The sequence below is a fragment of the Pocillopora verrucosa genome, chromosome 13 (assembly GCF_036669915.1).
Source record: "Pocillopora verrucosa isolate sample1 chromosome 13, ASM3666991v2, whole genome shotgun sequence".
NCBI classification, from domain to species: domain Eukaryota; kingdom Metazoa; phylum Cnidaria; class Anthozoa; order Scleractinia; family Pocilloporidae; genus Pocillopora; species Pocillopora verrucosa.
Window position 1 is genome coordinate 16,492,845 of NC_089324.1, and position 122,585 is coordinate 16,615,429.

At 37.9% G+C, this 122,585-nt stretch overlaps 8 protein-coding genes, 1 long non-coding RNA gene and 2 pseudogenes across 25 annotated transcripts; 5 read left to right on the forward strand and 6 right to left on the reverse strand.

Moving 5' to 3' along the window:
- Positions 1–16: 16 nt before the first annotated feature.
- LOC131794656 (inhibitor of growth protein 1-like) lies at positions 17–8,759 on the reverse strand. The gene is made up of 11 exons (XM_059112194.2): positions 8,649–8,759; positions 8,526–8,580; positions 7,065–7,136; positions 6,796–6,953; positions 5,514–5,613; positions 4,606–4,647; positions 4,382–4,505; positions 3,786–3,867; positions 2,630–2,668; positions 2,410–2,471; positions 17–1,436 (listed from the first exon to the last, which is right to left on the reverse strand). The coding sequence occupies exons 1-11, from the start codon at positions 8,652–8,654 to the stop codon at positions 1,382–1,384; spliced, it is 795 nt and encodes a 264-aa protein (XP_058968177.1). The 5' UTR covers positions 8,655–8,759; the 3' UTR covers positions 17–1,381.
- Positions 8,760–8,956: 197 nt separating this feature from the next.
- Positions 8,957–37,109, forward strand: LOC131794629 (uncharacterized). Of its 3 annotated transcripts, XM_066160230.1 has the most exons (15): positions 8,957–9,127; positions 9,276–9,427; positions 15,283–15,306; positions 24,971–25,158; positions 25,317–25,394; positions 26,008–26,079; positions 26,800–26,873; positions 27,118–27,207; positions 27,864–28,032; positions 28,717–28,832; positions 29,936–30,117; positions 30,473–30,579; positions 31,114–31,261; positions 32,094–32,263; positions 32,899–37,109. In XM_066160230.1, the coding sequence occupies exons 1-15, from the start codon at positions 9,122–9,124 to the stop codon at positions 34,692–34,694; spliced, it is 3,372 nt and encodes a 1,123-aa protein (XP_066016327.1). In that variant the 5' UTR covers positions 8,957–9,121; the 3' UTR covers positions 34,695–37,109. The 3 variants fall into 3 exon arrangements, with proteins under 3 accessions (XP_066016327.1, XP_066016328.1, XP_066016329.1); XM_066160231.1 differs by lacking the exon at positions 25,317–25,394; XM_066160232.1 differs by lacking the exons at positions 8,957–9,127; positions 9,276–9,427 and adding an exon at positions 14,929–15,120.
- On the reverse strand, positions 10,284–49,521 carry LOC131794667 (uncharacterized). 9 transcript variants are annotated; one of them, XR_009340998.2, is made up of 11 exons: positions 49,382–49,521; positions 48,160–48,359; positions 41,805–41,961; positions 37,492–37,606; positions 35,650–35,747; positions 28,887–28,959; positions 27,088–27,228; positions 26,706–26,771; positions 25,985–26,073; positions 19,757–19,971; positions 17,895–19,438 (listed from the first exon to the last, which is right to left on the reverse strand). It is a non-coding gene; the product is annotated as an uncharacterized lncRNA (long non-coding RNA). The 9 variants fall into 9 exon arrangements; XR_010715975.1 differs by having other exon boundaries at positions 27,088–28,072; XR_010715979.1 differs by having other exon boundaries at positions 27,088–28,072; positions 41,805–41,964.
- LOC131794647 (BTB and MATH domain-containing protein 36-like) lies at positions 39,085–40,754 on the reverse strand. The gene has a single exon (XM_059112182.2). The coding sequence runs from the start codon at positions 40,601–40,603 to the stop codon at positions 39,698–39,700; it is 906 nt and encodes a 301-aa protein (XP_058968165.2). The 5' UTR covers positions 40,604–40,754; the 3' UTR covers positions 39,085–39,697.
- Positions 44,381–46,718, reverse strand: LOC131794638 (BTB and MATH domain-containing protein 36-like; annotated as a pseudogene).
- A 3,652-nt stretch (positions 49,522–53,173) lies between the features above and the next one.
- Positions 53,174–54,790, reverse strand: LOC131795271 (BTB and MATH domain-containing protein 36). The gene has a single exon (XM_059112840.2). It carries the CDS (start codon positions 54,723–54,725, stop codon positions 54,084–54,086), a length of 642 nt encoding a protein of 213 aa, XP_058968823.2. The 5' UTR covers positions 54,726–54,790; the 3' UTR covers positions 53,174–54,083.
- Positions 54,791–60,425: 5,635 nt separating this feature from the next.
- On the forward strand, positions 60,426–81,132 carry LOC131795065 (prolyl hydroxylase EGLN3). 7 transcript variants are annotated; one of them, XM_059112662.2, is made up of 7 exons: positions 60,426–60,475; positions 73,270–73,847; positions 77,096–77,218; positions 77,593–77,726; positions 78,556–78,608; positions 78,824–78,870; positions 79,059–81,132. In XM_059112662.2, the coding sequence occupies exons 2-7, from the start codon at positions 73,284–73,286 to the stop codon at positions 79,116–79,118; spliced, it is 981 nt and encodes a 326-aa protein (XP_058968645.1). In that variant the 5' UTR covers positions 60,426–60,475; positions 73,270–73,283; the 3' UTR covers positions 79,119–81,132. The 7 variants fall into 7 exon arrangements, with proteins under 7 accessions (XP_058968645.1, XP_058968621.2, XP_058968614.1 ...); XM_059112638.2 differs by lacking the exon at positions 60,426–60,475 and adding an exon at positions 62,224–62,462; XM_059112631.2 differs by lacking the exon at positions 60,426–60,475 and adding an exon at positions 65,423–65,622.
- A 3,177-nt stretch (positions 81,133–84,309) lies between these two features.
- Positions 84,310–95,101, forward strand: LOC131795004 (NFX1-type zinc finger-containing protein 1). Its single transcript, XM_059112567.2, has 6 exons — positions 84,310–84,450; positions 86,870–88,655; positions 89,002–91,606; positions 92,006–92,472; positions 92,893–93,166; positions 94,042–95,101. Exons 2-6 carry the CDS (start codon positions 86,870–86,872, stop codon positions 94,340–94,342), a joined length of 5,433 nt encoding a protein of 1,810 aa, XP_058968550.2. The 5' UTR covers positions 84,310–84,450; the 3' UTR covers positions 94,343–95,101.
- LOC136277660 (uncharacterized) lies at positions 84,775–86,766 on the reverse strand (annotated as a pseudogene).
- A 3,349-nt stretch (positions 95,102–98,450) lies between the features above and the next one.
- Positions 98,451–110,418, forward strand: LOC131795125 (NFX1-type zinc finger-containing protein 1-like). Its single transcript, XM_066160267.1, has 6 exons — positions 98,451–98,538; positions 101,114–102,899; positions 103,246–105,850; positions 106,251–106,717; positions 107,132–107,405; positions 108,281–110,418. The coding sequence occupies exons 2-6, from the start codon at positions 101,114–101,116 to the stop codon at positions 108,579–108,581; spliced, it is 5,433 nt and encodes a 1,810-aa protein (XP_066016364.1). The 5' UTR covers positions 98,451–98,538; the 3' UTR covers positions 108,582–110,418.
- A 1,394-nt stretch (positions 110,419–111,812) lies between these two features.
- LOC131795169 (NFX1-type zinc finger-containing protein 1-like) lies at positions 111,813–121,584 on the forward strand. The gene is made up of 6 exons (XM_059112738.2): positions 111,813–111,935; positions 113,017–114,865; positions 115,199–117,815; positions 118,391–118,791; positions 118,936–119,209; positions 119,628–121,584. The coding sequence occupies exons 2-6, from the start codon at positions 113,017–113,019 to the stop codon at positions 119,926–119,928; spliced, it is 5,442 nt and encodes a 1,813-aa protein (XP_058968721.2). The 5' UTR covers positions 111,813–111,935; the 3' UTR covers positions 119,929–121,584.
- The last annotated feature ends 1,001 nt before the right edge of the window (positions 121,585–122,585 follow it).

Consider the following 122,585-nt stretch of genomic DNA (forward strand, 5'->3'; position numbering starts at 1 on the left):
TTAAAGACACAAAGAATATTTTTTCACTTTCATTGCGTGCAGTAAACATCCATATATAAGTGTAAAACCAGCGACACCCCTTAACTGGTCTAATTAAATTTAACATGGTATGACAATTAGCTACTCTCGAACTGGTTAACACAGTGAAAGTAATTAAGCAAGAACACAAAAAGAAAAACAAAACCTCACCAGTTTACATGGGCTAGCAACTGCATCTTGTCTGAAGGTTAAGAATTAATACTAACAAAGCCAGGAAAAAATTAAACATTTCATTGAGGTATGTGTTATATTTCACGTTACCAAACAACTTCTAATTTTTACAATTTACAATATTACATATAATTGCTTTCCGATACAAAACAGTATGGGCACCAAGCAAACAGTTCTGGTAGGAACAAGCGAGAGCTTACGGCAGCCATCCCGAAAAAAAGGGGCTTGAAAATTGAGTCCACGGTTTTAGCTACCAGCGCTCCGAAGCATCACGTGGTATCACTTCAAAGTCATCCCTTAAGTCTCATGAGAAGAACAGAGAACGAAAGGACTATTGGTGGTTGGCATGACAGTGATGTAGTCACATGAGATCAAAACCAAGGGGTCACCCCTTGTCAAGAGTCTTGACACGACAATGGACCTGGTCTTTACAACTTTGAAACTCATGATAGCTTTAACAAAGGAATATTCGCCAAAAACTACGCTTCTTTACCAACAAAAGGTCGACCCTCAAACAAGCCGCACATCACAAACTTTATAATTTAAGATATCACTTTTAGGAGAAACAACACTAACCGAGTAGCCATTTTGTTTTTTCTGTGATTAGCTCTGCAATAGCCTTTAATAAGCTCAGCAAATGATGGCCTGGTGAAGTCTGTTGCTCTTGTTTTTCAAAGCTTGCCATTAGCGGCCTATTTTTCCCGCGCTTTCCTCCTTTGCCCGCGCTCACCGCAAGGTCGCGCAAACGCTTGATTTCAACTATTCCCGCCAGAAGTTCCAAAGATGCCATTAACGTAAAGACATAAACTTATTTCGATGGGCACTATATCTTAAAATACTTAATAACACTACAAATTTATCTACGTGTATTTTCATAGTGATAAAACAAGTGCAAGTAAATGTTAAATAAATACTATAGAAATCTAGATACAAATAACGCTAACTAAAACCAAAGAACTGCATATAATTCTATCACAAGATGATTTAGTTATCCGAAATAAAGTAACATCCTTGAATTGACTATCGAAAACATCTAAATTTTTTCTCTAAGATAAAGAAGTTTTCCTTAATTGCAGCTGATGGCTTAGAGAAGAATATTCTTCAAAGGGTTCCTCTAGGAGTCAAATAAAAAGTTCAAATTCTGCAGTATTCACAAAGACAATCCAGACGATTATCTCAGACAGCTTCTCTCTCTCTTCCGTTCGTTTGTGCATTTGGGGCAGTACCTTGAAAGAAAGCATGGGCAGTTAGTGATATCCGTAATTCCAATATTCAACGGATTCAGTCAATTCCTACGAGCTGCGACTTTCTTTTCTTTCAATTTAAGCCATCTTTACAAACATGTAACTCTCTCCACAGTTAAGATAATTTGGTTTAATCAACTGAGTTGATGATACAAATTGGCCACCATAAAGAGTTTCTTAAGCTGACGTTTCTAGCGTTAGCCTCTTCATCAGAGCAAATACAGCAATTGTTTGTTGTGTGGGGTTCATATACAGAAAGATGGAGCAACGCTATTGGCTGGAACATGGCAACCACAAGCTTACATGGGTAGTAATAGGGCCCCTTCCCAACCACCTTTATTCATTAATTTTATCCTTTTATTTTATTGTGCCAATATATATAATATAAAGATGAAACAATTTTTAATAGAAAAAATCCGAGCCCCAGATGGGACTTACTACAATTTGCAAAAATTGATGAAGAACAAAATTAGCGCGGAAACCTGATGACAATTATTAAGGCTTGGAAGCTTAGGTTCCCACACAAGTAGTAGATAACAGATAGAACAAAATAATGTGTTAACAAGCCATATAATAGTCTGTAGTCCATAGTTGAATTAGAAGTTACTGAAAATAACAATTTTAACTTTTTTTCTTAAAGGATTCCAGAGATGAAGAGCTGGTGATCTCTGGAGTAAAAGAGTTTAAAAACTTTGAATCTTGATAGAAAATGGAAAACTACCGAATATTTGTTCTTCATAAAGGTACACAAAAGGGGTTGGCACGCCTTATGTATTGTAGCCGTGGATTTAATTGTTTCTCATGAATACATTTTTTAAAATTTTTTGAGGGAGGATAGATTTTTTGAATGAGAGCATTTATTGACCAAACTGTACCAAATGAACGTCATGAAATTTAAGTGAGTGATAGGAAACTTAGGCTACTACGGCAGACATTCTATCAAAGACAAACTTACCATTTTCCTTTTGGTTTGGTAGTGAGTCCCACGCACTGAAAATGAAACCATTCTATGGGACACTGTTGAAAAAAGTGGTAAAAGAATAGTAAACATCAGGTTTCTTTGATAAAATAATATTAAAAAGCTGGTGATTCTAGTCTCTCCCACCATTTCTTGAATTTTTTAAAATCAAATTTAACAAAAATGTCACATAAATATAATAGAAGTAAAGGTTTACCTCTTCATTATCACACCCAATCATTTCTCCAAATGAAACCTGTACAGAAAGAAACATCATAAAGTTAGTTACACAGATTGGCAAGGCAACGCTCTCCATATTACAGTGTTACAGTAAAATAACAGCTTATCAAAATGAAGTCTTAACCCTTTACTTCCAAGATCTCATAAGTAATTCTCCCTACTGTCTGCCATGCAATTCATATCATGTTAGTTAGAAGCATTTGGAATTAGATCAACCAATGTTCTGCACTCTTCTGATACGAAGTTAGCTCGATTTAGCGTGGGAATCCTCATCGCCCTTTATTCAGTAAGTCAATCATAGCTAGCAACCGCTGAGAGACTGGGCATGAGCAGAAGGAAAAACAATCTTTCTCTGCTGCCCTTGTTTTATGTCAGAAACGTTTTAAACGTTTTTAGTTTTTAAAATACAAGGGAAAACCTTGTGAGCCAGGAATAACGCCTTACTGAATTGCAATTAGCTTCCTTTTTCTTTGTCTAAGACCCAAAGGTCCTAAGGTGTCATTTTAATGTTGGCAATTATGTAATTTTGCTGATTCATTTTTGACAGGTGACTACTAAAATTGTCATTTTACGCCAACATTTAATTGGAATAAAGTAGTGGAAACTGTTGGTAGATTCCAAGTCCAATCTTCTCTGGTGACTTTTGCAACCCTCATTTGCACATTACGACGTGCAAATTAACTAATAATCCCCTAATTGACACTTTCTTTTTTCTCATCACTTGCTTGCTTGACATTGTATTGATAGTGTGAGGAGAATATCTGTCTTAGTCACTTGTGGGAGTTAAAATCCCATCATTTACATACACTTGACGTCTATCCAGCAGTGGTGAACACAAATGGTCCTGATACTCATTTTCATGGCTTCATAGTAAACAAAAAATACCTGGCAGTGCAGGCTAATCAACTTAACCTTTTGACCATAAGAGTGACAAGCATCTAATTTTTCCTCACAACAACATCCTTGAATCACATATTGAGGTCATGAGAATGAAGGAAATGATCACCAACTAAAGAAGTACTTGATCATAAAACAAATTATCCTTGTCAGCACCTTAGGAAATGTATAGAGAACAGTAAGGAGAATATGCATACTGATGTTAGGGTGTAAAGGGTTAAAGAACAATTTCATACCTGATTACACAAACAGTATGTGGGTTCATTTGGATCGATTGGATACTCAGGTGTAGGTGAGTCTTGATTCTTTGATTTTCCCCTAAAGTTAAGAAAATCATGGTAACTTTAGTCAAATAATAGAAATTTAGAAGTGGGGATGGCTCTTTGGCAAGAGTGCTTGCCTCCCACTGCTGTGGCCTGGATTTGATTCCCAGACCTGTTGTTACATGTGGGTTGAGTTTGTTGCTGTTTGTTCTCTGGTTTTCCTCCTTCCATAAAAACTAAGATTCCATATTCCAATTTGACCTGGAAACAGTGGACAAGAAGAGCCACCTAGTGGAATGTCTACTGCTAAATTTCCATTATTTATAATAAATATTTATAGCAACTTAAATACTGAGCCATCAAATTTACTCTTTTTTAAATTAGGACACATGATTGATATCACAACATTTCCTAGATATTTTTGCAACTGAATGTGCATCAAGAATTTTAATAAATTGGTCATCAGAGTTGTGAGGGAATTAACCCATATTTAATGCCATGACTGTAGATCTATTGTTCAATAATTCTTAACTTAACCTCACAAAAATATGATGCACACTACAACTTACTTTCTATTGGTCTTTGCCTTCTTCTTGACAGGCTTGACCACCTCTGAGCCTCCTGCCCCACTTGACCCACCTCTGCCCTCTGAGTCACGCTCGTGTTTGTCATGGTTACGCTGCCGTCGATTTCCTACCAAAAGAAATATCATCAAATTTAGTCAGAATGATGGCAGTTGGTTAGCAAAGCTGTCTCTTCAGTAGTGTCCAAAAGAATGTTTACAGTGACTTACTTTTCGTCTTCTCGGGTTTTGAGTGGTGCTCTTCTAGAATGGCTGACAGAAAGACAAAACAATTCAAATAAGAAATGGCAAGAACCTTAACTGCAAAGAATTCAGTACCCTTGGTAACAGTGAAAGTTTAAGTTTTGTCCCTTAACCCCTTAACTCCCAGAAGTGATCAACATTAAACTTCTCCCTATAATATCCTTACATTATCCAGCAAACAGGTAATGAGAATATTAAAACTTATCAGGTAGAAGTTGTTATCTTGATCTAACACCAAATTCTGGTTACTAATTTACAAGGAAATGTGTAGGAACAAGAGGGGAGAATTAACAATCAGATCTTAGGAGTTTAAGGGTTAAGAACTTCACCCTTCTTAAGTTCCTATTTTCTACCAAGAAATAGATAAATGAGTTGATGGGCTGAATCAAATTAACCCATTTGCTCCCAAGATCTCATTAGTAATTCTCCCTAAACAATCCCTATGATGATAATTAGAGAATTTGGAATTGAATCAACTCATAATCCCCTCATTGATATACTTTTTAACTCTCATCACTTTTCTGCTTGATGTTTTATCAAAACTGTAATGAGAACTTATCTTTGGTCACTCATATAGTTAACCCTTGAACTCCCAAGATATGATTGTTAATTCTTGCCTCTACCTGTACACATTTCCTTGTAAAACTGTTAGGAGAATTTAGTGTTAGATCAAGATAAAAACTTCTACCTGATAAGTTTTAATATTCTCATTACCTGTTTGCTGGATAATGTAAGGATATTATACAGAGAATATCCATGTTAATCACTTCTGGGAGTTAAAGGGTTAAATTAAAGATAAATGACTTGATAGGGTTAAATCACATTAAAAAGTTATGAATTCATAAAAGCTGAGATGACAGTTAATATAATAGTACCTGGCTGAACGTCAGGTTTTAAGAGAGGTGGCATGTCGTCATTCCTGTACGTGTCCAGGTTTTCCACATCTACTTCGATTTGTCGAGTACGAGTATCCACCTGCACACGTGATTAACAAAATTCAAATAAATGACCATAAATATATAAGAAAATCAGTTCACGTACCAGTATATTATTTTCATATATTCATAGTCATTTATTCATCACTTCAAGGGTTCGTTTAAATCCAACATAATGACCAGCTCCCAGTTGACTTGTCAGCTCAGTTGGTAGTGCACTGCACCACTATCACAGAGGTCAAGGGTTCAAATCCCATACAGGCCTGAATTTTTTCAGGCCTTATTTTCACTACTACTTCACTAGTGTTCATTACTGAAAAGTTTGCTTTCATGTTCAAAATTTAAATTATAAGTTGTTTAATGAGTAACTTCTTCTTTAAAAAAAGACATTAATCCATGAATGTAATAAGAACACAGACAGAAACTATCTGGTGGAAGGTGATATTGTGATATAACAGGAAATTCTTTTAAGACTGTCTTTTACCCTTAATATAGCATTTTTCCCTTTTGAATGTAACTTTTAAGACATTCTCACACAGTGTTCTCCCTCATTTTACGCATGACAGGTAAAATAAATTTTCGAACTGGTAAAGCAATCCTTTTACCTGTTGAATTTTCAAGAATTCCAAGCAATTTTAAATGGTAATAAGAGGTACTACAGGCAGTAAATGTTACCGGTTCTGTCTGAAAAGGAGAACACTGCTCACAGATCAAAACTTTCTAACTCCAAACTGACCAAGTAAGATTGCAAATGTTAACAATTAACCCTTTAGCTCCCATGAGTGACCAAGACAGAATTTCTCCTTAAAATATCAATACAACGTCAACCAGATAAGTGATAGGAATAAAGAAAAATATCAATTTGGGGATAATTAGTTGATCCAATACTAAAATCTCTGAACTAACATTATAAGAATTGTATGGTTGACAGTAAGGAGAATTACAAATTAGAATTGGGAGTTAAAGGGTTAATGATTTATTAGCCCCTAATGGTGAGAAAGTCTGTTTTAAGTGGAAAAACATGGCAGGATTGGTCACAAAAGGATGTAATTAGCTCTTCAAAAATAAATTTCCCAGATTTTAACTTCAAAAACATGGAAACAATGATGGTGAGACATGTATAAGGGACTGTGGATAATTTCCAGGGACTGTTGATTCCTCAGCTTTCTTAGCAAGACTGTATTAAATTGCAAACACTTCTTATAAGTCAGTAACAGCTCACCAAGTCCATCATGTTTCCAACCAGCTGCAGTTTATCATCCCCATATTCCTGACTTCTGATAAGTCGTCTTTGAATTTGAATCAAGCATTTCCTCCTGGCTGCTGGCTCTTTTTCTTTAAAGTAACTGTTGATAAGCCTTTCAATTTCTTTAAGCCTCTCTGAAACATTGAAAACATAACACTTTTATACCTAAAAAATTTAAAAAATGAGGAAAACTTAACACACAAGTATTTAGATCATCTGGTCCAAATCTTATGCTGCTAACAAACCCTGATAATGAAGATCCAGCTCTCTCATCTGAGAAATATTCCTTTGCATATCATCAGGTAGAGATTCTACACCTACAGTTAACAAAACAAAAAAAGAAAAAGAAAAAGAAAAATGTTTTATCAAGGCTTTTTTTAAGTTATCCAAAGGATGTAGCAAAGTACCCCATATCATGTCTAGTAGACATGAATTTTTGAAAATATCCTGCCTTCCAATCGATGGTGAGGGTAGTATGGAGAAGTTGTAACCCAATCTTTGGGTTCAAAGGGTTAATTTGTTTCTGGGAATCAGCTGTTTTTCTGTTGGGCTGTTCTTACAACATCTACCCTGATCTGGAAGTTCATGGCCTCCACTTCAATGAAAAAGAAAAAAAAAATGTTTTGCCCTCTCAAATGTTACCCTTCCACAAGTGATTAACTTGCAACTTCTCCCTATAATATCCCTACTTTATTCAGGAAATAGATTATGGGAATATTTAAACATATCAGTTAGAAGTTGCTATTTTGATCTATGACCAAATTCTCATAACTTTTCCAAGGGAAATGTGTTGCAGCTGAAGAGTAGAATCAATAATCAGATCTTCCAAGCTTAAGGGTTAAAAACAACTGAGCCAAATTTATGAGAATTGATGCCAACATGGAAATTGCTCTTTTCATCCCCTTGATCAAGGGAGAAAAATGAGAAAATCAAAGATCTATGTTTAAAGTTATTGTCTCTCTTCCTGTCTGCTTTTAGTTTGGATTTGTGTTTTCAATCAGAATAATTTTGAACCAGGTTTCTCGTCTACTAAGAATTTGGAATAGGAGTTGATATACAAAATACAGCAAAACTCAGCAAGATCTTGTTTATACACACACTGAAGGTCCCTGCTCATTTACATGTGGACGTAAGCTGACGTATCGCAAGATATCATGCACATGTAATTTCTTGGAAAAACGTAAATATTAAGAAATCCGAAACGAGGAACACTAGAGATAATAAAGGTTTGTTGAAATCTCATGAGGTAATGAGCCACTTCAGATTATATTTGCGGTAATGCCAATGCTCACGCCTTTAAGAGATCACGTACAAAATTGCATGACAATCACAGCACAAATCTTCGCTTTGACGTCACGGTTGTAACAAAATCGCATGTTCGAAATATGTGCACATATTTTACCTAAGGTCACGACGAGATATGAAACTTGGTCAAATTAAAAATAAACGAGCAACGGAAGCTATCAAATACTGAAAGCGGGTTCAAACAGGTTATAATTGTTGAGAAGTTCCGTTTTAGATCCGTTCAAGGTTGACTGGTCCTAATATAGTGTGTGAGGAATAATAGGCACGCTGGAGCGAGTAAATCTCAGTGTCTGCCTCGAGAAACATGTATATTTTTAACACTATTTCCAGTCAAGATAATATGGCTTTTTACACTTGATGGATTGGTTAACAATGTTTCAAAAAGGAACAATTTAACTCACAATCTAGGTAGTTCTCAACGTAGGTTGCTGTGGCAGAAATCGCGGACTCACTTGACTGCAAAACAAAAACACATAACTCGTTTTCGTCGATTTAATACGCACTAATAATCTTGTGGTACTTACCGTCATTTCTGCAGCATAGTAATCTTGTAAAAGATTAAAAAAATCAGGGAATTTTCCCTCCAAAAACGATATAGATTTAGCGACGCGTACAAACAACTTACAGCTTAGCAGCCAAGCTTCTGACATTTTATTTCCGGTAGTCGAGTGCAAGTTTTGATTCGCTGATCAATAAGGGAACAGGAAGTACATTGGTTACAAAATTGTTATTTGCGGTTCCGCCCTAATTCAGAGGACAAAGAACTTTCATGTGATTTTGACAACAGTTTGACATTTGATTAAAATATGTTGGTTTCTGTCACGTACGCATACTAGATTTGGGTAGAACTTTCCCAAAAAGCGATTTACTTTGTTGAACAATCCTTGTGAAGATCGGAAGTAGGTTCGCGGTGATATCATTGCCATTCTTCCCTGACGGAGTTAATTTTGTTAAGATTCCCTAGAGAAAAGCAACAAATCTGCCGGGAATTTCTCAAATGTTTGTAAGTGACCAACTTTTGATAACATGTGCACATAATCTCAAGTTCCTACTTGTTATGATCGTTCGATCATTAATGGCGATTGTTAAAATTCTCCTCCTTATGGCTGATTTTTCCCTGAATTGTTGGCCTTTATTGTTATGTTTTGTAGAACTCGAAAAACTCTCCCACAGCAAAAGACGTGGATATTGGGCTGATGCAGCTAAGAATCCTTGAACCTAACGAAAAGGAAACGCAGAAGCCCTCGAAGAAGAAAATGGCTCCTGGAACCTCAAGGCGCCGGAAGAAATCTAGATATAAGAGGTGTGTAATTTCTTAATTTTCTTTTAATGCTTTAACAACTCAAATAATGGTGGATGAAAATAATGGGTTTTGAAATTAGGCTCTCCCCCTTATTATTTCATTTTATTGTTTTTGGTGGTTGCTCAAACAGCCAGAAATCTTCAAACATTTCCTCTGCACACAGTGTACATCGATGTGGCTTGCATTTTGTAGGACTGAACTTGTCGAACCACGCTTGAAAAGCTTTACTTCAGCTGACTCATGTATATTCTTTTACGAGGACATTTATTCCCTTTTGGGATTAAAAGACTGAAGAAAAAAAAGAAGTAAAACTTCTGCTCTGCAGTAAAGAGTTTGTGAGGTTTACAGGAAGTGAAGTTGCATAATTACCGACTGTTACTGTAAGAGGTGTCAAAACAAGCTTACGTATTTTGAATTCGTTCGCGTTGTAATCATATTATGACGCAGTCGTTACAAGAGTCAATTTTAAAAACGTTTTGAAGTTATTGGGGTGGTTGGTTAAAAAAAATTCCAAACTTTTAACTCTGCCTGATAATATTTTTTGCTGAAAATACGTTGTCGGCATGACATGTATCAAATTATAGATGACCATGCATTTATCTTTATAAATAGAAAATTCTTGATCTTTGCTACAGAAGTGCGTAGGAGTGACTGACGATAGAAAAAAAATCCCAAGTTTTGTATTAATGATGTCAAATCAGCAAATCATCTGCATTTCTTTCATTCTTTGTAGCTTCCAACCGACAAAGTATTTTCCATACTTATAAATTAGTCATGATAATCCAAGAAAAGTAGAAAGTAATAAAAAGCGCAAAGGTGGGCATACACTAGGGTTCATTTCCATTTTTAGATTAAAAATTCATGAGTCGTTGAGGAGAATACGAAAATAAATAAAATTAAACTATAATAAATACACAAACAGAAAGAGTTGATCTAACTAGAACATACTATTTAACTGATTGAAGGCAAACCATTTGGCCACATATTAGGAGCTTCTAGTCCTAAGGGGTTGAATTAAGGACTGATAAATTTAAGTGGAAGTGAGCAAAGTTAAATGATGAAATGGAAGTGACACCACAAGCTCTTAAAATAAACAAGAGATAAGACAACACTCCTTTATTTATGAACCCACACAAGTACGGAAAGGACAATGATTGTTTGTACCAACTGGTTTGAAGGTATAGATTTCACCATATGTTCGTAAAAAAATTAAGCGCAGTCCTGTGTGCTCTGTAATTAGATATGATGATGGAAAAAGCTGTTTTGTTGTCATTCAGATCTGAAACAGGTGTAAAAAAATCACTAATAGTGCTATAGGCATATAGAGTATCTCCTTCAGATAAAAATAAATGAAATGAATTGCAATGTAGACACTGCAGCAATAATATTAAAAGGTTAACATTTCAGTCTTCTTCAGGACAAATGTTCTTCACAAAGATGTAATTTTTACTATTATACCTTTCAGACCTCCTGTTTATTCTTCCAGTAAATTTTTTTGTGTTTATTATCATCAATATTTAACACAGCATTTCTTTCATACACACTAGTTGACTATTAATCATTGTTCATGTTGTATTGGCTTGTATTGACCCTTTTCTTTCCTAGAGCTGATCAAAATGGAATTGCTCCGCCCATTCACCTTAATCCTTTGACACCCAAGATCTTGTTAGTAATTCTCCTTACTGTCTGCCATACAGTTCTTGTGATGTTAGTTTGGAGAATTTGGTATTGGATAAGCTAATAATCCCATAATTAATATTTTTCTTTATTCCCATTACTTGTCTGCTTGATATTGTATTGATATTTTGGGGAGAAATTCTGTCTTGGTCAATCATGGGAGTTAAAGGGTTAAATTCTCTAAGAAGAAAGGAGATGAAAAAAAAGAAAAACGTCAACTAGGGTACGTTATTGAATGTCGTACCAAATTCTCCAGGCTAAAATTAGATGAAGTGTATGACGGACAGTAAGGAGAACTGATAAGAAGATCTTAGTAATAAAAGTGTCAAAGAATTTGAATGTACTACAACTATATGACGTAACCTCCGCAGCCTGTAATTTGCTTTACAAAATACGTCAGAAGTCTGAACACTTTTTAACTTCCTTTGTGGTATGATAATTGGATTGAAAAGCTTTCAGTTTTGTTAGTTACAATGTACAAACTACCAAGGTCACTGCTTCAAGCTCAAGGTTTACAGAAGTCGTAACACTTTTTAACTTCCTTTGTGGTATGATAATTGGATAGAAAAGCTTTCAGTTTTCCTAGTTACACTGTACAAAATGCCAAGGTCACTGCTTCAGCTCAAAGTTTCCTTTTGGCAATGAAAAATGTAAAAAAAAAGGGGATTGGAATTTAACTTAACACTTACACATCTGAGGAGAAAAAAGCAACAAAACTCAACTTAACAAATAACTTTTCATAGAAAATATTCCACTGAGTTTGACTCTAGATCACAAAAATTAAAAAAATGAAACTAACAGTGAGAACTTACTACGTGATTGCGGAAAATAATTTGTCAATTTGCCACTTTTTGCTAAGAATTAGAGGATACAATTTTTTTATTCACTATGGTGACCATAATAATCACAGCTTGAATTGCATGCTTCTAGCATCACAGTGGTCTTCTCGATTGATCAATGTTGCATGGTTACACCTGTGCGAAGAGTAGGAGTATGATGGGATTAGAGAGAGAAGACAAACAAGATCTCCACTATTAAGATTCCAAGCTATAATTATTTTAAAAATCTTTGGACTCCTGAGTGTGACTAGCATCTAATTTCTCCTTAGAATATCAACCGCGATTCAAACCCTAAGGTCGAGAAAATCTAACTTAAGAAGCTCTTGATTGAGTGACACATTCTCCTTGTTAGTACGAAAGGAAAATGATAGAAACCAGTGTGGAGAATATTTACACAAATGTCAGTGTTAGGGTTAAAACTAAATGCCATGCTTGGATTAAAGGTTTAAGAGTCTGGTTGATTTTGTTTAGTGGGAGAGAGGGATTTTAATTAACATTCACATTCACGGAATTCCCCAACAGCATGATCAAGATAAAAGCTCCAAAAAGAAGGAAATAACTAGCTAGAAATTGTTTTGGTTTGAATGCGCAAGTCTAAGTTATTCCTAATTCCAGCACATTACGGGAGAAAATGAAAATTATTGCTCAAATGAACATTCACAGCAAGTCATATGCCAATCAACTTTACTTTATGTTTTTTTTTTGTAATAGATTATAAAAAGCACAATCTGAATTATTTTTAGCAAGTGAACAGCTTCTTTCATTTTTTAAATATTTTCAAAGTAAACAGTTCACCATGAATTATCATTGCATAATTTGAGAAAGGTCAAAAATGAAATATCTCAAATGATGTAGCTTTTATCATGCAGAAAACTCCTCTAACACATGTCATCAAATCTGTTGAGAGGGAAAGTTTTGTTTTGGTATGTTACTTTCGTGAGTCTCCAGAACTCACAGACTATAGTGTAATCAGATTAGTTGAAGACTCAAACACACTTTGTTTAATCAAAGGCCTCTTTTTAATGTTGAAGTGATATTAATCTACCACTTCTTGTAAGGTTCCAGGAGGGAAGATGAATTCCCCATTTAAGCAAAAGTCAACATTTGACAAGGGAAGCAAGACTATTTTAAAATCTTCCGACATGCTTTCTAGCCTAACACATCATGATCCCAATTTGTACTGTTATGTAACCCTTTCAATTCTAGGAGAGATCAAGAAGGAATTTCCCTTTACAGTATCAATACATTTTCAAGCAGAAAATTGGAGTGAAGGAAAACAAAGTATAAACTAGGGATATTGTTTGATTAAACACTAAATTCTCAGAGCTAAAATGAGAAGAAATGTATGTTACATTGTTGGGAGAACTGATTTAGGGATCTTGAAAGTATTTAAGGATTGAAAAGATTAAGGGGATAAAGCAGTTTTTGAATTAATTCTTAGTTTTAATTACCCACCTCCTCAGGGGAAAAAAAGTGTCTGTGTTTTTAATCTAAATGACCACATTAACATATTTCAGCCATTAAATATATATATATATACCAAAAATAACTTGCATCCTACATAAAAACATATGAAAAAGGGTATCTGTTCATACGTTAAAGAAAATGCAGCAAGTTTTGATAGCAAAATAAAGCCAAATCTTTTCCACTTCTTTTTTACCATGCTACAAGCAGGTTGTTCTTCTCTCTTCATTACAGTTTCTAATGTATCATATGATTGTAACAAAGTTTCAGTATGACCTTTTGATGCAAGTCGGTTGAATATCTAATTTGCATTGTAAACACAGAGCTCTTCCGTGTTAACTATTTGTGTTCCTGCTCTCTCTATTAGTTTGCTTTAAACTTCCATAATGGACTTCTAATTGTGATGCAAGAAACTTCCTCTTCAGTTTTGAAAATGAATTTGAAGTTGATGTATAAAACTTATGCTTATACACCTTGTTCCTATTTGGTTTTCATTTCTTAATCTGCAAGTTATCTTAGTTTAAAAGGTTAAAGCTGCTATACAGTGTGCTAAACCAAGGACATATTTCATCAGTTTGAACAGTTTGGTGAAAGTTCATATTTGTTGTACCTCATCGCTATTTTCAGTGACTCTAACCACCTAATTAAACTCTGTTTTGCATGAAAAAAACAAACATTTTCTTTGTAAACACGATAAGAGGTGGCTTTGCGATAGCTTAACTTTCATTTCTCACAAGTTTGAAATTTCTTTTTAAGAGCGTCGTTAAAACTCAAGCTCAAATTTTTTCACTTGATCGAGAGATTGTCATCAGGTATAGCACTCACCCGTTTCGAGAGAGAAAACAACTGGGGTTGTTGACATACGCCAAATAAGCAAGTTTTAACTCTAACCCGATCCACTTAAGATATTGTACCATTGTATTCAACAAGTTAAATTTAGAACACCAAGAGTTTGTAGAACCCATTAGGAAATTCATCGACTCGTATCAAATATTCGGACTTGCGGGGGAGGAGGGGGTCGTGTAGTTGATTCGGAATGTTCCGGTTTTACATCGATCAAAAGTAAATATTTGCATTTGCTATTCTTTACCTTAAATCGTTGTGTCTTAAACGGAAGTTCTTGCATTCAGCTTCAGTTAGGCGGTTTCTTTCCGTATCGATAACCTACATGAGTTGTAACAAATTAGTCGCTACCGGCTTGAACCTGTTTTGACGCCGCTCTTCCTAACAATTTCACACGCTATTCAAGTCCATTGCATTGTTTTCTTGATCACCGGAAACGTGTATTGATGTTGTCTTTTGTTTCTTTAAGAAAAAAAAAACACCCATACATCTTCTTTTGTAGAAAACGCAGCAAATTACCGCAGATACTATGGAAATCAAAATATAATAATCACTTTCGAGTATTATGGGGGTCGTACCCCCGGTGTAATTATCACGTGATGTTGGCGGAGTCTCGCGACCAATCAGGTGATGTTTCTGAGAAAAAAATGCGCATAATAATTTCTCGTCAGACGATAAACAAGCGCCATCTTGATTTTGTTGCTCGTAAAAGGACCTTGGAATTGTCGTTTTCATTGGAGATGATCTCGTGTTTTCGACTGTTAAACGCCCGCTAAGGTCTCAGAAGTTTCTGATTAAGAGTATTTGGCTGTGTTTTGGGACAAATTGGTCAGCGATGCCGCCAGTGAAGCGCTTGGCGCAAAAGCCGAGGTATGTTGCAGCGAACCTAATGTCGACAGGGTATTGGTGAAAATTATATGGCATTCATCTCGATTAACTGTGGGAATGCCATACTCTGGTGTAATCGGTCTGGAAAAGAGCAGCTTTAAAGGGAAAAAAACACTGATGTTGCTTTTGCTCTTTCTTTTTCAGATCGAAAAGCACGGACAACTCGAGGTAAGGTTTAAACATGTATAAACTTTTTGTAGTATCTCTTGTTCTTTCCGTCGATTCTTGTTCTTACGGCGACGGACACAGCCGTGTCGCGCCGCCGATACAAGTCAAGTAATCAAAAATGAGCCTAGTTCTCTCAATAATGTCAGCTGTGTTGAAGCGATTGTCAAGCATTAGGTAAAAAGACGGGAATCACCATAAACGGAAATTGGAGGCCGTCTGTTTGCAAGTGTTTGCGTGTGTTTCAAGATTATCGAGAGCCGTATACAATAACTACATCGGTCCCGCTAGATTCTTTGGAGCTCGTGAGGCAGTAAAAAGAAGTTACGCGGAAGGCGTTGTGTGAACGAAGTGATTTTTGCTTTTAAATCAGCAGCGTTTGACTGTGCAATGTTCATGAGAAGTTGGAATTTGTTTTCTTCGTGCAAACCTTGTACAACGCACCAAAGACTGCAAAGAAGTGCCGTGAATTAATTACCTGCGGACATCAATATATTAATTTTCAAGGTTTTTGTGAAACGTGTCTTGTCTCCTTTGAAATTTGTCGCATCGTGTAACGACTCAATTGACCAAGATTAAATTCGATGCGATCTCGAAATTATCCCGGAATTTAGAATATCTTTGTTCGATTTAGAGGGCTTTCGAGCGACCGCCGCTCGTGCACTGTGTTCGATTCACAACAACTCGAATCTCTATTCCATTCTTCAGAATCCTTGATCACGCAAACCTATACCGTTTCATGAAAATTGATATATTCGCCCTCAAAAAATAATGCTAGCCTTCTTTGTATTTGTATGAGTGGTTTTGAAGTTTGAGATGAATTTTCGGAGTGCTCTTGGGCTGGCTGAAGAAATCATGTTTACATTTAGTTTGCTCCGTTGGTTAAGATGTCTGTAGCTCCTTTTCAAAAATTGACAGCTGTATCGTGTCGGTTTATTGTACAGAAAATTTTTGAATCTCTTGTGTAAGCCGGGTTCTTCGTGTGTGCGTGACTAAATGAAGAACCTTTTGTAAATCAAAGAGAAATCGGAGAATTTAACTACAAGTGATATCAATAGTTCGTAGAGCAATCTTAACCATAAAAGATGTTGAACTCTTTCGCTTCGCGTGGTGTGAAAAATTTTTGACGCTTGTAATTAATTACAGGGCACTATAAGGTTAACGGTATTCTTCATTCTTTTATTTTTCTAACAATGAGAAACAAATGTCTCGCGTTTTATGCCTTGATTAACTGTCGTGTTAATGTTTCTGTCCGTAATTCGGTTGATCATGTTTTCCTAGTGCCAACCAGGGCAATTAAATTTGATCTTCGTTTGGCGCACTTTTCCCGTTCCTTTTGTATATTTTACAATGTGTAATTTTAGTTGTGGAGTTCTGTTCCTGTTTACGAACCTGATTTGAGAGTTTATTCTTCTATTTTTGTAAACTTTTGCACGTGCTTTGTAAAAACTTTACTTCTGTACGTATGTTAGATAATGTTATCGCACTAGATATGTCATGTATAGCAAGGTTAACTCCCACTCAAGGATGCTCTATGTTCTGATGAAAAATAGAAAATTTTCATATTGTAGTACAAGTAGGGGGCTTGAAGGCACGATTGGAAAAAAAAAAAAAAAAAAAAAAAGATTGAGCTGTCATTTTTTTAATCCAGCCCATTATTAAAATTAGCATTGACTTGGTTTAGATCACCACATGGAGCCAATATCATCCCATTTGTTTTGAACACAATGCCATTATCAGGTGTATGCAAAAATATTTCTTGATTGCCGTTAACATCCCATGCTTACCGCCACCTATGGAAGTTTTGCAGTTCCTAAAATCTTAGCCAATAGAAATTGAAATAATGTCTACTATGTAACTATCGCATTTCATAGCTTCTTGGTATCAAGAGGTAGTCATTATTTGATGATCAGTTGTAGATGGATTGAATCAATTCCACGTGGTCAGCTCCTCTGAGAAGCATCTGTTTCTACACGCTGTCATCTCCTTGCTTTAATTTGTTTGATATCCCCAGGCCATCAAGTTATTTTGATTTATTCTCCACAAGCAGTGATTGTTGCACAGGTTGTTCTATTAAGTAGAGGAAACACGTTTATATAACCTACCATGCTGGTACCTGTTTCAAGCAGATAAACGCTGGGCAGAGGGGGAAAAAGTTGTAAGACATTTCCAATCATAGATTAATATGTAGTTTGTTTCTCTCTTGCTAATTACCGGACATGGACATGGTGCATTTATGTCTCTTAAGAGGATTGTCCCACAGTAATATCATGGTGGTGATTGGGACCAAGTAAACTAGCTCAACTGTTTGTGTCACACCTCTAACTTTCCGAAACAGTTAGGCCAGTCTTAAGACCAGTGCAAAATAGAAAAGCCTTCATTATTTACAAAAACAAATTTACCTGTCATAATTTTTAAATCTAGGAAAGACTAAGAGTCACAGTGTCGGCATCTGTTAGAAAGGTGGTCATCAATCTCATTGCAGCCAATTTTAGTGCAATCAATCTAAGTGGGGGTTAAACATGGAATATTTGCCTTGTGTGAATATCACAAGTAACTCCACTTTTTTTTCTTTTTTTTATTTTCTTCAATCAAATAATATCTTCCACAGAACCCTGGCTAGCTTTGAAGTATCCATTCTTGGTTAAGTACTAATGCAAAAATATTGTGTTCCAAAAAATTGCCATTTTTTATGGTAGGAGTCCCTTGAATAGACCCATTAGTTATATTAAAGTGTTTTGTTTTAATTACCGCAGGAGTCTGTGTGCTTGAAATTATTTATGTGGGTTTGTTGAAGTAGTCTACATGCATCTAGATTCTCATTTTTACAGTGTTACATCCTGTTGTGACAGAATCATGGGGTGTTTTTTGCATCATAGAGGAAAAAATTATTCCCTTCCATCATGAAAAGCTTCTTGGTTTTGCCTAACAGTATCATCAAGTTTTATGGCAGCACTTTCAGACAGTTAAGTAATATGCATATCTTTCAGACAAAGTCGCTTGTCTGTGTAAGCCTCCTTTAATAGGCGGGAAATTAGAAGATTTGTAATCTCCACCAGGTTTTCACACAAGCAGCACGCAAAGAGTTTTGTCTGCATGACAAATAAAATTAAAGATGTCACAATGTATCTTGCTTGATATCAACCATACTTATATCATAATAACATAAAAAATTTTTACAATTGAAAGAAATTGATATTTCCTCTTGTTTATCTGGTAAATTCGCCAGCTAACATGTATTGCTTCCTCAAGGTTTACTACATTTTATATTGTGTATCTACATAGCAGAATCATGCATAAAAAATGGTGTTTATGGTATCAACAATGATTTCAATAAAAGCTGGTTATCTGTGGTATGCCGCCACCCACAAGATCTCTCCGCCGTCTCTTTACTTGCAAGTTGGCTTTTGTAATTGGGTTTTGCCTTATGGCACAGCAGTATATTATACCATAGGCAGTTGCATATGAAAAAAGTTATCGAAACCCTGGTTTCATGTTAACTGAACAGAAAGTGATACAAATATAATAATTTCGAACACATCAGAAAACTAAGCTGTATTGTTTCTGTTTTCTTAAATTTACTGGGAAGTATGAGCAAAGCAGTGTTTTTATGACTTGAAGTCTCAAGACTCTTGTCTAAGGAACATGGGACATTCATTTCCACAAATATTCCTTGAAGGAAACCATAGCAAAAGCCTCAAAGGATTATCCATTTGTGCTTCAGCTGCTAATTTCCCTGTGAGGCAAACAACTGTTGTTGTTAATAAGTAACATATAACATCTAACTTTACTGAACAAAGACAGGGAACATTGTTTCTAGGTGACACTGAAGATCGAGTTTGTGCACAGTAATCCAAGGCAAGGCGAGGCAAACCAAAACAGATTTCTCTACCAATGATAGTTATCCTTTTTTTCCTTAACCTCAGAATTGAGTTTTCTTAGCTTCTTGGTATCAAGAGGTAGTCATTGTTTAATGATCAGTTTTAGATGGATCGAGTCAATTCCACGCGGTCAGCTCCTCTGAGAAGCATCTGTTTCTACACACTGTCATCTCCTTGCTTTAATTTGTTTGATATCCCAAGGCCAAGTTATTTTGATTTATTCTCCACAAGCAGTGATTGTTGCACAGGTTGTTCTATTAAGTAGAGGAAAGTTACTGTTAGATTCTATGTGAAAGAGAGATTGACACAATGTCAAATATTCCAAATCTGGTCATTATTGATCAAATTAGACTAGAAACCCATTAATCACATTCTAACTGTAACTTGAGAGATACATGTCTCTGGTAGAATGCTGAAAAAGCCATTCTTTCAATACATTTTTTTTCTGATGTACTTGCATTTTGTATTTATTTCTTGGTTGCTATAACAACCCCACATCAGGTATTTGTAATCAAATCACACACAATCCTTCAGCTTAATTTTGATGGTAACTGTTGTTTATTTAGACTTACATTTAGAGAAAGGTCTGTTAAAATTCTATAACAGTACTGTGTTTCTTGATAAAAGCCTGCAGATACGACCAGTATTCAGTTCTCCACATTTTCCCACTCTATCAGCTGTAATTTGTGTATTAAGGATCAGGGTAAAGAATATGCCCTTTCATATCCATATTCAAGTATATTTGGTTGTTTTTTCCCTTGATGTACTCAATTGGACAACTTTGTTCCTGAAAATGACAAATTTAAAGAGTTGAGAAGTATGACTGTACACAATAATAATCCTTTTACACTGTAGCAAGTTACTTTATTTTCAAATCAGTTTCTTCAGTCATATATTGCACTGTTGTTATTTGGTTTTCAGTTTTGTAAGGAATCTCTGATATTTGGTCAAATTGGTGAGTTTTTTTAAACCAGTATTAGTTTCAAAGCTTTTCAACTTTGACCGTAAATGTTTTGTTATGCATAAATTTGTGAATCATGATCTTGAATCCACTGAAGCTGATAAAATGATTGTTGCATGTACTTTACATGTACATGGCTCTGGGGAAGAAGGCTGGAGAAGGAAAATATTGCAGTTACAACTGCAGCCTTTAGCAGTCACTAAAGGTAGTCGAATGGTTGTGAAAAATTTCAAACAGTTTTGGCAGTTAGGTTTTTTTTTTTTATCATGTACGTGTTCATGTTCCACTTCTTTGCTGACCATTACACTCGTACAGTTTCTATAGAAACGGATCACGTAAGTTTTGTCTAAATTTTACTCCTCAGCGAGGTTGCAGTAATTTATCAGAACATTTTATCTGAATGAAATTCTAAATAATCTCAGGGATTGTACGTTTTAACTTTTTTTGGCTCCATCTAATTTTAGAGAAGCTTTTTTTGAATTGTGCTGAATTTGCATTCATTCTTATTGCTTAAAGAGCATGACTGACAGGGGAGAAAGCACATTGTTAAATGAAAGTGTGCTTTCTGCTTCATGGTCTCTTTTGTTCAGAACTGTCATCACCAAATGAACATGAAAAATTGATCAATTCTTGTCAAGCATTTTTGGGGTGGAAAGTTTAGGAAAAGAAAACTTACATGCGATAGTTTTCAAACAAAGTTGTTCATCTCATGAGAGCCATTTACCTTCTACCTCTGTCGTGACGTTGCTTTGTAAATCCACTTGAAACTTTTCAGTTGTTGACAGCAGAAAATTTGAGAAATGTATTCTTACTGCAATTAATTCTGAACACCGAGTGCTTAGTATCTCTCTTGGTTTTGTAGACAATGGTGTCAAATAATCAAGGTTTCATCTAAAGTTTGTGGTATTATATGGTGACCTTCCACAAATATACCTTGTATATTTTTGTATCAATAGAGTGGTTATTTTAGTTGTTTGAAACCAGGATGGAAGGTGAGCTTGCTATTTCTTCAGCACAATGTCTCATTACCACAAATATTCATAGCCAGGAGGCATCCATGAATATTAATTTTAACAGATAGCATGTGATGTTTTATTTCATCAAAGACATGTTAATGAAAGCAATCTGCAAAACATGATTTGGTTTGTGGTGAAAATACTGCGGTTCACTTGTACATTGTATTGGATGAGATTGTACTAATTTTAAATCATCTTTAAAACGAACAGTCCACAATTATTTTTGAGAGTTGTGTTGTAACTGTTGTGGAGACATCACGAAATATTTTTAAAGCTCAGTTGTTTTCTTGTACGGATGTTTGTTCACATTGTGTAGAATGATATCTGGTTGTTAGATTTAGGCCAACTTGTTCAAGTTGAAATTTTTTTAAAATCATTGTTTGCATGTACATCTAGATTCCTCTTTTACCCTGCTGTGACCGCATCACTCAAACATCCACATTTGAAGGTCTGAAACAATAGCTCTATGGCTATTAACTTTGTAAATCAATTATCCAGTGAGTTAAAAGGCTTTATGAACTGAATATATTCATATTCCTTTAAATTTCCATTAGTAAATACACGGTGTAAGTTTGGAAAATTACAAGCCCCTTTTTCTTACTGCAGGAAAATTGTGAAAGCAGCAGAATGTTTCAAACTTGAAATTTGAACATCCATGTTTGAAGGATTGAAACAATAGTGCCTTGGCCATTAACTTTGTCAATCAGTTATCCAGTGAGTTAAAAGGCTTTGTAAACTGAATGGAGTAGAGCTTCATAATCCTTTAAATTTCCACTAGTAAATACATGGTGTGAGTTTGTAAAACTACAAGTCCCCCATATCTTACCACAGGAAAATTGTGAAAGCAGCAGAATGTTGAAAATTTTTTACAGGTTTCACCATTAGCCATAACAGGCTATTTGCTTCTACTTTTTGGTTTAGGTAAACTCAACCCAGCTTTGCTACATTTTTTGGGAGATATACATGTAAATGTTAAAAAAAAATTAAGTGATTCAGACACTCATTGAGAATCTTTAAAATATAGAATGTGCTCTTTAGTAGATCTCAGGTACTCTGAGCCACAGGCTCTATTTAATTGCACTCTCTTCATTGTGATAATGAAACAAAGCACTCTCATCTTATTTCGTGTTAGGCTGAAGACCAAAATTAAAAGTGACAAAGGGCTTATGCTTGAATCATCAGCTTTTGAAACTCTTTAGTGTGGCCATTTACATTTTTAACTCAGTAATCAAACCAAGTTATTTTGCTATACCCCTCACCAATGTAACTGCAAAATTTGTTTCTTTTTTTTTTTATAAATTTACCCCCCTAGAGGCTTAAAACTGCCTCTTGGCCTTCTTATGATATGTTAATGTAAAACACAGTTTCTAATATTTTGTATTGGTTAATTTTGTTTATCTGGTGTGTGTGGCCCAACAATAATTAAGAGGAAAGAATCTGGCGGCATTCTTCATGTTTGTTTAGTAACCATTACTTCAAAGCATGTTTCTTTTGCTAGCCTGTTTCGACCACAACTGTTGTTTATTTTCTCTGTGAGGATTATGGCAGCCAATGAGGGAATTAGCAGTTCATAGTGAGATGTTTCCCTTTGACGAATTTTAAAGTCTTTTTTCAATCTCTTGTCTCTTTGATTGGTGAGTTTCATTGAAACTCTTGTTTGTAATTCCAAGTGGATTATAAGGCAGTTGTTAGGATGGATTAAGTTTCAGCTTCAACACATGTTGATTGCAAATTCATGCAAAATTATGCATGTCCTTGTGGTCAGATTCATGTTCTACACCTTGTAGGCTAAAGTCATGCTTTTTTTACTTTTCCTATTTACACAAGAAGTGATCGCATTTGCTTTCAGCCGCTTCCTGTTGTGGTTATCTCCCACCATTCGGTTTCTTTGTATTTTGTGTTATCTTCAATTTCAACTACAAAGTTTTTCATGACCTTGACAAGGACATTGAGTGCCACGCTGAAAACTGTATGAAGAACCCTTCGAGTTTTTTAATGTTTCCTAATTTGTTAATCAGAGGTGCTATAAGATAATTTTTGTAATAGGAAAATATTTTCTTTGTCAATATAGTAATTACAGAAAGTTTTTATTCCTTTTTCCCTTTTTGTGTCAAGTACAGGCAGTATTCTGTTCCCCAAGGCAATATGTTTCACTCATTAACTTACATGTACAGGTATGACCTTGGATGGCTTTTCAGATTCAATGAGGGGAGCTAAAACAAAAACCATTAACAAAGATAACCATTGAAAAAAAATTCAAAAGACAAGTACTTAGCATATCTTATGAGTTTGAAATTTGCATCATCATGCAACTGATCATCATGAGTTTTAATGATTGTTATTTTTTGTAAATATCAGAAGCAGTTCTAACTAGTATTCAATACATTTAGAAAGCAATTTAAAGGCACCTCTAGCCTTTCTTTCCCATAAGAATGTTAGTTAGGTTAACGAAGCTTCATTGCTTTATTGTTTTGGTGGGTTTTGGATGAGACGTGACCTAAACACAAATAAAATATGCTAGATATGTAAACACATATCTTATTACATGCACTTGGAGTCTACCAGATTTATTAATTAATAACCATTTACGGCGTTGAAAATAACCATTCTTTATGTCTCTTTTGAGAGAAACTTGAAACTGCTGGAATTAAGTTGAAAACAGATTAATCTAGGTCCTTTAATCTTTCCTTATTAGGAAACTTTCTGATCATGAAATTATGATCTGTTTTATTGAAAGTAACCACTACACTTCACCAACATGTGAGAGTTGCTCAATGTAATTAGTCTTGATTGGAACTTTTTGTAACATCAAACAAGTTGATTTTCCTTTTTCTTCCTCAAAATGAAAAACCTTTGTGTGTAACTTGACAATTTTCTACAAAAGCGTTTATTGATTGTACGTGCTATTGAATAAAACACCCACCAAACATGTGCTCTTTAGTTGGGAGTAAACAGACAGGTATTTAATTAACCCTTTAGCTCTCATATCAAATATGTAATTCTCCTAACTGTCAACCATACAATTGTTATAAGGTTAGTCTGGAGAATATTAGTATTGAATCAACTGATTATCCCTATATTGATATTTTTCTTTATTCTCATCACTTGTCTGGTTGATATTGTATTGATATTGTAAGGAGAAATTCTGTCTTGGTCACTCATGAAAGTTAAAGGGTATATATATATATATATAACTAACTGCAGACAGTACTGTTTCGGCCTTCTGGGCCTCATCAGTGCAGTGCTGATGTTAGGATGGAGGTAAGGCCATATAGCCACCCCAAGTGATCTCACACATGTGGGATCATCTAAGCCATGCGAGAGTGCTCAAACTAGAAAAACTAGTGAGCATGCATAATGCTAGCAGCAACGACTCATCCTAGTAGAGTGCTCAATTTGGACATGAAAGCAAAGCTTTGTATGCCAAAGAGCTATATATATATATATATATATATATATATATATATATATATATATATATATATATATATTGTAAAATGTGTGTTTTGTTTGTTTTTTTTGTGAATTTAATTTTCAAATCTAATTCTGCTCTTTTATGTACAACTTTTGGCTTTTGAAGAACCCAATTAAAAAAAAAAAATTATAATAATTGCATCACAACTAATTAATTGTATCAGTGGAGTTCTTGCAAAATAATTTCTATTTGCATAGAGGTTCTTCAAGATCAGAAGAAGAAAATTAGAAATTAAAAAAGTGGCTGTTGTACCATTTTGAGCCTGTGCTTATTATAGCTAAGTTGTCTTTTACCAGGGTTCTGCTAACACAAGAATTTTTCTGTTGTGTTTCAGAGTTGTTGAGCTTCGTAAAGAGAGATCTCGAGATGCCGCAAGGAGCAGACGCGGAAAGGAAAATGCTCAGTTTGATGAGCTGGCCAAGCTCCTGCCACTACCCCCTGCCATCACGTCACAACTGGATAAAGCTTCCATTGTTCGTCTTACAATCAGTTACTTGAACATGAAGCAGTTTGGCAAGAGAGGTAGATAAATCACTTTTGCCTCTGTAGCAAAATAACTTTGTGCATTGCTTTACACAGTTTGGCCAGTATGTATTAATTGTATGGTAGCCCTTGATAGCTGCTGAGACTGTTTGCAAGAGAGCACCCTCAGCTCACTTATTATCTTGTTATTTTGAAAGGGAAACGTTTTCGCCTGGGTTCAGAATGCTCACAGATGTCTGTGTCATCTGCATCACCCATGTCAGATTTGGATGGAGGTAATGAGATCTTCCCTCCCTATGCCAGATTCATTGTAGCTCTTGAGATCCCAAGATCTGACATTAAGTAGTTTGTGTTTATAGACAAAACACTTCATTCTCTTGGTGCTCCTCTCCACCAAGGAGTATAAATGGATACCAGTGAGTTGTCAGGGAAGCCTGATGAAATAATGGGGGGTAACCTTGTAATGACTTGCATCTCTTCAAGTGGAGAGTAGTAATACACTTAGTTGCTTCATGTTATGGAAACTGGGGTTCTGCTCTGGCTGTTCAGGGTGGGGGAGGGGAGGGGAGGGGGGGGTGATTTGGCTTGAGTACATTCTTTACCTATACCTTAATTATAACTCTTGTTATCACACAACAATACAGTGACTTTTAAGCAGGACTTTAAAAGTGCATTGCAGGGTTTTCATTAAATAATGTTGTATGAGGAGGGATTTTATTTACATGGGAATTTAACCCCAAAAAAATTTTACATGTAGGTCATCAAAATTAGGCTGAAGAATTCTTTGTTGATGTCTGAAAATTCTTTCATTTCGGATGAAAAAAGAACACCTTGCCTTGTTGAATGAATAATGTAAAAAGCTTACTGTGTTATATTATTTTCTTTTAGAACTTCATACAGAGAGTCCCTCTCCACCTTCTTCCATTTCTTCTCCACCAGCTGTTGCTAGTACCTCTACAGGTGAGACAAAAAGATAGATTAAAATAAAAAAAAAAATTGAACAGTTGCACCATGGGCATCTGGTGTCTTATTTTTCCTTACAGTTTCAGCCTTGATTCAGATGTTCAGGTCATGATAGTAATGGAAAGGGTCACCAATTTAACCCTTAACTCTTAACCCCTTGTTAATAATTTTCCTTACTGTCTGTCATTCAGTTCTTGTGAGGTTAGGTTGGAGAAATTGGTATTCGTCACTTGTCTGCTTGATATTTTATTGATGTTGTGAGGAAAAATTCTCTCTTGGTCAGTTAAAGGGTTAAAGAGCTCATGATTGTCACATACATGTAAAGGGAACATTGTGGATGTTGGGGTGTAACTGGTTTACAAATGTTGCTGTAAGAGAATAGATTTGATGAAGAGGTGAATAAAATGAAAAGTAGCTTCAGGGTTGAATTAAAAATAGCTTACTGAACCGAAGTCTACTTATGGTTAATGTATATGCAAGTGGTGCTGTAGTTGGAAGATTCTGCATGTTAGTTAGAGTGTTCTCTGATTTTGAATGCTTAATGAGCATCTTATAGGTTACTTTCTCTCTCACTTTGTCACAACTCAAGTTTTACCAAATTTTGATACAATCAGGATGGGTACCTTGTATCTTCAAAGAATATTCTTCTTTTTTCCGTCATCAATTTCTTCATTGGTAGATTTCCTTGTCTGAAATTTTAAACTCTCTTGTTGTTAGGTTCAGTTGTGCCATACGGCTCAGGAATCAATTACGGTGATCTTGCTGCAAACAGTGGTATATTTTTGTTGCAGGTAGGTATACATAGGGATGTTAAACCTGTTACTCCCACAAATGAATATCAGGGATTGTGTTTGCTTAAATTTGTGTAGTATTGAAAGCTCACTGAACATGAATTTTTCTTGAAGAAAGCACAGAGGAAAGTTGATTTGTAAATCATAGACTGAAGGATTTTGTCCAAGAAATTCTTAATTTCTACCACACATGAGATAGAATGGGTTTTCTTACCTGTGCTTATCATGTTTTATTCTTCATTAGGCATTGGATGGATTCCTGTTTGTTCTTTCCAGCGATGCAAAAGTCCTCTATGTTTCAGAGACTGTGTCTGTTCATCTTGGACTGTCACAGGTTGGTGTCTGACAGACACACCTATAGTCAAACAGAGAGGTAGGCAGGCAGACAGTCAGACAGACAAATTCTGACAGGTATAGCTTTAGTCAGACAAATAGATAGACAGACAGACAGACAGACTGACAGACTTGCTGAGAGGAAGACATACAGGCTGTGAGGTAGACTGATGGTGGGCTGAGAGGCAAGCAGATAGTAGGCTGAGAGACAGATGGGTAGAAGATAGACAGACATATAGCGAGTCAAGAGACATTCATTAAGGGGGCCAGTGTAAGTGACTCCTGCTAGATTGCTACATTCTGCTTGCTGTCTTTTATTCTTATGAAAAACAGGGAGAAGTTAATTTTGCTTTACTCTTATTCCATAAACCCTTTTAGATGATATACCTATTAGCACACTAGTCTTCAAGGTTTGACATTGACAGGGAATCTAAAATGGATTATTTACTACCCTTGGGCGAATATCAATACACTGTCTAATTAAAGTGTAAATATTCAAATAGATCAGTTGAAGGATGTTAAGTTACTTAGTTAAAATCTTGTATTCTCTCAACTTATTCACAAGGAATTGAATAGAAGTTAGAAGGGTAGAAGACATAAAAATGTCAAAATGTTTCTTAACTTAAAAGTGTGCATCTTTCCCCTTTCCTTCTTCAGGTTGAACTGACAGGAAGCAGCATGTTTGGCTACATTCACCCAGAGGATCAACAGGATCTTGTCAATGTGTTGCAAAATGCAAAGGAAGAATTGGAAAGCAATGGAAACTGTACGCCATCATCATCAGGGAGATACACAGATGATATTCCTTTCTTTGGAAACCAGCCAGGTAAGAAGAGCAAACATCATGGTGTGTTAATCAAAGGAGTCTTGAAAATCGAAAACCAATATTGATATGACAGCCAGTTAAAATGAAGAGTTAATATCATTCACATGTAGCCAATGAGAAATACATTGAATTTAATGAATGGCTATCGATATTGGAGAAATTCAATTCACTATGTTTTGTTAAAGTGTTGTTCAAGTTTGGCAACTGATCGGTTGAGAAGATGGTTTTTGAGGCCATTTTTTAGAGCTTCATGAAGCAAATCCATCATTATCCTAGATTAGTTTTGAAAGTGAATTAAGAATCACTCTTTAACCCTTTAATAGTGATGAAAATCTGATTTCTCTGTACATAATCACTACTAAATCATATATGAATATTTTGAGAATACATGAAATGATCATCCACTCAAGAAGCCCTTGATTGTTAAACAAATTCTCCTTGTCAGTACCACAGGAAATGTATAGAGAACAGTATGGAGAATATGCATACTGATGTTAGGGTGTAAAGGGTTAGGGGGACTATTTATGATTCTGGTGTTTTTTTTTTTTGTTTGTTTTTTTTTGCATATGTGTGAACATTTCTTGGGTTGAGTCCGCCATAAGTGTAGCTTATGTCTCCTCTGTAGGTATGGGTGACTATGTATCCCTGAACAACTAAGTAAGTCTCTATTTGCATTTTTTTCAGGTTTTCTTGATGATAGTGGACGGCCCAATGCAGAGAAACCAAAATCATTCTTCTTGCGAATGAAGTGCACTCTGGTCCGCAGAGGAGGTTCTTACACCAAATCATCTGGTTTCAAGGTTAGTTGGGCTGTGTCTCAATCAGTTATTAATGGATGACATAAACATGCATACCTTTTCATATTGTTGTTAGGAGTCTTTCAAAATCTGGTGCAATTTCCAAAGTAAACCACTTGTCTGAGTATCTCTGAAACAGAGGGCCAGAAATACAGTCAGTCTGTTACAAAGTATGCAACCAACTAGAAACATATTCACTCTGAGAGTGATTAGGATCTAATTTCTCCCCCAACATCACTGTTGAATAAGCCATAAAGGTCATGAGAATGTTGGAAATGATTGCAAAATAAAGAAGCCCCAGACTGTCAAACAAATTCCCCCAGTCAGTGCCACAGGAAATGTCTTAAAGATACAAATGTAACAGGGCTATGAATATGAATATTATGTTGGTGTGTAAAAAGGTTAAGGGGACTTTTTAAGACAACAACTAAAATTGAAATATCTGTTATATATTGTTGTTTTTATCAGTATTCATAAAATGATTTTCATGTCATTATTATAGAATACAGTGAACACTGTGACTTGATTCTGGGAATCACAATATTGTTCAAAACTTAATAGGCTAACTATCAATGACTGTAGATATATGAAAATCATATTTGTGAACTGTGGTTTAAGAAATGAATTTTAAAGCTATCAAAGAGATCACCAGTTCAAATCCTATACAGGCCTGAATTTTTCAGGCCCTATTTTCACCACTGCCTTGGTAGTACTCTCTGGTTCCACAGGTAGCGTGAAATGAATGTGAAAGTGATCCTCGCAGTAATGAACTTGACTTGTTATAGGCAGTAGTGAAAATAAGACTTGCCCTGGGAAGATAGCTTTCAAATTTATTTCACGCTAACTACAGAACCAGAAAGTAATAATTATCGCAATTTTAAGTGTCTGAGTTTATTTTTTTCTTGTGCTTCATTTGCTTTAGAACACAATAGAATTTGATGAGTACTTCTGGTGTTTGTGATTTTCTGAATTTCCCAGTCACATGAATAAAATTAATTTCTTTTCTTTTTTTTTTTTCTTTTTTTTTTGCTGTGTGATGACTTTTGCAGGCGCATGTGTCACATGACAAGTCTTAATATTGACTGTGAGATATTTATCTTCTGTAGGTTATTCACTGCATGGGAAGAATGAAAGCATATTCTGCTGGTGGCCTTCCTGGGCCCAAGTATGCATTTGTGGCAATTGGACAACCACTGCCTACAATGAACATCAATGAGTTACCACTGGAGTGTAACATGTTTGTGAGCAGAGTAAACATGGATCTCAGAATTGTTTATTGTGAGGGAAGGTATGTATGGGAGGTTATGTTATGTTGAATGCCATTGCTGCATGTACTTCCATTGTGATGTGTCATTGCGAAAACCTAGGGAATGATGAATCTTTTCATGTTGTTTCAGACAGCCTTTACACAAATTTTATAAAAGAAATAATAAAGATTCTTTGTTTACGCTCTCTGATAACTGAGTCCAAAGTTATCTACCTTTTTTTTTTTAGCAATTTTGATATACAACTACAGTTAACTTAAAGTAGGAAAAAAGGTCTAGATGGAGTTGGGAGTATAATTAAAAACTCTGTCTTAAATTGGCAAATTGTACTAGATGATAAGTTGTTTTTTTTTTGTCTTCTTCTTCTTCATCTTGTAGAATTCACAAGTTTATGGACTATTTTGCCCGAGATATTGTGGGGATATCAGCATATGATTTCTACCATGGCAATGATATTGCTATTATCCAGTCACACCACGCAAAATGTAAGGAGTAACTTTTAAACCTCTCTTTGCATTAAAATTGCTAAGTTAGCTGACAGGTATTTTAGAATCGAAAAACTTATCAGCTGTTGATTGGCGTCCTGGTTAAAAGAAATAAATAAGAAGAATAGAAAAAAAGGAAAAAAAAACCTTTATCAAAGAAACCTGTTAGGTTTTTCAGCCTGTCCCCTCTGCTAACTATGTTTACAAGATTTTATTCTAATTAACAGCAACATAGATGACCCTAAAGCCACCAAAGAATAACGAATTGTTAACCGTTTCACTCCTCAAGATCCCATTAGTAATTCTCCTTACTGTCTGTCATACAATTCTTATGAGGATACTTATGAGAATTTCGTATTGGATCAACAGAAAATTCCTTAATTCATATTTTCTTTACTCGCACCACTTGTCTCCTTGATATTGTATTTTTTTTTGTATGAAGGAATTCTGTCTTCGTTATTCATGGGAGTTAAAGCGTCACCTTTCTTAGGCATTGATTGTAGTTACTGAAACAGTTAATTGCTTTCTCAACAGTCCTAACAAAGGGTCAAGTTCTTACCAAGTACTATCGCTGGATGAACAAAAATGGCGGCTGGGTTTGGATGCAAACCAAAGCTTCTCTTATTCCCCATCCAACAAATCCAGAACTCAAACAAATGCTCTGTCTGAACTACATTGTGAGGTAAATACTTCATACATGAACATGAACATGAACTCTCAAAACTTAAATGAGTTTGTGAACGTGTGCAAAAAATGAAGCCTTACTTAGGTAGCAATCTAGTGATATGGTATGGCAGTTTTTAATATTTTTGAGGGAACTGGGCACTAGGAATGTGGCTGACATACTTGGGTCTGGGTTCTAACGTTGGCCTGGTGCATCTACTCAGACTATTGTATGGTGCTCTTAGGAAAAACTCTCTACATTTATGGCGCCTCTCTCTAATTAATAGTTCAAATGGTTATGATTGGTGTAGAGTATGGGTGTCGCTCTATCAAGGAACTGTGACTTGATCAGGAAGTCCGTTTGTTTTTACTTTGAGTATTGGAGCACTCTTTGATCGAGTGTCACAATACTAGGGCGCGGGTAAACGCGGACGATCAATCCGTGATTGATTTTAGTTTTGCATCTGATTGGTTGGGAAAGTGGCGCGAGTTTTCTGGACCAATCACGGAACAAAAAAAGAAAAACCAATGGAATCCCAGATTACTTGTGGGCCATCGTAATTACTTTGGTTTTTGGTTTTACGACACACAACTAAGAAAGGGCTCCAACTAATAACTAGTTTAACTTTTCAACTCCTAAGATTTAATTGATAACTCTCCCTATTGGCTATTACAAATTTTCTTGTAAATCAGTTGTGAGAATTTGGTATTAGATCAAGATAACAACAACTACCTGATAAGATTCTCCTGTTTGCTAGGAAATGTACGGTAAATTTATGAAGAGTTACATCTTAATTACTTGTGGGAATTAAAGGGTTAAAGCGTTGCTGATTTATGTTTGTCTTTGATAGTGATGTGGAACACCGCGGTGTTGTGCTTGGAATGGCGCAGTTGGAGGACAAACCACCTCTCACTCATGCTTATATCACTGAAGTGGAAAATGAGTCAGATACGACTGGCGAGCTGAAAGATGCACAATACGACGATCAAGTCATGATTTATCCAAAGTGGCATGAAACATGTAAGTATTAGTATCAGTAACAGCAGCTGCTTATGACTCAGTCACACAGTCATAACGCTTTTTTCAGTCAGATGCACATGTCCGTATCCGAAACTGTTGACTAGACTTTCCCGAGCATGTGAACTCTAAGAGATAAATGGTGTCAAATCAAAGAATACCTTCCTATTGATATTTTCCTTTCTTCTTATCACCTTTCTGCTCGAAAATGTGGTGCTGTTGTGATGAGAGATTCCTTTGGATCTTTCCTGGTAGTAAAAGGGTTAATTAGAATTATCCAATGCCTAGAGTTCTTCTTTAGGGCACAAAGAGAAAGAAATTTTTTGCCTTTAAACCCAAAATCTTGGGGTTCGATTGTCAAAAACGCAAGGATATGTAAAGGATTCAGTTTTAAGTTTAGAACGCTTTTCCGTTTCACCAGTACTGCATCTATGTTCAGATTGCTGTCAGAGGGTGAAGCTACGTTGCTTTCCTCGTCACTTGCTACACACGCTCACGAAAACGCACGCGGTCACACGCACACACTTACACAAAACTTCACCTACATGTATTCGGCTACTTTTGGTTGCTTGTGTGGGAAAGATTTTCCAGTTGTAACCTGATATAGCTTATTTAACTCTCAATTATCTTCTTTTTAGCTGACAATCTTGTTCCAAAACCCACATTGATTGACACCATCGCCCTCGACCGGACGGGTTATCCCAAAACCACGTCAGCTGATCTCACTGGGTTTGATAATGAAGTATTCACCACCTCAGCTGAAGCATGGGGTCAAGGTACCTCCAACACCTGGAGTAACCACCACACAATGTCGAGGGGCAACAGTATTCCTGGAGATGGGGGGTCGACTAGTACCTTGGAAGAAGACGTCGAAGACTGGGCCAAAATGATCCGAGCTGAGCTGTCAGAGTTAGATCAAAACATCGTTAATTACGTGGCAACTGGAACTGATATCCCTCAGCCGGACGCAAGCCTTGAATCTTTACTACTGAATCGTGGCCTGGACGGATTGCCGTCTAATGGTACGATCCAACATTTGGTCACACCAAAGATTGAAGAAATTACAATGGATAGTGATGATTTTTCGCTGTCCTCAGTACCTGGTGTAAACACTCAAACTATGCCTCCTGTCAGTATGCCATCACGAGCGTTTGAAAACTTGCCTATAGATGATTTCGCCCGTGACACCAAACCTAACCTAATTCCCATGGAACTTGAAGGTGCCATGAGTGCAGTGAGTGGGTCAAAGCCTCGCGGCAGCAACAACCCTTGCAGATTTGGCAATGCAAATTCTTCTGGGGAGAGGAGATTCCAACCTAAGGCGCCGCCCGCATTTAGTCATCCGAACAATGCTACTCCTTCGAGTACTCCTATGATGAATGTAACATCACAAACGCAAAGTATCCCCACTGCAAGAGCTCCAAACACCATCACGACAACGCAGGGTAGAAATACTACAGGAAGGGTTCCACAACCCCCAAGAGACGACCTGGCACTAACAGGCAGTGCAACGTTTAGAGTTCCAACTGACGCTTCACGATTTTCAAATCCAAATGATGGAAAGATGCAGTTCTTTCAACAGCTAAAAGAAGTGGCTCCTCAAGAATTGAACATCACGGACCAAATGATGGTTGATCTCATCGATGAACTGATGGCCGATAGAGACCAAAGTAGAGACAACAGGTTAGCAGCACTTGTACAGCAAGGAGGCTATGCCCAGGTGGATCAGATGCCTGTGATCAAACAAGAAGTGGTAACTCCCACGTTACCAGAACCATCAAGTTCATTTCCAAGTTTTTCGGACAGCATCGCAACACAGAGTAGTCAACCTCGTGTTGTTAACAGTTCTCTACCTTACACATCTTCAGACACTCTCAGCCGGCTTCCAGGAGGTCAGAATACAGTAGTTACTCAGCCAAGAGCTCCACAAAATGGAACTGTTCACAACCAAGCCCTCCCGATGAGATATCAAAACGGAAATTCTCATACTCAGCTTGTAAACCAGGGGGATAACAACATGAACTTTTTGAACTGTTTACCAAATGAAAGTGTGACCAGCACGCAAACTGGAACATCGACAACGAGTAACAACATGTGGAACACCAACTCTGGTTTTAAGCCGAATCCTATGCAACAAGGAATACGAAACTTGTTACAAAGCAACAACAGTGCACCGCCCATGCAAACCACAAACGTGAATTCGCAGCTAAATGTTGGCGTATTTCCTCAGCAGCCCGACATGACTTTCTTGTCGCAGCAGAATGTGAACAGCATGATGCCTGAGAACGGCACTAGAAATGTACTAAGTAACAGTGTGATAACTCCGTTGGACCTGCAAGAGTTGAGCTCTCTGATCCAGTCCGCCACCCATCCAGCTCAGAATTATCCGAATAGCAATGGTGGCTCCATACCACAGCATTATCATAAATTATGACAATCGTAGGAGCAACTCCCTCAAGGCCAGTTGTAAACAAGGTGCTTACCTACGGTAGTGTTGGCCCATGTCTTCCAGGTGTAAGCTAGTACAATAATGTGCTTCAGTACAAATGATCAGTGAAGAGTATCCTATTCACTATTGTGCTTCTGATTTTATCAATGTACAAATCTTCATGCATAGAAAAGTATTCGCAGATTGGTGGCAGAATTCCTCGGGTCATTCCATTTTTTTTTTCGAATATGTACATAAGTATAAATTTATAAAGTAGTGTTTTCATTAGCATCCAAAAGGTGTCAAAGCAGAATTTGAGTTTTTCTCTTGGACAGATAACGCGTAGAAAAGAAACGAGCTCTTTTATCTCTGTATATATATACGTTTCTGTTAATAATTATTAGCAGTAAGGTGCACAACAAAATAGAAATTTAATAGCCCCTTATCAAATAGTAAAACGTATCAATACCAGTGTAAGGTTATATGTTTACGTACATGTATTTAGTCTCTTCAAGGTACCTTAAAGTCTTTTTATGTATGGTTAGGGGTCTGAAACAATTGGCTTTTTTATTTGAATTTGTTTGAGCATTTGTTAGGGTGTTTGTGTTACATTTTTGGTCAGAAACTTCGTGAGCTTGAAGCAAAATTTAAAAGATAATGCATGATGCTGTTTTGCTTGCTCTACATTAGAGTTAAATAATTACTACACCTTCTGAAAACATATATTCTCTAAAATTTACTTTCCAAATCCTGGCGGTGATCTGGTTCTCAATGCAAGTTACAGCAGCAGTGGTATTGTTTTGATTTTAATCAAATCAATACTTGGTAGAATTACACATTTCAGCTTTGTTCAAGCCAGTTAGCGAGGTGACTCTTTTTATTAATCATAGAGCATTATTGATATTTTTTAAGTGTAGGAAGTTGATCAATTAATTTGCTAAAATGCTGAGTAATGCTTTACCTTTTCTTGTTTGCAAAGAGTGGCGAGGATTAACATCACAATTATTGCTTTTCTCCAATTGTTCAAACCCAGCTATGACAAAGATTAGTTTGAATAATCTGATAAAAATACAAGATAAGTGAATCTTAGTTCGTTTGCGTGATCATTGACAAAGCTCAAAATTTCGTAAGTGCTTAAAGAAAATGTCAAGAGGTTAAATAATTGTGAAGTCATTTCTTGAAAGCTCATTGCAGTACAAATGGCCTCATAAAGGTAATCGAAATATTGGAATGAAATTACTTTTAGATAAGCCTCTTGAACCGAAGATAGCTGCTTTTTTTACAAAGAGAAACTTACCCCTTGGAAAATTACTTATGCTACAAATGTTCATTGTTCCTTAAAGCAGTTATGCTAGGGCATGCTTTATATCCTTAACGGTGGCTTGACAGGATTTGCTACAAGTAGGCGTTATTTTCATAAAATAATTTTCATGAGTTTACGAAGCTAGAAACAAAAATTTTTAACGGAGTACCATGCAGTAGTAGATTCCACGAAGTGAGACGTGTAATGTTGTGTGATAATATTGTTATGCACACTCCGCAGACTTGCATATTTACTTATTTACTTAATACATTTAGGCTAACAACCGCAGAGAATATTTAGCGCCAATGTTGTGTAACATTCGCCTGGCAGGCCAGCTCACTGGTATGGCTCCACCCTAGCGTGTAAGGTCTAGGTACAAGAGTAGTGTAAAACTTTCCGTAGTCAATTTTCTATCACTTCTGTATTCTTTGTTTTTGTTTTGGCGAGCGTCAAAGCTCCCCTCAAGTGTTTTTCATCATATATTAATACTTTGCGAGTCAATTCCATTAGTGTTGGATTTTGCCTCCCTAGTTAGATATGAAAGCGGTAATCGTGTTCCCTAGAGGTACATAGAAATGACAGTTCTTCGCACAAGTCGTGTATAATTCACCCAGGAACTCCAATGGGAATGTAGTCACAGTATGCAGGATAAATTATTTCACCTAATCTCTTTTAGGCGAGTCCCTTTCCATTGAAACTTAGTCTAACCATTACCTCCAATTTTTATCTCAGTTAATCTCCCAAGTATTAAAATTCATTCGACCTGTTTTGATTCGGCTCTTTTAGAACCGATTGCTAGGTGCGTGGGAAGAGTACTTTCCCAGTTGCACTTAACACTGACAACTCCTTCTACCTTCCTTGTAAAAGTTGTGGGAGGCTATGGGTTACCCCTGAGAAGAAATTGCCTTTACTTACCCAACCCTTCCGTCTATTACTGTCTTTTTCTAGGATGTGTGTATGTGTGTTTGTGTCAGGCAGAGAAGAACACTAATGGTATTAACTTTGTTGGAATATAACAAGTATAATAATCCAATTCGTACATTATTATTCGTGGGAAAGCATATTTTCCATTAAGACCACTGCTTTATGAGCAATAAACTGTAAAGATAACTAACAGATGTGGCTGGTTGTCGTTTTTCGCAATCGTAATTCTTGCAAATATTTTCCAGAGACGTTTCCTTGAAAATTGATCGTTCAGAAACCACTTCAGGTAAAATTTGCAGCCTCCGAGGAGACAAGCGTTTGCCTTTGGTGTAATCAACCCTCTCTTTTGGGATAACGGAGCTCCCGATAACTTCCGAAATGCACCGAAGGCGTCGCCCCGACTTCCCAAGTGCCGAAGATATACCGAAGCCTCTCGAAGATTGCATATATACTCTTCAGTGTGAAGATATAATTACAAGAGACACCATAACATTGTTGGATTTTCGCATAGTTTTGTATAAAATTACGAAAAAAGCTGATGAAGGTTTGATTACTTGTTAACTTGTTTTTACCCACCATGATACCGTGATCTCGCGGTTAGTAAGGGTCTGGGTTGAGGTGACAAATTCCCGCCCTTTTCGCGCTGGACGTCGAGTGCCATACTTTGCAACATGGCGACGATCTGCGCGACCTGAGAAGAAGTGAAACAGCAATTAGAAATGATTAGTGGTTCACAGACACGGAAAGCGAAGATTATGCCAGGAAGGAAGTTAAGGATAGGGTTTAGAGGGCTCCAGCTTCCCCGCTTTTATTAAAGAGATCAGAGGGAGTAGGGAGCTAACAAAAACTGCAACGACTAAACTTTTATAATTTGATAGGTTTTTAAAAATTGACAATTGTCTTGCTCATTGGATTCAGAGTACTTGAGAGTGCGGCGGTGAAGTTTGATTCAGTGGTTTTGCCTCGTTTACACCTCTTAGTATTCATCAAAATGATTGTTACCTTTTGCAAAGCATAGCATTCATTATGCAATGAAAATGAATTTGTTGTTTATTTGGGTATCGATCTTTTCTCTCGTGCATTTGACATCCACTGGTCAAGAAATATTTCTTTCGAAGATGATCGAGTACATTATGCCTAACAGAGCGCTTTAGGTATTTACTGACTTCAATGCCAAGAAATATATAAAATTTGAAATTTCTTCTCCTTTGTTCTGCTACAAACACGAGTATTTTTCTCAAGATACTCAAGATACATTTTGATTTGTTTAATTGTGATAGCGTGACGGCTCAAGTTATGACTACCGCTTCAAATAGCATTGTTTGCTCCTTGAAGGCTCGTGACTTCATGTCTGACCAAGTTTCTTCGGGTTATTCCTGAATGATTCATCTTCTTTGGTGATATATTGTACTGACTAAACCTTAACATCAATATGCACATTCTCCACATTAAGAGATCCTTGCAGCTAAGAACACTACTGAAACGAGTAGTTGTAAATAGGACCTGAAAAAAAATGTTGTTTTTTTTTTCAGGTCCTGTTTACAACTACTCGTTTCAGTAGTGTTCTTAGCTGCGAGGATCTCTTAATGTCATCTCTCCGCTGCAGTGCAAATATATGAATTTTCATATATCTAAAATCATCATTCTCTGCACTGTTATTTAGCCATTTCCTAAGGTGCTGATAAAGAGAATTTGTTTAACAATCAAGTGCTTCTTTAGTAGGTCATTACGTACTTTATTTTTCCTATCATTTTCCTAACCTTAATGGTTAATTCAGGGGTTATATTGTAAGGAGAAATTAGATGTTAGTCACTCAAAGGGGTTAAAAGGTGAAAAGGTTATGTATGTCAGCTCCAATCACAACTTGACTGTTGCATAACATGTCATTGAAAGGTTTAAAGCAGCCATTGCTGATGAGAGGTATCCAGGAGGTAGATTCAGGGAATTCTTGATAGGTTAAGGGTCCAAAATTTGATTAAAAAACACACATTTTTTTACATTAGAGCCTGAATAAGCTCAGAAGTAAGTTAAGATAAGTACATTTTATATACTTTAATTTGAGTATGATATGTGATTCTGTTGTAGTTGGAAGAATTTTTGTTTCAGGAGGGTGGTGAGGGGTATTATTTCCTTGTGAGCAAAGAGTACCGATAGAAAAAGCACTTCTTCCTAAGTGATCTCAACTTTATTGTTGTCAAAAAAATTTGCATAAGCAGCTCAATCTCTAGGTTTTTATGAGACCATGCTAAATTTCTGACAAATATGGCTTATATTTTGCTAGTGGTAGATAACAAGTGTTATTATATATTGGACTTGCTATGAGAAATCTAATTGGTGGAGAGCACTCAATCAATATACAATAATGTGTGAAGTGGACATGATCAATAATCCAGTATCTGCAGTGAATATTATAGTCAAAGTCTTGCTAGTTTCCAAGCCCCTCATCTGTGTAGTATTACCAACAACTGGAACATGAAACACGATTTTGCAATCTGGAACTTGGGTCAAAATCTCAATGCTGATTTCACTCTTGCTCAAAATCACCAACTGAAAACACAATTTAGGTTACTATGCGGTGACAGACACACAAAAACAAGACATTTGCTACCTGCAACATGATAATGCAATCAGCAACTTCAGTGGAATCTCTAATAATTTTAAATTTGCTTAGAAATTACTTCTGGAAATACAATTTACGATTCGTAGTAGTAGCAGAAATGCACAAACAAGATATAACAAATTTATCGACGAAATATTCAAACATAGATATTTTTCTCAGCATCTAGTTGAACTCTTTGGTAATTGCCAAAAGCTTATTTTGGAGATTTACCAGAGGAGAATGTGCCAAACCAAACGACTGACAAACTTTATCACGTTCGTTCACCTTAGCGCGACTCGGGGAGTCTTTTTGAATTGTTAGCATATATTGCTCCGTGGTCATCGCAAAGTCCTGAAACCTCGAATTCATTTGCATGGCGTGACGAATGTGATTTCCAAGGCAAGAGGCAACTGTTCCGAAGTGCTTCAAACCTTCAAAAGCCAATTTTTTCATCTCTTTAATCTTTCCTTGTAACTTTAAAATCTCTGCGTTGGATTTCTCTAGATGGGCTTTAGCTTCACTGAGCTTTTTCTCCATGTTACCCATTTGCAATTCAACCATCCTCCTCTGCGAAAGAGGCTCGAGCTGATCGTACAACTCGTGGCTCTTAAGATCTTCCGTGGAAAGATCTCGGGTTTTCTTGATGCAATCAGTTTTCACTCTTTCCAAGGAAAAATTTTGGGCGACGATTAGGGTTTCCATGATGGAGCTGATTTCGTTCTTCTTTTCCATTCCCCACAGGAGATAATCCTCACATTTTTGTGTGAGTACTGTCATTTGGTATTCTCGAGCAAGAGACAACAAGAAATCTAAGTTGTTGTCTGTCACTCGTTTGCAGAAACTCGGATAAATAACCAGCAACATCTCTCTTATTTCAGCAGCTTTCTTGCCGGGTAGCAGAATCTCATCGGCATCTTTCTCTTTAAATTCAGCGGAGAACATTCGAGAGAAAACTGGGGAACACATCGACAACATGAGACGATGGACATAGATTTTCTGTCCTTCCACCAGTAGAACAACATCGCTCTGTTCCCACGGCTCTGAAAAGTCTTGTTCATGTTCTTGAACTGCTTTGCCTTCTTGCTGCATTTTTATGTTGCATACAACGATTTCTAACAAATGTATTTGTTATTCAGGGTCAGAGAGTTTTGATCAACAACTTCTCTAAACTTCGAATGCCTCCTCAGGAAGCGACTGAACAAAAATTAACTTCCGTCTTTCAAGGAAATGGTGCAGCTTCATAACGAGGCTAAACAAACTCTCGGTCCCAGTTTTTCGGTCATTGAACATGTTTCATGTCCGACGGGGAAACTGAGGACCCCAGCACCAGTTTCCCTATACTAAATACTCTTTTCTTTACGTTGTTCCTGAGGGTGATTGTGGGATCGCTGGATAGCGTTTAGGTCAATATCTCAGACTTAAGTCAGAACTCAAACTTCCAATCGTCTCCAATGTAAGCTGAACCCGTTTGAAGATTCAGTTCAAACGGCAAAGCAAAGGGAATAAAACCTATCATATTAATAAATCGTGCTCCATATATGTCTACGACTACCACATTCTAACATTATTATCACGCGCCTCTTCTCCTTTGCACCCATTCTTTGGAATGTCACATAACAATCACTCTATCATCTCTTAAGAGGGAGCATTGCGTGACATTGCGTGACATTGCGTGTGTCTACTGAAAAGATTGACTAAGATTAAAACTCTCAGAATTGATTAACATGTTCCTTCTTCTCACAATATCCATATATTTCCAGCAAACAGATAATGAGAACACTAAAAAATTTTAGTATTAGGATGGCTAATTTACATATTATTTTAAAACACCGCCGCTATTGACGATGAGAACGATCAGTAATCAGACCCAATCTGCACAAGTCCAGTGATTAAGTGCATATATTTGTATTGGTCCAGCTTGTATGCGAAACTGTAAAATCCTCATTTGAAATTATTTATTCTTTTGCATTCACGTGGCTTTCAATGATCAGTCGACACTCATTTTCTTGGCGTAGCTAGTGTCCGTTCGGTCCGGCAATTTGCGGATTGCTTATATATCGAAAGAACCACAGAAGTCGAGTTGCTGAGTTCCAACACGATTTGGTCTTAAAATTATGGCTTCTTTCAATGTATAAGATTTTATTTTGCAAAGACGTTTTATAGGGCATTTCTTGCAAGCTACCACCAGCCTAGCAGTTCGTTGGCTTCTCTTTCTATCAAGAAAAAGCCAAAAAAAAGTAAAACCACAGACCTTTGTGGTTTAGTGTAAATAGTGTAAGCAAGTACTAACCTTTGTGCACCTGACGAAAAGCTCAGGAAGAATAAGGATATTTTCGCGAAGGCAAGGAATAAATCACTCCCGTTCAATCTGTGCATCCGTCGGCTTATCCATAGATGTAACGACTTCTTTCTCACAGGTTTTGTGACCAAACTTGGACACCATCTACCTGCTAAAACAGGAAAAACATAAGAAAAGCAACCGTCGTTAGTCTATGAACGGACAAAACAAAGACAAAACTTCACCTTAGGCAAATGAAAACTAAACACCGGCCTACAGGAAGTACAACGGAAAATAAGCTGATAAATAGAAAAAACCGCAAATCGAAATATTTTTCGAAGTCAAAGCTTTTCTTTATCCTAACTGTGACAGCCTTTACAAGTTGTCAAGTGAAGTTTGGACGACGTTTAGACGTATGGCACGTCTTTAGAGTCATTTATAAACTGTATAAATGTTCTTTTAAAAAATATAACAGTCGCATTGGTGTGTGAGGTTGCAAAGAATATCTAAATACTTCATGAGAGGAATGAGTAGATAGATTCCTAACGATGATTATGTGCATAATTAAGTCGATTGGAAACCGCGGGCGTCAGGGAAGACACATGGAAGGGTTGTGGTAAAAACAGTGTAAGTTGAAAATGACTGAGAATGTGTTGACAGAAGATAAGTATGGGAAGTCTGCGTTGTTACCTATGGCTATCAAAATTCCTTTTTTTTTTTTTTCGAGAATTTTTCTCCTAAGTTCTCTGTATGTCCGCTTCGAAAGAATCGCCTCAAGGCATGCATGTGATGAACTAGTTAATTCACCAAGTAATATAGTGGTATTTTTAGGTACACGTGACTCCATATAACTCTATTTTTAAGAATATAGTCCTATGGTAAAGTACCGCATTTTCCTCCCACTCTAGGAAATGAATTAAATATTAATCTCTTGGCTCAGTTCAAGGCATTGGTAAAAAGATGCTGATTTTTTCAGCAAGGAGATCGAATCTCCTGACAGTTCTCTATCAGTTTTTTTTTTCCACGGCAATGAAAAGTAGGAAAAGGAAATTAAGCGTGCAAATATGGAAGTACACAGAGATGTAGGTGATCATGTACAAAAGATTCGTGAAACTTTCGCTTCCTTGTTTAGTCTACAACGAGGAAAAACTGTAGCTCGGTAAGGAGCAGAAGTGGACGATTTTGCGACGATCAAAATACAAAATTCGAAATTACAGTAAAAACCGAAGATGTTCACCTCTAAATAAGTGGGAAATCTTCCCTTTCGCTTTCATGAGCTCTCTCGATCACCGATTTCGGATGTTTCCTTCTTCATACGCGTACAGAGCGACGGTTGTAAATAGTGAAGCGCCGTGACAGGTCAGCAATGACAAGTTATTCAAACTAATTTATTTGACATTGGTGGCCGTACGTGCCTTGCATACGATATCAACTCATGTGCTAAGACGCACGTGACCGCATGTAACACATTTTGTCGCACGGAAGCGAGTGTTAAGTATTTCAGAATTACTTTGTTTTCTATAAATCACTTTAAAGTGAATTCTTTTATGATGTTTTTATGTTTTGAGTTGTGATAAAAATTATGGTCGAGTCTCCGTTCTTAGTAACAAAAACAAAAACAAAAAACCTTCATTAGACTTCTTTTTAATGATTCATCACTGAGTTAGTGGTCTCATAGCTTAGCATAATGAAACAGTTTGATAGATGATAAAACATCACGTTTGTTTTGTTTTGCTTTTTTTTCCGCACAGAAGCCTTGAAAAATCTCGTTTTTTAACAACTTGTTTTGAAATTAAGTTTTTTTCAAGGAATTTTTTTTTTAAGCTAAGATTTACAAATTTAGATTCTGAGAAAAGTCAATAAGATTTAAACAGTTACAGACAAGTTTAAAGTTCATAATTAGAGCTCTCCAATGAAATGCAGCAATTGACAAAAGGAGTTGACTAAAGAAAGTGTTGTCAATCTAGCGGAACTAGATTGACGACACATGCTGATCGTATCAGCTTTGACAATTTCTCTTCAAATTAAATGCATATCGGCCACAACACAGCAATTGGTGGAGACTCGAATAATTTAAGAATTTTAGGTTTTTGGATTGAACGTGAGGTCCAGAATCCCCTACTATTTACCTGACTCAATCAAGAACTTGATAAAGAGCAGATTGAGTCACAAAGACTCATTGATTTTCCGGTAGTTTTTTTTGCAATATTTTCCGCGGATATGGGTTGACAGGAATACTGGAGTATTCCTTGCAAGGGAGAGTCACGGGGGGGGGGCTTAACCCCTAGGATAATATTTGATGGGCTTTGCATGGCAAGAGCCTGAATTTTCCCCGGAAAATGTTTTTAGATCTATAAAACAAGAACTATTGTCTGCCTTAACTTGAATTTTGTACTGGGTAACTGAGCGGTTGAAAGTCGATCGCGTAATTTCGGTTAGGATCGGTAAGGAAAGACTTCTTACAGGGTACAGTGTGAAAATCCATGGATTAGACGGCTCATCTAATCAATAGGAAAAGACTTAAAAGGATTTCACTAAATCAGAACCCAGGAAGAATAAAGTAAATAGACTTTGACATTTTAAAAATGAACCCTTTGAATTTTTATTTACTCGTTTTGAACAAGACACCATGTCGCTCTTAATGAACTAAAAAGAACTACGTGCTCATATTGTGTAAAGGGATCATGGTGAGCTTCTTCCTAATGTTAGTGCCAAACACATGTTGTCAGACACCATACGTCACGGAGCGCTTCTTTCTTATTTCAGTGCCAAACACATTTGCCAGACAAAGGTTGATATTTCAGACCGTTTTCAAACAATTTGGACTTGGATACGTGAGGTATGCAGCTCGTTAGATGTTGGCAAAGGTCACGTTTGCAAGTCTGAGACTGTCTGAACAGCTCCAAGCCATCGTTCCGAATTTTTCTAGGGGTAGATAATAAGTGTTATTATACATTAGACTAACTATAAAAAAAATCCGATCGGTCGAGAACATTCAATCAATATACAATAATGTGTGAAGTGGACATGATCGATAATCCAGTATCTGCTGCGAATGTTATGTTTATCATGTAGAGTTCAATGTCTCCTTAGTTTTCATGCCCCTTGTCCGTGTAGAGTTCTCAAACGTTTACGAATTAAACTCATAGAGAACTCAATATGGCTGAACGTTTTTAAAAAACCTATTATAGAACAATTATCGAATTTGGTTTTTGCTTGATATCATGAATTATCAAACCTCATGACTGTGTTATCTGCCTTGGCCTTTCGCTTCAGCAGATGACCTCAGTATTGCAATAGCAGTGTTTTTTGGTTTTGTTAAGTGTGATAATTCTATTATCATTATTTACTAATCATTGGAAGTCACATACAGCTGCCAGTTATAGCAGAGGTTTGTTCAATGATGCACACGCTTTTTTATGACAGAGGTAATGAAGAACGATTGTTTTCCGTGTATTGTTAAATTGTGAAGTAATTTACCACATCATGTCAAGAAGACTCCTGAAAGCTTACAGTCAACCCTGTTGTTACCAACAATAGGAACATAAAACTAGATATTGAAATCTGCATCTAGAACTGGAGCCAAGAAATCAATGATTCCACTCTTGCTCAAAAACACAATTTAGGTTACTAAGCAGCGACAGAGATCGACACGATAACAAGACTTGCTATACTTAATAACGGGATGGAGTAAACTTTTTGCTATCTAAAAAGACCTGTATCATGAATCTGCAAGCAGCTACTTCAGTGGAATCTCAAATAATTCCAATCTTGCTTTGAACTGATGTCTGGAAATACAATTTACGTTACGTAGTAGTAACAGAAACGCCCTAACAAGATATGCCAAATTTATCGACGAAATATTTAAACATAGATATTTTTCTTAGCATCTATTTGAACTCTTTTGTAATTGCCAAAAGCTTATAGTGGAGATTTACTAGAGGAGAATATGTCCCATTTAACGATAGACAAACTTTATCCCGACCGTTGAATGTAGCACGACTGCTGGTGTCGTTCTGAATGGTTTTCAAATGTTGCTCCTTGGTCATCGCAAAGTCTTGAAACCTCGAATTCATTTGCATGGCGTGACGAATGTGATTTCCAAGGTTGGTAGCAATTGATCCGACGAACTCCAAACCTTCGGAAGCCATTTTTTTCATCTCTTTAATCTTTCCTTGTAACTTTGAAATCTCTGCGTTGGATTTCTCTAGCTCGGCTTTAGCTTCACTGAGCTTTTTCTCCATGTTATCCATTTGCAATTCAACCATCCTCCTCTGAGAGAGAGGCTCGATTTGATCGTACAACTCGTGGCTCTTATATCTTCCGTGGAAAGATTTTGCGTCTTCTTGATGCAATCAGTTTTCAGTCTTTCTAAGGAAAAATTTTGGGCGACGATTAGGGTTTCCATAATGGAGCTGATTTCGTTCTTCTTTTCCTTTCCCCACAGAAGATAATCTTCACATTTTTGTGTGAGTGCTGTCATTTGATATTCTCGAGCAAGAGGCAACAAGAAATCTAAGTTGTTGTCTGTCACTCGTTTGCAGAAACTCGGATAACTAACCAGCAACATCTCTCTTATTTCAGCAGCTTTCTTACCGGGTAGCGGGATCTCCTCGGCATCTTTCTCTTTAAATTCAGCGGAGAACATTCGAGAGAAAACAGGAGAACACATTGACAACATGAGACGATGGACATGGATTTTCTGTCCTTCCACCAGTAGAACAACATCGCTCTGTTCCCACGGCTCTGAAAAGTCTTGTTCATGTTCTTGAACTGATTTGCCTTCTTGCTGCATTTTTATGGTGCATACAACGATTTCTAACAAAGGTATTTGTTATTCAGGGCCAGAGAGGTTTGATCAACAACTTCTCTAAACTGACAATGCCTTCTCAGAAAGCGCCAGAATAAAATTAACTTCCGCCTTTCTAAGAAAATGATGCATCTTCATAACGAGGCTAAATAAACCCAGTTTTCTTCACTGAACGTATTTCATGACTGAAGGGGAAACTGAGGACCCTAGCGTCAGTATCCATATTCTCAATACTCTTTTCTATACTTTTCTCTTGGTATTTACTAGAAGAATTCAAAGCTCCTTAGGTTGGCGATCATTCCTCTCCTTTCATGAACTTAATAAATGAATCGCAATATTACTGTAAGGAGAAATTAGACGCTGGTCACTCTTAGGGTTTAAGGGTCAATGCAGGAAAACCTCCTTTGACAGGCTTGTTATATAACCGTCTTTTACGTTGCAAGTAAAGTTTAACAGAGATATCTTGAGCTGGAAAAGGAACGAATACACCTGATGTATTTACAAAATGAAAACTTACATTCAAAAATGTTGATCACCTCTCACTGTCAGTTGCTACATTTCAATGTGGTTATTTTGATTTGTTCTCATTTGAATTATGCCTTTGCTCGTCGTCATTCTTGGAAATGATTTTGGAACTGCTGGATAGATTGGCTAATTAGGTTGTCAAATATCTCAGTAATCTCCTTATATTAGTAGCTGTTAGAGTATTGTTCTAAATCTGGAAACAACGTCATTTACGAAAAGCCAGCAAATTCTAAAGCCGGAACTTAGAGAAGAATCAAAAGTCCAATCGTCTCCGATGTAAGCTGAACTCGTTTGAGGATTCATTCCAAACGGCAGAGCAAAGGGAATAAAACCTATCATATTCATGAATTTTCCTCCATATATGCCAACGACAACCACGTTCTATCATCATTATCACGCGCCTCTTCTTATCAAATATACTGGCAACCAGATCAACAATAACGATGCAAAAATAAGTGATTTCGTTTGGTTGGTGTAGTCTAAATGATAAGGTAAATTCTCAGAAAATGGTCAACCCAAAAATGCAAATGGTGATCCCTACTTTGAATATAAAAAAGGTTTAGGCTTAGGATTGGCTAATTTACATATCATCGGATAAAACCGCTGCCATTGACGATGATAACGATCAGTAATCAGACCCAATCTGCACAAATCCAGTGATTAAGCGCATATATTTGTATTGGTCCAGCCTGTATGCGGAACTGTAATATCTTCACTTCCAATTATTTCTTATTTTGCATTCACATAGCGTGGCGTAGCTAGAGTCCATTCGGTTCGGCAATTTGCGGACTGTTTATCGAAAGAACCATAGAAGGCGTGCTGTTGAGTTGCTACACGAGTTGATCTTAAAATTATGGTTGTTTTCAGTACATAAGATTTTATTTTGCAAATACTTTTTATGGGGCTTGTCTTGCTTAGGCTGCCAGCCTGGCAGTTCTTTGGCTTCTCTTTCTATCAAGAACAAGCAAAAAAAAAAAAAATAAAACCACAGACCTTTGTGGTATAGAGTAAATAGCGTAAGTAAGTACTAACCTTTGTGGACCTGACGAAAAGCACAGGAAGAATAAGGATATTTTCGCGCAGGTGAGGAATAAATCACTTTCATTCAATCGGTGTCTCCATCGGCTTATCCATGAATGTAACGACTTCTTTCTCACACGTTTTGTGACCAAACTTGGACAGTATCCACCAGTTATTACAGGAAAAACATAAGAAAAGCAACCGTCGTTAGTCTATGAACGGACAAAACAAAGACAAAACTTTACCTCAAACGAATGAAAACTAAACACCGAGTTAGAGGAGGTACAACGGAAAATAAGCAGATATTTAGAAAAAACCGCGAATTGAAATAATTTTCAAAGTCAAAGCTTTTTTATCGCAAGTGTGACAGCCTTTAAAGGTTGTTAAGTGAAGTTTGGACAAAGTTTAGACGTATGGCACGTCTTTAAAGTCATTTATAAATTTCATAAGCGTTCTTTTAAAAAATGTAACAATCACTTTTGTGTGTGAGAGTGTTAAGAATACCTAAATACTTCATGAGCGGATGAATAGATAGATTTCTAAAGATGATTATGTACATAATTAAGACGATTGGAAACCGTGGGCGTCAGGGAAGACACATGGAAGGGTTGTGGTAAAAACAGTGTAGGTTGAAAATGACTGAGAATGTGTTGGCAGAAGATAAGTATAGGAAGTCTGCGTTATCAAAATTCCTTTTCCCTTTTTTTTTTTTGAGAAGGCTTCTCTTAAGTTTTCCGTATGTCCGCTTCGAATGAATCGCCTCAAGGCATGCATGTGATGAACTAGTTAATTCACCAAGTAATATAGTGATATTTTTAAGTAGATGTGACTCCATATGACTCTATTTTTAAGAATAGAATCATACCGCAAAGGATCGCGTCTCCCTTCCACTCTTGGAAATGAATTAAATATTATTCTCTTGGCTCAATTCGAGGTATTGGTAAAAAGATGCTGATTTTTTCAGCTAAAAGATTCGAATCTCTTGACAGTTTGTTCAGTTTTTTTTTCATGGCAATGAGAATTAGGAGAGAAATGAGGCGTGCAAACATGGAAGTAAACAGAGATGTAGGTGATCGTGTACAAAAGATTCGTGAAAGTTTCGCTTCTTTGTTTAGTCCACAACGGGGAGAAACTAAAGCTCGACATGGAGCAGAAGAGGACGATTTTGTGATGTTGCATTTTTAAAGATCAAAATACAAAATTCGAAATTACAATAAAAACTGAAAATCTTCACCTCTAAATAAGTGGGAAATCTTTTTCCTTTTCGCTTTTATAAGCTTGCTCGATCGCTTATTTCGGATGTTTTCTTCTATATGCGCGTACAGAGCGACGGTTGTAAATAGTGAAGCGCTGACAGGTCAGCAATGGCTAGTTATTCAAACTAATTTATCTGACATTAGTGGCCGTACGTGTCCTGCATACAATATCAACTCATGTGCTAAGACGCACGTGACTGCATGTAACACATTTTGTCGCACGGAAGCTAGTGCTAAGTATTTCAGAATTACTTTGTTTTCTGCAAATTACTTTAAAGTGAATTCTTTTATGATGTTTTTATGTTTGGAGTTGTGATAAAACTTATGGTTGAGTCTCCTCTCTGGGTATTAAAAACAAACAAAAAACCTCCATTAGATTCTTTTTTTTTTTTTAATAATTTATCTCTGAGTCAGTGATGTCACAGCTTAGCATAATGAAACAGTTTGAAAGATGATCAAACATCACGTTTGCTTTTTATTGCGTTTTTTTTTTTCGCATAGAAGTCTTGAAAATCTCGTTTTTTAGCGATAACTTTTTTTTTAATTAAGTTTTTTTCAAGGGTTTTTTTTTAAAAGGTAAGTTTACGATTTAGATTCTGAGAAAAGTCAGTAAGATTTAAACAGTAACAGACAAGTTTACAGTTTGCAATTAGAGCGCTCCATTAGATGCAGCAGTTAACAAAACGAGGTTGAATTAAAGAAGAGATGGTAGCGAAACTAGATCAACTACACGTGCTGATCGCAACAACTTTGATAATTTCTAATTTTTCTTCCAACTAAATGCATATCAGCCACAACACAGCACCTGGTGGAGACTCGGAAAATTCAAGAATTTTAGGTTTTTGGATTGAACGTGAGGTCCAGGATCCCCCACAGTTTACCTGATTCAATCAAGAACTTGATAAAGAGCAGATTGACAGGGTAGAGACACAATAACGACCAAGATATTTAGATGACATCGAGTTAGTATTGTGATGTTGAAGAAATTCTCTCCATTACATGTGCTAAGTAAGGAAATGGTTGTCAGCATTTGGGAGAATTTTTAAGTCGTGGACCAGACATGTTCGACATTTAAAAAAAGAAAGTGAGTGTTCGCTGAAACGGATGTATTATGGACTTCAGTAAATATTTCTTTTAAATATTTTAAAACTCGTTGCTTGAGATCCATGCAGATGTAAACAAAGCAACCGTGGGTATGATTTATTTCTTATTCAAGCTTAGGGGTTGAATATTCCACCTGAAGATCTGAAAAAATTGGTTTTTTCTCCTGATGTCTCTCTGGGGTGAAGTATTTGAAAAATCTGTTATCTCCAACAGATTGTGAATTATCAAGAGAGAATACCCTGTGTTGAAATGCCCAATTTGGTCTTCCGGAAGCACGAGATCACCGGCACTAAGTATCTAAGTAATGTAAGAACATAGTGTTTAAGCTCTGAAAATCATGCAGTTTCTTTAAATTGATTTGAAGGCCAACTTTTACATTATTTCTACCGTAAAATGATACAACAATCTTTGTGAGAGTGAGATCAGTGAGAGACAACCATGAATGACGTTATTGGGTCGTATGAGACTAAACAAGATACATGTAATTACATTTTCCTTATCTTTCCGTGAGGATTACCCGGTTTTAAAATGTTCAAGAACCTATAGTGGATGTGAAATGAGTCACAAAGACTGTCATTGATTTTCTGACAGTCATTTTGCAATATGTTCTTCGGATATGAGTTAGCAGGAATACTGGGGTATTCCTTGCAAGGGACACGGGGAGGGGGGGACCTAACTCCTAGTATAAAATTTATGGGCTTTGCATGGCAAGAGCCTGAATTTTCCCTGGAAAACTATTTTTAGATCTATAAAACAAGAACTATTGTCTACCTCAACTTGAATTTTGCACCGGGTAACTGAGCGGTTGAAAGTCGAACGCCGGTAATTTCGGTAAGGATCGGTGAGGAAAGACTTCTTACAGGATACAGTGTGAAAATCCATGGATTAGACGGCTCATCTAATCAATAGGAAAAGAGTTAAAAGGATTTCACTTAATCAGAACTAAGCAAGAATAAAGTAAATATACTTAGGTGCTTTAAACATTAACCCTTTAAATTTTCTATTTACTCGTATTGAACAAGACACCATGTCGCTCTTAATGAACTAAAAAAAAAATACGTGCTCATATTATGTAAAGGGATCACTGAGCGCTTCTTCCTAATGTTAGTGCCAAACACATGTTGTCAGACACCATACGTCACGGAGCGCTTCTTTCTTATTTCAGTGCCAAACACATATATTGCCAGACAAAGGTTGATATTTCAGACCGTTTCAAACAATTTGGACTTGGATACGTGAGGTATGTAACTCGTTAGATGTTGGCAAAGGTCACGTTTACAAGTCTGAGACTGTCTGAACAGCTCCAAGCCATCGTTCCGGTCACAAGTTATGTTATTGAAAACCAGCTTTTGTCCTGAAAGACCTTTAAATCCATCTTTTTAAAGGCGTCGAACCAACGATCAGCATTAATATACGTTGTTTTTCTTTTGGTCTGAATTTCCTGTAGTGAAAGGGTTGCGATCGAAACTTTTTGGTCACGTTCAAGTACCTCGGAGCTGAAACTATAGGAGCTTGTTCGCGAAAGCTACTTAACTCCCTGCCAGTGTCACGTCTGTGAGTGTATCAATAGATGAAGGAGATAATTTGAATAAAATAGCATAACAAGCACAAAATAGACATTATTAAGTTTAAATCGTTTGCAGGCCCTCTCGGTCTATGGTTAATTTTTTTTTCCACATTTTTTATTGCCATTTTGAAAATAAAAAAGTGTTTACAAGACTCTCAGTATACTCTATTTACATTTGTAAGCTATTATTAATTATAAATTACATTTATATTTTTAAACAATTTCTATAATTATATTTGTAAACTATTATTTATTATAAATAAGTGCCATCTATATAATAACCACTTAGCCTGAAATTGTTTCTGCGTATTGTTTTTAACAGCAATGTATTTCTCAGTTCTATATTTGACGTCTACTTGTTTTAAGAAAACTTCACATTCTGGAATTTTATCTTGTTTTCGACTTTGCCATACATGCAATTTTGCAAGAGTTATAAGATAATTCAATAACTCACATTTTTCTAATTTACCGATATATACATCTTGCAACGTGAATTTTTCCCTTTTACCTGAAAGTACAACCAGAAGTTTTCAAAGTTTTCCCAAAAGAGAAGAGTAAAAGGACATTCGTAGAATAAGTGATAGATGGTTTCTGTTTCCACTTTGCAGAACGTACAGGTATCGTGTAGAACATAACCTATCTTAGCTAGTCGCTTATTAGTAAAAACGATATCATCCAACAGTTTTAACTGAAAGCTTCTAATAAAGGTTTCCGATGAAACTGACAGCAAATTGAGAAAAACCTTTGACACAGTAATATCATCTAAGTCAAAGTCATTTTTCAATTTAGTGAAGCCCCTTGATACTATTCCCTTTTTTGCAATGAGGAATTCGTAAAACATTACATAGCACAGGATCAAACGCTTTTTCCCCCGCCGGTCTATGGTTACTTAGTAATTTTCCGATCCCTGCTGAGGCGAGGATTAACACAAACTGTCTGTGCGTATTATGTGATATGTGTTAACCCATCGAATAAAAGATTTATAAATTCACTTCAACATTTTATATAGATTCACTGTTATTTCATTTTTTAATAGTCATTGGTGTTTTCAGTTTTGCAATGCTTCCACCGCATTATCTAAGAGTCGTTTAGATAAGTAAGGTGGCTCTGAATTGTGTTAACCGTGAAGATTTCTCGTGTTGTAATTCAGTGATTTGAAACCATTCAGGTCGCTGAGCTCATTTTTGTTTTACAGGTGCTCAAAGGGGTTTGATAAGGTTATTTTAAGAGGCTGTAATGTTTCTAGGGTAACCTTTAGTGGGTTATCAACCAGGGCAACGTTTTGCAAGATTCCTCCTCCCTGGAGATTCCTACACTTTGGCTGACTGATTTAACAATCTCCGTGGCTGACCCAGCCCTCCACAAACAAACAGGAAGTAGATGTCACACTTCTGGTTCTGTTCATATAATACAGTTTTCTTTATCGGTAACAGAATGTTGAAAAAGACATGGTTTAGAGCGGGGGTAAGCCTGAAATTCGCTCGAAAATTCAGTTTCTGTTTTGCTTGATATTTGTTACTCTTGGTTTTTCACTTAACCATGGAGAAATAAATTTATCGATTGCCCTTTGTTATGATTTATGAGAAATTTTGAAATTTCCACTCTTGTTAAATGACGTGGTTACTATTGCAAAGACGAAAACTTTTTTTTTGATCAGTTTAACCTTTTATTATGGCATTCAGTCGCCCAACAGGCAGGATTGAACCCGGCATACTTTATGTAGTGTTATTTAATGTAGTTTACGGACTAACATTATGGGATGGATTGCGAGGTTATTGTGCAGTGTTCGCAGAGCTTCGAAACGTGTTTAGATCATAAAGAAATTGTCGAAAATGGTTGGAGATAGAGCTAGATCCGTTTACAGTACGTATAGGAAGGGCCCTACCTAGTGTTTTCTAAAAATAATAAAATTGTCATAAACTGTCATCTACAGGAATACTAATTTTTTTTTAATTTTGCGGAAGGACTGACGCTTTCCAGTTCAGACTTCAAATCCCTTTCAAAGGATACTAATAAAGTCCAAATCCGCTACTATGGCGCTGAAGTTCCATGAGTTTATTTTCCATTCGCTCCATTATCCCATCGACTAATTTCCTATAGTTTGGCAAAAGGATTTCATCGCGCTTTGAGTGACTATTAAGTTCCTGGCGGCTTAGATTACCTGCATTTTTTATGCATTCCTCTTGCAACCTCTCCAGATTGTATGACTGTGCAGTAACAAGAAGATCTAAGCACTGAGATGAGTGTTGCTGGCGTGGCCAACGTAACTTATGAATTAGGAAGTCTTCGCATTTCTCGGTGAGCTTCTCTATCATATATTCCCTTGCAAGATCCAACAGGAACGAGTAGTTCTCGTCATCGATCTCTTTGGCGGACGTTGGATAAATTGCCAGCAACATTTCTCTTATTTGGCTCGCTATCTTCCCCGGAAGTGGCACTTTTTCAGCTGTTTTTTCCCTGAAGCCTGAGGTAAACATTTTCGAAAAAGTTGGCGACCACATCGACAAGATACTTCGGTGAACATGAAATCTTTCCTCTTCCACCTTCAAAACTACATCGCTGAAATGCCATGGTTGTGAAAAGTCAAGCTGATTGTTTGTTAAATCTTCTTTTCCCTCTTCTTCTTCCGTTTTCCGAGAGGAGAGCATCATTTGTTGCCGAGAATCCGTCTGTTGTTTACAGCACCGTGCTTTCAATTACTTCCGTGATTTCTCGAAACCAGTCACGTCACGACTCGCGCACGCGCAGTAAGAATGTAATGAAGGGGCTTTGAAGGATTGCATGAGCATGGTATGGAGTTTTGGTTTGTCTGCTTTATTTTTGTTTGTTTGTTTGTTTGTTTTATTAACTAAAACCACAAGAATCAAAACAAGAGCATTAATCTCAATTTGCACAACCATCGATATTAAGGCAGTGCAAAAATAAACGACTGAAAACGCCATCACTAAGATCCCAGGGTCGGAAAAAGTCGATCAGATTTTGGGGCAATCTTGACCGCCATATATATCTAGCCATTCTTAAAGCAAGTTGGATATACCTTACACCGGAGACGTTTACGACTCTTTAAACAGAACGCGCTAATAAGACGGTAGCGGGTTTTTGGAGTAGACTCTCAACGCTTCCAAATTTCTCGGAAGTAACAGGAAAATCGTTGTCAATGACACGAAGTACCGCAACATAACATTTCACAGGGTTCCACTACCTCAATAGGATGACCGAAGTTTCCGAACAATAAAATATTTTCCGATGATCAGGCGACAAAAAAAGACGTGACTTAAATGAAAACATGGCAGCCTGTTTTATTCTTTGTGCCTGGCAAAGGAAGTTGCTCATAGGGGAGGGACGGAGAGGTACTTTTATCTCCTCTTGATCAAGAAAAAAATATATATGAATAAATGAAAAAAACCTGCTATCCTCACAAGTACTGGAGAGACACTCCTCCCTTCCACCTGTCTACCCTCCTCAGTTTTCTAGCCTGCGGCGCGAGCTCTCGGGATAAATAATGGCTCCAAATATAAGTGGTTGGCATGACTCATATGGTTGGATAAACAACATGTAAAATGATCTTTTTCGCAAGAATAAAATGAAAAATTTTATTTTTATGTATCTTTTTGAAAAATAAACCCAGACCGCTGGTTCGATTATTTGCAAGCCTTAAGCTTTATTAGGCCTTTTGATTTCTATTCACGTATATTGGCTGGGTCATTCGATGTTGGGAACTGAAAGTAAACTCTGATTGCGCGCTTCAGAAACGGTGAAAAAACTATATTCGAATGAAACAAAGTCGCAAATTTTCTATGCAAGGATTTAAAATTCATCATGATGTAGTGATGATGATAATCGATTGATTGGAACTTTTGAAGATAATAAAGTGAAATTTTCAAATCAAGTCAAAGGAATTGAGATAGATTATGAAAAATATAACTCGCTTCCAACTACAGTAGCTCGCCCTTCTGATATAGACTTTTGGCTTTGGTATGAGAGTCTTGTCTGGTATTCTAATAACTTGTTATTGCGGCCGACTCGGAGGAAAAAACTGAGATCAGAGGCCGATTTTTGGTAAAAATTTGTTTTACACGCACAACCAGTGTGGCTTTTCGATATTTACAGAGAAGAAAATTAATTACCCATTTTTACAGTGCTTGACACAGGTAAAAATGTTAAAACAGTGGCTTACCTTTCAGGTGATGTTGCATGCAGGTTGACTATTTTTACGTTGAAAATATCGCCTCTTTCTTAGTGATAACCTTGTGTTATGCTAATAGCTCCTTTTAATCCTCCTGTGGAACAAAAGGCGTTATCAAAAACAGGTTTTGGCCATATTTATTTTACATTAATGACAAGTGTACGTGAGTTGAATAGAATATAGACGATTTTTAGGCGACTTCATATTGCTTATCTGTACTGTCAGACGCTTTACTAAAATATCGATTGTGTTGATAACGACATTTATATGTAAAATAAAACGATGAGGATTGTTGTAATAATCCGTGATTCAGTTGCCATTAAAAAAATTTGAATTTTTTTTGCCTTAAAACAGCTCGGAAAACTGAGGTCTTCAAAGCGTTGAAAACTTACTCACGACCCAGCATACGATAGTTTGAAGATGGCCTGATAGTATTTAACAGATATGTCACTATCTGTGTTTTCGATATAGCGCTACTGTTTCACAGACTGTCTAAGCACCGCATTATTATGCCTAAATTGTGTGATGTCTCACAATAGGATCCAATTAAGTTTTGACTTCGATTTTCCCCTTGCCAGTAAATAATCCGTCGATGGTGGAAACGTCGAGCTTGATGTCTTGCTGTTAAAAAAAAAAAAAAAAGATTGGTAATTCCTTTGTGTGTAAGTTATTCGGGATTACAGTGATTTTGAGTGAACCTTGATGCCTGTTCGTCAGTAATTCATTTGCCAAAATGAGGGGGTTCTTTCTACAACCATATTACAAGTAAGCAAAATTTTATCTTTTCCCTTCCACTTTGAATCGTGAAGGGCATATTTCAACTCTATTGATCTGAAGATGGCTGTTATTATCCAAATTTTACAGGAAAAAAGCCAGACACGGACAGGTGTTAAGGACGTTCCGGATGGAGCTTTGCCTCCCTTTTGTTCATAGGATATATAGTAGTTTGTGTTAATTTTGCTTTGGGCGGTAATCAGGAAAGGCGCACACCGCCACAGGGAGGAAAATTTTCGCAATTATCTCTCAACTGAGTTTTCTTCCTTATTTTTCATTAACACTGACCCAAACCTGTTTCGCGCGCTTAAAAAAAGGAAATTGATTCAATATTTGCTCCTCTTTAAAATTATATCAGAGAACAACTTAAATTTGAACAAGGCTAATTGGTTAGACTTTGAAACTATTAAAACCGCACACCCAAACAAACATGCGTACAGGCCCAACTTAATGGAAGGAGCCCAAGAACTAGGAGTTTGGGTAGTTGCCTAGTTCCCAGTCTCATTCACCAATGTAAAGGTTTAATATGCAGCTGCCAGAATAATTTTTTGAGGTCTCAAATGCCAATTGTGTTAAGTTCTGTGTAAACGTAAACGTGGCTCGACCAGTGCACGAACGAACGGAGGAGAATGAACTCGGTGAAATTTGAGCATAAATCTACGATGGGGATGACTACCAAGCCAGCCTTGAAATTTCTGGGTTCGACTAGCTCGGAGTCAACCAGCGGCAATTAACACAAAGAAAATTTTTATTTCGATAGCGATTTTCAGCACGTTCCGAAATCAGTTGTGTCATCCGTCCTCCTATGATCTCAGGGTGCAAATCATCTTTTAAGAAGAGGGACTGGGTAGTAATAAAATTAACATATCAGACATAGTTTGATGCTACTCTGGTTTGCAGATTTAATGAATGCAACCGAAGAAGTTACAATTCATAGACCCAACGTTTCGACACTCCTGTCTAGTGCCTTCATCAGGGGTGATCTAAGCGCTGCAACAAGAGGTCCTATTATATGATCACTAATTAGCGGCCTTTTTTCTGACGAGGTGTAAATAGGCGCCAAGAAGCAAACCGCCATCGTCACGATTTAAAGGAGCGTGGGCGGAGTTAATATGCCAAGCCTCCAAATAAAGGCGCTGGTGGTAACGCCGATTAGTGGTGATAATTTTAGAATTATCCCACCCAATTATATGGTTAGTTAGGCATGTGTGCTCCCATAAAGCTAAAATTTCCTTTTTGCAAAGGAAAGCCGTTTTTGGTGCTCTTTCACTGGCGTTTGGTTGACCAGAGTAGCATCAAACTATGTCTGATTGTCCACCTTGTTGCCGTGTGAACTTTAATATATTTTAAATTAACATATATTTGTATGTTTGGCTCTTTCGTGCACTGTCACACTAAGGCGAAGACGTAAAGGGCAAACCTTTCGCGCTTGACTCCTCGCTCCTCGCACTTCAGGCCTGATTTGGGGGACTCACCACCGATAAAGATGACCCCCTCACGCTGAGTTTGACTAACGAGGCGGACAAGGGTAGTGTCCCAGAGGAGTGTCAGAACTTCCTTAGCTATGCATCAGTGGTGCTATCATTATTTCTGTCAAAATAAGTTTACGTGTTGCAAGATGACTTCTCGGTTGTGCTACTAGAAAATGCTTAAGTGCTACGTTTCCTGTCAGAAGCTGAAAACGCCAGAATTGAAGGACGTGTAACCAACGATAGGCGGCAAAATTGTCGACAAATTGACCTTTTTCAACCCTCCTATTACTTCAGTTTTATCTCTTTTGCACGTGTTAAGTTAACCTTTTCGCCCCTTTCCTCCCCAACCACCAATAAAAACGATGTTGTATTGCCTTGTATCGTAATTCCATGAAGTTTTAGCTACATAAAGGCAACATTGAATGGTGGAGGGGGGGGGGGGTCGTCTTGTCAATGACTCAGAGCGTGGTAGAAACGGGAGAGTTATTCTACACATAGATAGAAATGTTTAAACATGGTGTGTCAGCTTATTTGACACTGATTGAAGACATTTATTTTGCCTGGTGATTCTTTCACAAATTAGCATATATGGCTAAAAAGCCACATAGCTAGAAATTTAAGATGATATAAGTAATCTCTCTAGACCCAACTTTTGAGAGAAATTTTATGATATAATTTTCTTCCCTATTTTGAATTATCAAACGCCAAAAATGAACCTCATACATTTATTTGCCTCTACGGTTATATCTCTTTGTTTCACGACTTTTATATTGCTTCTCTTTCTCCTATTCAAGCCAAACTGCAGACCGTGTGCAGCGAAAGCCTGGAAACTGGTGAGCTAAGGTATTCTATTAATTCAACCTGCCACCAAATTTTGAAAACAATCATATTTATTGAATTATCTCTTCATTTGAAAGACATCTCACTGAGAAGCGAGATGAGAAGCTTGAAGCGCTGGAAAAAATATTGCATTTAAACTACCAACCAACAATTAAACCACTATATTTAACATGTTCAACTGCTAATGTATATTCTTAAATATACACTACACAGGTGACTAGTGCCTTTTAGGGTTCTGTAATGATTGGCAAGTACTAATCACCTCCGAGCGACCCAAGAGACAAAATCGCTCTTCAAGAGTTAAATTTGCGACAATTTTTCTGTCTATTGACAGAAATAAATTATTTTTTGGTTTCTATGAGGTATAAACTGAAATAACTATTCACCTCCACTTAGGTAAATTATTAATTGGTGAATATTATGCCGTTGATTTTTGACTAAAATTGATAATGTATCGTGACGTTGAATTCTATGTCAGATATTGGATTATTGAAAACATCTGCGCGACCACTTTTGGACACAGCCATTATCAGCTTCAACTTAAAACAATCGAGGGTCACTTGCCAGTCAGTTTATAAGCTTCTTTTACGTGAGTCCCTGCACGACATTCCAGCAGTATTAGCTGCGGAAAACCTCTAAATAACGAAACAATTCCTTGAGACACACCTTTGGCCCCGCATTCTGAGTAGTTCTGTGCTTAAGTAATTCCGTTGTGGGTAAGAGTTGAACGAAGAAAAGGGTGAAAGTCAAAGGTGAACCAGAATAATAAAATAATATCCTTAAAAGAAATTAGAGACAATGTTTTGGCGGTTTCACGTTTCCTGGATTGTTACTTCTGGAATGTTTTTTTACTTAACCGAGTCATGATTTCTTGTGTTCCCTTTGAAGTCTAAGAAGATGGAAAAAATCACGTTTATCGAAAAATAGTGAGATTTCTCATTTGTTATTTTGCCATTCCCATCCTTAGACCGTTGAATAAAATCCTGTTGATGACTTGTTTGCCGCTATGATGAAAATTATGACTATGCATATTCACTTCAGCGCATGTCAACAACGGTGTGTTTACTTGGTTTGGTCTGGAAGTTGGACGCTTGAGGTTCTTTAATCGAGATTTAGCCGAATCACTACGGTAAGTGTTTAACTCGAATTTCTCAACCAATTTACAGAACTTTCACCCATTGGTTAGTTTGCTTCTTCTAATGAAAATGTTGTCATTTTCACGTAAATGACAATTTGTGATGGCTTGTTCCTTTGAAAGATCTGTGCCAAGCCAAGTCGCAAATTTCGTCGCAAATTTATACAAAAGTAACTTCTGTTTGAACTCAGAAACCTGCGCAGTGGTCATAATATTTTCAATCAGTCCTCTTTCAACGCGAAGCGAAGATAATTCACGACATGTTAACTTCCCTTGTAAAATCATTCATTCTAAATGACCGAGGAGGAGAGGGGGGTGGGGAATGACAGGAGTGATTGCTACACCATCCAAATACGAATGCTATTGTGGTTTTACATCGTCAAAGGCTGAATACAAATATTTACTATAAAGGGTAGACATACTGTCACAATAGTTATCAAAAATTTTCAAACGCATTTAAAGAACGAGGTACAGCCATAGGGTTCGCTCTTCATGTCTTAAAGACCTTCCTCTTTCATTTCAGTCAAGAGTTCAATCCCCCTCTGCCTCCCCTTCCCCCTGCTTAAGCTGAGTTAAGAATAGCTTTTCCGGCATTAATATTGTTTATGGCTCAATTTATATCTACCAATAAAACTTCGTACACGTACCTATGTTTTTCCACTGCTTGTCCTATAAAACGTATCAGGATACAATTTCAAACCAAACCACTGTCTCTGGAGGACATTTTTCTTTGAAAAAGGCTCTGAAATATCATCTTTCACTTTCTATCTAAGCCAAGTTCAGCATTCGTCTGACTTGTATTATGAGATGGATTGTTAATTGTTACTAACCGTGCAGATTCATGTCACGTTTAAAAGCCATGAAAGTGAGAAGTACCTTTTAATCTGCGATATAATTTGAAAACAACCTTCCAGTTAAGTTGTTTTGACGAAATCGATCGATGCCGCGCAATACAACGACCTGAGCAGTTCAAAGTTGAACAAGCGTGCTCGGAAGCATGCACAGTTGTTTTGCATCGAAAATCGAAATATGTCATAAGCTCGTGCCAACTTTATATGTATATATCACTTGATAACGAGTTTGTATTTCCTTTACTGCTTCCACATTGCAAGTCATCTTTTCATTGCTTAGCTAAATTCTTTTTAAAAAATTGTGCGAAGTGCTAGATTTATAATCCCTTGTTATCTATAATGTTTTTTTCGTTTAATTCATCTAACCTATACTTCCCAACCGCGCGCCCTGGCAATTGAAGTGGAACCTCTGAAAGGAATCGTTTTAAACCTTGTAATACTTTTATTTCAAGATTGGGTGGAATTGTTTTCTTACATATCTGCTACAATAATAAAAATAAGAAAGTACCACATTTTAAACCAACATCATTCGCCGAAATATTTCCCAATACAACCCTGTCACGCTCTCTATTGTTTAAACTTAATGACATAAAAATGACAACTTGATATCTAACCAAAACTTGAACAACATGCTGAAATTGTATTCAAAGTTGTTCCATGACATTGCCTTGAATCATTCCACGGGAAAATTCCACGGTTAAAGTTTTTCCTCTTTTATATCTATTTTAAATTCGACGGAAGAAAATGGTTTTAGGAGTGATTTATTTTTTCAACAATACGTCATGTAAATCGTGAAACTACGCACGAACAAAACCGCCCACCTGTAGACTAGTTCCCAGTCTTTCTATCCCAGCATGCGTTCGAAATTTAAAATTAAAAATTAGTCGCAGAGCAAGTTGCCAAAGACAAATGCTAGCGATAACCTTCTGAGCTCTCAGAAAAAAATATATTTTGGAAAGCCGTCATGTATTCCAAGCCATTTGCACAGAGAAATAATATGAGGAAACATATAGTTATAAGCGATTCCAGACGAAGAAGTTTGGTTTTAAGGCCGGCTACGTTGACTCAGGAAATCCTATGCCGGGCAAACCAACGTACACGACTCCTTCTTCAAGCAAGGATGTCTCATGGTATGTTAATAACTAAATTCTCCTTGTTTTGAGTATTACTCTAGATTAAGGGGTCGTCTCAATGCTTTACTTGGGCTAAAATTGTAATACGTAAGATTTTTTTCAAAAATATTCCAAATACAGCTTGTGTTTTGTCTCTAAAATATATTCGGTTCGCTCGCAAGAAATTTTGGTCACAAGAAGCGCTTGTTGAATTAAAGGAGATTGCATCGTATCCCAACCATAATTTTTTCTTATTTTGATAAATTTGTCTCTTTATAGTTCGATCCATGAGGTTACGTAACTGTAATAGAGCGATTCAGCCAAGCGAAGATGTTTCAATTTCCTCGACCGGCCGGTTCCCAAAATGGCACACATCAATCAAACTAGCACCCGGCCCATATTGGGATCAAAAAATATTTTAATTGTGACTTAAGGTTTTTGTGTTAATTTCCTGAGTCTCGTTGTCTTCCAACCGTAGAGTTCAGAAAAGCTGCTTTATAACAAAATAAAGGCATTTTTAAGGGAAATCATTTCGTAAAAGACGTGAACACTTCACGCCAGGGCTATGTTTCAATATTCCGCTTTCCTTGTGTTGCATACAGTCCAGCTCGAGTTTTCAACAGAAAAAACGGACACATGCGCTTATCAAAAATAATTAGAAAACAGATATTGAATTTGCTAAAAAGGTATTTTTTTAGAAAAAAGATAGGAAACAGTTACTACCGACTAGTCGTCTAAATATATCAGCTTTTAAGTTTATTTTCTGCTCATTAGAACCAAACACTCATGGATTAACGGATCTGCTTTTATTCCAATTTTAAATCACTACACGGGATCATAAAAATCTCGAAGGCCGCTGTTTGGATATAATAATTCACAACGTCGCGAAAATGCCTGTGACAATTTTTAATATATTCAATGTCACGTCTGTTCTTTTTTTGTTTGTTTGTTTTATCTACTGGTTACAGCTTACCGCTATTATATACTTCAGGAAGTTCTAAAATAACTTTCTTCAGAACTGACCCCGCCACGGCTCTTAGCCCATATAACAAAGAAAAACTTGGTAAACGTGCTCAGATGCATACATCGGGCGAACGGGCTTTCTCTGGCCAAGCCTCTTCCGCTCAATATCCTCACTTAAAAACCGAAGCCATAATTTTTTGTTTATCTCAGATCATGCTGTTGTGATATTTCATTTTTCATTCGTCAGAATATCTGATCTACGCGCGACTAAGCGCTCCTCCAGCTGTGTTAAAAAAAAAAATCTTTAAAGTGATTGATTTTCCTTATTACTACGGGTTTTGTTTCATGTCGCGCTATAGAATTCAGCTACAAAGTCTGGTACAGCAAATGTCCTCATGTAAATTGTGTCTTTAAAAGCTTTTGATCACCAAAACACACAAGAGTCTAAATTTTTTACGAAGCTGAAGAACGTTTGAAAGGGAAATTTGGATAGACGTGCCTCACACCCTCCCCTAGAGTAGGCGGTTGTCCCCACAGTGGGGAATAGTTACCGTGCTCTTTCTCATGTCTCCTATGAGTCTCGGTCCCACTCTCTTCGCTTCTCTGCATTATCCGTCTGTTTCCTCAAGTTTTCATACCATTCTAGTTAGCGCAGACATCTCTATTGCTTTAGTTATCTTTACTTACCAAGTAATTCTGCACTATTTCGGTGTCAAACTAAGAGAAAAAGAGACAGTTTTGTGAAGAAAGTCGAGAAAATAAAATGAATATGGGGATAATTGTGTTGTGTTAGCGCTCATATCAATTCGAACTTAATTTTAAGAAGGGTTTGTTGATTGAAAGCAAATTTTCAGGAGTTTTAATTGCAGAACATGGCGGCATATTTTGCTGAAGTCCTGAAACTACAATGAGGATAAGGTTCAGTGAAACTCGACGGACCAGGAACGAATGAAGGTCAAATGCAATACGCCAACTGACCCGGCATAATTGCCTTATAACAAAGAGATATAACCATTGTTATCTTTTGACGCAAACGACAACAGTCTTTAGAATTCAAGTAGACGTTCGAGGTCATTCAATGGGAGCGAAAGATAAAAGCTAACTGGTTTTCATTTTCCGCGCCCGGCATCATATCAAATGAACAATTATTTCTAAGACAAGTTATTATTAGTATGATGAAGTGCAAGATGTGTGACGCTTGATAATCGGAGGAGCTTGATTTACGTGAGTCACTGCACGTTTTCTCATGAAGGAAGATTAATAAGGTAACTTAGCCTGCAATTATACTTGGCAGCCCACGCACTGCATGAAAGGTTTTTATCGCATTTTTCGCTTTGCCTTGAATTTAAAGTTTTTTTTTTCGCCCATAAAAACTAATAAATTGATATTTCAACCAGAAAGAATATTCCTTCCTGAGTGAGTTTTTATGCTACTCATATGTGAGTTTTTATGCTCTCATATTAAACTCCTCAAATCTTAGCTCCCTCTCTGAAAGGATCAGATAAGCCTGGAAGTTTTGGACATATTTTTAAGTCATTAAAACTGTTTATCCTGCTTTTAAAACTAAATTTTGCATTTTCTTTCATCGGATAATTTGCGAAGTCCTTTAAACTCTTAAAAAACAAAGGAGAAAGGTTAAGGAGTCGATCGCATATATCATCTCTCTTGCCTGCATTTAAATAAGTGCGGCAGAAGCACGCGATCTCAAAGGCTCAATCAAACAAATTTTCCATGTGAATTTGGCAAATAATGTTATAATTCTGTCTAGATTGATTTACAGTAACTTTTAAAAGCCCTAATTTTAAGTTTCTTAAAGAATTTGGACCGGAAAATTCATAATTTCACATCTGTCAGCTTCCGTTCTTCTTTCCACACCGTGTGAATTCACACGTCTTAAGGGCGTATTTTGGTTCCCAGTCTGTGCGCGACTACGCCGCGGTGTTTTCTTTGAGATCTTAAGCTGTGAATTTATGGACATTAGCCTCAGAGCTTTTTAACCTCAATTGGTACAACTCATTTTGCGTAAAGGGGGAAATCATGATGTATGCCAAGTTACTGTTACAGAGGAACAACACAAAAACGCCAAGCGTTAGTAGACATCCAAGCACAAGTCAATACATTTTCAAACCAAGTTTGAATTCTCTGATTCGACAAGGAGTTCTGTCGCGGAAAAATCGCTTCGCCCAACTTTTCCCTCAAGCAAGGACTTCCTCTGGTACGTTAGAATATCATATTTTTAACGAAATGCAGCTTTACTCGGCATTATTGCAAAATGAAACTAGAAGCTCTTTGTAGTTTTAATGAGCTAAATCGGATCGAGCAAGCATACTTTAACCAGAACCACATAGTAAAGTTGTTTATGTACCAGCCATGAGGTACTATCACGAAAAAATGAGTCGTGAAAACAATTTTAAAGCATAGTATTCAGTTTCTTTTAGCTTTTTCTGTTTTTCAGTGTTCAAAATGTGGGTCGAAAAACTGGAAGCAGGAAATATGATGGGAGGAGAACAGAGTGTAGTTTCTATTTCGTCACTTTGAGAACATTCGCTCTTTCTCGTCAGGAAAGCGGAAGATATCCGCGGCAAATAATTGATCCTTTCTTATTTCAGAAGTAACGAGTGCAGCGAGGTATTTAATGATTTTCCAGCTCGCTTCTCAGTTTAAGGAGGCTCCACAGGATTTCTTGACCGCTATATATCTGTGTGAGAACATAGCGCGAGCTTTGTAAGTGTCAACGTGCAAAACAATCATGGCGGCGAGATATAATCGCACAATTGCTATCTGAAAAGGTGTGTCAAGAACAGTTGAACACTTTAAAGTTTTTATGTCATGGAATCTAGGGTTGCCAGCAACTGCACTCCTAATATTCATAGACCTTCTTCGCCTGAAAAAGAAGTCAACCGAAAAGAAAACACTGTGGGAAAGATTACCAAAAGGCGACAGATTCGAAAGTTTAATCATGCTCAGATACAGATCTTGGCAAAGTGCTATTCCATTGCGTAATGTTTTGCGACAAAGGAAGTAAGTATCTTTCGAGCAAGATTTATCGCGTTTCCTTCGGTGGAATTTCGTAAGATTTGCTGAATCGTTGAACATATTTGTGCGCTTCCTAGTGCCTGCTTTAACTATAAATTCATAAGACCAAATTTGAGATAGAGGAAGAAAACACAAAACTGCAAATAACGAGCGAACTACGTCTGTAACCCCTATTTTTTCTGCTTTTCAATGATCGGCAAAGCAAATTTCACTTATTGTTAAAATTTTGAGAGATTTCACCGAAGCAAATTGAAGAAAAACAAAGGCAGAGCCAAATTATCACTGGCGAGCGCCTTCCTTCTTGGAGCCTTAACTTAGTAACGAAATTCATATTGATGATATTTACTACAGAAAACGATAGTCCGAACCTCGTTCATCGCTTTTTGATGGCTTTTAGTTACCTTGAAAAGAAAAAACAAAACATTTCCAAGAGAAACATTACAACACGCGCGCCAACATTGAACAAAAACCCATAGAGCCTCTTAACTCGGCAATTTTTCGATCTATTCTCATCAATCTTCCTAGATTACCCAGGTCTACTCGTCTTCAGTTTTAAAACAAGCTTCTGTTATTACAAATCCTGATATAAAGCAAAGGTTCCTACAAAGATGAAAAAATTGAAAAGAAAAATTGATAGTAAAACTTAAGAAAAGTGGAGGTTGTATCAAGTCGTATAAAAAAGTGAGACGCTATAACCAAGTTATTTATATCTCCACCTCTAATGATTTTCGCGTTTACAAAGAACTGAAAAAAACTCAATTCACCAACCTATGTTGAAAGGGAACAAAATTATTTCATTTCTTTTTAAAGCGGGGGGCGATGAGAAAAATACAAAAATAATATAAACTAAATAAAGGGAGTAATGATTGATTTATCACCAAATTCTCTTGCAAAAGTTATGTGAAAAGTGTGGTAGCCATTGAAGAGATTTGATGTTTAGATCTGTTGAGTAAAATTGTTAAAATTATTGCCATTAATGTTCCCTCTTGAAAGTATCTTTTTTACTCCTTCAAGGAATCGTTTGAATTTGACATCCGAGCTATGGGGAAAATCGTTAAGGGCGTGGTTTTTGTGTTGTGTTAAAAACTTGTTTAATATGCTGGCCCAGAATGTAGGTATTCATTTTCTGATTTGCGCGTGCGTGAGCTTCCCAATTAACAATTTATCCGATGCTTTGCTCCGAAATCGCAAAATCAGAAAATGTGGCTTTTTTTTTTGTTGCATCTGCTCTTAGGAATCGAAAGTGCTAACCTTGTAGTCGAGCAAATCCTTCCAGGCAAAATTTTAGTCAAGTGAAAATGTGTCAAGGATAACCAATTATAGCATATTAAGGAGATCAGCAAACATTTTCCATATTTTCAAATACTTTTTACTAATTCTGGTTTGGTGAATTCTCATGTAATCATTAGAAACAGCACGAGGACCCCTTCCTCAGGTGTGACCAACGCCTTTATTTTCTCGAGCCTAGGATTCTTTTCTTTTGAATTATTCGGAGAAGTTAGTGGCTGATCGCGTAATTTATTTCCCTCAACGACGAAAGTAAGAAAAAATTCATCAAAAAAAAATAAACAAAAACAAAACGACTTGCTTACGTAGTTCGTGACCTCTCATGACTCGACGCACGCGACGAGATGCACGTGCGCCTTTGGCCTCGTTATGAGGTAGTCGTCGTTCATCTCTCTGACTCCTTTCCAAGCCCCTTTTGATTTAAATTGCTTCTCACGGTGAGGACTAAACACTTCAATGGCAAAATGGCGTCGAGACGGTTGTTGTTTGCTAAGGTTATCGTGAGAAGAAAAAAACGCAGGAAAGGTTTGTAAGATTTGGCTACTTTAGTGGCCATGTCTTCTTCAAATCTGCCAATGGGCAAAGTGTATAGAACTGTGGGAACGTAACAACTTATGAGGCCAGGAAAGACATTTAAAAGGTGAGGATTACTAAGTTTTGTTTGTTGTTGATGATCGTGCACGCAACAGAAACTTGGAAAATCTTGCCCGTGTTTGAAACCAAGTTGTCTCTTTTACCGATACACGCTAATACTTACTTAATGTACACGATTTTGTATTTTGTACGAAAGTTCAGGGCTTTAACATCGCAAATATGAAATATGGCGTTAAACCTTTCTATGAAGCTTGAGAGGGGTTTTGTCACCCAAACTGTAAAACAATTGTACTTTCTGCATTTTCTCTGAGTGGGCTGTTTATTTATTTACCGTTCTCAGAAGAATCTTATATGGGTGCTTAAAGACTTAGATAAGAGTGATGACCTTGTTACTGTAAATTCACCGAAATCCATGGCTTGTATTTTTTGCGACGTCCGCAAACATCACCAAACGTTGAATTACTTTTGTGACAATTTTCTGGAGTGTAAAGTCACTTAAAAACCGTCAATTGTTTGTGAATCCTAAATTGAATTGGTGAAGTGTACATGTTCTCTGGCACGGGCCGTTTGTTTTCAAGGGGTCCTTCCGATTGTCATTAGTCCATGATGTTCAGAATACTTTGAGCAAGAGTGGTTTAAACTCACTTACGAGACTATCACCCTCAGACTATCTGAGAAGAGTTACAGAGCAGCATGAACCTCGGCTTTCTTCGTATTTCTCAAGTTTCTAACCTTGGAATTTAAATCAAGTTAACTTTGGACAGGAAAATTTCACTATATTCCTCACATCTTAAAATCCGAACGAAAACAAATTTAACATTCCTCACTCATCAACATATGCATGTCGTTGCTAACGAAATCGTCTAAGATACCTTGAGATTTTTTTCTTGTTTCGTCACGTACCTGGGGTAGTTAATCGTTTTATTTTACTGTGGATATTAAGAAATTAAGATTACACATAATTTTTATAAAAATTAAGTAATAATGGCTACAACATCAAGCCAAGGTGAAATGGAAATCTTCCAAACGTGTGGGAAGCAGGATAGAGTATCAAACAAGTTTTCCTGAAAACAAATTATAAATACAACGTCACAATATACTTTTTTACGAGAAACGTGTCGAATGTCACTTCTTCGCAAAGAAAAACAGGCCTCTAAAAATGAAAAGTATGGAAAATTTGCGCTCTCTGCGGAAAACTTATTGGTAACTTTCCTTCCTGCCGCACGCGTGCACGTAGTCACATCACTGAACGGAACTAATTGTTAGTCAAGTATATTTCCTCTCCTTGTAATCGTGACGACATGAACGTTTCCTCAAGTGTATATAAACTCAAATTGCATCCAGTTCATTTAAAAGCTATGCAGACATCGACGTGTATACCAAGCTTCGACTACAGAGGAATAGGTTTAAAGATTAAGTGAAATGGGTTCTTGTAGAGGAGGTGTGATTTTGAGACGTAATCCGTTATGCGAGAGACAAGAATTAAATTGGAAAAATTGTTCTACATTTACACATCTTCCAGCCAGGATATTTTACGGTACGTTAAATACACTCTCTAATAATTATATTTTGGTATTTGTGTTCTTGTCAGAACGAGACAAATTACCTCTCGCCTTTTGTAGTCATTTCAAGAGGAAACTGAGGGAAATTCGGTATGAAAGAAGTTTATATATTTCCAGTATTGATCAGATATAAATCAGTGTTCGAGATCATTTGGCTGTATTCATACGAACGGACTAAATAAAAAAATTAGCTATAAATACTCCTCTTTCACCGGTGATCGTTGAAATTATCTCGCGAGTTTGAAACAAACTGATCGACTTTGACAAACGAGAAAAGTTTAGACCCAGCTATAGTAGTACACAAAGAGTCACTTGTATATCGTAAATTCTAACGAGTTTCATATAGAACTTTCCATGTTATCAAAGTTCAGTCCAAGTCCTGTATCAAAGTTTAACTCTTTCGTAAACATGGACTTCGTTTACTTTCGTCTCTCTCAGCAAGAAGTCGCGTTCTAATACGTCCATCTCGTTGTTCATTTTGTATCGACTATGATCATCTGCACGATTGTAAAACAACACGTAGAAATAAGACGGCATGCAAAAGATGAATTGATTCTTGAAGTTTTTGATGCAAGCTGGAAAGAGACTCGTTCCTCAATTTTGTCAATACTTCGATCGTGAAGTTCTCATTACGAGAATATTGCAGGGATTGATCCATTGAATTGTAGTCTGAGTGTATTGTTTGCGAAGTTTTGGGAAAGTCCCTGCTAAAATTGCGATAGTCACATTCAGTTTCTCCCATTACATGGGTTGATTCGAAAATACAAGTCTGCAAAATGTTGCGAGTTATTTCTGGTAAATGTGAGCTTTTGAAGTGAAATAATGAATCATTTCACTTCTCTATGGATCAGTGTTTCAGTTTAGATTGCTTAATAACGATAATTTGGACGAGTCGTACTGATTTTCGCTGAATTTACCAACTGTCCTTTGTGTTTTAGCTAGTTATTAAGAAATTTGGCGATTACAGTAAAGGGTTGTGCAACATGGGCATCCTATTAGTATGAGACACAGCCTTTTCTCGGCGCATTAAATTTACCGTGGCATATGTGTCATGACCTGATTGTCGCATTTAGCTTGCAACGACGCACGGAGATAGCCCCCTAAAAGCCATAGAAAACGAGAAAAGTGTCTGACTTTCCGTTTCGAGGAGAGCTTTTAAAGGATTTCTTGAAATCGGGTCTCATCTGACCAATTCGTTTTCTTTTTGCCCTTAAACTCATAAAGTTCCTTGATGGCAAGCCTCCATCTTTCTCGGCCCAGATCGTGTTGATGATTCATAGGCGGACTCTGCTTGTTAAATGACTTATCGAAGCTATTGTAACGCAAAATCATGACTCCAAACTGATCCCGCCTCTAGAGAAGCTTTAGAAATATTTCTAGAGCTCGAGTCGACCAACATTGTATTTGGATTATCTTTCAGTGATAACTGCATTTGAACGGAACGCGCGCCTCTCCCAACACAAACACGTAGCGAACGAATGGATCTAAGAGACCATAAAATCAACAATAGTGAACACTGCGTTCATCGTGAATATATCTCGGTTAAGTTGTGAGGTTGGTTCAGTGAATGAGTTTCATTGGTTTATTGCTTCGGTGTCGGCTTTAGGCAACATTTTCACGCAGCGCGATATATGGAGAGAAAAGACATGAAGCGATATTATATCGACTTTCCTTACCCCGCGAGTTAATATGGAAAATCTTTTTACTCCAAGGAAGAGGCCTGGTATTTTGTGCAAGGCTCTCTGCACAATGAAGTCGATTAAAAAGAAAAAACTTCCATCGTTACTTGCTTGGAAGCGGGAGACCATAAAACCTCCTCCGACTCGTCCTCAAACACAGAACAAGAATAGATTGCCGTTCCCTTTTATTACGTATTTTGTTTAGTGGGAGTTACTTGGTGGCCGCTTTATGGCAAAAACACGATTTTTGTTCACGACATTTTCATTCTACACTTCGGTAAGGGAAAACGATGAAAAACAAGGAGAGAACGCAGCAGCCTGCACCGACATTGTGTAGACTTTTCTTCATTATATTAACCTGTCGTTTCTACTTAGAGATCTCATGTATTCCGAATTGCCTCTTGTGGTCGGCTTTTGAAAAAACTTTCTTATTGACTGATGAGTTAGTAACTTAGTATATATCTCGTGAATTTTTCAGTCTTTTGAAATGTCTGAAGTCTTGCAAGAGCAGCAGTTAAATCGCCCATCCCGTTAGGGTAGCCTGGACAGCACCGGGACGGGACGGGATGTAACAGGCGCTTATCGGAACCAATCAGATTTCAGGCTAACAGGGTAATTTAACATTATCAACTGAGTTGATAATATAAATTGGCCACCTCTCTGACGAAGGGCAAACGCTCGAAACGTTAGGTTTGAAACTCTTTACGGTGGCCAATTTACGTTATCAACCCACTTGATAATACTTAATTACCCTGTTATACTCTCCCACCGACGCCGCACCACATTTCCCCCCCCCCCCCCCTTCAATCAGATTTCTCTTTGACATGTCAAATCCGTAGCGGTCACACTGAGGAAAATATTAATTAGAACTATTTTTAGAACAAGTTAATGTAATTTTAGAGCAGGGTCAAAGTGCCCTTGACAGGAGAGATCAGCGGTGGGATGTACTACGTGAAAAGAAACTACTGTAGTTCTTTGCCCAGCACTCGTCTTTCGCCATCAAAAGAAAATAAAAACTGAAAAAAAAATACATCACGCCATTGAGGCAAAAGGTTACAAAAATTTATCATAACAATCAAACTTCCTGTTGTGATTGCTGATCTTTGATTCAAATTAGCGCCAATGTCTTTGCGTGGGCGGGCAATAAAATCAGAAGACTAATGTCCATCTACTCTCGGTGAACCCGAAAATTTCGTATAGTATTTTAACGAGCATTCACTGCCCAAACATCCAGTCACTATCAATGATGGTCAGTATCTCTTCTTTATTATGGAAAATTACACAAATTTTATTGCGTATTCATGGCTTTTAACCTCGCGTGACTTTCTATGTATTGTTTACATCGTGACGTATTTGCATTGCGTTCGAATTTAGGGAAATCGTTATCAGACACGTACAGGCCAAGGGCGCTTGCACAACTCTCCCATTTCTTAGCAAAAGAACGGATTCTCTCCATCCTTTGAGCTTGAAGAGGCTATCTTACTTTAAAGAAAAGCTTTCCTAAATGGATTTATCTCCAAATTAGGGCTTGTTCGAGAAACATACAACGAAAACTCACGTTTTTTGAACCAACGCTCTGTTATGATCACGTGTTATGGCTGTCTGTGTTTACACGTGACCTAGTGTGTGACATGCAGCCGTAGAGTGACACCATTGAGTTGATTCTCCGATCGAATCTAAATTTGTTTTGTTTCACTTTGTCAGGCTCGTTTCTCCGTATGTCCTGCGTTAAATCAAGTAACAGAAACATGTTGTGCGATCTGTGCAACGAGAAAGCAGTGACGAGATGCCCATATTGTAAAACTGCTCAGTATTGTGGCGCGGAACATCGAAAGAGCGACTTTAAATTACACAAGAAAAAATGTATGGGGTTGCCTTCAGTGGAAAAGGAACAACAGTTTAGGGAAAATAGGTTAAATGGGTACACCCCGATGGACTTACTTCCAAACAGGTTTTTCGAGCGAGCGGAGTTTGTCGTGGATACGTTGAGAAAACAAGGTTACTGCTATCTAGACGATTTTCATGGTGAAGACATTGCACTAAAAATCCTCAGCGAAGTAAAGAACTTACATCAGAGAGAGAAGTTTACAGACGGAGAATTAGTATCTTCAAATGGGAATGGTAGTATGTTAAACAAGAAAATACGGGACGATAAGATAGCTTGGATAGATGGTAAAGAGGAAAATTGTCAAGCCATTTCGCATCATATGACAACAGTGAATACTTTGATAAGATTCTGCAATGGACTTATTGAAGAATACGACATAGAACACAGGACAAAGGTAAGAATGATATCTCTGTATACAGCACTTTGTTCGAACGCATTTCATTACAGCGACGTTGTACACATGTTAAACTTTTTATGGATTCGATTGCCCATTACACGAACAGTCAGATACCATGTTAATCTCCCAGGCGTTTTTCCGCCTTACGCTGTAGTTAATGAAGGATTTGTGCTTTTAATCCATTAGATACACTGCTGTTCTCGACTTTGTTCGAGATTTTCGCGCCGATTGAGATCTAAAAGGGTGAATTTTTATATTTTTTGCCGAGTCAAAGGCATTCGTTTAATGTCATGCACCTAATTTGAATTTTCTTCAGAAGGAAGCAATGGCCGTCTTCATATTTAGCTTCTGGCGCTCTACGTGCGTTCGATCACGTACTTATTCATTGTTACACGTGACCAAATTGAACAACTGGAGACAACATTTGAAAAAAATGAATTTTCTCGAAAAGTGTGGTTCTTGAAATCTCTGGCCAAGGGTCTCGTAGGCCCAACGACATATAATCTCTTTACAGTATCATAAGCAATATACATTTGAAATTCTTTTGCCAAGGTCAAGGGTGTCGAGATTTTAATTACAGAGACAACAAACTGGCTGAACAAGTATTTTGAAAATTTTAACTGTAGAAAATTTTTCAGATTAAAACATTTTGTTTTCCTTCATGATACATGGATCTTAACTGGAACTATAGATATTTTAGTATAATTTTTTTCCTAAGGGTATTTTCATTTCTATCACAAACTTACAACCTATTGTTGTGGTAGACTGCCACAGATTGCAATGGGAAATTTTCAGATTAAGAGACTTAAGTGTTCTCTAGTTAGTTTAACATGCATTTGAATGTAATGTATCCATTGAAATTTCATGGTGGTTAAAAATTTTAATTTTTCCCATCTCTAACACTGGAATATGTTATGTACAATTTATGGTACTAGGTACCAATTATGAACTCCAACTTGGGTGTGAAGTAATGCATGCTCTTCCCACCAATTAGAAGTGTAGGGATAACCGCGTAAATAATCTCCAGAATCATGCAGTCTAGGCCAAAACGTTTCCCAAGGATTGCTGTTTTGTGGTCATGAATGAGAGGTTTTTGTGTTTGTTTTTGTTTTGAAACGTGAATTGTCACATGTAAAAGTGTACTGATGAATTATTTTGCATACTTATGTAATAGCTGGATTGTAACATGCTCTGGACAAGTGCTACCTCCAGGATGATTAATGAGTTTGAGCATACCTTGTCGATTTGTACCCAAGATACAACAATTTACATGTATGCCTGTAGACAGCTCAACAGTGAGATCTTGTTTCTATCACTCAGAAAGCTGTCAGGATGGTTAGGCATTACACTATCCAACACTAGAATTTTATTTAGAAAAAGAAAATTATAGTTGAACACTTCTGAAAAATTTAGTCCAAAATCAAGTTTTCTTACTGAATAGGGGAGTAATCTTGTTGACTCAAGTTCTAATGCATCATCTTTCAGACCATTCACATGGAGTATAATCCAGTTAATTCTAGAAAGATATTAGTTTCAAAGGAAACATTTTTTTTTTTTGCTGGGTCATTGGGCAAGTGAAACACTTTGTTGACTATCAACCAATTGTGGATAAACGGCTTAAGTTAGGTTTTAACAAGTGATGTTTTGAACGCGATCTCTTCATAAGAATAAGGGGTTTCATCAGAACCTTGAGTTTTAATCACAATGTAATAATTTTGAAATTGCATGGATGAATACACATGTTGAATATTTCATTCCACAATTCTAGAATGTAGTTGCTCAAGCATGGACAAAGAAATACTGAAGTGTGTTTTGGGTTAATCACAACTGTTTCACACGTATCATGTGCATGTACCAGTTGAAAAGCTTCCTCAACTACACATAAAGCCATTTCAATTGAGATCTGACTTGGTTTTTTTCTTCTTTCTTTTTTTTTTTTTCCACTCAAAGTAGCAAACACCAGTGCTTGTAGATATTCAGTCGTAGTTCCCTGACCTTTGTAGCATTTACATTGCACCTCTGACTTGAAGACATCGCACAAAAATTTCAAAAGATTTTGTCATACACGATTTAAGATTCACATGTGGTTTGGTTCACAACCGATATTTCGATTTTCAGGATTTCTTTTGTGTATGAATGTGGATTGTGTTCTAGAAAGCTCTTTGGATTCAATGATGCGTTAAGGTTATGAGATAAATTCATTGAATGGGATATCTACAGGAAATTAGAATCTTTGAATTAATCAGTTTCAACCCAAAAGTTGTGAACTTTCATTGTTCTCTTTTTCCTGACGTCACTTGACTTTGACCCCGACACCCCATAAAGCACTTGGAAAAGAAAAGCCAAACAGATTGAAGAAACGTGATTAAACACGTGAGAGGAAGGAAACAATGTGCCAACACTTTGACGCAGAAGTCGCTTTAGAGGTCATTCTCTAAATTTGGGAACACCATTTAAAAAAAATGTCACATTCACAAAATTTGGGAATGGGTTGCTTTACTTAATTTATCCTAAATTAATTGAACATTCAGAACTACAGTTTATAAGTAAATATGCATGCAGCTTGTTTAATAAAACACTAAGTGGATCTAGTGCTTGATCCAGTTGGAAAAGAAGAAGGGTATCAAACAAATCCTGTTTGTTTTGACATATTTGTTACAAATGATGTTTGGTTTAAGCTGATAAATCTATCTTGAATGTGTAGTCTCATCAACTTACCATTCATGTACTTTTTGTAAAGACTTCTGTATTTTGGTTAAATCCAAAATGTAGTGCACTATGTTAGATCCTCTAGCTTTTCCTTAGGTGTAAGGTAACTAAAAATGAATTTCTCAAGAAATCCTCAAGTGACAAATGCTGCTGTTTTAACATGATATTTTGTAGAAAAATGAGCATTTAATCCTTAATCATGTTGATCCCAACATTTATACGGCTAGTCTTTGTCAGGCGAAAAGGTTGCCTATACCTTTCTTGGTTTCATATTTAGAAGGTTATAGTAATCTACTGAAGTCTGAACTTTAAGGGAAATTTAGGTGGTAGGATTGAAAAATCGTATGCTGTTGACCAAGGAATAGTCAGCAGTTATACATACTATTGATCATGTCCGTGGTAATATGGTATTTTCATTTCAGAATTAATAGGAAAGTAATATTTACACAAAGAAGAAAATTTAGTTACTACAGGTGCTAAAGCTTTTCCTTATTATTATTGTGTTGACCAGAATTTCTTTTCTTCCTTGCTCCAAGCAGGCAATGGTGGCATGCTATCCTGGTCAGGGTACATGTTACAAAAGACATGTAGACAACCCCAATAAAGATGGACGCTGTATAACAACACTGTACTATTTAAACCCAGGATGGACAGAGGAGGTTAGTAGCTTTTCTATAAATATCAGTTCACCCTATCTTGTCTGGATTTTATGTAAGCCTTACAGAAAACTCAGACAAGGATAAAAAAAAACTACATTTCGGAAATGTAGTTTTGGGAGAACTGTGTATATTACCACCAGAATATTCTCCATTTCTAAATGAAAAATGGCTGAGGCAATCCAAATCTAGTCAAAGAAAACTGCTCAACAAGGAAAAAATTCTCTGATTGGTGGTATTTTAATGAATTCCCTCTCTTTTTTTGGCAAATTAAATTAGTTTTGTACATATTTTAGATGGATGTCTTGGCTAGTTTCTCCCTTAAGATACAGTTGTTTACACTATCGATGACAGAAAATGACCATTTTGTTTTACAGAAAGGAGGTATGCTAAATCTTTATCCAGGAGGCAGTGAAGAGCCAGTGAAAATTTTACCCAGACTAGACAGGTTACTCCTGTTTTGGTCAGATCGCAGAAATCCACATGAAGTGGCACCCTCTCATGACGTGAGGTTAGTTTACAACTCTTCCCTTTTGGCACATATAATATATACGCAATTGTTTTTGTTGTATCAAGGATTCCAAACAAATTTGTTGTCAGTGTCATCAGCCGAAGTCAAAAAAAAAAAACCCAAACACAGTTGAGGTTATTGTCACAATCCTTGGTACCACCCTTTTGGTTATGATTATACTTTTCTTGATGTTTAATTACAATTTTTGTCATGATGGTCCTTATTATTATCATTACTATTATTATAATCGTCTTCCTCATTCCACCTTATCACTTTTACTAGAGCACTGACACTACCTCTTCTTTTGCTTGTAATCATCCTCACAGTATTTTCCTCCTCATTCTAATTTATTGCCATTTCGTAATACCTATTCTTCTTTTTAGTCTAATTAGTCGTGTAACCTTGTCAGGGACAGTGACAAGGCCCATGTATCATTTAAATTTGATTTAGGAAAGGGCAAAGTGTTTTGATTTTAATCAACCCTTTAACTCCCAAGATCTCATTAATAATTCTCCTTACTGTCTGCCATACAGTTCTTGTGATGTTAGTTTGGAGAATTTGGTATTGGATCAACCAATAATCCTCTAACTGATATTTTTCTTTATTCTCATCACTTGTCTGCTTGATATTGTAATGATATCTAAGGAGAAATTCTGTTTTGGTCACTCATGGGAGTTAAAGGGTTAAAACACCAGAGAATACATACTACTATTTCCTTTTTTTTGGCCTGTGTGTTTCATTAAGGGGTCAGAAGTACCTTATGTGCATTTTTTGCTGATCTTGAATTTGTTTTGTAAATAATGATTTTTTATTTTCTTCTCCTTACAAGATACGCTATCACACTATGGTATTTTGATAAAAATGAAAGAGCTAGGTTTAGAAGTAAGTGAATTTATTATTCTTTGAAGTACTATACTTACATATATGTTCAGGGTGAATTTGTTCTTTGAGTAAAGTATATTACATGTTCCTCTTCTCTGGTAATTTAAGATGATATGTTCAAAGGTACATATTGTATGATTCAGGATTATCTGTTTTCTGGAGGATTAAACACGACTCTTTCAATTTCTCAAAAATAATTCTTTTTTTAACTGTAGAAAAACAAGAAGAGGAGGAAAGGAAAAAAGCAATTTTTAGCGGACAGGTACAATACTTAAGTCATGCTTTAACAAATGGTCATTTTAATAAATTTTTAAGATATTAATCTGAAGAGTACCCCAGTACTAAATAAACTTCTTTACAGAAGAAGTACCCTTTTGACCCACATATAGAATTCTACTATAGAACATCAGTAGGTTAAATTCAAGCTCTCTCTCTCTTTTTTTTTTTTAGGAAAATGGCAGCAACGAAGGAGGAGGCAAACAAGACCAGGAAATTGCAGGAAGTAGTTGAGATGTACATGCTGTTAACTTGTGACAAGAATTCTCAGTTGTAGTGATTGAACTCTCCCAGTCTGGGTTAAAAAAAAATACTTTGAAGACTGATGCTTAGAAGATTTCCTTTGTGTACTTTATTAGCCAAACTTAATATGTAACTGATAAAATGAGAAAGAAAGTAATGCTGTAAGCTTTGTTTACTGTTCATCAATAGGCTGTTGTAGGCATTCAGGTAGGAAAACTGGGCCAAAATATAAATGGCATGATAGTAGGGACAGAGCAATACCGAGGAAGGGTTGGGTCATTCACTATGCTACTCAACCCTTGTTTTGTTTTTGTTTACACTCCTTTTCTGCTCTTGTGCTGTTAACTCTTTAACTCCCAGTACAGTGATTAACATGAAACTTCTCTCAGTGATATCCATACATTATTCAGCAAACAGGTAATGAGAATATTCAAACCTATCAGGAAGAAGCTGCTATCTTGATCTAGCACCAAGTTCTCATTACTAATTTACAAGGAAATGTGTAGCAGCTAGAGGGGAGAATTAACAATCAGATCTTGGGAGTTAAAGAGTTAACTATCACACTTTGGTTTCCTAACTGAACAGTCTGCCTGGAACAGAGTTAGTGCTTTAAAAGAATCTACCTCAAACAATAATGAATCAGTTGTATAAGTACTAGTAATGTGTTAAGGTGGCTTTGAAAGGAGCTTTGAGAGGAAAGGTAAATGCTTAACATACAAAACAACAAGGGAAAAATTATATGTTGTTTTTGTGTTGAACATGGATAGCTTCTCAATGTGATGTTCTTTTTGCATGTACTCCATGTAAGAAGTCAATTTCAGAGGCACTTTACATTTTTTGAAATGTGATACTTCTAAATTTTTACATCTTGTGGCACATTAGAATGTTTGTTCCACTGTGTACAAAATTCTGTGTAACAGTTTTATAGAAATGTGATCGTAGAATTATCTTAACTTACTGTAACTAGCTTTAAAGATTCTGTTTCAGTTTTTTTTGGAATTCTTTTCTTAATTGAGCCCTGAGGAAACTGCTTTTATTTATATAACTTAATCTTTTCAGATGCAAAATTATGAAATCCAACTTTTTCATCTAAAATGGCTCTTACTTAGTTTTGTAGCATGAGAGGGAATTGGCATAACATATCATTAACATATCATTAACATATATGGCATATGTAAACTTCTTCACAAAATAGAAACTGTTTATGTGTTCAGAAAGCTAGCTGAAGTGATTACATTGTAAGTGATGAGTCTGGCTCCCTGTTAGGATATCTTTTTCACATGAGGAATCCATTTTGTCAGCTTTGCTTAAAATAATTTCAGTATTAATTGACTGGTAAAATCCTTAAATCGTATAATATTATATCATACACAACCAGATGGATATGCAATTTATTTGTTGTCAATCTGCTGAACACACAAGACTGATTCCTCTATGTTTAAGAGGTGACCAATCCCACCTACCATTAATTCAAAGCTTTTCAGTTGATGGCAAAAGGTACAAATATATAGCATTACTAATGGCTATTTTACTGTGAGGCCCAAGAAAAATATCTTAACTTTAAAAAACATACAGTCATATTCTTGGTTTATATATATATCAGCATGGTTATCATAAATTGTTCTCACACTGTGAGGATGAAAAAGTTGGAATGGTAAAGGAAGTTTGACTGCAAGGTAGTGCTTGCCTAACAAAGATTAATGTTTAGATTTATATCTGGGATAGGTTAACAACAATGCATTTTATGGTTTAGTTCCTAAATGAGAAGAAAAACAGCAATTTAAAAAGTCTTAAATACTCAACACTTTATTGTTGTTAAATATTTCCTAATGTGCTTAAAGTAAGGATGAAAAATATGTTGGTTTGAATCAAAAGAGAGCTAAATTTGCTGCTTTGGAAATGTGAATATGTGCATCCGTGTATTGTTTGCAGATTTGCCTGCTGTCTTATCAAAAAAATAAAAGTCACATCAAGAAATTATTAAATAAATGTACATTGAAACTAACATTTTGGAAATTTAATCATTTCTTCAATTGATATTAAGACTGTCAGAAATTAGAGTAGCATTTTCATATATTTGATTCCTTTGTGTAATTTGTTAGAACCTTTGAATCCAACTCAATATCTGATATTGGTTTATTAACTGCTATGAAGAGAGAACATGATAGACCTCTTTCATAGATGGTGGACTTAACCATTTACATCCTAAAATCAGTATGCATATTCTTCGTACTGCTTTTTATACATTTCCAAGGGTGCAGACAAGGAGAATTTGTTTACCAATCAAGAGTTTCTTTTGTTGGTGATCATCTCCTTTATTCTCATGGCCATCATATGTGAGTCAGGGGTGATATTGTGGGGAGAAATCTGATGCTAGTCACCCTTAGGCTTTAAAGAGTTAATATTTCTTTTACATTTATGTCAATTAGCCTTTCTGGCCTCTAAAACATGTTTATGGATCAGGAAATTCTTGCTCTAAAGGGAGGCCGAGAAGACTTGCTTGCATGCACATAAGCTTAAAATAATAGTAACGCTTGTAGCTCCACCATGAAAGAGGTCTTCAGAGGAAATACATCATCTAAAGAGTTTCAATCCAATTTTATTCATGCCAAACCATAAATCTCTTTTTTTTTTTTTCTACTTCCACCTGTCCTAGGCTAGTGCTTTAGGTAGTTTTTCCTATTTTTTTCTCTGGTAATTTGGAGCTCAATTTTGTAATTAGTTCTAGTCCAAGCAATGAAACCTCGAGACAAGAGAAGATTTTGGTACTTTTTAGAGTATATATAATATACAATATAAGATATGATTAATTGAAATTGAGTCTTCTTTAACATCAAGTCTCCCAAAAATTACATTCCATTCTGTCAATGTTTCAACATTAATACAGTTATCTTTAAGCCAGGATAAGACGTGTTTTCATGACAAAAGTGATGGAAGCTCAGGGATTAAGGCAAGGAAGCTCAGGGAGGGTGGGTGGGGAGGGAGTATGGTGCATTCTGTCAGCTTTTTTTATGTCCCTTAACCCTTAACTCCCAAGATCTTGTTAGTAATTCTCCTTACTGTCTGCCATATAAATCTTGTGGTGTTAGATTGGAGCATTTGGTATTTGATCAACTAATAATCCCCTAATTGATACTTTTCTTTTCATCTCATTCAAGTGATTCATTCTCGTCACTTGTCTACTTGATATTTTATTGATAGTGTAAGGAGAAATTTTGTCTTGGTCACTAATAGGAGTTTAAAGGTTAAGACTCTAACCTACTTTTCACTCCATTTTCTCTTCTATAGACTTGTAGTTCTAATCACTTTAAAATAAGTTTCTTATCGGAGCTAAAATGAATTTCCCTGGTGATTTAGAAAAGATTAATTGTAAGGCCTTACACTTAAAACCAACATGTACTTATGTTCCTTTTGAGTTTGTGCCTTGTGTTTACAACTATAAATGGGTTATTGCCTGTTTATTAGAAATAAAATGTTTCCTACTGGGTTAGTTTAACATTTTTGGGTCTCAAATTACACAGTGAATGATGAGATGATATGAAATATTTGATTAAGGCTGCATGAAGTTCTTTTTCTTAAAAACTTGGAATTTCTAAAGGATAGATTCTACTAATACTTATTAAAATATTAAATTCTCAATACTCTTTTAGGCAGTTTATCATAATTTTAGTGTTGAGTATTTGTACACAGTTTATTTCTGGAAAGGTTAAATTTTGTAAAGTTATGCATTTGAATTATGTAAACAACTTTCTTTGTGCCATAAAGAAACATTTGAATACAGTAACTGTTAAAGTAATCAAAAGCAGTTCTCTAGGTGTCATTGGGAACTTTACAACTAGTTAGGAAGTGCTGACCAGGCTGGCTAGGTAAAAAAGTTGTGGGGTTTTTTCCAGAGTCTCTTCATTTTTTGTAAATATTCCAGTGGCAAAATGAGGGTGGTAAGTATAAATAATGATTTGGTCTCATAGTGCTGGTTGATCACTGGTTTCCCATCCTTTTTGGGAAAAGTCTGGTCTACCTGTTCTGGTCACTGTTAAGTTGCCAAGTGAAGTCAAAATATGTGGACAATGTAATGGATGCATTGTAATGGATATATTTTTCATGAGAGAAATTTATTCTCATTACAGTTCCTACAATTGCAAGGACAGTTATCTGCAACTAGTCTTGGCAAACAAGAGTCTTCAGGTTGGTGATCCTTAGTGTTACTTAAAAGATTCCTATAGGGAAAATTTCTTTGAAACGACGGAAGAAGTGATGGGAACTTGTAATTCATGAGATATGATGTCCTTTGGATTTCAAGGGATTTCCTACAGGAAGAGGTTGCAGGGACTTCACGCTTGTGTATGACGTCCTTAACAACATTTTCCTAACTAAGAAAAACTTACTGATCCCAGTCCCCTAATTCTAGAGGAACTGAGGAGGACTACGACAGATGCACCCATGACTGATCATTTGGTAATGTAGCTAAGAGGGGAGGGGTTCAGAATGTGTGAGACCCCCCCCCCCTACCCCGTCCGTCCCCTTCATACAGGAAAAGTTTAATTTACTATGTAAAAAATCAACTTGATTCCTCTCTCCCTCAATGCAGTTAAGACTCTAGTATAGAACTCCTTTCTACAAGAAGATCCTTTCCAAGCTATGGAATGAGGGAGGTGGGGGGGGGGGAATTTAATTTGATCAAGATGCATGCTATCTCAAGTTATTTTTTAAAGAAGTTTGCGAGTTGTCGGCTCTTCTTTTTGCGATGTTATGAGAACAGAAGATCAATATAGGAAGTGGATAATGAAAACACCGGAAGCTTAAAAAAAATTACCTTCGCAAAGAAATGTAAAATCCACGTTTTCCCTATCCCTCGGGAAATTCCTTTACTGAACAGTTCCGTTCCCAGAGCCACTCGTTTACATTCGCCGAAGAACCTAAAAGCAAATAATTTTCTGGGAACGAGAGTATTGTCTGCCCAGTTTTGTGATGATTTCAGCAACAGAAAAGCACATTGGCAACGTTTTTCAAGCACCGGCATTTCTAGAGTATTCGCAAATTCCCAGTAAATCGGAACAGGAACTTTAATATTTCTCAGAATTGATGCCATATCTATCTAAAAATATCGAACCAATGAAATTACCGCAAATATGCATTTTATTAGTCTTTTACGTCATGCGGCAAATTCCAGAGAAAAATCAAACAGAAAGAGTGAATTTCTGAGGATTGAGAATTTAATGTGAATTACGTCTCCTTCGCAATTAAGGGATACTCTGAGCTTTTAAGTCTCACTGATCGTTGTTGTTTTTCTGTTCATGGATAAGAACATGTAACTCGCCTAAAGGTAAGTTAAAGCTGCAGTCCTGTAGCCAAGTTTGGCAAGGTTGGCATTATTGGATTGTCTCGAAACCACTCTGAAACAATCGTTTCGATCGTAAGCACGCTTTTAGTTAGAGTTACATTTAGTGATCACTATAATTACTATAATTTATATATATATAGATACATGCTTGTATGCAAAATTTTTCAGTGTGTATATTGCATAGTATTAAAGGGCATGTAAACCCAAAAAACATTTATTTTCTTTTCACATAGATGTTAAAGGTCATAGACAGGCCTACACAGACTCCCCTGTGTGGTTTTACGTTTGCGACGCAAAAGCCTTTAATTAAAGCTTCGCTCTGACGAGAATGTCTTTGAGCGATTTACCTCTTTTGTATGATATAATCGGAGGCGTTTTGTAAATTGTTTTCAGCAGTGGCTGATTTTGGATGAGGTTCCATTCTTGCATCAGTATTTGTTGTCAATTTTTTAACCCCTGGGTGGTATGCTGTCACAAAAGGCAATATTTTGCCTGTAGTTTTTTTGGTTTGTTTTTTAAGTGTTGACTGCCTTGCGGAAAACGAGACCTCAGATAACGTTTTTTCAATTAGGCTTTTTGGGTAACCACGTGCTTCAAGTCGTGTTTTGAAATTACACATGGCCTCCTGGAAATTTCTTTCCGAGGAGTTTGTTCTTAGAAGTCTGATAGCTTCTCCTTTAATAAAGCCTTTCTTAACACCTGGCGGGTGGCAAGATGAATAGTGTGTATATTGAAAGGTCTCGGTCGGTTTGTAGTGAGTTTTGACGTCGAGGATAGCTTCGTTTTGGAATCTTTCACCTTTGTAGACAACCGTGTCTAAGAATGTGATTTCAGTCTCTGAGATTTCAGCCGTGAACTTTATAGTTGGATGGAACGTGTTAGCTTGTTCTATGAATAGATCAATGTCTTGTTTACGAACATCCCACAGGGGGAAAACGTCGTCAATGTAACGCTTCCATACTCTCGGCTTGATACTGCTTTGGTGAAGCAGTTTTGTTTCAATTTCTGCCATAAAGAGATTGGCGAAAGCAACCGCCATTCGTGTTCCCATGGCAGTTCCAAAACATTGGAGATAGTTTACTCCGTTGAACTGGAACGAATTTTCTTTCAGTATAAGCCCGAGCATTTGTTTTAAGTAGTGGGACGGAATGGGAGGGCTGTTATTGTGGTATTTTTCGTATGCTTGGCATACTATTGTGATACCCTCTTCTTGTGGGATGTTTGTGTACAAGCTTGTTACATCTATTGATACTAAAATAGTATCATTTGACACTTGCGTTTTCTCTATAAAGTTGATGAAATCAGTTGTATCTTTGAGATAGGATTTTTGCTTTTGAGCAATAGGCTGTAATAAATGATCCACAAAGGATGATATCCTTTCAGTTGGTCCTTCGCAGCCCGATATAATCGGTCTACCCACTGGCAAAGGTTTGTGGATTTTTGTTAAACTGTAGAAAATCGGTATTCTGGGCGGATTTGAAAAAGCGCGGATCGAGGCCTGTCTATGACCTTTTCAACCTACGCGGCTCATATTGTTAAGGACGTGGCCCAGACTCTCCTGAAAAATGAAAAATTGAAAAATATCTTAAAAACCTTACAGACAATACATTAACTGATCACCAAGTCAGCGTGTTAGCAAATAATCCATAATGCACATAATGTTATTCAAGAAACCTTCATTATTTACATAAAGCACCTAACAACTGTTAAACGTGGTCGATGAGCCTCAAAGAGGAACGGTAAAGAAACCGGTCGAGAACACCTTTTCAAAGTTAAATAGAAGTCCTGAGTGATTTTTATCATTTTACGGTCAACTATGAGCAAATAATTACGAAAAAATTTGACTCAACTCTTGGAGAGCCTGTTTGGGCAGGCAGGCAGGCATAACGTGAGGGCCAAAGGTTCATCGGGTTGTTTTTATCTCAGTGTTACCCTATTTAAATTAAATTAACTGCTTCTTACCTCTTTTGATGCTTCTTTTGGTTTTAACAGATCATAACAATAAATGTGTTGCGATATATTTGCCCCACAAATTAAAAAATATCTCTTGAAAAATGGATATAAAAAGATAAGAGGTGAAGGATATTATTTTTGAACAAAAAATCATCTTGCTTTGAGACTAAACTTGGCATACAGGTCGATGACAACTGACAAGAAACTTTGGCACTAAACCTTACAATACTGCATCATTTGCCTGTTTTTATTAGTTTAATGCAGCTGGTAATTCAAGTTTCACTAAGTAAGATGTTACAGCAAAGTACTTGTTGAATCGTTTCCCTTTGCATTTAAGGGACACATTTTAGGGACATATTTTTCGGGTTCAAAGGTTGAAGTCCTTTTATAAAGGAATTCCTACCATATTCCTCTTTTGTTATCCTTATTTGACTACTTCCCCTTATAGATGTCTCATGACAATCGGAACGGTCGGAAGCGCGGCTACGAAGATAATTCGAAGACCGACCATCACGCCCCGAAACGACGACGAACAGATCGTAGAGAGGACACGAACAGTGCACCATCTCCGATAGGATTCAAATATTTGGAAGACATTTGTAAAGAGGGAGTCCCAGAAAATGCTATTTTAGGCTTAGTTAGTAAATCTAAGAGGTTCGAGGCGCTGTTGGCTCAAGACGAAATACGACCCGACTTGTTAAAGCTGGTTATTCGTGCTTTTCGTTTGCTGTGCTCAAGGAACAACCTCGTGGCCAAAAATGCAGAAAAATTGCTTCGGTCCTCCGCCACGGTAAAGTTCTGGACAGGGACAGTTCTTTCCAGTTTTATCGACGACATGCCTCACTCTGATTGCTGGAAAGACGAGAACAGCCGCATCTGTGTGCTGAATGATCTGACGGAGATTTTTCGTGTCCTCATTCCAACATTTGGTGAGAGCTTAGTAAATAAGCTTCCTTTGGCACAGCTTATTGTATCACTGGATGAACTCAAGGAAAAGAATCTCATCCAAGATATCGACGATCTTAAGAAAAAGATCCAGCACCTGAAAGAATTGAAAAATGAAGTAATTCGGCTTTCAAGGTCTGCACATGATCAGGAATCAGAAGTGGAACCACCGCAAAGTTTCAGAGAATTAAGCGTCATCCCTCAGGCGGTAGATCTTTGTTCCAAACCCTTCCTTCGCAAGAATATCACCGAAAGAAAGTACAATGACTTGGATCATTATCTAGATGTACAGTTTCGTCTCCTAAGAGAAGACTTCGTTAAACCTCTTCGAGATGGTATAAAGCAATTGACAAAGGAAAACAACTCCTTGGAACCGGGCGCTGAGGAAAAGACCAAACGCATCAACAAGATCTCTGTTTACAAGAGGGTCACTGTTCAATATCCCGTATGTAACAGAAAAGGCCTGCTTTACAGAATCCGGTTTAACTTGAATCATTCCAAAGTGAAGAAAGTGAACTGGGAGAGATCCAAGCGACTTAAGTTTGGTTCTCTAGTGTGCCTTTCTTCAGATGATTTTAAGTCACTCGTCTTCGCCACAATAGAAGAACGAAATCCTCGAGACCTCAGTGTGGGCGAATTAGACGTACGTTTTCAAAACGTTGATAAAGAAGAAATAGCCGTCTTTGTCAAGGAGAGAGAAGAGTTTGTCATGATAGAGTCACCGGCGTATTTCGAAGCATACAGACATGTTTTAGAAGCAATGAAGAATATAAAGCCTGAAGAATTTCCTTTCCAGAAATACATTGTGGAATGTGTTCAAAATGTTGAAGCTCCCAAGTATCAGAGAGAGAGACAAGGAGAACCAATCCCGTTTGACTTCACTGCTCTTTGTAGACGCTCCCCCGCTAAAAAATCTAAAACTTCGAAAGCTACCGCTGCACGCCCACAGGAGGGCGAGTCACAAGTCGCAGGCGCAACCATGACCGATTCCTCGTGCAGTCTGGAAGTTGCAAGGACCGAAGAACCGTCCTTCGATTGGTCAGACAGTAAGATCCTTGGCTTCAACGAGTCACAGATGCGTGCTTTTAAATTGGCGCTAACCAAAGAGTTCGCAGTCATCCAAGGACCCCCAGGCACTGGGAAAACTTACGTTGGCTTGAAGATCGCCCGAGCTTTCTTGGAAAACGCCTCTATTTGGCAGAACGGCGAGGGGAACTCTCCCATCCTTATGGTATCCTACACTAATCACGCTCTAGACCAGTTCCTGGAGGGTCTCCTACCAATGAAAGGTAAGTTCAAACTATTTTCTTTATTCCTTTCACCCCTAAGAGTGATTAGCATCTGATGTCTCCTTGCGATATCTCTTCTGAATCACACAGAAAGGTCAAGAGAATAAAGGAAATGATCACCAACTAAAGATGCTCTTAAACAAATTCTCCTTGTAAGCACCTTAAGAAACGTATGATGAACAATAGGGAGAATATGCATGATGATATTAGGGTGTAAAGGATAATTTTCTTTATTCTCATCACTTGTCTGCACGATATTAATTTTTTATAGATATAGTAAGGAGAAATTCTATCTTGGTCACTCACGGAAGTTAAAGGGTTAACCCGCTTCTCTCACTTTTGACAGGTGTTGTTCGTGTCGGTGGCCGCAGTAGAAATGAAAAATTAAATGATTATTCGTTGGTACAATGTCTACGACTCGAAAAGTTCATAACAGATGTGGCAACTCGCCAAGTTCGAAGAACAGCTAAGAGAGAAATCGAAGACCACAAAAGGCGCTATAAGCGTTCCACTTTCCTACTAAAGGCCTCACGAACGGCAATTTTGTCACTGCAAGAGCTTTACAACCAGGGCTGTGTTAAGGAAAGACATTTCCAACAGTTTCGTACCGTGGCCAGAAACCGACCAATCAATGAAGAGCTGGTAAGATGGCTGGACATAGAAAGGGAAGGAACAACTCAAAGATCTAGCTCAGAGGATTACCATCGACGAAATGATTTCCGCATGGAGTTTGCCACGCCAGGTTTCATCTTTGACGATGATGAATCTTCAGAGGAGAGCGTGAAATTGAGTAGCATAATCGTCCTGTCCATGCAAGATGCTAAAAATCCGAATTATGTTAGGAGAAATCTCACAAACAACGAGGCAATGACCAGAAGCCAAGAACAAAAAATCCGTCATGTTGAACGGTTGTCGAGGAGAGATCGCTGGAGGTTGTACAAACTGTGGGTTCAAAGATTGGAGATCAAACAAAAAGAACACTTGAAAACATTTCAAGAAGTATACGAAGAAGCATTGTCCCGTGAAGCCGAACTTACTACTGATAGGGAGTACAGGGTTCTTCGTGATGCACGTGTTATTGGCATGACAACCACTGGTGCTGCCAAATACCGCCGCATTCTACAACGGATTCGCCCCAAAATCATTCTGATTGAAGAAGCTGCTGAAGTGCTAGAGGCTCACACAATTACGTCGCTGACACAAGACTGTCAGCACTTGATTTTGATTGGAGATCATCAGCAACTAAGACCTAAACCACAAGTCTATGACCTCGCTAAGAATTACAATCTGGATGTGTCACTGTTCGAGAGAATGGTTAAAGTCGGTCTTCACTGCGAGACTCTCAATATACAGCATCGTATGAGACCTGAAATTGCCGCCTTGATGAAACATATTTATGACGATCTCCAGAACCACGAATCGGTAACGAAATACGAAGACATCAAAGGCATCAAGAAGAACATGTTCTTTATCAACCACAGTCATTTAGAGAATCCTTGTGAAGACTCACACAGCCATGTGAACAAACACGAAGCCACGTTTTTAGTCGCATTGTGCTATTATTTAGTACAGCAAGGGTATGCAGCCAATCAGATTACCCTTTTGACAACTTACACGGGGCAGATGTTTGCCATCAGAGACTGCCTCCTCGAGAGAAATAGTCAAGAACTCAAACATGTGTGTCTGAAGACGGTCGACAACTTTCAAGGCCAAGAGAATGACATCATTCTTCTCTCGCTCGTACGCAGCAACAAGGATGGAAATGCTGGATTCTTGAAGATCGTAAATCGCGCATGCGTGGCTCTATCCCGTGCCAGAAAGGGTTTTTATTGTATTGGAAATTTTGCCCTTCTCTCGGAGGCAGGTGAGATATGGAAAAAAATTGTGAACGACTTGGAGAAGAGTGGTAACATTGGCAACGGACTGCCCCTTTTGTGCCAAACTCATCGAGAAGAAAATACAGCCGAAACAGCCGAAGATCTCAGCAAGAAGGCTCCCTCTGGGGGATGTCTGAGGTCATGCATGGTGCGTCTGAATTGTGGTCATGTATGTAAACAACAGTGTCATCCACGTGACACTAAACACGAGAATTACATCTGTGATGAGCCTTGCGGAAGGACCCTCAACAAGTGTGGTCACCCGTGCTTAAATCATTGTAAAGATCCTTGTATGGAGTACTGTTGGGAACTGGTAGACAAAGTTTTACCAATGTGTGGTCACGTTGTAAAGAATACAACATGTGGTACCAACGTAAAAGTACTGGAATGCCAAGAAAGGTGTGATAAAACCCTCTCCTGTGGCCATCGTTGCCAAGCCCGCTGTTCGCAGCCTTGCACCGCCAAATGCAATGAGCTCAAGAAAATATCGAAGGGGGACTGGCCATGCGGACATGAAGTCACTATTGCTTGCTGGGCCACTCCATCAGATTGTACAGCGCCATGTGGTGGCAACTTGGAATGCGGTCACGAGTGCTCCGGGAAGTGTGGCGATTGTCGTTTGGGACGACTTCACAAGCGCTGTGAAGAGGAATGTAAACGCAGTCTAGTGTGCTCACACGTCTGCAAGGAGCGATGTAGCATCCCGTGCCCACCGTGTCCTAGGACCTGCGAAATTAGCTGCGGGGACAGTAAATGTGGTAGAGCGTGTGGAGAGCTGTGCTTGCCATGTCGTTATCCGTGCTCGTGGGAATGTCAACATCACAAGTGTTACAAGCAGTGTCACGAAGTATGCGAAAGACGGAGATGTGACGTGCCGTGCAAGAAAACCTTGTCATGCTATCACGTATGTCGCGGTTTGATGTGCGAGAAGGAGTGCATTTGTGTCGTGTGCATGAAAAATGACGACGCATCTAAAATTACAGACATATTCCTCGGTGGCGAGGACGAGGTAGATGCCCGGTTTATCAGGCTCCCAGACTGCCAACACATCTTCGCAGTGTCTGATCTTGATAGGTACTCATAACTTGGTATTTTGTTTTTCGAATACCTGTGGCCTATTCAACTATAAATGGAATTGTAGGGAGTTTTTCACATTATAGCTCATAGCCCAATGATGCGTCTTGTAAGATCTTTTCAAACTCATAATAGGTGCTTTGATCGTGAAAACAATGTTCCTTTTTATAATATTTCTCGTTATGATTTTGATCTTGTAACCATTTTCAAAAGGCTAATGTCATGTCAAGGTACCATCGTTGCTGAGGTCCATGGGTAGATTTGGTAAATGATGTTTGGGAAGCCTTGGTTGGTTTACTTCTTTTTTGCTTTTTGGGCTTGGTTTGGTGTCTTTTCAACCATTTTGTGTTTCCTCCGTTTTGAGATCCTATAATCCTATACTTCGTTTCCCTTTTTTAGATACATGGATATGTCACAAGATGAAGCGACTGGATCTCACGTGATACAAACAAAAGTGTGTCCACGCTGTTTGGTTCCAATCCGCACGTGCTTGCGATACAGTGCCATTATCAAGCAGCAGATTCACGACATACAGAAGGTGAAGATAGCAATGTGGAATATATCAAAAACGGCGAGTCATGACTTGCAGAAGAAAAAGTCTGACCTTGAACAGCGTCTGGAAAGTTTGGAAACAAAGTTAAGAGGTGAAAGACAGAAACAATCGTTGATAACACTGAGGAAGTCTGTTGCTGGGCTGCTGAAATATGACGATCAACTTATGGTTTCTATCAAAGAAAATGAAGTAAAGATTGCCCTCATAGAGAACCAAGTGACTCTGATGGAGCGGTTATGTTTCATGCGCGCCAAAATAAAGAAGAACCTCGGTAAGATCCCGATGGAGATCTGCAAAGAGAATAGCCTAGAAAGTAAGTCTGTATTTGTCGTTATTGAAGTTTCTTCGCCGTTTGAATAATTTACCAAAAACTAAGACAAACTCGCATGACATCAAAGAAATTTGAACATGCCCTCCCTCTCCCCCTCCCTCTCTCTCTCCCTCCCTTCCCCCCTCAGTCTCTCTCTCTCTCTCTCTCTCTCTCTCTCTCTCTCTCTCTCTCTCTCTCTCTCTCCCTCCTCTCTCTCTCAATTATTTGGGTACCGTAGGGTAGTACTGCTGATCTACTCAAAGAGGAGCCCATTACTGGGCTCCAGTAATGAGCTCCTGACTCAAAGAAAAGTGCTGTTTGCCTTGTCGTGACACATCAATTTGAATACACCCGGTAACTGTGAAGAAGTACACACCCGATTGACATACAGTAAGCAATGGACATCGATTTTCTCTTGGACAGGTGATCACGTGAAAAATGAGCTGAGCTATCTCGAAAAGCGTTTCATGTCCTTCAGAGTAACGCACAGAGAACTACAAGACATCAACACAGAATTCTCCAGACTCAATCTCCAACTCGAATTCTGTTTACTGAGTCATGATGTCAAGAGCCTGGAACTAAAGCTAGATGAAAGTTGCGAAGAGATGTTCACTGCAGTAAAGGAGCAGTTGTCCAGCGGTAAACGCATAATAGACGAGCGCCTCGAAAAACTGATGAAAAACATTGAAACGATAAGGTACGTTTTTAACAACAAATTGCGCAATTTTCTCAATATGTAAGCTAATTAAGTATTAACTTACTACTTTTCATTCTTTGTGAGACTCAAATGTAGCACGAGGACATTCCTAACAAAAATAGTTTTGGAATGGAACCTTTGCAGAGATGCCAATCTCTAGAGATCTCGAATCTGGATATTTTTTTTCGGACCAGCATCCCCGACCAAATTCGCCAAAGCGATCCCCCCGGGAACTTTCTTTTTTATTTGGACCCCCTACTCCCCCCACCGAGCAATTTCGAGGGAAAAACGTGGATATATCTATCAGAGACTTCAATTGGTTGAATACTCATCCAATCAGACTCTCGCTTATATAGGAGTAACAAAAAAGAAACTCTCTCCTTTTTGTTTGCAACGAACAACGCGCAACACGCGAGAAAATGAAGCCAGAAACCGTAATACAAGCATCAGAAGCTGGGTGATTTTGGAATTTTGGAACATATGGAGCTTAAACCTTAGGTTTTTGTGAGCAACTGATCCAAACTTCCCTTTATCCGGGAGTTTTGGTCACCCGTACGGAGAGCGGAAAATTGGGTCTGTATCCGGGAGAGTTGGCATATATGCCTTTGTATGTACGTTGCCTTTCCAGTTTATTGCATGATATTGGTCAAAGTTGTAAAGTAATGTAGGGGAAATGATACATTGAATTTGTTTTTTCCTATAATTCAAGCATCTTTCAAAGTTTGACACAAAAAACATAACTGCTCCCTATAGTGATCGGTTGATAGTGCCAGCAAAGTTCTAATTACACCTCCTTTAAATAGTAGCGATTCGCCTCGTGTCGTAAATCTAAATACTAAATTCTTCATGAGAAACAATAATATTTTCGTATTCAGGAGGACCGAGCCTGCTCTTAACCCGTTGACTCCAGAAGAAAAGAGGCAGATTGTGAAAGCAATTGGTCTGTCTAAGGGTCATTGGTTCAAATGTCCCCGTGGACATGTCTATGCAATTGGTGAGTGCGGCGGCGCCATGGAGACAAGCAAATGTCCTGAATGCAAAGCTGTGATTGGTGGAACAAGCCACAAACTGGTGGAGGGAAACCAACTGGCTTCTGAGATGGATAATGCGCAGTACCCGGCCTGGTCTGAACAAGCAAACTTAGCTAACTATGGAAACTTAGATGAAATAGTGTGACTTTTTTATGTTGATAGAGCTCAATGAGCTTCAGTTTGGCTTGAAGAAAATCACGTTTATCATAATATCCATTCAGAAAGGTAAAAAAAAAAAAAGCTAGAAGCCGGTTGGAACGCAAATTAAAAGCGCGTAAAAACGAGAATGACTACGTACTGACAGATTTTAGTTTTGGATTTGGTTGGTTAAGAATTTGGCTCGATTTTTCTTAAGCACTCAAAGAGCCAAGTGAGGCAAAAGCAATGTAGTCCCAGACCGCATCTGACACTCAACTGACATTGCATCAAGATGAATCATCCATAAAACTTATAATTATATTACTTTTGATAGTGAGAGGCAAACTAACGTTTTTTACGAACGTTCATGTTTCAGAAAAATATATTTTTGGGTAACTTGTGTGAAATATTTTACGACCTGATTCTACAGTTCATCTGATTTGACAAATATAACAAACTTTGATAGGACTTACGTGCAACAGTGTGTTATTACAATACTCAAGGCACAGTAATTTAAAGATAAGAGCTCAGACACGAATAGTCCATAGAACTCATTATTAGAAGAAAAATATGAAATATGATAGACAGTTATAACAGTGGCGTGGCCAGAAAGGGGGTGCCTAGGTGCTCCTGGTATCCGTTGTCAGATGATTTTTTTGTTACAATCTAATAATTCAGGTGGCGAAAAAAATGAGAATTGAAAATGCATGGCATGCACTGTAGTTAGGTGGGTACACTGGGTGTGTGGAGAGACAGTTCCCACCCATCCCCCCCTTTTAGAAATCTTAACTAGGCCTCTTTCCAGGGTAAGCGTCTCTTCAGTGCATGTTAAACTTCGCAATGGATTCTGTTGTGGCAGTGTTAGTCTCAAGTTTTCAGATTGGCAGGCCATTTCGAGGAAATTAAAACTTTCTTCATCATCTCAAATCCAAGTTGATTACTGATTAAAATAATTCGAGAAGTACCTGATATTGTTAGACATAGAGTGTAAATGCTAGGTGTCCTGTGCACTAGGCCCAGTCTGCGCCGAGGTGTTGTCATTCGACACGAGGTCAAACCTCGGCATATACGTGCTTTTATCGCTTGTTATTTTCGCCTTTATTTCTCGGATAAGGATCGTTTAACTAGTCTCACATCGAAGGAATAGAACATTACGGAAGCATTACGGATATTTCAGCAGTTTTCAAGGTTACGGATAGAGACAATTGCTTGTTTGTAAGGATTTCTTGTACGGTATTGTATTCGAACGGTGTGCTGAGCGTAGTTGATCGGATCGAATAAAACGTGGAATTGACATCGAATTGACGGCTGTTACATAGAGTCTGCTATAAAGGAAGGGTTCTGTGTACATGTTATTTGTTTTTATAAGGATTTGTAATGGTAATAGGACTGAGTGGAATCCAATTTGGTTTGCAATCATATGAGTGATAACAAATGGGATGACTGCGTAAAAAATTTAAATTTCCAAGAAAAGAAGAATAGCCAAGTTATGAAAGAAAGAGAAAATTTGCATTAACCCTTTAACTACCAGAAGTGATTACCATGTAACTTCTCCCAATAGTATCCATGTATTATACAGCAAACAGGTAATGAGAACACTCAAACTCATCAGGTACAATTTATTACCTTGATTGAACACCTGATTCTCATAATTAATTTACAAGGAAATTTGTAGTAGCTGGAGGGGAGAATTGATGATCAGATCTTGGGAGTTAAAGGGTTAATTAATGGACTTGTAGTTCTGATCACATCAAAATAAGGTTTTTTATCAGGGCTATTATGAAATTCCCTGGTGTTTTGGAAAAGGTTGATTATAAGGCCTTACATTTAACTCTTTAACTCCCAGAAGTAATCAGCATATAACTTCTCCCTCTAATATCCTCCCCTCATCCAACAAACAGATCATGAGAAAACTCAAACTTATCTTGTAGAAGTTGTTAATGTAATTAACACTAAATTCTCATTACTAATTTACAAAGAAATGTGTAGCTTCTAGAAGGGAAAATCAACAATCAGATCTTGGGAGTTAAAGAGTTAAAAACCAACATTTAGTGATGTTCCTTTTTGAGTTTGTCTTGTAGTTCTGATCACTTCAAAATCAGTTTTTTCTCAGAGCTAAAATGGAATTCCCTGGTGATTAAGAAAATATTGATTGTAAAAGACTGTAAACCTTTTTGAGTTTGTCTTGTATTTACAACTATAAATGGGTTAATGTCTGGGTATAAAAAAGAAATGTTTTCTACTGGGTTAGTTTAAATATTTGGGGTCTCAAATTACAAAGTGAATGATGGGATGATATTAAATATTTGATTAAGGATACATGAAGTTCTTAAACTTGGAATTTCTAAAGGATAGATTTTACTAATACTAATAAATATGAAATTCTCAATGATATTTTAGGCTGTGTATCATAAGTGTTGAGTATTTTTACACACTTTATTTCTGAAAGGGTTAAATTTTGTAAAGTTATGCATTTGAAATCATGAATTATGTAAATGGCTCTCTCTGTGCAATCAAAGACAGTTACTGTTAGTATCAAAAAAAGTTCTTGAGGTGTCATTGGGAACTTTACAACTAGCTAGGAAGTGCTGACCAGGCTGGCTAGGTAAACAAGTTGTCAACAGGGTTTTTTCCAGAGTCCCTTGACTTTTTGTAAATATTCCACCGGCAAGAAGAGGCTGGTAAGTATGATAATTTGGTCACACAGTGCTGGTTGATCACAGGTTTCTCATCCTGTTGGAACAAGTCTGGTCTCCCTGTTCTGTTTACTGTTATAAGTGCCCAAGTAAAGTCAAAATATGTGGGTAATGTCCACCATATGTCGATATTGTTTTTATGAGAAATTTGTTCTCATTACAGTTTCTACAATGGCAGGGACAAGTCTCTGCAACTAGTCTTAGCATACAAGAGTCCACAGGTTAGTAATCCTTAGAGTTCACTAAAAGTTTTCTATGTGTACTGCAGGAAGAAGTTGCAGGGACTTCACCCTTGTGTATGACATCCTTAACAACATTTTACTAAGTAAGAGAAACTCATCTCAGTCCCTGAACTCTAGAGGAACTGAGGAGGACTAAGACAGATATGCCCATAACAGACCATTTGGTAGTGTTAGTAAGAGGGGAGGGGTTCAAAATGTGTGGGACCTCGCCTCACCCCCTCGCCTTCCCCTTCCCCCCATCTCCCTCTTACTCAAGGAAAAGTGTAACTTACTAAGTGCAAAAAAAACAACAACAACAACGTCACCTCCACCAAAATATATATAAGACTTGAATATAGGAGTTCTTTCTATAGGAGGATAAATTTCTCAATCATGAAATGAGAGGGTTGTGCGGGGAATTTCATTTCATTTCAATGAATCAATGGGAAGCTGACAAAAGTTACACTGACACAAAAATATGAATTGAAATCCATGTTCTCTCCATTCCTCGAGAACTTCCACCATTTACCGTTTTACAGAAAGGAAAGAGTACTCTGAGAAAAAGAATATTAGCTGGCCATCCATTTGGTCGCACTGCCTGGGAAATTTGCACGTCTGTCACTCACTGAAGGAACATTTTACACTTGGAAGTGAATTATCACACCACGGCAACATTTTCCAAGCACTGACTTTTGATTCGCGTAAAAGCGGAACAGGAACGGAGATATTTCTCAGAATTGATGACGAATGTGTCTAAAAATAACAGACCTGTGAAAATACCGAAAATATGCATTTTGTCAAGTGTTTTCGCCAGGTGGCAGGACGAGACCATTTCTGCATTAATTATCATAAGGACTGCAGGGCAAACCGGAAGTAGAATCTCAAATGCCAGGAGCGATAGAAAGTTGTTCCTGTCCATAACTTTTAAAATTTTTCCTCATTCCCCGACACAGAATGAATCAGTTTGGTGGTGATGGTTTTGTTATCCTCTATTTAGAAATATATGTTTGTAAAATTAAAATTTCTTCAAAGAATTCTCAGAAACCGGAGAGGAACAGAACTGTTTCTCAGAATCGATGACGCACAAGTATTTAAACAATAGACCAATCACATGGCAGAAGTCTCACATTTTTGACATTCTTAATTACCTCCAATCGAATGACGCTGCTGATTTCCGTAGAATTTGCGCAGCTGAAAAGCAATTCGCAGAAACTAGTATAGGATGAAAAATTTTCCTCGTGAAACAAAGCTCGGTTTCGATGACGTTTTGAACTTGTAATTTCAAGGTAGGTTTTTTAAACTTTGGTGGTGCTCTTTAGCAGGATCTCTTCTGGAATCGCTCGAGGAATTTTTGTACTAAATTATCCAAGAACCTGAAAACTGAACAACAGCCTTCGAGCAACTAAATGATACGTTCGAGGAAACATTATTGACTCAGGTATAGCCATTTTGAAGAGCTTTGTATTTCTGTGAAATACCAAAGTGCGCAGATTGAAACTTCATCGCTGAGCTGTCTCTGAAAGCTTACCGATGACGATTTTCGTTTCAACCCTTTCATCAGGTTTCATCAATTCCTCTGAAGAGGAGATGCTTTTAAACCTTGAACGCTCGACAGAAAAAGGGGATTTTTCAACTCGTAGTCAATACTTATTGTTTGATTTATAATCTTTGAAAACTTCGTCTTTTAAACTGGATTCGATTTAGTTCACATCTTATAAACCACTGGCGCATGGAAGTTATGGGGAATGCATCTTTTGTATCCGCAATTATTCCAGCGACTTCATTGATTCGAACAAACTTTTAGGCGAAAATTCCGTTTTTATCAGACTGTTGCCCTTTGCGCCGCCGCATTTTGTAAAGACTATCATAACAAAACGTTTGTTTACACCAGATAAAAGTCCAAAGTTGTTAGTCAAATAAGAACTAGTTTGCATTGTTCGAATAATTTTTTTTTTTGGGGAGAAGGTACAACATTCACTTCGCTAAAATTTGCATTTTCTACTTTGTGTTGTAAAACCAGAGTTCCTTTTCGCAGTGACATATCGCTTTGACACCTTGTTGCAGTCTTTTCTTTTGTAAATCAGTTTAAGTAATTATACCAACCGTTGTTGGGAACTCCTGTGAGTGCCGAATACAACCACCGGCAGACAACCCTGTGGATTTGAGGCCGCGTGACGTGACGTCAGCTATTTGATACGCTAACGGTCGATCTCGGCAAGGCGCGAGTGATCCCGAGGAATGTTTCATAAATACCGCAAATCGTAACATTTTGTCCCCAAAATCCGCTTAAGGACAGTCAGATAAATAAAGTTCACTTCCCTTCGTTTTCCAGTGTTGTCTCAAGTGATTTTTCGGGGTTTTGGGACGGTTAATCCTGCAGTTTTGCACTCATGCCATTCCAAAGACAAAGGAAAAACTCAAGGCGTGCAACTTCCAGGACCGTCTGGACCGAAAGCCCCCAGAACTCAGGGCGTGAAATTAACTTTTTTTTCTGATAGCCACTTGGCTCCTAAATTCTTCAAAGTGGTAGCCAATTCAAAAAAAGTTGGTCGCCATTTTCAAAGACAAACAAAATCTTTCTTTACGCTGTCAGCGTTCTAGATAGACCCTCCAAAATTAAGTTAGAGAAAAGATCTTTAACGTGCTACAAAGTGGACACTAGGATGGATGATAAACAACGTTCAGGCTCATCTAAATCCAAGATGGCGTCTAGTTATCGATCGAGATGCATGTGCTACGTTTTGGAAACAAACTTAACGAGGAAGTTTGCCGCGGATTTATCTTTGCAAATCTTTTTAATTGACTATATCTCTTGGTAAGGTTATGATGAAACGTTCTAGTCGCCAATTTGGCGACTAACTTTCAGGATTTGGTCGCCAAAGTGAAAAATTTAGTCGCATTGGCGCCTGTATTAGGCGCAATTTCACGCCCTGGAACTTCGCTGAATTTCTTCGGTTTCCAAATGTCGCTCGATTTGTAAGAACCAAGCCAAAAATCAGTTCAATTGCCCGCCTCTAACTGCCTCAAAAGCCTGCTTGATTTCCGATATTCGCTCATTATCTATCGTCGACACATGATGTGGACCGAAGTGGTCGATCGTAAGTCTTCGAATAATCGTGTTAAAATTCAAATTAATCACTAACCGAGCTCAGATTTCACCCGACCCTCCCCACGCCAGTGCATAGTGTGTTAAGCAGGCAGGCGTAACGTGAGGGCCAAAGGTTCATCGGGTTTTTATCTCAGTGTTACCCTATTTAAATTAAATTAACTGCTTCTTACCTCTTTTGATGCTTCTTTTGATTTTAACAGATCATACCAATAAATGTGTTGCGATATATTTGCCCCACAAATTAAAAATGTCTCTTGAAAAATGAAGATAAAAAGATAAGAGATAAAGGATATTCTTTTTGTCAAAAAATCATTTATGTCATCTTGCTATGAGACTAAACTTGGCATACAGGTCGATGACAACTGAAGAGAAACTTTGGCACTAAACCTCACAATGCCACATGATTTGCCTGTTTTTATTGGTTTAATTCAGCTGGTTAATTCAAGTTTCACCAAGTGAGATACCAAGACTAAACTTGGCATACAGGTCGATGACAACTGAAGAGAAACTTTGGCACTTGACCTTACAATACCGCATGATTTGCCTGTTTTTATTGGTTTAATGCAGCAGGTTAATTCAAGTTTCACCAAGTAAGATGCCACAGCAAAGTACTTATTGAATCGTTTCCCTTTGCATTTAAGGGACATATTTTAGGGACATATTTTTCGGGTTCAAAGGTTGAAGTCCTTTTATAAAGGAATTCCTACCATATTCCTCTTTTGTTACTCTCATTTGACTACTTCCCCTTATAGATGTCTCGTGATAATCGGAACGGTCGGAAGCGTGGCTACGAAGATAATTCGAAGACCGACCATCACGCCCCGAAACGACGACGAACAGATAGTAGAGAGGACGTGAACGGTGCACCATCTCCAATCGGATTCAAATATTTGGAAGACATTTGTAAAGAGGGAGTTCCAGAAAATACTATTTTGGGCTTAGTTAGTAAATCTGAGAGGTTCAAGGCACTGTTGGCTCTAGAGGAAATACGACCCGACTTGTTAAAGCTGGTTATTCGTGCTTTTCGTTTGCTGTGCTCAAGGAACAACCTCGTGGCCAAAAATGCAGAAAACTTGCTTCGGTCCTCCGCCACGGTAAGGTTCTGGACAGGGACAGTTCTTTCCGGTTTTATCGACGACATGCCTCACTCTGATTGCTGGAAAGACGAGAACAGCCGCATCTGTGTGCTGAATGATCTGACGGAGATTTTTCGTGTCCTCATTCCAACATTTGGTGAGAGCTTAGTAAATAAGCTTCCTTTGGCACAGCTTATTGTATCATTGGATGAACTCAAGGAAAAGAATCTCATCCAAGATATCGACGATCTTAAGAAAAAGATCCAGCACCTGAAAGAATTGAAAAATGAAGTAATTCGGCGTGCAAGGTCTGCACATGATCAGGGATCAGAAGTGGAACCACCGCAAAGTTTCAGAGAATTAAGCGTCATTCCTCAGGCGGTAGATCTTTGTTCCAAACCCTTCCTTCGCAAGAATATCACCGAAAGAAAGTACAATGACTTGGATCATTATCTAGATGTACAGTTTCGTCTCCTAAGAGAAGACTTCGTTAAACCTCTTCGAGATGGTATAAAGCAATTGACAAAAGAAAACAACTCCTTGGAACTGGGCGCTGAGGAAAAGACCAAACGCATCAACAAGATCTCTTTTTACAAGAGGGTCACTGTCCAATATCCCGTATGTAACAAGAAAGGCCTGCTTTACAGACTCCGGTTTAACTCGAATCATGCCAAAGTGAAGAAAGTGAACTGGGAGAGATCCAAGCGACTTAAGTTTGGTTCTCTAGTGTGCCTTTCTTCAGATGATTTTAAGTCACTCGTCTTCGCCACAATAGAAGAACGAAATCCTCAAGACCTCAGTGCGGGCGAGTTAGACGTACGTTTTCAAAACGTTGGTAAAGAAGAAATAGCCGTCTTTGTCAAGGAGAGAGAAGAGTTTGTCATGATAGAGTCACCGGCGTATTTCGAAGCATACAGACATGTTTTAGAAGCAATGAAGAATATAAAGCCTGAAGAATTTCCTTTCCAGAAATACATTGTGGAATGTGTTCATAATGTTGAAGCTCCCAAGTATCAGAAAGAGAGACAAGGAGAACCAATCCCGTTTGACTTCACTGCTCTTTGTAGACGTTCCCCTGCTAAAAAATCTAAAACTTCGAAAGCTACCGCTGCTTGCCCACAGGAGGGCGAGTCACAAGTCGCAGGCGCAACCATGACCAATTCCTCGTGCAGTCTGGAAGTTGCAAGGACCGACCAACCGTCCTTCGATTGGCCAGACAGTAACATCCTTGGCTTCAACAAGTCACAGATGCGTGCTTTTAAATTGGCGCTAACCAAAGAGTTCGCAGTCATCCAAGGACCCCCAGGCACTGGGAAAACTTACGTTGGCTTGAAGATCGCCCGAGCTTTCTTGGAAAACGCCTCTATTTGGCAGAACGGCGAGGGGAACTCTCCCATCCTTATGGTATCCTACACTAATCACGCTCTAGACCAGTTCCTGGAGGGTCTCCTACCAATGAAAGGTAAGTTCAAACTATTTTCTTTATTCCTTTCACCCCTAAGAGTGATTAGCATCTGATGTCTCCTTGCGATATCTCTCCTGAATCACACAGAAAGGTCAAGAGAATAAAGGAAATGATCACCAACTAAAGATGCTCTTGAACAAATTCTCCTTGTAAGCACCTTAAGAAACGTATGATGAACAATAGGGAGAATATGCATGATGATATTAGGGTGTAAAGGAAAAATTTCTTTATTCTTATCACTTGTCTGCATGATATTAATTTTTTATGGATATAGTAAGGAGAAATTCTATCTTGGTCACTCACGGAAGTTAAAGGGTTAACCCGCTTCTCTCACTTTTGACAGGTGTTGTTCGTGTCGGTGGCCGCAGTAGAAATGAAAAATTAAACAATTATTCGTTGGCACAATGTCTACGACTCGAAAAGTTCATAACAGATGTGGCAACTCGCCAAGTTCGAAGAACAGCTAAGAGAGAAATCGAAGACCACAAAAGGTGCTATAAGCGTTCCACTTTCCTACTCAAGGCCTCACGAACGGATATTTTGTCACTGCAAGAGCTTTACAACCAGGGTTGTGTCAAGGAAAGACATTTCCAACAGTTTCGTACCGTGGCCAGAAACCGACCAATCAATGAAGAGCTGGTAAGATGGCTGGACATAGAAAGGGAAGGAACAACTCAAAGATCTAGCTCAGAGGATTACCATCGACGAAATGATTTCCGCATGGAGTTTGCCACGCCAGGTTTCATCTTTGACGATGATGAATCTTCAGAGGAGAGCGTAAAATTGAGTAGCATAGTCGTCCTGTCCATGCAAGATGCTAAAAATCCGAATTATGTTAGGAGAAATCTCACAAACAACGAGGCAATGACCAAAAGCCAAGAACAAAAAATCCGTCATGTTGAACGGTTGTCGAGGAGAGATCGCTGGAGGTTGTACAAACTGTGGGTTCAAAGATTGGAGATCATACAAAAAGAAAACTTGAAAACGTTTCAAGAAGTATACGAAGAAGCATTGTCCCGTGAAGCCGAACTTACTACTGATAGGGAGTACAGGGTTCTTCGTGATGCACGTGTTATTGGCATGACAACCACTGGTGCTGCCAAATACCGCCGCATTCTACAACGGATTCGCCCCAAAATCATTCTGATTGAAGAAGCTGCTGAAGTGCTAGAGGCTCACACAATTACGTCGCTGACACAAGGCTGTCAGCACTTGATTTTGATTGGAGATCATCAGCAACTAAGACCTAAACCACAAGTCTATGACCTCGCTAAGAATTACAATCTGGATGTGTCACTGTTCGAGAGAATGGTTAAAGTCGGTCTTCACTGCGAGACTCTCAATATACAGCATCGTATGAGACCTGAAATTGCCGCCTTGATGAAACATATTTATGACGATCTCCAGAACCACGAATCGGTAACGAAATACGAAGACATCAAAGGCATCAAGAAGAACATGTTCTTTATCAACCACAGTCATTTAGAGAATCCTTGTGAAGACTCACACAGCCATGTGAACAAACACGAAGCCACGTTTTTAGTCGCATTGTGCTATTATTTAGTACAGCAAGGGTATGCAGCCAATCAGATTATCCTTTTGACAACTTACACGGGGCAGATGTTTGCCATCAGAGACTGCCTCCTCGAGAGAAATAGTCAAGAACTCAAACATGTATGTCTGAAGACGGTCGACAACTTTCAAGGCCAAGAGAATGACATCATTCTTCTCTCGCTCGTACGCAGCAACAAGGATGGAAATGCTGGATTCTTGAAGATCGTAAATCGCGCATGCGTGGCTCTATCCCGTGCCAGAAAGGGTTTTTATTGTATTGGAAATTTTGCCCTTCTCTCGGAGGCAGGTGAGATATGGAAAAAAATTGTGAACGACTTGGAGAAGAGTGGTAACATTGGCAACGGACTGCCCCTTTTGTGCCAAACTCATCGAGAAGAAAATACAGCCGAAACAGCCGAAGATTTCAGCGAGAAGGCTCCTTCCGGGGGATGTCTGAGGTCATGCATGGTGCGTCTGAATTGTGGTCATGTATGTAAACAACAGTGTCATCCACGTGACACTAAACACGAGAATTACATCTGTGATGAGCCTTGCGGAAGGACCCTCAACAAGTGTGGTCACCCGTGCTTAAATCATTGTAAAGATCCTTGTATGGAGTACTGTTGGGAACTGGTAGACAAAGTTTTACCAATGTGTGGTCACGTTGTAAAGAATACAGCATGTGGTACCAACGTAAAAGAACTGGAATGCCAAGAAAGGTGTGATAAAACCCTCTCCTGTGGCCATCGTTGCCAAGCCCGCTGTTCGCAGCCTTGCACCGCCAAATGCAATGAGCTCAAGAAAATATCGAAGGGGGACTGGCCATGCGGACATGAAGTCACTATTGCTTGCTGGGCCACTCCATCAGATTGTACAGCGCCATGTGGTGGCAACTTGGAATGCGGTCACGAGTGCTCCGGGAAGTGTGGCGATTGTCGTTTGGGACGACTTCACAAGCGCTGTGAAGAGGAATGTAAACGCAGTCTAGTGTGTTCTCACGTCTGCAAGGAGCGATGCAGCATCCCGTGCCCACCGTGTCCTAGGACCTGCGAAATTAGTTGCGGGGACAGTAAATGTGGTAGAGCGTGCGGAGAGCTGTGCTTGCCATGTCGTTATCCGTGCTCGTGGGAATGTCAACATCACAAGTGTTACAAGCAGTGTCACGAAGTATGCGAAAGACGGAGATGTGACGTGCCATGCAAGAAAATCTTGTCATGCTATCACGTATGTCGCGGTTTGATGTGCGAGAAGGAGTGCATTTGTGTCGTGTGCATGAAAAATGACGACGCATCTAAAATTACAGACATATTCCTCGGTGGCGAGGACGAGGTAGATGCCCGGTTTATCAGGCTCCCAGACTGCCAACACATCTTCGCAGTGTCTGATCTTGATAGGTACTCATAACTTGGTATTTTGTTTTTCGAATACCTGTGGCCTATTCAACTATAAATGGAATTGTAGGGAGTTTTTTCACATTATAGCTCATAACCCAGTGATGCATCTTGTAAGATCTTTTCAAACTCATAATAGGTGCTTTGATCGTGAAAACAATGTTCTTTTTTATAATATTTCTCGTTATGATTTTGATCTTGTAACCATTTTCAAAAGGCTAATGTCATGTCAAGGTACCATCGTTGCTGAGGTCCATGGGTAGATTTGGTAAATGATGTTTGGGAAGCCTTGGTTGGTTTACTTCTTTTTTGCTTTTTGGGCTTGGTTTGGTGTCTTTTCAACCATTTTGTGTTTCCTCCGTTTTGAGATCCTATAATCCTATACTTCGTTTCCCTTTTTTAGATACATGGATATGTCACAAGATGAAGCGACTGGATCTCACGTGATACAAACAAAAGTGTGTCCACGCTGTTTGGTTCCAATCCGCACGTGCCTGCGATACAGTGCCATTATCAAGCAGCAGATTCACGACATACAGAAGGTGAAGATAGCAATGTGGAATATATCAAAAACGGCGAGTCATGACTTGCAGAAGAAAAAGTCTGACCTTGAACAGCGTCTGGAAAGTTTGGAAACAAAGTTAAGAGGTGAAAGACAGAAACAATCGTTGATAACACTGAGGAAGTCTGTTGCTGGGCTGCTGAAATATGATGATCAACTCATGGTTTCTATCAAAGAAAATGAAGTAAAGATTGCACTCATAGAGAACCAAGTGACTCTGATGGAGCGGTTATGTTTCATGCGCGCCAAAATAAAGAAGAACCTCGGTAAGATCCCGATGGAGACCTGCAAAGAGAATAGCCTAGAAAGTAAGTCTGTATTTGTCGTTATTGAAGTTTCTTCGCCGTTTGAATAATTTACCAAAAACAAAGACAAACTCACATGACATCAAAGAAATTTGAACATGCCCTCCCTCTCCCCCTCCCTCTCTCTCTCCCTCCCTTCCCCCCTCACTCTATCTCTCTCTCTCTCTCTCTCTCTCTCTCTCTCTCTCTCTCTCTCTCCCTCCTCTCTCTCTCAATTATTTGGGTACCGTAAGGTAGTACTGCTGATCTACTCAAAGAGGAGCCCATTACTGGGCTCCAGAAATGAGCTCCTGACTCAAAGAAAAGTGCTGTTTGCCTTGTCGTGACACATCAATTTGAATACACCCGGTAACTGTGAAGAAGTACACATCCGATTGAAATACAGTAAGCAATGGACATCGATTTTCTCTTGGACAGGTGATCACGTGAAAAATGAGCTGAGCTATCTCGAAAAGCGTTTCATGTCCTTCAGAGTAACGCACAGAGAACTACAAGACATCAACACAGAATTCTCCAGACTCAATCTCCAACTCGAATTCTGTTTACTGAGTCATGATGTCAAGAGCCTGGAACTAAAGCTAGATGAAAGTTGCGAAGAGATGTTCACTGCAGTAAAGGAGCAGTTGTCCAGCGGTAAACGCATAATAGACGAGCGCCTGGAAAAACTGATGAAAAACATTGAAACGATAAGGTACGTTTTTAACAACAAATTGCGCAATTTTCTCAATATGTAAGCTAATGAAGTATTAACTTACTACTTTTCATTCTTTGTGAGACTCAAATGTAGTACGAGGACATTCCTAACAAAAATAGTTTTGGAATGGAACCTTTACAGAGATGCCAATCTCTAGAGATCTCGAATCTGGATATTTTTTTTCGGACCAGCATCCCCGACCAAATTCGCCAAAGCGATCCCCCCGGGAACTTTCTTTTTTATTTGGACCCCCTACTCCCCCCACCGAGCAATTTCGCGGGAAAAACGTGGACATATCTGTCAGAGACTTCAATTGGTTGAATACTCATCCAATCAGACTCTCGCTTATATAGGAGTAACAAAAAAGAAACTCTCTCCTTTTTGTTTGCAACGAACAACGCGCAACACGCAAGAAAATGAAGCCAGAAACCGTAATACAAGCATCAGAAGCCGGGTAATTTTGGAATTTTGGAACATATGGAGCTTAAATCTTAGGTTTTTGTGAGCAACTGATCCAAACTTCCCTTTATCCGGGAGTTTTGGTCACCCGTACGGAGAGCGGAAAATTGGGTCTGTATCCGGGAGAGTTGGCATATATGCCTTTGTATGTACGTTGCCTTTCCAGTTTATTGCATGATATTGGTCAAAGTTGTAAAGTAATGTAGGGGAAATGATACATTGAATTTGTTTTTTCCTGTAATTCAAGCATCTTTCAAAGTTTGACACAAAAAACATAACTGCTCCCTATAGTGATCGGTTGATAGTGCCAGCAAAGTTCTAATTACACCTCCTTTAAATAGTAGCGATTCGCCTCGTGTCGTAAATCTAAATACTAAATTCTTCATGAGAAACAATAATATTTTCGTATTCAGGAGGACCGAGCCTGCTCTTAACCCGTTGACTCCAGAAGAAAAGAGGCAGATTGTGAAAGCAATTGGTCTGTCTAAGGGTCATTGGTTCAAATGTCCCCGTGGACATGTCTATGCAATTGGTGAGTGCGGCGGCGCCATGGAGACAAGCAAATGTCCTGAATGCAAAGCTGTGATTGGTGGAACAAGCCACAAACTGGTGGAGGGAAACCAACTGGCTTCTGAGATGGATAATGCGCGGTACCCGGCCTGGTCTGAACAAGCAAACTTAGCTAACTATGAAAACTTAGATGAAATAGTGTGACTTTTTTATGTTGATAGAGCTCATTGAGCTTCAGTTTGGCTCGAAGAAGATCACGTTTTTCATAATATCCATTCAGAAAGGTGAAAAAAAAGCTAGAAGCCGGTGGGAACGCAAATTAAAAGCGCGTAAAAACGAGAATGACTACGTACTGACAGATTTTAGTTTTGGATTTAGTTGGTTAAGAATTTGGCTCGATTTTTCTTAAGCACTCAAAGAGCCAAGTGAGGCAAAAGCAATGTAGTCCCAGATCGTATCTGACACTCAACTGACATTGCATCAAGATGAATCATCCATAAAATTTATATTTATATTACTTTTGATATTGAGAGGCAAATTAATGTTTTTTACGAACGTTCATGTTTCAGAAAAATACATTTTTGGGGTAACTTGGGTGGAATATTTTACGACCTGATTCTAAAGTTCATCTGATTTTGACAAATATAACAAACCTTGATAGGACTTACGTGCAACAGTGTGTTATTACAATAGTCAAGGCACAGTAATTTAAAGATAAGAGCTCAGACACGAACAGTCCATAGAACTCATTATTAGAAGAAAAATATGAAATGTGATAGACAGTTATAACAGTGGCGTGGTCAGAAAGGGGGAGGCTAGGTGCTCCTGTCATCCGTTGTCAGATGATTTTTTTTGTTACAATCTAATAATTTAGGTGGTGAAAAAAATGTGAATTGAAAATGCATGGCACGCGTTGTAGTCAGGTGGGTACCCTGGGTGTGTGGAGAGACAGTTCTCACCCCCTCCCCTTTTAGAAATCTCAACTATGCCTCTTCCTGGGGTAAACGTCTCTTTAGTGCATGTTTAAAAATTCGTCATGGATTCTGTTGTGGCAATGTTAGCCACAAGTATTCAGATTGGCAGGCCATTTGGAGGGAATTAAAGCTTTCCTCATCATCTCAAATCCAAGTTGATTACTGATTAAAATCAGTTGAGAAGTACCTGATGTTGTTAGACATAGAGTCTGCTATCAAGGAAGGGTACTGTGTACATGTTATTTGTTGTTTTATGGATCTGTAATGGTAATAGGACCAAGAAAAGAAGAATATCCAAGTTATGAAAGAAAGGGAAAATTTGCATTAACCCTTTAACTCCCAGTAGTGATTACCATGTAACTTCTCCTTATAGTATTTGTATATTTAATATAGCAAACAGGTAATGAGAATACTTGAACTCATCAGGTACAATTTATTACTTAATTAATAGACTTGTAGCTCTGATCACATCAAAATAAGGTTTTTATCAGGGCTAAAATGAAATTTCCTGGTGATTTAGAAAAGATTGATTATAAGGCCTTACACTTAACCCTTTAACTCCCAGAAGTAATCAGCATATAACTTCTCCCTCTAATATCCTCACCTCATCCAACAAACAGATCATGGGAAAACTCAAACTTATCTGGTAGAAGTTATCAATCTAACACCAAATTCTTATAACTAATTTACAAAGAAATATGTAGCTTCTAGGAGGGAGAATTAACAATCAGATCTTGGGAGTTAAAGAGTTAAAAACCAACGTGTAGTGATGTTCCTTTTTGAGTTTTTGTCTTGTAGATCTGATCACTTCAAAATTAGTTTTTTTCTCAGAGCTAAAATGGAATTCCCTGATGATTAAGAAAAGATTGATTGTAAAAGATTGTAAACTTTTTGAGTTTGTCTTGTATTTACAACTATAAATGGGATAATGTCTGGGTATAAAAAAGAAATGTTTTCTACTGGCTTAGTTTAAATATTTTGGGTCTCAAATTACAAAGTGAATGATAGGGTGATATTAAATATTTGATTAAGGCTACATGAAGTTCTTCTTAAACTTGGAATTTCTAAAGGATAGATTTTACTAATACTAATAAAATATTAAATTCTCAACGATATTTTAGGCTGTGTATCATAAGTGTTGAGTATTTTTACACACTTTATTTCTGAAAGGGTTAAATTTTGTAAATTAAGTTATGCATTTGAAATCATGAATTATGTAAATGGCTCTCTCTGTGCAATCAAAGAAAAAAGTGAATACAGTTACTGTTAGTATCAAAAAAAGTTCTTGAGGTGTCAATGGGCACTTTACAACTAGTCAAGATGTGCAGACCAGGCTGGCTAGGTAAACAAGTTGTCAACAGGGTTTTTTCCAAGAGTCCCTTGACTTTTTGTAAATATTCCACTGGCAAGAAGAGGCTGGTAAGTATGATAATTTGGTCACACAGTGCTGGTTGATCACAAGTTTCTCATCCTGTTGGGACAAGTCTGGTCTCCCTGTTCTGGTTACTGTTATAAGTGCCCAAGTAAATTCAAAATATGTGGGTAATGTCCACCATATGGTGATATTGTTCTTAAGAGAAATTTATTCTTATTACAGTTTCTACAATTGCAGGGACAAGTCCCTGCAACTAGTCTTAGCATACAAGAGTCCACAGGTTAGTAATCCTTAGAGTTCACTAAAAGTTTTCTATCAGGAAAATTTCTTTGAATTGATGAAAGAAGTGATTGGAACTTGTAATTCACAAGATATGATGTCCTTTGGATTTCAAGTGAGTACTGCAGTTAGAAGTTGCGGGGACTTCACCCTTGTGTATGACATCCTTAACAACATTTTCCTAACTAAGAGAAACTTATCCCAGTCCCTGAACTCTAGAGGAACTGAGGAGGACTAAGACAGATTGCCCATAACAGACCATTTGGTAGTGTAAGTAAGAGGGGAGGGGTTCAAAATGTGTGGGACTCGAACCCACCCCCCCTTCCCCCTCCCCCATCTCCCTCTTGCTCAAGGAAAAGTGTAACTTACTAACTGTATTTCTCAAAATTGATGACGAATGTGTCTAAAAGTAACAGACCTATGAAAATAACGAAAATATGCATTTTGTCAAGTGTTTCTCGCCAGATGGCAGGACGAGACCATTTTTGCATTAATTATCGTAAGGACTGCAAGGCCTACCGGAAGTAGAATCTCAAATGCCAGAGGCGATAGAAAGTTGTTCGTGTCCATGATTTTTAACATTTTTCCTAAAGAATGAATCAGTTTGGTGGTTTTGTTAACCTCTATTTAGAAATATATGTTAGTAACATGAAAATTTCTTCCAAGAATTCTCAGAAACCAAAGAGGAACAGAACTGTTTCTCAGAATCGATGACGCACAAGTGTTTGAAGAACAGACCAATCACAAGGCAGAAGTCTCACATTTTTGACATTCCTAATTACTTCTAATCCAATGACTCTGCTGATTTCCGTAGAATTTGCGCAGCTGAAGAGCAATTCGCGGAAACTAGTATTGGATGAAAAATTTTCTTCGTGAAACAAGGTTGATCTCAGCTTAGTTTCCATGACGTTTTGAACTTGTAATTTCAAGGTAAGTTTTTTTAACTTTAGTGATGCTCTTTATCAGGATCTCTTCTGGAATCGCACAAGGAATGTTTGTACTAAATTCTCCAAGAACCTGGAAAACTGAACAACAGCCTTCGAGCAACTAAATGATACGTTAGAGGAAACAATATTGACTCAAGTATAGCCATTTTAAGGAACTTTGTATTTCTGTGAAATACCAAAAATGTGTAGATTGAAACTACATCTTGGGCTGTCTCTAAAAGCTTATCGATGACGATCATTAGTTTCGTTTCAATCCTTTCTTCAGGTTTCATGAATTCCTCTTGAGAACAGAAGCTTTTAAACCTTGAACGCTCGACAGAAAAAAGGGATTTTTCAACTCGTACTCAATACTTATTGTTTGGTTTATAATCTTTGAAAACTTCGTCTTTTAAACTGGATTCGATTTAGTTCACATCATATAAACCACTGGCGCATGGAAGTTACGGGAAATGCATCTATTGTCTCCGCAATTGTTTCAGCGATTTCATTAATTCGACCAAACTTTTAAGCGAAAATTCCGCGACAAATTAACATTTTTTTTATCAGACTGTTGCCCACGGCATATTGTAGAGACTATCATAACAAAACTTTTGTTTACATCAGATAAAAGTCGAAAGTTGTTAGTCAAATAAGAACAATTTCGCATCGTTCGAATAATTTTTTTTTGGTAGAAAGTCCAACATGCGCTTCGCTAAAATTTGCATTTTCTAGTTTGTGTTGTAAAACCATTTTCGCAGTGACATATCGCCTTGACACTCTATTGCAGTCTTTTCTTTTGTAAATTAGTTTAAGTGCTTAAAGTATTAGTTTAAGTGCTTAAACCACCCGTTATACCACCCGTTGTTGGGAAATAGTGTGAGTGCCGAATTCAACTTAATTAACTTTGTCCGGCTCCTTGTCTCAATACTCTTTTGCAATTACTGTGAGCGTTATAAACAGGTTCTTTTCTCTTTTTCCTTAATTTACGTCACTTGTGTCCAAAACATGAAGCAGGGTACCCCTGTTTTCATAACACATTGGTATGAATTAGTGTTTCTGCTCACCTTCTCACTTTCACAAAACAGATGTCACGTTACAATGAACATTACCCGAGGGATTTACGAAGTAAGCTCAATGCTTCTTCGCACCATCGGAAGCGAAAGTCCGAACATGTCCCGAGGATGGATGACGCCCCGAAACGAAGACGAGCAAGGGAAGACAAGGGTAATGTGACTTGGCCTATCAGCTTCAAAGAGTTGGAACAAATCAGCAGAGAATCATCGCCAGCTTTAAAGCTCATCAGTGAAGCGGAAAGGTTCGAGGCGCTGTTGGCTTCAGAGAAGTTGAGCAACGAAGAATCGAACCCAGAGTTTCTAAAGCTCGTTATTTCTGCTTTTTATCTTCTATGCTCAGCAAACAACCTCATCGCCGAAAACGTCGACAGGATTTTACGTTCTCCCACTGCAAAGAATTTCATTGCAGGAACGGTTTTATCGAGTTTTATCAACGAAATGCCTCATGCTAACCACTGGAAAGACGAAAATGATCGTTTTTGCACAGTGAGTAATCTGACGGTAATTTTTGTCACATTTCTTCAGAAATTTGGTAAAGATCTTGTTTACAAGCTACCACTGGCAAAGCTTAGCACGTCGGTGAAGGAGCTAAAAGAATTGAATCTGGTCCAAGACGTCGATCATCTTGACGAGAAGATCCAGCAATTGGAAGAATTGAGAAATGAAGCAATTCGTTGTGCAGAGTTTGCAAATGAACAGAAGTCACCAGGTGAACCACCAGAAAACTTCAGAGAGTTAAGCGTCATCCCTCAAGTAGAAGATCTAATTTCCAGACCCTTCCTTCGCGAAAACATCACCGACAGAAGGTTTAAAGACTTGGACCACTATCTAGATGTGCAGTTTCGTCTCCTGAGGGAGGACTTTGTGAAACCTCTTCGTGATGGAATACATCAACTGAAAAAGAGCAGTGCCCTGGAACCTAATCATGACTACAAACTTAAACGCGCCAATGAAATTCATGTTTATCATGACGTCACCATCCAGTTTCCCGTATGTGGTAGAAAAAGCCGACTTTACAAAATCAGGTTTGACTCATCTCATCAAAAAGTAGCGCGAGTGAACTGGGATCGAACTAAACGACTGAAGTATGGAACACTGCTTTGTCTTTCAGCAGACGACTTTAATACGCTGGTATTCGCTACCGTGGAAAATCCAGATTCTAAGGAACTTAAGGAAGGACTATTGGAGGTACGTTTCGAGAACATTAGCTCGGAGGAAGTGAACCAGTTTCTTGAGGAAAAGCAGATTTTTGTCATGATAGAGTCTCCAGCCTATTTTGAATCTTACAGACACGTGCTTGAAGCTCTCAAGGAGATAAATTCTGAATTTCCTTTCCAGAAGCAGATTGTGGAGTGCTGCGGGGATGTCGAGCCACCTGAGTATCAAATCCAAGAAGAAAACGACAGCAAGTTCAAGTTTCATTTTGATGGCGTCTTAGATGCAAAAAGGGAGGCATATTCAGAACTTCCTGAGTTGGCTGAACAGCAGGATTTCCCATCTATCATGGAAATTGTGTCGGATGCCTCGGCGGGTGTGGAAATATCTCTGGAGAACGAAATCCCATCAGCTTTACAAGAGTGCCAGTGCACCCCAAACGACCATTGTTGGCCAGACAGGGAAAGTCTCGGGCTCAATGAATCGCAGATGCGTGCATTCAAAATGGCGCTGACCAAAAGGTTAGCCGTAATTCAAGGGCCCCCAGGGACTGGGAAGACATATGTGGGTTGGAAGATTGCACGTGTTCTTTTACAGACCCCCTCTCTCTGGGAGGATGAGAAGGAACGGAAACCAATCTTAATGGTGTCCCATACAAATCACGCCTTGGACCAGTTTTTGGAAGGAGTCCTGTCAACAACGAAAAGTGAGATGTGTTTGATATTATTATTATTATTATTGAAGCCAGTGGCGATCAATATAAACTCTACCTTCCCTAGAAAAAAGAATCCAGATTTACGGCAAATGATAAATATTCTGTCCTGCATTGTAGAAGTAAGGATGGTTCTTTTTTAAGAACATCGTGATCCACGGAACAGTTTTCCATTGTTGTCGCCAACTAATTTGTGAAAGTTAAGTCCCAGCAATGAGTCTCCATCGAGTTTAAATTTTAAATTTTTTTAAAAGAATTATTGTTTTATCTAGTTACTCAGCAAACACCTTAAATAAAGCTGACTAAGTTTTTCTGTGTCATTTTTAGATGTCATTCGTGTTGGTGGCCGTAAAATAAGTAGAAAACTTGAAAATTATTCCTTGAAGAACCTTCGCAGGCAAATACGTTGGAAAAAAGTGGTTCCAGATGAAATTTACAGAGCCAAATTGAAGACTGAAAATGACACTAAGGGGCAAAAATTCTTCTCCAAAAGATCTTTCGCTATTTTACGAAGTTTGAGAACCAGCGTGGTGTCCATGAAAGTCCTTGGTCATCATGATTATGCGCTGAAAGCACATTACTCCCAACTTGATGAAGAAGCTGGACCGAAATCAATTGACGAAGCTCTTCTCCACTGGCTGCGAATTAATAGGCGAGATAAACGTGAACAAGAATTCCCTCTTTATGGCGACTTGGATGGAGAAGTATATGGTTATGGCTATGATGCAGATTTTGACAACGAGCCTTTTGACGACAAAGACCTCAACCACATAGCTCATAGCAATCAAATAGCAATCCTCTCGCCTGAAGACACGACCTACCCTGAGGAGATAAGACGAAATATTTTAAGTGAAGAGTTCATGACGGGAGACGAGGAGATGCATCTTGATGATATTTACCGGTTGGAAACAAAAGATCGCTGGAGACTTTACAGGCTGTGGAGAAAGAGGGCAGAGGAATATCATCAGAAGCTCTTCCTAACGAGGCAAAACGAGTATGATCAAGCTGTAGAAAGAGAGCAGGAGATCATTAGAATGGAAGAATACGAAGTTCTGCGTGAGGCATGTGTCATTGGCATGACGACCGCGTGTGCCGCAAAATACCGCAGCATTCTCAAGGAGATCCGCCCCAGGATCGTCATAGTCGAAGAAGCCGCCGAAGTACTGGAGGCTCACATCATTGCGTCATTGACCTCAGGCTGTCAGCATTTGATTTTAATCGGTGATCATCAGCAGCTGAGACCCACCCCCGCAGTCTATGATTTAGCCAAGAGGTACAAGTTGGATGTGTCCCTGTTTGAGCGAATGGTGAATGTTGGAATTCAGTGTGAGACGCTAAACGTACAGCATCGTATGAGACCTGAAATCTCTGCCTTGATGAAACACATTTATGACGATCTCGAGAATCACGAGTCGGTGGAGAAATATGAAGATATCAAAGGAATGAAGAAGAACATGTTCTTTATCAACCACAACTACATGGAAGATTCTTGTAATCAGTCGCATAGCCACGTGAATGAGCACGAAGCCAAGTTTTTGGTCGCGCTATGTCGACATTTAATGCAGCAAGGATACAGAGCCGATCAAATTACCCTGCTGACAACCTACACGGGACAGATGTACGCCATTAGAGACTGCCTTCAAGAAGAAGATGCTATCAAGGAACCCCTTAAACCTGAAAACGATTCATCCTTCAGAGATGTGCGTGTGACAACAGTTGACAACTTCCAAGGTGAAGAAAACGACATCATCCTTCTGTCGCTCGTGCGCAGTAACAAAGATGAGAAAGTCGGATTCATCAAGATTGTTAACCGCGCATGCGTTGCTCTTTCGCGTGCAAGAAAAGGTTTCTACTGCATTGGAAATTTTGGACTTCTCTCAAAACACAGTGACATTTGGAAGAAGATTGTTACAGCTTTGAAAGGTAGTAGCAGTATTGGAAATGTCTTGCCCGTCGTTTGTCAAATCCATAACGATGAAATCAGTGTTAAAACAGCAGAAGATTTTAATACAAAAGTTCCCATGGGAGGGTGTCAACGACCATGTGCGGTGCGCCTGAAATGCGGTCATGCGTGCCCGTTGGCATGTCATCCTTCTGACAGAGATCACGTGGAATTTCGCTGTCAAAAACCCTGTGAAAAGAAAAGGGCAAGATGTGACCATACGTGCCCAAAGCGTTGCTGGGAGGTCTGTGAGCAAAACTGTGAAATAGAGGTTGAGAAAGAGTTGCCAATCTGTGGTCACACTATGCTGGTAAGATGTGACACTAATCCCGTGATGCTGAAATGCCAAAAATGGTGTGAGAAGGACCTTTCATGTGGTCATAGATGTCAAAGCAAATGTGGAGAAAGCTGCACGGAGAAATGCCGCGAGATTGTCAAGAAAACCGATTGGCTTTGTGGACATCTAGTCTCTATCGCCTGCTCGGCAACTCCTAATGATTGTTTTCATCCTTGCGAAGCCACGTTGGAATGTGGTCACACGTGCTCTGGTACTTGTGGCGAGTGTCGCATGGGTCGTATTCACAAACGATGCAAGCTGCATTGTGGTCGTGTTCTGATTTGTTCCCATTCGTGCATGTCGCGTTGTAAAGAGTCGTGTCCGCCGTGTAGCGCGAAGTGTGAAAACTTGTGCGGGCACAGTGAATGCCCAGAAAAGTGTGGAGAGCCGTGTACACCTTGCCACGAGGAATGTCTTTGGAAGTGTCCTCATCACGCTTGTACCAAGAAGTGCAGTGAGATGTGTGAAAGACCAAGATGTAACGAACCATGCAACCAAGTATTGTCTTGTGGCCACGACTGCTGTGGTTTGTGCAAAGAAGAGTGCATTTGTGCTGAGTGTACTCCAGTGAGAGAGATTTTCTTCGGAACGGAGGAAAACGAATCTGCTCGGTTCCTCAAGCTTCCAGACTGCCAGCATGTCTTTGAAGTAACTTGCCTGGATAGGTATGAACTAGCATTATGCTGTACATATTAGAAAAAGCAATAGGATTATACCTATCATCCACGCACTTAGGTATACATTCGCGGACTTGTCAAGTTGACAACCAAGGAAAGGTTAGTTATGTCTCCCCCTTTCGTTCGGTAAGGAATTTCATCGTTCGACTGTTGTGCGGATAGTAGCCTAGTAGTCGATGTTTGAAAGGAGGTGGGGTTGTGTTATTTTTATTACCATTACTACATATGATACTGATTGACACCTAGTGCTTGCAAAAACTTGGGCGCCTATTGAGACAGGTTTTTGCAAATGATGAGCTTTGTGAACGCGAGAACGATCTCTATTTAAAGATGTTTCTGACAAAACTTAAACGTCTTAACCGTGTCTACATACCGGCTTTCATCTCAACACACTTATCGACTAACGAGGGTGCACGTTGTATTTAGGCTATTTTCAGTGTCGGTCTTCTTCTCGTGTGATTTTATATTAAACGGGATATATCGCTGTGCAGAGTTATGCTGGATATTAATGCGAGCCATTTATGATGATGAATTCTTATATCAATTTTTCTTCTTGTTCAAAGATGGATGGACCAAGATGATGGTGTGATTAGGCGAAAGCAGTGTCCGCGATGTAATACACCAGTCCGCAAGAGCCTGCGATACGGAAAAGTCATCAAACAGCAGCGACAAGATATCGAGCGAGTGAAAAGAGAATTGATGGGAAACAAGACAGAATTGGAGAGGAAGAAAAGAAGACTGTTCGTTCGTGCTAGTGAGATGTTAAAGACGGTTGACCAAAGTGTCAAAGCATACTTAGAAAAACGGAAAAACAGTATATGGGAAACAATGAAATCTGAGATGATAGCCGCGATCATTGAAAACCAGCTCATGCTGGTTCAGCGTTTGGACTCGACAGGAAAGAAAATGCAAAGCGTTCTAGGAACGGTGTATCCAGAGAACTGCTCTGAAAAGAAGTTACAGCGTAAGTTGAGATTTTAACACCAAAGTATTTTAAGTATTTGATCAAAGAGCTCAGTGTATTTATGAGAATTCAAGCTCTGAAATTTCACTAAATTTGCTACACAGCTTCCAAAAAGCTTACCAAGTTCGTCTGTATTATCAACAGGCCAGCGAATGACCGAAGAGCTGAGCTACCTAAAGAAGCGGCTTCTGTCTGACAGAGTAGGGCAGCTAGAGCTGCGAGACATTAACACCGAATTCTCGAGACTCAATCTTCAACTGGAGCTGTATTCGCTGAACTGTGACATCAGGAGCCTCGAAGTGGAGTTAGACGAACCTTCCCGCCAAATGATGACTGCAATACAAAAGGAACTGTCCGGCGGTCAGCGCATAGCAGACGAAGAACTGGATAAACTAGTGAATAACATTGCAACTATACGGTACGTTTTAAGTCCTAGGAGGAATATGTCTTCAAATAATAAAATTTCGACTCAAAAAACGACGTTCTCCTGCAAAAAGTAATGTTGTGAGGATCGCTTGAGCTTAATGACTGAAAAGTTTTTTAAAGATATTGCACGGTGCCCGAACCTTGTTGCGCTCCACGACACAAGTAGTATTTAAAAGAGAATGAGCTTAATGAATCGACTCCTACATTTTGGTAATTCTTGTCGGGGTATTTTCAGACTCAATGTAACACATGTCCAGGCTTCGTCATGAAGATAGAAAAGCTTATCAAAAAGAGTGTGTTTGAACTAATTTTTCAAGAAATTTATGGGGGTTGATTAGTTACGGCAGTTATTTTGCTCAAAGTGAGAGACTATTATGGGACTTGAGACTGAAAAATTGTTTCTTGTCTAGGACAACCAATCCCCGCTTAAACAAATTGACGCCAGAAGAAAAAAAACAGATTGTGACTGCCATGAACCTTAAACCCGGGCATTGGTACAAATGTCCCCAGGGACATATCTACGTCATTACAGAGTGTGGCGGCGCTATGGAGAAGAGCAAGTGTCCTGATTGCGGAGCTTTGATTGGTGGAGAAAATCACAAACTTGCGGAAGACAACCAATTGGCGACTGAGATGGATGGTGCAAGGTACTCGGCCTGGTCTGAACAGGCAAACTTAGCTAACTATGGAAACTTAGATCAAATAGTATGACTTTTTATGTTAATAGAGCCCATTAAGACTGGGTGTCGTTCGAAGAAAACCACGTTTATCATGATAGTCATTCAGAAAGGTAGAGTAATGTTAGAAGCTGGCGGGAACGCAAATGAAAAGCGCGGGAAAACGAGAGTGACTGATTTTAGTTTTGTACTCGAATGGTTAAGAGGTTGGCTCGAGTTTTCTAAATCAGTCAAGGAGCGAATTAAGGCAAAAGCAATGTAGTCCAAGATCACATCTGACACTCAGTTGAAACTGCGTCACAAAACTATTTTATTGCTTTGATTTATAGCTTTTGATGGTGATAGGCAAATTAATGATTTTTACTGACGGTCATATCACAGTAATAGGTTTTTTTTTAGTAACTTGCAGGGAATATTTTAAGACCTAATTCCAAAGTTCATCTGATTTTGATAGGATTACAGTAGTTAAGGCTCAGTAATTTGAGGATAAGAGCTCAGACACGAATGGTCAGTAGAACTCATTATTAGAAAAGAAATATGATAGACAGTTATAACAGTGGCGTGGCCGGAAGGAGGGGTCAAGGTGCTCCTAACATTTATTCTTAGACTATTTTTCTCTTAGTTGGCAACATGCATCGTAGTCAGGTGGGTACCCTGGGTGCGTGGAGAGACAGTTCTCACCCACCCAACCCCCCCCCCCCCCCCCTTTAAGAATTTAACTATGCCTCTTTCTATAGTGCACGTTTAAATTCGTAATGGATTCTGTTGTGGCAATGTTAGCCACAAGTATTCAGATCGGCGGGCCATTTTGGGGGCATTAAAACTTTTCTCCTCACCACAAATCCAAGTTGATTACCGATTTAAATAATTCGAGAAGTACCTGGTATTGTTAGACATAGAGTCTGCTATAAAGGAAAGGTGCTGTGTACATGTTATTTGTTGTTGTATGGATCTGTAATGGTAATAGGACTGAGTGGAATCCAATTCGGTCTGTAAACATACGAGTGATAACAAACCGGACTAACGCGCAAGAAAAACTAAAATTTCTGAGAAAAGAAGAAGAACCAAGTTAGGAAAAAAAGAAAAAATTTGTATTAAAAGACTGACAAAGGAGACGTACACTGTACACTGTTTCTATGATGATTAGAACCAAGGTTGTGATTGGTTGATTTAAACTGCAACTTTGAATGTGTTTGGTCGATGCACACTACAACTTTGAATGTGATTGGCTTATTGAACTGTCCGATAACAACTTGGCAAGTGAATAAGTGGAAAATAAGAGTTTTTTAAACTAATCACAATCGAGAAAATTGTTATTTTCATGATTAGTGTTGTTATCGCTTAAACAGGACTGAAAATAACAATGAAAATTCCCATCTCGATTTTCATCGTTTTTGCGGAAAAGCATCCAAACATACCGACATTCCTACCCTTGCAGTATGCCAGTTAGACCAAGTTAACACCTTAGCCTACCACGAGTCTCCAAGGAAATACTCTGCTTGGAAGGAAATATCACTTTAAAAAAGTATAACCAACAATCAGTCATAGAAAATAGGCTTGCTAATACGGAAAAATTGTGTTACATGTGATTTTATTAGGTTAATAAGGGTAATTTCGATGGTATTGTTCACCCTAGCATATAGTAAGATTTAAAACTGACTGCAATAAATGAAATATCCGTACGGATCTCGGCCCATGATAGAGCTATATTTTTGACACTTGCACACGATACTCGGCTAATCAAGCTCTCTTTAACGAGCTATAAATTATCAGGGAGTTCCCCTTTTTCGCAGAAAAATGAACACATGAATAATGAAACAATGAAAATTGGTTAATGAGGTTTTGGTTACTTGAAAGAACCATGAGCAAAACCGTGTTTTCAAACTCATTAACAAAATTCTATTGTTTCAATATTCAGAGGAGATTTTCTCGGCCCATGACAGAGTTGTAACTTTGACACTTACACACAATATACACTTAATCTCGCTCTTTGTAACAAGCCGTAAATTGTCGTTGAATTTTTTTTTTTCGCAAAGATATAATCGTACGAATATTGAAACAAAAGAAATTGGTTAATGAGCTTTTGGTACCCTGGAAGAACCACGAGCTAAACCGATTTTTCAAACTCATTAACAAAATTCTATTATTTCAATATTCAAAGGGGATTTTCTCGGTTCATACCAGGGCTTTAACTTTAAAACTTGCACACAAGCCACAGCTGATCAAGCTCCTTCTAAAGAATTGAAACTTCTTTCAGGAATTCCTCTTTTTCGCAAAGATATAAAGGCATGAATATTTTAACAATAGAAATTGGTTAATGAGCTTTTGGTTACTTGGAAGAACCACGAGAAAAACTGAGTTTTCAGACTCATTAACAAAATTCTATTGTTTCAATATTCAGAGGGAATTTTCTCAGACTACAAATGAGCTATAAGTTTGACTTTTGTACTCAATGTACAAATAATCAAGCTCTTTCTAGCGAATTTCATCTGTTCCCGGAATCCTTCCTTTTCATTGAAATTTAAATGCACGAATAGAGAAACAATAGAAATTGGTTAATGAGCTTTTGGTAACTTGGAAGAACCACGGGAAAAAACGAGTTTTCAAACTCATTAACCAAATTATATTGTTTCGATATTCAGAGGGGATTTTCTCAGGCCACATAAGAGCTCATACTTTTATACTTACACA

Excerpts from the sequence above, each read along its gene's own strand:
- LOC131794629 (XM_066160230.1), top strand. Across the intron at positions 25,159-25,316 it reads GAAGCAGTTTGGCAAGAGAG|GGAAACGTTTTCGCCTGGGT; the intron begins GTAGATAAATCA and ends TTATTTTGAAAG. Across the intron at positions 32,264-32,898 it reads TCCAAAGTGGCATGAAACAT|CTGACAATCTTGTTCCAAAA; the intron begins GTAAGTATTAGT and ends TCTTCTTTTTAG.
- LOC131794656 (XM_059112194.2), bottom strand. Across the intron at positions 7,137-8,525 it reads CGTTGAGAACTACCTAGATT|GTGTAGAATCTCTACCTGAT; the intron begins GTGAGTTAAATT and ends TGTTAACTGTAG. Across the intron at positions 2,669-3,785 it reads CATACTGTTTGTGTAATCAG|GTTTCATTTGGAGAAATGAT; the intron begins GTATGAAATTGT and ends CTTTCTGTACAG.
- LOC131795125 (XM_066160267.1), top strand. The coding sequence starts at position 101,114 with ATGTCTCGTGATAATCGGAACGGTCGGAAGCGTGGCTACGAAGATAAT. Across the intron at positions 102,900-103,245 it reads GGGTCTCCTACCAATGAAAG|GTGTTGTTCGTGTCGGTGGC; the intron begins GTAAGTTCAAAC and ends CACTTTTGACAG. Across the intron at positions 107,406-108,280 it reads AAAAACATTGAAACGATAAG|GAGGACCGAGCCTGCTCTTA; the intron begins GTACGTTTTTAA and ends TTTCGTATTCAG.
- LOC131795065 (XM_059112631.2), top strand. The coding sequence starts at position 65,445 with ATGATGTATGCCAAGTTACTGTTACAGAGGAACAACACAAAAACGCCA. Across the intron at positions 65,623-73,269 it reads TCAAGCAAGGACTTCCTCTG|GCTCGTTTCTCCGTATGTCC; the intron begins GTACGTTAGAAT and ends TCACTTTGTCAG. Across the intron at positions 78,871-79,058 it reads AAGCAATTTTTAGCGGACAG|GAAAATGGCAGCAACGAAGG; the intron begins GTACAATACTTA and ends TTTTTTTTTTAG.
- LOC131794647 (XM_059112182.2), bottom strand. The coding sequence starts at position 40,603 with ATGCAGCAAGAAGGCAAAGCAGTTCAAGAACATGAACAAGACTTTTCA.
- LOC131795169 (XM_059112738.2), top strand. The coding sequence starts at position 113,017 with ATGTCACGTTACAATGAACATTACCCGAGGGATTTACGAAGTAAGCTC. Across the intron at positions 114,866-115,198 it reads AGTCCTGTCAACAACGAAAA|ATGTCATTCGTGTTGGTGGC; the intron begins GTGAGATGTGTT and ends TGTCATTTTTAG. Across the intron at positions 118,792-118,935 it reads CTCTGAAAAGAAGTTACAGC|GCCAGCGAATGACCGAAGAG; the intron begins GTAAGTTGAGAT and ends TATTATCAACAG.
- LOC131795004 (XM_059112567.2), top strand. The coding sequence starts at position 86,870 with ATGTCTCATGACAATCGGAACGGTCGGAAGCGCGGCTACGAAGATAAT. Across the intron at positions 91,607-92,005 it reads GCAGTGTCTGATCTTGATAG|ATACATGGATATGTCACAAG; the intron begins GTACTCATAACT and ends TCCCTTTTTTAG. Across the intron at positions 92,473-92,892 it reads CAAAGAGAATAGCCTAGAAA|GTGATCACGTGAAAAATGAG; the intron begins GTAAGTCTGTAT and ends TCTCTTGGACAG.
- LOC131795271 (XM_059112840.2), bottom strand. The coding sequence starts at position 54,725 with ATGATGCTCTCCTCTCGGAAAACGGAAGAAGAAGAGGGAAAAGAAGAT.